This window comes from Spermophilus citellus (genome assembly GCF_964194105.1).
Source record: "Spermophilus citellus genome assembly, chromosome: 16".
Taxonomy (NCBI): Eukaryota; Metazoa; Chordata; class Mammalia; order Rodentia; family Sciuridae; genus Spermophilus; species Spermophilus citellus.
Window position 1 is genome coordinate 6,388,174 of NC_138196.1, and position 144,179 is coordinate 6,532,352.

At 34.8% G+C, this 144,179-nt stretch overlaps 1 protein-coding gene and 1 pseudogene across 2 annotated transcripts; one reads left to right on the plus strand and one right to left on the minus strand.

Moving 5' to 3' along the window:
- Nucleotides 1-26,273: 26,273 nt before the first annotated feature.
- LOC308635105 (thyroid transcription factor 1-associated protein 26-like) lies at nt 26,274-34,134 on the minus strand (annotated as a pseudogene). Its single transcript, XR_014024341.1, has 4 exons — nt 33,843-34,134; nt 32,605-32,848; nt 29,414-29,514; nt 26,274-26,499 (listed from the first exon to the last, which is right to left on the minus strand). The product of XR_014024341.1 is annotated as a thyroid transcription factor 1-associated protein 26-like (transcript).
- Nucleotides 34,080-90,199, plus strand: LOC308635101 (putative methyltransferase-like protein 25). Its single transcript, XM_081269356.1, is given in 8 exon segments — nt 34,080-34,410; nt 34,412-34,446; nt 42,609-42,773; nt 45,324-45,430; nt 49,012-49,611; nt 51,347-51,494; nt 86,263-86,357; nt 89,857-90,199. Coding segments are annotated over 8 exon segments (1,488 nt in total). The 5' UTR covers nt 34,080-34,183; the 3' UTR covers nt 89,968-90,199.
- Nucleotides 90,200-144,179: the final 53,980 nt, after the last annotated feature.

Genomic DNA, 144,179 nt, shown 5'->3' on the forward strand with positions numbered 1-144,179 from the left:
CTCCCCTTTCTTAAAACAGCTTTTTGGAGGTATAGTTTATATATCATACATTAACCCATTTAAATATATAGTTTGAGCCAGGCACAGTGGCACATGCCTGTAACCCCAGCAGCTAGGGAGGCCTCTCAACAGGAGGGTAGCGAGTTCAAAGCCAGCCTCAGCAATGGTGAGGTGCTATGCAACTCAGGGAGACACTTTCTCTAAATAAAATGTAAAATAGGGCTGGGGATGTGGCTCAGTGATTTTATATAATTGTACAAACATCACTACCACCAAGTTTTAGAACACTTTTATCATTCCCAAAAAAGTCTCCTCGTGCACACTGTTAGTCTATCCTGGCTCCTAATCTAATCTGAAATATCCACTGATTTTGCTTATTGTCTCACAATTTTGCTTTCCTGGAAACTTGGTTTTGTAATTGTATCATATATACTCATTTGTATTTTGCTTCTTTTCCTTAACACAATATTTTTTAAAACCACTATGCTGTTGCATATGTAAATGGTCTATTCTTTTTATTGCTAAGTAGTATTCCACATTTTTATTTAACTGTTCAACAGTTGAAAGGCATTTGGACTTTTTCCAATTTGGAGATATTATGAATAATGCTGTTATAAATATTAATATGCAAGTAGTTGTGTGGATATATGATTTCATTGTTTCAATGATACCAAGGAGTAGCTTTACTTAATTTTATGAAAAGATTTTAAGAAACTGACAAAATTTCCAAAGTGACTGTACTATTTTGCAATCTCACCAGTTGTGTGTGGTTGCTAGGAGACAGTTTTCATGTGTCTTACATGTTTCTGCACATTTTGCAAGCACAGAAATTAACTACTCTTTTTTGCTTCATACTACCTCTTTTAAAAAGAATGTTTGTACAGTGAATAGACTTCAAAGAGCCAAGAATAGTTTTGATCACTAAGATAGTAAAGAAAACGTCTTCCTCTGGGAATAAAGTCAGAAAAATTTGTAGTCCATTACAAAAGATTCAGATTCCTCAGGCATAGGGTCTGCTCTCTATATAGGCTTAGATGTAAACCCATTCTATCTACAGCATTTGCATGGCTCTTCTGTACCACCCTGTCAGAATTTGAGCTCAGAAAACTGATGCAAGAACTGACCACTGATATTTTTTAAGTAAAAAATGTTTTTTCTCAAAATCAGGAATCTTATGTTTTCTATCAGCATCCATACAGCATAGAGTATTCATTAACCTTGACACTAAGGGAAAATGTCAGACTATTTACCATTCTTGATATGTTTCCAAAGTCTTCACATCTCCCTCAACTCTTGATATAGTCTATTTTGGATGTTAGCCAGCCTATTAAAAGTGTGGCTTTAATTTTAATTTTCCTAATGACTAAGGATACTGGGCATCTTTTCCTGCGCTTTTTGACATCCATATGCCTTCTTTGGTCGATTCAAATCATTGGTCCGATTTTAACTGAATTACTTGTTTTCTTATCTAGTTCTAAGTGATTTTTATATATTCTGTACTCATGTTCTTTATTGGATATATAATTTGAAAGTATTTTATCCAAGTCTAATGGCTCATGTTTCATTCCCTTAATAAAGACAAATCTAAGAATGTTTTCTTTTATAGATCATGTTTTTGTTGTTATATCTAAATCATCTTTCCCTAATCCAGGATCACAAATATTTTCATATTTTTATAGAAGTTTAATATTTTTAGATTGTAGGTCTATGTGCTACTACATGTACGTCTATGTGCTACTTTGTATTTTATACAGATCAAAATTCTTTTTCCCCCTTAGCATATAAATAATTCTTCTAAAAGCACCGTGTATGTGCTCCTCCAATTAAATAACCTTGTCTACAATGAAAACCTTGATCAATTATATATATACAGATCTATTTCTGGACTCAAAGGTATTCCATCCATCTTTAGGTATATTTTTATGTTACTATCACAAAGTTTTAATTACTGTAATTTTGTAGCAATTTTAAAATCAAATAGCTAAAGTCTTTAAAGTTTTCCTTCTTTTTTCAAAACGGTTAGCCATATTTAGGTGTTTTGCATAATAGTCTGTTTTAACAGTTGGGACAGTAGCCAGTTCAGGATGGTAAGGTAGAGTTGAAGCAGAAATTTATCAAAAAGAAAGGTTATAGCCCAGCGTGATGGTGCACACCTGTAATCCCAGCTGTTCCAGAGGCTGAGACAGGAGGATTGAGTTCAAAGTCAGCCTCAAGCAATGGCGAGGTGCTAAGCAACTCAGTGAGACCCTATCTCTAAATAAAATACAAAATAGGTCTGGAGATGTGGCTTAGTGGTTCAGTGCCCCTAAGTTCAAACCCCGGCACCCACACCCCCGAAAAAGAAAGATCTTAGAGTGTCGTTAGGCATTTAGACTTGGAACATATGTGTAAGAACATGGTTTTCAGAGAGTCAGCAAAGGTATTTTCGATTTGTGGCACCAAGAAGTGGGAATCTGGTGTTATGGTTTCTCCATTCAATGACTATTCCTCATTCTCATATTTTTAATTGCTCTAATAAATTAACCACTTCCATTCAGTCTTATTAACAATTGATACGTTTTTCTTTATGTTTTTTTTAAGTGTCTGCTATACACTACTTACACAATTTGAGTCATTGAAAGGATTGTACCAGATAATCTGTATAGAGTTAGATTAATAGTTACAGGCTTTGAAGTTTAAGCAGACACGGCTTAGACAGTTTTCAGATTGCACTGGATGACTCGGCTATGATTTCCTTATTTCACAAGATTTATTTCAATGCCTTTAAGTCTACTGCCATTTAAATCATCCTCTTCTATTAATTAAAGACCTAAACTGAGTAATTTTACATGTTAAATTTTGTATTTTTCTCTGGAAGTTTGTTTCAGTAGATGATATAACCCCAGAAACTATACTTTTATTGGTCAATAGGTGTTAACCATCTTGTATCATTTCAGCTCAGGAGCAAAGGGCTTCAAGAAATGAGATCCCGAGGAACAGGAATTAGTTACATAGAATCAAATACTTGAATGAGGCTGATTTAATTGTGGGGTTTTTTTGGGGGGCATACTATTGGCATTATTTCTAGAGATATATTTTCTGATTGGTTTTTGAGGAAAACTTCCTCTTCTTTCTTATAAATCTCTTTCTAACCTTCAGTGCAGTGGACTGTGCTTTTACAAACTGAAAGGATATATATATTTTTTTAATATTTATTTTTAGGTGTAGATGCACACAACACAATGCCTTTATTTTTATGTGGTGTTGAAAGGATATATTTTTAAATGATATCTGATTCTCACCTCCCAGAATTCAGAAACAATGATTTCACTGAGTCTGGTTACTCTTCGTGGTGATGCATTCATTGCAGAACTTGAGTAAGAATTCATCCTTCCTTGTATCAAGTTATATTTGACAAATTGATAATGCAACTAAGATCATAATACAATGTTATACATGATTTAAAAATAATCTCTAGAGCTCTCCAATAAGGAGTGTTTCAGGTCACATGCAGAACCAATATTCACAACTCCTCATGCCAAATTGGACTGGGACTTATTATATGACTTACAAGGTCCTTCTGCCACAGGGATAAGAAAAATCACTTCCTGTCAGGCTGTGGATTTCAGAATATTTGATAAATTTTGAAGAGAGAAGAATTCACCTAAATTTAAAGGCACTGAAATAAATCTTGTGTTAAAAGACTTTGATCGTTGGTTTTTCTAGACTAAAAAAAAAAAAAAAAAAAAAAAAAAAAGCAAAGAGGGATTTAAAAATCCAATCCTATATTTCTTCTGAATTTCCAGACAAAAGTTAATTTCTAACCTCTATTTGCTCAACCTTGAATGTTTTCTGATATTCATATTAATTAACACTTCTTAGTGTATCTGATATAAATAAACAGGTCCAAACACTGTGAAACCAGTCATTTTTTATTTGGAATAATCTTTGGGTCTTACTTACCTTACAGGGCAGAGAAAACTAGCTTTTCCAAAGTTTAAAAATAAACTTTTTGAGTTTATTAAACCCAAAAAATCATTGAAAGATTTGTACCAGATGTTCTTTCTCAAAATCTTTCTAATTTGGGGGTTCAAGGAAGAGCTTCATATCCTTTCAATGACATATTAAAACATTAATTAACATATCAATCAAAGAAATATTTTACTATCTATAAGAATTAATAAGTCTACTGCCATTTAAACCATGATCTTCTGTTAATTAAAGACCTAAATGGAGTTATTTTACATGTTTAAATTTTGTATTTTTCTCCAGAAGTTTGTTTCAGTAGATGATATAACCCCAGAAATGATACTTTTATTGGTCTATAAGATATTAACCATCTTGTATCTAACTGGCAAGCTTACTCAGTAATGTTTTTCCAATGCCAATGAAACTTTTATCCCTTTGAATAAGATTCCTTCTAGTTAAGCTGAACACATTTTGACAAGCATTTATTCAATATTTTATAACAATCATATTTTTAACCTTTAGAAAAACATACTGTGTCCCTGGCACAAAGCTTACAGAATCCTTGCTTTTCACTCATTAGGGAATTATAGAAGTTGATCTGCAGAATTGATAACTGAAATGAATTCACTTATTCATTTAACCAGTCAGTTAAAAGTATTTATTAATATCTCATACACAAGATCTCTCCTAGACATTATAGGCACAGTGGTAAATGTGGCATGCTGTTACCCTGCTATATAGGAATTTAATATAGTCACATGAAGATGAATTAAACAAATACATATCTGTTAGTAATTTTTTTAATAAAATAAGGCAAAGAAGGAGAATAAGAGATGTGTTTTCTGGGTGGGGAATATTGTACCCTTATAATCACTCTTCCAGGTGATCTTTAACAAGAGAATCAAGGCAGTAAGTTATTTACTATCTAGAGGAAGAATGATCTAAATATTGATTCTCAATCTTTTTAATATCAGAACTTCTCCTCTTTTAAACTCGAAGTCAGATGTGATGCTGCGCACCCAACTACTTGGGAGACAAAGGAAGGAGGATCACAAGTTTGAGGCCAACCAGAACACAATAATGAGATAGTTTCAAAACAAAAAATAAAAGGAGCTGGGTACATAGTTCATTGAGAGAGCACTTACCTAGCATAGACTGGGCCCTGAGTTCATCTCAGGATCTTAAAATATAAATAAATAAATAAGCAAATAAATAAATAAATGCCTCCAGATTTATTAAATACAGAAAAACTTGTATGCAGATACAGAACATATACACACATGCACACACCTGGTATTACTGTATTGTAAATTATAACTATATAATTTTAAAACTCTGTACTATTTTTTAAAATATCAGTAATAACCCATTACATGATAACTTAAATAATATAATTTATGAAAAATAACACTTTCCAAAATGAAAAATGTGTGGTGAGAAAAATGGCAGTATTCACTTTTTGCAACTCTCTTTATTGTTAGTCTCAATAAGAGACAATCCAATATATTAATCTGTATTCAGTCTGTTTGAATATGATGTTTTGATCGTATATGAAGAAATTCCTGTTTCACATGGTTATGTGGTTGAGGAAAAAATTGTTTTTATTATAGCTTTTTCAGATAATCAGTTTAATTTTAATTATTACTGTGTTTAGTAACCACGTTGCAAAATTCCAGGCTATCAAGCTGGAATCCTCTAAATATATCACATTTATTATTTCCTTAATGAAAGAAGTATCCTCAAGTATCTATTTTTGGAGTATAATAAGAAGAGGTTGAATAGATCCATTCTAGCATTTCTTATTTTTGAGCCTTTGGATTTCTTTCTTTGGAGAATGATACCATCACTCAGGCATTTCCACTTTATAGAATTTGGGTTATTGATGAATCCAGGCTTAAATCAACCAACTCCTTGGGTTGCTAATCCCTTTTTCACATATGTAAGCCAATATATTAAATAGCATATTCTGGGTGAATGCATCCATAGCTATGGAATCACCCCAGTTACATCTGATATTTTACTCTCCTTGCTCTAATCCCTTCAAATCCACTCCCACACATACTTGTTGATGTCTCACCAACACAGACTGTAAAGCTCTGAAACTCTTTGAGGGTACAGGCTGTCTTTTCTTGGTACAATTCTTGTACTCTTTATTCATTCTAGATCTGACAGCATTCATAGGTTGCTTATGAAGATCAATTATCCATTAGGCAAATACAGTCATTTAAAGGTTTTTATCAGAGGAAATGTGTACTTTTAGTTTTCTACATGAATTATATTTGAGGAAATTGATGGCCAAAAATGGGGAGAACATTAAATTTCTCGGTCTCATCCATACTGCTCAAGTGTCCCTGTCTTATGATTTTAAAACTGCACTCCTTCTCCACCAATACTTTTCCATCAGTGAGAGGAATTGTGAATGTATTTGAATGAAAACACTGAAACTTCTCAATAACATTGGACATACTCCATGTGGCCCTTGAATATTGAAAGATTCAAGATAGCTCCTTAAACTTTCTAATTATCCATACGTGACATATTTTATCAATTGTATGTAAACTTTTTGGGCCATCAAAAGAAGCCAGGTAATACCAACAATTTATAATCACTTTTTGTCATGGAAACTAACTTTCACAATTACTTGAGTTCTCAACACTTTGACCTGCTTATATGCTTTATCCCATGCTAACAACTGTGATCACTTGAGTAATAATACTGCCATTTCTTGTCATGAATTATCTATATCCCATTTCTTCTTAGCACTTCCCAAACATGTGAGCAATCTGTTCCTCTAATTTGAAGTTCTGTTTCCTGGGGCCATTTTTGGTAGCAATTATTGTACCAGTCAAGGTGCTGGCAAGGTACAGATGACACAAATGAGGAAAGAGATTCATAAAGAAACAATTTACACAGATAAAAATAAGGTGTAGGGAAGCCATGGGCTATCCTGCATAATATTATAACATTTCTAGGTACTTACCTACATACACATACCATACACACCATGCTTAAAGCTTCATTTTACTTTTCACTCAAGATATAAATTGGGAAATCATCCAAGATTCTCCCTCTGCATCCCAATCTTAATTAACTAAATACCAAGTCCTGTCCATTTTGTCTACTAAATAAACATCTAAAATATGTTTTCCTTACAACACTGATCCTCTCCAATGGGGCATTGTGGTCCCGTGCATACTAAATTAAAAGAATTTTTGTATAACAGGAGGAGCAGGAGTAGGAGTAATAGGAAGATCAAGGTCATGGAATGGTTCTTGTATCAGATTAGGAAGATCATTCTCCTTCTATTTACAGCAAAAGGAAAATATAGGGAAAGCAAAGTGATTTATACGTCCACATTGTTTTTGCTTTTGCATTGACTGCTCAGCTTGAGAAGATGCATTAATACAACATCAGCATAAAAGAAGTGAATTTTAATATGTAGCACATTCAGTTAAAGCACTACAGAGAGAATTAGGAGAAAAGGAGCTATAAACATCCAGCTGCAGTTTAAACAGTCTCATGCTGTGACTTCAGAGAATGCAAATTATATATTCTCAACTCATTTTAGAAACCAAAAGTGCATTATATTAAGCTCAATCTGTATGTTATGACCTGGGAATTATAAACTTCAACTCAATTGTAGGAATGTATAAATTTATTGAATTCTTTATTTTGATTAGTACCACTGAAGAAATGTTAAACTACATTACAGGAAATGAAAAGGACAACACAGCCCAAGGTGTTCCTACCTGAACTACATCGGCCAAGTGTCAAGGTAAAATGTCCATAGTTCTCCCTACCTATACTGTATTACCTATATACTTTATATTAACTGATATAATATACTAGACTGAACTTATAACCTTATATTAAGTATAAAATGTGAGGGCAAAGCATATCATTGGTCTCCTACCTGTGCTCTAGTAGTATTTATTAAAGTGAACTGCTGCTTCACTAGCAAGTTAAGTAAAAATTCATGGATCTTAGTCTTTCTGTTTTTGTCATCTGAAGAGATCTAAAATATAGCATCTCATAGTAACTTCTTAACTATTATAAATAAGTAGCTAACAGGAGACTGCTGGGAAGGAAATAACATAATATCTGAATAAATTATATATATGATGATCCAAACCTAATTTATTCATCCTATTTTTCTTCACTTAATAGTATCTGTATCATTTACTTTAACCCAAAATTGAAGTCACACCCCTTTTTGAACAATAATCTGCACCATGGAATTGAATAGACTCAACTCTTTTATGAGACTCAATACACTCTTCAATTGCTAGAACAAAATAGACCTCAGAATCTTGAACTTTTACAAAGCCATATAAAATTTTGAATCATAAAACTTAAATAGATGCAGGATGAAAAAATAACTTTCACTTTCTTTATAAACTTCATCAAGGATTCTTCAGTCTAGACAGTCTTTTAACAATTATGTATCTTTGGGCTGGGGATGTGGCTCAAGAGGTAACGCGCTTGCCTGGCATGCGTGCAGCCCAGGTTCGATCCTCAGCACCACATACAAACGAAGATGTTGTGTCCGCCGAAAACTAAAAAATAAATATTAAAAATTCTCTCTCTTTAAAAAAAAATTATGTATCTTTGGTGCATAGAGGACATATGTGTTCCAAGGAAAGACCTTTCCAAATATAAGGGATTTTCTACTATTCTGAAATTAATGATTGCATTGTTAATAGTTATTTGTGTGCACAGGAAGGGGAGAGAATGCCAGCTTAAGAAATAATAATCCATCTGGGCATGGTGGCACAGGCCTATAATCCTAGCAACTCAGGAGGCTGAGGAGGGAGAATCACAAATCTGAGGCCACTCTCAGCAATTTATTGAGTCTCCAACTTAGTGAGACCCTGTCTCCAAATAAAGAATAAAAAAGGCTGGGGATTTAGCATAGTGATCAAGTGCCCATGGTTCAATCCCCAACACCCTCTGCAGAAAAAAAAATAGTCCATAACTTCCTGTACCCCCCATAACTTCTGTCCATCAAATTGACATTCTTAAATTCACCAGTTGGGTGTGGTCATAGTTTTAAGATTTCAGGCACTTAATAAAAATGTCATGTTGAGGCCTAATACTAATAACTTCAAATAAGATTATTGGGCTGGGGATATAGCTCAGTAGGTAGAATGCTTCTCTCACATATGCAAGGCCATGGGTTCAATCCCCAACACCACAAAAAAGAAAGAAATAAATAAAATTCTTTTTTAAATTATCATTTTACATTACAAAACTTACTTTTGAATGCATGGAGACATCATTACACATAAACATGTTAAATTACTTAAAGAAAAATACTAATTGCTGTACATATGGTAAACCTTCCTTGAGCATATTATAAATATTGAAAGGTAAGAACCATGCTATTTTTCCTATCTGGATTTGGCATTATACCTCAGTTAGTACTTTCATAACAATGTGAAATCAATAAATATATTTGATGAATTTTATTAACTACCTGTCTTCTATGATATTATTTTCTAAGTTTTATTTTTCTTTTTAATTGACACATAATAATTGTATATATTTATGGGGTACCATGTGATATTTCAATACATGTATACAATGTGCAGATCAAAGCAGGGTAACTAAGTATTACCATGTCCTTATACATTTATCATTTATTCATGTTTGAAGATTTTGACTTCCTCTCTTTCAGTTCTTCATTAAGGATATAATAGGTTGTTGGGAACTATCATCATCCTATTCTGCTATAGAACACTAGAACTTATTCCTCCTATATTTTGGAAACCATCCAACTTCCCACCATTCCTCCTTTATTCTCCTCATGCAACTATCTGGTAAATACTGTTCTAATCTCTTTAAAGATCTATGTTTTAAGCTTCTATGTGACAACAGGCAGTATTTGTTTTACTGTGCTTGGCTTATTTCACTTAACACAATGTCCTTCAGTTTCACTCTTTTATTTTTTAATATTTTTCTAGTATATGGACGCAATACACATAATACCTTTATTTTATTTTTATGTGTTGCTGAGTATCAAACTCAGTGCCTCACATGTGCTAGGAGAGTGCTCTACCAAGTGAGCCACAACCTCGGCCCCTCCAGTTTCATTCTTAATAAATTTTCTAAAAAAATTCTGGAAGATTGGAATAAATCAGAACCCTCTTGTTTGAAAGTTTCTAGAAGTATACTACAACATACCCTATATTGTTGTGTTAGCTTAGTTAGGAAAATAAAGCATTCTTCAATAAGTTGTGGAAATTATTGTACTTTCCAATAAATTAATTAAGCATTTTCATCTTTCAATAAGTAAACATAAGAAAAAGTGTAAGGATTCTGGCTGTGGAAATGTACAGGACAGTGTTCCTCGGTGAGCAAACTCCTGGGGGTAACAGGCTCCCTGTCTTCCACACTTGGAATATTCTGCAGGTTCCCCCCAGGAACTACTAAGTTAACTAATACATGTGCAATGCCTGGTTGCTGTGGCAATACTCTGCATGAGGAGGCTCTGTGCTAGAGTCTTATCAGCCTCCACCTTGATCTCAGGCACTCAGCTCCTGGGAATAAAGGAATTTTCTTGTTGGACAACCACAATGTTTCACCAAGCTCAGCTGAGCCTGAACCTGTCCACATAACAGTAACTTTAAACAATGGATTTTCTTGAGAGCTACACAAAGCTCCTAACATGCACATTGCAACTATACTGTGTAAGTGAGAAATAAGTTGCACAATGTTGCTAACTCTGTAACCTGCCTATTGACACAATGAACAATAATGTACTACTGATGCCAGTGACCTAATGTAACTTATTGATATCAATAAAGCTGTCAGCTTGGACAAGGGGCTTTCTGCCTCTCTGCCATTCTGCCATCCTGCTATTCTGCCACTTTGCCTGTGCACCTTCCTTCTGTCTCCTTTTGCTTTCTTTACAAAAGGTTTGGAAAAAAAATTCTTTCATTCTCTTTTAGAACTATGTGATGCTGTTTTTCTATATTTAATTTCCATTGTTTAATTAACTATTTACATTGTCCAAGAGAGTGTTTTAAAAGCTCAAAAAGAAAGACTTTATAACATTCACCTGTATATACTTAGGATTAAAAAGAAAGACTTTATAACATTCACCTGTATATACTTAGGATGATGGTTAATATGATAATGTTTCCCAAATACTTAGTTTAGCATGAATGATGATATTCATTTCTCTATAGATATTTTGTATAAAACCTGAAATTGTAAAGGAAAATTCATGAGAATAATGTTTAAATATTTATACACAAAAATTTCATTATGGTATATTTTTTCTTGGATAGTTAAAATTTCAGAGTCAATTTTTGGAAGTAATTAAGAGATTATTGTTTAACATTATAATAAAATGTTATTTGACTATAAATTAATAAAATACTGGTTTAGAAGAGTATGCAATAATGTAAAAAGATGCTTATACAATTGTAATTATGATATAAAAATATTTGGAAGATGGGTGTCAATGCATTAATAGTTCTTACCTCTCCATATTTTTAAAAAACATCCACTTTCATCTGTGACTAACATTTAGAAAAAATGCAATATTCATAAACTGCTACTGTATTTATTCTTTAGCAGAATTAACACTGTACAAAAAATGTATTGGTCACCAGATAGCTGAAAGAACATTATTACGTATGACTTTGATACGAGGATATAAGAAAAGATAAGCACAGGTACTTTTTAATCTATGATTTTCTTTGGAAACATATTATACATTAGAATGATAACTTTTAAATACACTTTTTAAATATTTGTAACTTTAAAATGAGTCAATAACTTAACAGAACTTTCATAATTTCTTTTTGAAAACAAAGTGATTGAATAAATTGGTATACTAAATTTCAAAATTCTGGGCTCAAAAAACAAATATTGAGGAATTTTTTGAATGAATACTATACATGAAATATACTAATCCTGGTTTGCACATAAATTAATTCACCAAATATGATTAAAAGACACAAGGAATTATAATTTCCTAAATTGTAAAATAGCACCAAATAATTTTATCAAAGGGCTGTTGAGGGAATTAAATGAGAATGTACCTAAAAGTCTTAGTACAGAATTTTACAGTATTAATATTATTTTATTATATTATTGTTATTTAGCCAATCATAAGTCTGGGTGAAAACATAAAGTTTGTTGGGGAATTAAATAAGATAATATTTATAAATCTCAGCACAGTGTCAGGTAATTATAAAAACAACAATAATGATAGTGTTTTACTTCCAAAATACATACAATATCAGATTATTAATGTCTAAATATTTACAAATTCCTCTAATTAAACATCTTCTTTCCTCTTATAGTTATCCTTCATGTGGAGATATATGATAACTAACAGGAAAAAAGATGTTTAACATTCAGCAAAGTTGATCCAAAACTCAAAATGTCTGAGTTCTTAGTTTATATTGCTACAAAAATGTCTTTAGAAATCAACATTGGAAGAAATGATTTTTAAAAATAAGTCTCTGCAATTAAATTTTGAGAAAGGTAGAGTTTAATTTATGTTATATAATATAAATTTATTTTTAAGAAACAAAAATGTCTAAAAAGTTCACAGAGATAAAGAGACATGAATTGAAGATGATTCAAATGTTGACAGATTTTATTTAGAAGGCATCTGGCATTAAGGATTTTTGTATGCTCCTTTTAAGAGCTATAACTGCCATTTTAATTAAACAGAGTTTTATCCTCTAATAGAAATAACTATGCATGATTATCAATTAGGCAATATAAAATAAATTTAAAATATTAGGCAATATAAAATAAAATAATTTTTATTTCATATAGAATATAAAGCTACAAAATATTAAAGAAAATTAATTGTAGTTAGTTGTAAGTGTTTTATATTGACAACATGTATGTTTTTATCTAATGCCTTTATTAATTTGGACTTTTAATTTTTCCTCATGACATAAATTCCATCAACAAACCAGCCAAACACATCCAAGACATATATGGTGTAAACCTGGATAAAGCATCTCATTTCCTTGAAACAAGATGAGTATGTCAACATGTAACATCCCAAAAATAAACCAAGGTACATAATATATCATTATTATTATTATTATTATTATTATTATTATTATTATTATTATTACAAACACAAATATTTAGTACGTGTCAATTGCTGTTTTAAGTACTTTGCATGAACTAATTTATTTAGTTATTTAAGTTACCCCTTGATGAACATATTATTTCCGACCTGCAATCTCTTACCTACAATTTTGAAAGACAAAAATCTCTGATAACTTTGTTTCGTTTTTTCAAACACAGGCTGAAATCCGACTTTATATGAAGCTTTTCACTTCTTGATTTATCCCTCTTAGTTTGAATTTGTTTTGCTGCAGCTATTTAAATATGCTGCTTTAGGCCTTACTGTGGTGTTGTCTACACTAAATTACTTTCTAAAATCCTAAATATTCTTAATTCTGAAATAACCCCTTGACTCAAGATTTTTAGAAAATAAGTATGAGGGCTTGGGATGTTACTCAGTGATATAGAGCTAGCCTAGCATGTACAAGGAAAGAAGGAAGAAGGGAGGTTGGGAAGGGGGACATAAGATATGAACTGAATCATTATCATGGTCATTTCACAGACAACTGGAGAACAGAGAAGGTAACTAATCTTGCAAAGTCACACAGCCATAAGCAGTTGATTGATATGTGATTCATTTTCATGTAAACATTTATCATGGTTTTAAATGTTTTTCCCATCCTCCTGGCTTTCCCATTGACTGCAATATCTAAAATATGGAAAGTTCGATGTGTACCTATAGATGAATGTCATTTAAAAATAGTATAGAAAACTTTACCAATGTTACTGGCTAAAAACTAATTTTGTCCTCCAAGAAAAACATCATATTGGTCATCCTATATATGTCAGTTGAAGATGAAACATTAATTTATTGGAGAGTGTTTGTGTCTGTCATCGCAGCTGCAACAGGGTGGCCAGATTCTGTGCCAGCGTGGACTGTCAAAAAAAAAAAAACCCACTGTGAACTGTATAGTAATCAGTCTGAAACTGTGAAACTACAGAGAAGGCAAAGCTTTTTAAGGACTGAAATACATCTGTCTTGATTGAAATTTCTAGAGCTATCCATATAGCAGATTGAGATGGATGTTAGGAAACTGAGTTTCTGTTTCTAGCTCAGAAACCAAATTGTTGTATGACCTTGAAAAAATAACTAAGTGGTATTTTGCTTCATTTCTTTCTAGTCCTAAACTCTAAATTATATTTAAGATTTTGCTTTCATGAATTCTAAATGAAAAAAATGTATATGAGTATGGTTAATCGAGTCACTTATAGGAAGGCCTAAAAGTAGTATCAACTATTTTGGTGTCTAATCCTGAAAGAGTATGTCCTATTTCACGGTATCAGAAGCCAAAGTAGAATTTGTCATCTGCAGTGTGCACCAAGATTGATCAATTAAGGTTCTCAGAGACTTTAATAGCATTTTAAGGAGTGGCAAATGAATAATAATTTTATAACTCTAAATATAAATGCCATGCTTAGTCAAAGTGTAAATATGTAAGTTAATAATTTAGATATTTTTGACCCTATTGCACTTTACATAAATTGTTAATGATGTTCCTCAATTTCAGTAACTATTGGGATAGCAGAATACTAAAAACTGACAAACTGTCTCAATCAAGAGCAAAGACAATGCTCACATTTTACACTAGATTAGTGGTTTCTGATTTCTAGAAAGTGCATATTCCATTACTGCTAATGGACAGTATGGCATGACTCATGTGAATGGCCCCTTTATTAGGCCACTAATGCAAAACATTCCTATGAAATAAAAAAAATGTGCATAAGCCTTTTCAGTTGATTAGAGTACACCCTGTAGAAAATATATGAATGTCCAGAATTATAAATCATGATTATTCATATCACATAATGCTACTTCTCAAATATTTTTCAAGTCTAGCCAGGGGTTGCTATAAATAGTAAGCTTTTCTTTTACAATTTAAAACGTAAATTTGTCTTTTTTAATTACTTTATTAGTAAACCATACCAAATGCCTGAAAGCAGTTTGGGGATAAGAATTAATAGTTTAATTTAGCAGCAGTTGATCCTTTTTTTTTACTAAGGGATGAGAGTTAATGTGACTGTTTATAATTTAAGACAGTGAATGAGCACTTCAAATCATAAATCCAGAACCAAAGAAAATCAAACTACCCTTTTCCATATGCAAACATAAAATACAAGTCACACAAAAATGCTAATATTTTTTAAATGGATTCACATTTTAATCTAGATTTAAAGCATGAAAATTAACCTTTAAAACTTACAGCCTTGGTAATTAATTCAAGCAGAATTTCCAAAAGACTTTTTGTTCTAAGGATATTAAAATGGAAGGAAGGGATGGCATTAAAGTTGCATTTACTTGACTTTCCCCACTGCTGCGAACATATAATTAGACCCCGACTCAGATACAAACCCAACAAACTCAGTATTTTCTAACCCAAACCAGGTTCTTCTAGTAGTTTCTCTATTCTTGTATTGTAATAGTTATATCTAGGTGTGTATGTGTGTGTGAATATAATTAAATAATAACAGATCAAATATTGGAGGCTCTGATAAAAGAGGTTTTAGGGAGAAGGAAAGGTCTTTAACAACCACAAGATTATGAACCACCCCTGTTTCATATTAGTAAATTAAAATCTTTCAGTGATGTCCATCAGATGATTATATCTGAATTTATGGGTTAAATAAACACTGGGCTGGTTGGAATGTCCATGTGGTACTCATTTTAGAACAATTCCTTCTGCACTCCTCTGCTTTGTGAGTTCCATACTTTGGATTTACAGCATTAGGCTGACTGAGCTTTATAGGTGCTGTGCTTTAGGGGGCAATTTCTGCAGTTGCTTTCTTGCAGTTTTTCTTTTTTCCCAGAAGAGAAGTTTTGAACATAAGGATTTGGTCAACTTTGGCAAAGAATCATCATTTAAATGTCACTCTATATCTGAGGTTCAGCTATCAATAGAACTGGTTCCTTGAGTTAATGATTTCCTGGAAACTGCATGATCACATTTGTATTATTATTATAAATATAACCATAAATAGAACTTTGCCTTGAACCACGTGATCTGCATAACCAGTGATGAAAATTTTTTTGATGGATGGAATATTGCTTTGTCTTCAGTAATGTGTCTGTTAGTGGGAGCAGGATTGGCCTAGAAATGACAGATAGGAGACCACACCAAGTACTGCAGGCATACACAGGCAAGGCTTTAATTGGGGCTGCATTGAAAGGAGACAAGAGAGTGACTGGGCTGCTCCTGGAACAAAGGAAGGAGCCAGGTCCTTGTTGAGTTGGTGGGGTGGGCTGGGGTCTGGTATTTCTCACTGGTCATGCATGTGATATTTTCTCAAGGAATTTCTTCTTTGTGAAAGATGCAGATCAATAGTTATATAGTTTATTCTTGGAAATGTTTTGACATCGATATTCTGTCTTTTTGCACCTGGCCTCATGACTGTCTTGGTACTTGGAATAATATTGTTGAAAAATATGGAAGGGAAGGAGACATGAAAGAATGCATGGCAATTTTAAAGAATGACAGGGGGTAAGGCATTGAGTGTTTTTCTGTCATTTCTGTGTACCATTCTTTTAATGGATGACAAGTCAGAGGGTTTTTCATCTTCTGTTCCCGAGGCAGCCTGTCTCAGGTCCTGTACAATCTGCAAGGTTGACATAAGGTGGGCTAAATTACTAGGAGTAATCACCTAGCAGATAACATCCATCAAGTACCAGTTCCACAAATATAATACAAGGAGGAAGAAAATACTCAAAAATCAATCCCTAGGGAACCAGCACAAAAGACAATTTGTGTTATTTTCCCCTATCATTTTTATATTATATTTCTCTCTTGGATATTGCTGAAAATGACACATTTTTGATAACTATTCTCTTATTGTTTTTACTTCCTAAAATTGAATTTTAACAAATGCTATCCCCATTCAGACTCTCTGACCTATATGGTTTTTGATCAGGCAAATTGAGCCTCTATTGAGAATATCGAGAAGGTTTTCACAAACTTCTTTTGGATTGTAGTCACTGGAGACTAGAGCAACCACAGAATTCTGTACATAACTGGAATTATAAGGAACTTGCAGTATGTAGATATGTTGTATATTAAAAGGAAAGCCCCCATATTCCTGACCATTTTTGCAATTGCAATTGCACAAGCTAATTTGAACCGTGTGTGTGTGTGTGTGTGTGTGTGTGTGTGTGTAGATGTTTTGGGACATTTATTTTTTATTCATTTATTTATATGTGGTGCTGAGAACTGAACCTAGTGCCTCACACATGCTAGGCAAGTGCTCTACCTCTGAGCCACAACACCAGCCTCTCTCTCTTCAAAATTACTAAAAGAGAAATGTTTTCAAATAAATTCATTTAGCTGACCATTATTTTGTTTTATCAGGCACAGGAGATAACATCATGGTCATTTTATTGGTTTACAGGGTTTCAGGCAGAGCTGTATGCTTCTAGAGACTTTTTTAAAAAAAATATAGCCTTGGTTGAAGATCTTCTTGAATGGAAATCCACTTATTTGGGTTGATAGTTTGTTTGCACAAAGAACCCTTAAAAGAAACATAAATTGTCTTCCAGCAATATTGTAAAACATTTTCATATTGGGTTGTATTATAAGTTTGTGTTCTTCAGAAAAGATACATTGGATATCTAATTCCCAAGACTTCAGCATGTGACCTTATTTGGAGATAGGATACTTACAGAAGTAATCAAATTAAAAAGAGCTCATTGGAATAGTCCTTTCTAAAATGACTAGTGTCTTTAGAAAAAGGACATTTGGATACAAAGGTGTGCATACAGGAAGAACACCAAGAGGTGTTATGCTCTCATGATTTCCAGAAGCTGGAAAAGAGACCCATCTTTGTCTAGTGCTTTCAGAAGGAGTAGACCCTTCAAACATTTGGGTTTGGGATTTCAGGCTTTTTGGCCTTCACAAACTATGAAACAATACATTTCTATTGTTCTAAGATACCTGGTTGTGGCTTGATTTTTAATGGCATCCCTAGGAAAGTAATACAATATGTCTTCTAAAAATCATAATTTCTGGCTGAAAGTTTTGAGTGTTTCCTTTGAAAAGCTGTCTCATCCCTCCTGGGCTTTAGACTGAGTAAAACAGATTAGTCTCTGGCAGTATTTAGGTAGACCTGCATGTGTAAGCATAGTATCAGTGGAGTTATTCCCAGTGATAGAAGATGTCTTGTAATGATCTTATAGAAAGCTTGTGTGAGTTCTGATGAGAGAATTGTGTGGTTATTAATGTCTAATTTGGGCCAGCTCAAACATTGGGTTTATTAAAATTTAGACAATGCCATCTTTAGCATCTCATTTACTCCTTTTACTTTTCCTTATGATTGGGCTAATATTTAACATGTTAAATATTTTTGTATTAATGGAAGTGAGATCAAGCCATTTCTCTTTAACTGTTCCCATAAAATCAGTTGCTTTATTTGGGAATATGTATAGCATTTTAACAACTGATAGGGTTAAGAAAGAGCTTCTAACCAGCCAAACATTTTACCAACAAAAATTAATGTGTATATATAGCTTGAAGATTTTGACAGTTGTAAAAAGTCCATTTGTGAATCTCAAGAGGGATATTGAGGGGAAATAAACCATATATTACCATTACACATTTACCTGGATTATGATTGTTATCCACCATTATTTATTTAATGATAATTTTTTCGAAGTCCAAAGTGTTTGCCATTACACCATGGAACCCCCCAAAACTGTTTTTCTATTTCAAAAAATGAACGATCATAAAGTAATTTGTCCTGGGTCTATTAAAGGGATTATGTTGGTATAGGGAACCCATATCCAAATCACCGAAATCTCTATGGAAAATGAGTTCTTTTGTTGGCCAATTTTGTCTTTCAGGAGGTTGAGCTTATCATTGTGAATCCACCATAGCAAGCTTAAATCAAGATAGTTACCTTTCTAGGTTTGTTTGTTATGTATGTCAGTTTAGAAACACTACATGTAAACTAATGGTAAAGCTACTCATTCAGCATGTGACGCTTCAAGGGCATTGCCCTCAGGCTTCAGTCTACATGTGAACTTCTATCTCAAGAAACCATGTGTTTTTAATAGCTTGCATGAAGTCATTGATCTTTTTCACTGGTAGTCAAAATATATGAAGAGGTTATAAATCCTTTTGGTCTTCATATCATTCCATATTCATGTACAATTATTAAAAAGAGTATACCTACTCTTTTAAAATCTTTTTTCTTTTGTTACAATACAGGCTTCAGCTACCTAGGAAAATTGAATACCACATAATGGAGCTGCTTTAATGGCTGTATTTACAGTGAATACAACAAAAGGGGATGTCATTATTATTTTTAAAAGCAAAATCCATCTATAAACTTATTAAAGCAGGAATAAATAAAAGAATATGTGTAAGATCTGTCCTAGGCATAATGAACTCCTGAGTTATTGCTATAGTCCTGTATTTCATCTTCATCTGAAAGAGTGAGATTTGAACAATGTTACATAGTGATAAGCAAAAGATGATAGAAGGATTTCATAAATGGAAAAGTTGCTAATAAAGAAATTTTTGCATGTTCTTAGAAGTAACAATGACTTTACAGCAGCTGCCGATTCTTGCAAACATGACAAATAGGCCTTCATTATCAAACAGGCAATAGGAAGCTTCTAGTGAATCAGTACTCCCCATGCAATATCTTGCCTTTGTTCAAACAAAAGAGCAGTTTTGACATAATTAGCGACACACAAAGCAGAAGGTTGTTAGAGAAGTCAAAGAAGAGAAATCTTCTTTCACTTTTACATCCCATGGGAGAGGCTCAGAAATTATTCTTAGAAAGTTCAGGAGAGGTCTAAACTATTATAAATAGATATTTATTTCTTGCAATAACCAGTCAATCATTAAAATCGTTTCATCCTCCTTTAGTATAGTGCTTTATTAAATTGAAATTCTTTGTTCTGTGCAGGACAGAAAATAGTAGGTGCTGACAGATTGTGACATAAAAAATTTTCTCAGTTTTTTGATAATAACATGCCTTTTCTCTAGACTCCTTTGGCCCATTTTCAGCTAATCTTGAAAAGAGATAATGTATAGTCTTCCTGTGATCTATGTAGACCAAGCAGGTACAAGAGTAAATCATCTACAAATTATATGAGGATGGATGCTCAAAGAAAAACCATTTTATTTAAATTATTTACATTGAAAATAATATGAAGGAAAGTCAATTAAATCCTTATGATCATCCCTGTATGCTATTAATCTGAATGCAAAAATAGCAAACAAATGTCAACCACCTTTAATTATATGTTAACTAAAGAAAGCTGTGCATAAATCTACTACTATAATATATTTAATTATTCAGCAAATGGAAGATGGAACACCTATTGTTGAAAATACCAGAAATCTATTGCTTACTCTAAATTTTTGATTGATATAAGTAGCCTTTTATGACGGACTTCCTAACTGGCTATATGAGAATATTGCAAAAATTGAAATGTGACAATAGGTATTCTAATAAAGACTGAATAATAGGTTTTATTCAGGTTTGAATGGATATTGGGATGACTTCAGTAAGGGTTTATAAGATTTCATTTGAACCTTAGGTCAGTTCCAAATATTCTACTACTGTCAGTAGAATGTTTAATCCAAAATTGAAAGTAATCTGATCTAATAGTGCGTAGAGAGAGTATAGAGAGTGCATATCTTCTATCTTCTATATGTAGAAGAACAGAACTGCTGTAATTTAGGTTGTTCTAATATAGTGCCTTCTGACAAACTATTAATTTCCGAATTCCATTATAGAATAAGTATCAATAAGTTATTTGGAGCAGAGACATATAATTAAAATTGACAAAAATTTCAAGACTGGGAGGATCATATGTTATCGATATCTATTGATATCCTCTACAATTGTACTATTGGTGCTCCAAAGGACGCGCTGGGATCAGGTGGTGAGCTTTAAGGTGGAAAATAGAGCAAGTGCCTCCACTAGGAATTTAGAAGGCTTGCCCTGCAAACTGGAATAATACAATCTGCCAACTACCTTGGAGAGGTGTCACTGTTAAATTTCTCATCTAATTTCAGAGGCTTCTTTCTTGGTTTCAGCAAGAAGACACTTTTCCAGTGACCCTCCCCCCCCCCTTTTTAAAGATGTCACATTTCCTAAAAAGTTGGATCTTCTTCTACCATGTGAATCAACTATTCTCCTTCTAGGTATTCACCAAAGAGAAATCAAAGCACACACCCATACAGAACTTAGACACAAATATTCATGGTAGCTTTTTTTTTTTTTAAATTTGATCTTTTTAGATATATGTGACAGTAGAATGTATTTTGACACATATACATGGATCCCATTCTTGTGGTTTTACATGATATGGAGATTAACTGGTCATGTATTCATATATGAACATAGGAAAGTTATGTCCAAATCATTCTACTCTCTTCTTTTTAAAGAGAGAGAGAGAGAGAGAGAGAGAGAGAGAGAGAGAGAGAGAGAATTTTTTAATATTTATTTTTTACTTTTCGGCGGACACAACATCTTTGTTTGTATGTAGTGCTGAGGATCGAACCCGGGCTGCACGCGTGCCAGGCGAGCGCGCTACCGCTTGAGCCACATCCCCAGCCCCTCATTCTACTCTTTCCTAATCCCATCTTATCTCCCCTCGTTTCCCTTTGTCTAATCCATTGTGAACTTCTCCTCGTCTCCCTTATTGTATGTTAGTATCCACATATCAGAGAGAACATTCGGCCTTTGGTTTTGGGGAATTGACTTATTTCACTTAGCATGGTAGTCTTTAGATTTATCCATTTACCTGCAAATATCATAAAGTCATTCTTTTCATGGCTGAGTAATATTCCATTGTGTACATATACCACATTTTCTTTATCTATTCATCTATTGAATCGGACCTAGGTCAGTTCCATAACTTAGCTATTGTGAATTGAGCTGCTATAAACATTGATGTGGATATGTCACTGTAGTATGCTGATTTTAAGTCCTCTATGTATATACTGAGGAGCAGGATGGGGTTAAATGGGTCAAATGGTGGTTCCATTCCAAGTTTTCTGAGGAATCTCCATACTACTTTCCAGAATGGTTGTACCAATTTGCAGGCCCATCAGCAATGTATGAGTGTATCTTTCCCCCTGCATCTCTACCAACATTTATTTTTACTTGTATTCTTGGATTTATTGTTACTCATATGCCATTCTGACTGGAATGAGATGGAATCTCAGTGAGTCTTACTTTGCATTTGTCTAATTGCTATAGATGTTGGACAGTTTTTCATTTATTTGTTGCATGGTAGCCTTATTTCTGAGATCCAAACACTAGGAATAACCCACACAGCCATCTACAGGTGAATGAATAAACAAACTGTGGTGATAAAAGGAACAAACCATTGATAATACAATAACACAGATAAGCCTCCAAATAATTATGCTAATTAGAAAAGCTAGACAAAAATAGAGGAGAGTATTTAGTTTTTGTTATATAAAATTTTTGAAAATTTAGACTATATTATAACAGAAAACAGATCATGGGCCTCTTTGTTTCAGTTTGTTGAGCCACTAGGATTAGGAAGGGCCATGAGGTAAATTTGGGAGGTGATGGTGATTGTTGTGAAGATTTCATGGGTGCATACATGTGTCAAAACTCCCCAAATTACATATAATAAAATAGACTTTAATTAATCTGTTTGTAAAACTTAGCCACTAGCCCTGTGAGGTTTGCATTTCTTCCACAGGGCTCTATATCAGCTCTATGTATGATTCAATTAGGTGTTCTCAATGGGAATATACAAATACATAAAGAGAACCCAGCAAAATGCCAGTAAACATCAATGTTCCCCATTTTAGCATACATTTTTCTCCTTATCCAACTCCTAGAGGAAGAAAATGAGGTATATATTAAATTACCTTTTCAGTTAATGTCTGAAGACAAAGAAAAAACAAATCAAACACCAGAATTAAATCCACCTGCTGTCACAAGGTTAAGAATTCAGCAAAATTAAAGTTCTTTCTGTTGATTTCATCCCCTCACAACCAGAAATGTTCTTAATGTCTAGGTAGCTTGCTTCGTTATCTGCAGCCTAGGTGACTTCTTAAGAATAGATGTGACTCAATGAGCTCCTTAAAGTCTAAATCAACTCAACATTAAGTCTAGAGCGGGCGTTAATTTTTAGAAGGCCCAAAGAGTAATAAAATGCTGAAGATAATCACACTAACCTCACACTTATCAAATTTAAAGGGCATATACCCTGTACAAAATTATGCTCCCAGTCATTACTATTATCAAATATAATAATCTAATAAACTCTAATAGAAACTCGCAGACCTATAGGAAGGTAGCTGGTGGTGGCTTTAGTTCAATAGAATGCTATTCAAATCAACTGCACACTTAAATTGGAAGATGTTTATCAGCAAGAAGTTAAATTTATCACCATGAACACAGCATGGCACATTGTCTTCTCTCAGACAACAGTGTTAGAGACACTGATACTATCTTGCCAAATATAGAATTTGCAGTGGTTCAGTAACCAATCATGAGACACCTTTGACTTGATTCTTTGCTTTCTAGAATGTGCAAAATCTTTAAAGTTGCAATTCAATGACTGGCATAATCAATCTGAACCTTGAGCTTCTCTAGAACTGCCCACAAGGCATCTCTTTTGAAGTTTAAAAGCAGCAAATACTGACAGTCATTATGTCTAGCTTTCCTAAGACATCCTATCATTAAATCCTTGCAGCAAGAGATGGCTTTCCAATCTTCCCAGTATCTAATAAGGCCCCTGCCGCTTGAACATGCAAATTTAATGTAGTTCAAGGTCAAATCATAACAGCCTGCATCTGAGGCTACTTTCTCTTGCCAGTGACTTTCTTGATGATGGCACAGCAAGGGTAGCTTGCTAAACCTCATCTTGGCTGACACCTGCTGAGGCCATCCAGGAGGCCACCCTCTGGGTGAGCCTGCTGATTTCCTATAGACAAAGCTACACTCATTTTCAGATCAAATTCTCACAAGTTTAAGAGCTTCAAGTCTTTTACCAAAATTACAGCAATTAAAAGTTTACTGTACATTTATAAAAATTCAAATCAATGGTCTACTAAAAGTGCCTACAAAATGTCAAAATAAAAACTGTGTATAAAGTCTAAAGCCTAAAACCACAGACTCTGGCTACCCCAAAGCCTGTTTGTTTTTATGCTGCTCCCTCAAGTTTTACTGGATCCATGCAACTTTAATGATTAGATGTTACATTCTCCAAAACATAGACTTCCTTTTTGCTCTGCATCCATCCTCCTCTTACTCTTCATTGATAGAGCCAATTTTTGTTTATAAAATTTATAGTGGTATGAACCAAGTACTGCAGGAAGTGCCTGTAGTACCAGTTACTGGAAGGAATGCTGGAATACTCGTGTTCATATCCTATTAGCAATAATAGATTTCATAACCTTTTTTAGTTCAGTACACTCAATACTTTCTTTCCCTTTCTAATTTTTTCTTATGTAGTTTTACCTCTAATCTTTGCAACCTTAATGGCTCCTCTCAACTTCCAATTCACCAATGAAATTTTTCATGTTTTCTTAAGATGAAACATCTTTCCAGAGGCTCTGGCTTGATGCTTTCTTTATAAAGTGTGGTACATACAAGTCCCCTGAGGAGCCCATCTATATTATCTAAATCTTTGAGGGCAGGGCCATCAGATATGGTTTTATTGAAGTTCCCTGGGTGATTTTCTAGTTCACTAGAACCTTTTGTTTTCTATCTGACACTATTTACTTTTTGCCTTCAAATGTGATTATTTGACATTTATTACCCTGCAAGATACTTTTTTTAAAAGAGTATCTCCAAATATAATCTTGCATATAGTAGCTGCCCAACAAAAAGTTAAATTTTCAATCGCTTCTCAAAACAACTAGATCTTCTTCCATGTTTTATGACTAAACTATCTAGAGGAATACAAGCTTGAAATGATTATAAAGATCACTGCCATCATTTAGTCAGCATCATTATGTATTGTCTTTACCCACATAGACAAATATTGGCAGTCTTTCCAGTCTACTTAAGTACAATATACTGTATTGCAAATTTCTGAGCATTATTTTGCTATGCAATAGAAAATAAATTTAGTGTTTCCTAAGCAACCCCTACTGTACTTTCAAATGCAGGAAGAAATCACTAGACAACAAAGGCTCCCTAAAACCTTAACACAATTTCAGACTGCACATGCTATCATTTAAAAAAACATATGATGCTTTACAACTGTTATGGTACAATCTCTTTGCTTACACTGACTATAGTCAAACTTTTATTATTTTGCTGCAATGACCAGGCAAAGAAACAGTTGTATTTTCTCTTAGCTTACTAATACACTGTAGGGCATGACTTGCTGCCCACTTCCCGGTCTTGGGGCCGCACATGTGGCTGGGACAGCGCCTGGCGATTAGCCAGGACTCGGTGCTGTGGGTGGTGACGGAAAAGGCAGACCACATCCAGGATAGGTCCAGGACTCTTCTGCCCTCGTGGACAGCTCATGCCTTCCCTTACAGACTGTGGGATGGGTGTACACGTGAACTCACTCCACCCCTCTGACCTTTATCCTTATTGGTTCCTGTGCAGTATATAAGCTGGACTGGGTGCAAGCAGCCAGTTGACCTTTACCTTTCTTGGCTTGTCCTGGTCAGGGCATGCACCAACAGAGTGACATGGTGATCATGCAATCATGGTGTACCTCCCATAGGATCTAGAAAGCTTTATTCTTACTGTGACACTGCTGGGTTTCCACAATAATTTAAAAGGTTTTACACTAATAAGCTATGTGCTTCCACTTAAGAGAATGTTTATAAAAATCAGACTCAATTCTTAAGCCAAACTCCTTTACCAAGCCTACCTTGTTATAATGGCAATAGGTTATTTTAGCACTCAGGTATCCTATTCTTGGGTGTCTGGAAAATACATTCTCCTATAGCACACATAATTTAAAATAAATAGAATATTAAATACTCTGAGGGAGTCGCTGCCTTCCTTCTCATCAAAATGAATTTAAAAGCAATATACTGTAGCTGATTACTAAACTGAAAGAGGTACATGTACTTGAAATGCTTCCTTGAAAGCTGTCACTCTTATTTTTAAAACTTTTATTTCACAAATATCATATAATACAAAAGTAGTACATACTTGATCATGTTTCTCAAATAGAAGGTTCTTTCAGTTCTTCAGGTCATCCTTCTTCCAGAGGAAAATAAATGTCACAAAATCTACAGCATATATAGAAAATTTTCTTTCACAAGAACAAAAATATTTGCAGAATTTAACCCTTAATCATTTTTCCTTAGGAAAAAAATTTCTGATTTAACTTTTTTCTTGTATTTTTTGAAGAAGATACTCCATTTGTAAATTCAAGTTTGGTTGGCCCTTTCTAGTCTTTTTGCTCAATATTTTGAATGCTTCCATTTTCTTCTTTTTGTAGAGTCTTTGAGCTTCTTCTCTCTCTTTTTTTCTCCTCTTGAACTCCTGAAATTATTAACATATGTGAGTTCACTAATCACAAGCAGTAGAAATAACTTAGAAGTGGTCTTGAGATAGCTATCACCATGCAAACACTCTTCAGATTTCTCTCTTACATTCTGTAAAATGTAAATAGCTTCCCCAAATTGAAGCAGTATATAATTATTTGTCTTCACACTATAAAAATACATGGTATAACATGGACTAATGTAAAGTTACTGAACCATTTTACATATTTATATGCAAATAAAATTAGGTCAAAGAGAGAAGACATATATATCTGTACTAATTAAATCCACTGAAGTTAGAGAAGACTAAAGATTGTCTAGTGTAATTTTCCAAATAAAACTAAAAACTTCATTTCCAAAAACATATATCTGGTATCCCTTTTGTCATCTGCTTTGCAGTTTAACTTTTTAAAAAATTATTGACTACTTATGATATATGTGCAAAACATTCTGCTAAACATTATGATTTTGACCATTAAGAACTAGAGTTATTTTGATATGTTAAAATAAATATTCAAGTCTGAGTATAAAGAAAAAAATTCAAAGTTCTAAATGGTTCTGAAAAGCCACTACTCAAAATTTACTACAATATTCTTAGTAAATATAAAAGTTAAAAGTTCTTAAATAGTGTAATATGCATACCATTTTCCAATTTCTCTGTGATGCACATAGCCAAAAAAATAACACATTACACAAATACAGGACTTATATTTACTCATAAGTAACAAAATACTTTCACAGACTATGGGATGGGTGTACACGTGAACTCACTCCACCCCTCTGACCTTTATCCTGATTGGCTCCTGTGCAGTATATAAGCTGGGCTGGGTGCAGGCGGCCAGTTGACCGTGAAATCACAGTACATTCCATTGTCTTAAAACTTTTTATGCTAACTGGGTTCAGTGGCACACACTGGTAATCCTAGTGAGGCTGAGGAAGAGGATTGCAAGTTCAAGACCAGTGTCACCAATTTAGGAGACCACAGCAACTTAGTGAGACTTATTTGACAACAACAAATTTAAAAAAAGGCCTGAGGAAGTGGCTCCAGTGGTAAGGTACTCCTGGGTTTAATCCCCAGAACACCACCTCCCAAAAATTAAAAATAAAAATTTTGACGCTAGTTTTCTATGTGCATATTACAGGTGAGGAGCTGAGCTAGTGATTTCTGACAGGATTGTTCAAGATCTCTGATAAGTGGTAGAGCTGAATCTTTTATCCAAATACTGTGAAGTTCCCATCATGCTACATTATATTACTTAAAATTACATTTTTTTTTGTATTTCATTTATTTTTATAAGTACTTGAGTTTTGAATCATTATTTGTAAATTTAGGTATATGAAGCCTAGTTTACCCCATGGAGTTTTTCTAAGCAAAATATATGTATTTTAATATCTTTACCATCAATTATGGGTCTATACTTAACGTTCTTAACAATTTCCCATGTGTAATGGTGTTGAGCTTTAAAATCTGAGATCTACTAGTTCTAAGAAATGGCTAATTTTCATGATATAAAACTCTTTTTATATAACCCGTTCTATATAAAGGAAATTTTAAAAGTATACAAAATGTTTAACAACATAACGGTCCTTACTATGCTTCACCTGATATACTGTTTCCAAAGATGGCAAACTGTGCACGCTTAGTAAAAAGCATAAGGGTCCAGTATTTCCAGAAAGATATTTCTTTCTTTTTTTTTTTTTTTTTTAAAGAGAGAGTGAAAGAGGAGAGAGAGAGAGAGAGAGAATTTTTTAATTTTTTTTTTTTTTTTTTTTTAGCTCTCGGCAGACACAACATCTTTGTTGGTATGTGGTGCTGAGGATCGAACCCGGGCCGCACGCATGCCAGGCGAGCGCGCTACCGCTTGAGCCACATTCCCAGCCCCCAGAAAGATATTTCTACTTCATCCCAGTCTGCCATTGTTAAACTCTTAAGTTTTCTTAACTACATATATTTATTTTAAATCAAAAACAAAAAGGCAATTGAACTAACCATAACCTCTATAACAGGAAAATTTTGTCAAAGCTATAGATAATTGTTGTACTCATTGGAAAAGTCTATTAAAATTCTGATTTTCTGAATGATAACTGAAACTTTCTGCTAAGTTAAAAAATAGCTAACAGGGCTGGGGATGTGGCTCAAGCGGTAGCGCGCTCGCCTGGTGTGCGTGCGACCCGGGTTCGATCCTCAGCACCACATACCAACAAAGATGTTGTGTCCGCCGAGAACTAAAAAATAAATATTAAAAATTCTCTCTCTCTCTCTCCCCTCTCTCTAAAAAAAAATAGCTAACAAAATAATATATAAAATAGTAGGTTTTTTAGTTGGCAAAAATCAATTCTCAATATTTTATTCTAACACCTCCCCTGATTTTTACTTGTTTTAATGCAAGATTATGAAAATCATCCATATTTTGTATTTTAGTGGTTCTCAAATTTTATTAAGCATAAGAATCTCTTTGCAGGTTCTTGAACCATTATCCCAGGTGCACATATTATTAACCCCCAAGCAATAATTTTAAAATTCTATTCTTGACTGAGCAGTATTTCTTGAGATAATATAAATAATCAATGAATGTGAACATGATGCAATTCTATGATTCTGCTCATTCATTCATTTAAGAAATATTTACAGTTGGGAGGCAGAGGCATAAGGATCACAAGTTCAAGACCAACTTAGTGAGACATTGTCTTAAAAACAAAAAAGGGCTGGGGTTGTAGTTCAGTGGTAGAGTACCCTGAGTTCAACCCCAATGACCTCCCCCCCAAAAAAAGAAAAGAAAAAAGAAAAAAAGAAAAAATTATATATATTTACAGAGAGAATACTACCCCAAGAATACCACCCCAAGAAACACAAGTTATATTCCAGATAAATAAGGGAAAATGTACCCAAATATTGTAAAAGTAGAACTTACTTGTTTCTTGGCAGCACGTTTAGCTTGTATCTGTTCATATTCTTCTAGTGCTTTTTGATTTGATGTTTTCTTTTTATTCTTTTTTTGGAATAGTCACAGAACTTTATAAGACAAATAAATCAAAAGTTTTAAAAATGACTTAACCAAAATTATGATGCAATTGTGTCAAATACATATTTATATACAATCTTTTCACCCAAACTTTTCAGTCAAGTTATAAAGAACAGAAAATAGACTGTCACTTCTCGTTCACTCCTTAACTCTGATACCTGAGTCTCACTAATGCATATTAATTGAGAATAGAAGAGAGAATAGGAAAAAACAATTTGCATATTAATAATAATAAGATTAAAAACATACTTGCAACTTGCAACTATATGATTATGAATCATATACTTGTTGATCAATTGTACTTCTTCTTCTGTAAAATGTCTGTTCAGTTCCTTAGCCCATTTATTGACTGGGTTATTTGTAAGATTTCAACTCACTCCAGTCAGAAAGACAATCATCAAGAATACAGGCAACAATAAATGCTGGCGAGGATGTGGGGGAAAAGGTAAACTTATACATTGCTGGTGGGACTGCAAATTGGGACAACCACTATGGAAAGCAGTATGAATATTCCTCAGAAAACTTGGAATGGAACCACCATTTGACCCAGTTATCCCACTTCTCAGTATACCCAAAGGACTTAAAACCAGCATACTACAGTGATGCATCCATGTCAATGTTCATAACAGCTCAATTCACAATAGCTAAACTATGGAACCAACCTGGATGCCCTTCAATAGATAAATGGTATATATATATATATATATATATATATATATTATATATATAATATATATATATATTATATATTATATATATATTCATTCAATGGAATATTACTCAGCTTTAAAGAATGAAATTATTCCATTTGCCAGTAAATGGATGGAGTTGGAGAATTTCATGCTAAGCGAAATAAGCCAGTCTCCCAAAACCAAAGGCCGAATATTTCTCTAATATGCAGATGCTAATTCAATATAAGGGGTGGGGGGCACTAGAGAAGAATAGAGTTACCTTAGATTAGGTAGAGGGAAGTGAAGGGAAAGAGGGGAGGGAATGTGGAGATAGGAAGGATAATAGAATGAAACAGAAATTATTAGTTTATGCATATTTATGACTGCATGACCGATATGATTCTACAACATATACTCTCAGAAAATGAAAAATTATATTCCATCTATGAATGATATATCAAAGTGCATAAATGCATTCTACTGTAATGTATATCTAATGGAAAAAAAAAATTTTAAAAAGATTATGGATCAATTACTGGGTGGTAAATGAAAATTCTTGGAAATATTTCACCATGGGAAATAGAAAAAGCTTTGAAAGATCCTACAATGTTAAAAAAAAATTTAAAGACAGACTAAAAAAATACATTACATTGAAAGACATTATAGAAGTTGCTTGTATGAAGAAACTTTAATCTCAAAGTTGTTTGACCACCTTGTCTCAATTCTATTTTATCCACCACCATGCCTTGGACCTAGTTTCCATTTAGAAATGTTCAATATTACAGCATTTTCACTTCTTTGAAAGTGTTCCTCCTTCAAAGGCTAATCTAAATACCTGGGATACCGTTTATTTCCTTAGGATACCTGACTGAGTAGTAATCTTTCTTTCCTTTGTCTCTCAACTTATCACTATCTTCATACCATAACTACAATAAAACATTTTTCTGCAACTCCCTTGCTAATGTAAATTAAAAAAATTCATTATCCATTATTAGAGTATATGTCCTCTTAGCTCCTAATCTTTCCCCCTAACTTTTCATAGTCAAGTTCCTAGAAAGAATAAAGCACAGACTATGACTGTCACTTCCTATTTACTTGTTACCTTTTCAGTGTCTCACTTCTGGTTCCCAACTCCAATCAAACTACCCAGGCCAAGATAGTGATGCCCTCCTATTCAAGGATCATCAATGGGCCTTTTTGGTCTCTTTAAATGACTATTCACTACTTTTGAAAAGTCTACTCTCTTAGTTTAGGTGACCTTTTTCTCTTCTGATCCTTCTCACAACTTTCCTCTGCTGAGTTAGCTGTCCTTCCATTTCCCCAATTCTTCAATTTTGACAAGTTTATTTATCTTCTTCAATGACTTTTTTTTTTCAATCTCAAAATAAAAAGCTTTTTTTTAAAAAAAATCTTAACTTGTTTCCTGATTTAACTCTTCTCACTTCAATTATCACTGGTAATAACTCAAGTGTATAGTGCTAGTGCTTACTTTTTCACTGCACAACTCCATTGTTTAGTAATATGACAGATAAGTCTACTGAAAAAAAACAGAAGTTTTAGTCTCTATGCCTTTATCCCCAACTAAACTTTTTTCCTAGAGTCCTAGTGCGCGTTAGTTTTAGCACAAATAATTCACAGTGTTAAAAGAACAAATTATGGACCCAAGTATCATCTGACTTCTTTGAAAGTTTAAGTTTTTATTATGTTTTTACCTGAAACATGTGGAGAAACAGTTTATACTTAGCTCTTATAATACCAAAGTGTTGTGGAGCCATGTCATTTTTTAGTTACAACCATTTCCTATCCTTTGAAGAAAATCCAGATTAGTAACAGGAGTAGTAGCAGTTTACACTTATAAGAACTTACCATGTGTTATACATCCTTTTAAATGCCTGATATAAATTAACTCTGTCATCACACATCAAGATATACTAACACTATTTACCTCAGTGAATGATCTACTCTACAGCTATGCAACACAGTGGCTCTCAATTACACACTTATTATCCTTCCCAGTTTAAAGGACACTAGGAAACAATATGCTAAGTTTGGCTCTACAATCTAAGCTGTTATTGACCACACTTACGATAATTCTCAAATATTACTTAAATATATTAGTAATAGGAGTTAGTATGGTCCAAGTAAGTTACATGTACGTAAGGCAGAAAGCCAAAGCTCAGATATTTTAATTTTAACTTCATCACTTCTTCATTTATGCTAAACTAGTCTAATTCAGTTATTTAAAGTTAAAAAGAATTCTTCCAAGAAAATATGATCACCTACTTACACCATGACTTCTAAATGTGTTAAATAAGAAAAAATCACAATTCCTATGTAAATTTTCCTATAATACCTTTCAGAAAATACTACTTACATTTAAAGTAAAAGACTTCAGAAAAAAATACATACTTTTTCGTTTTGCCACACTGTTCTGGTTGAGGCTGATCAACTTGTTCTTCTGACAAAGACTGGGTAACTTTTCTCAGTTGCTTCCTGAGTCTTTCTTCTTCAGCTAAATAAAGATGTTTCAGATGATCTGGATACTGATCTGTGAATTGGGATTCCTGTGATATTTGAGCCTTCTTTTTCTTCCACAGCAATTTCTTGTAATATTGTTGAATCTTCAGTTTTCTCCGAAATGCAAAGCCTTGCCCTACATTGAAGGATATAGGTAATGATTATTATCACAAAACATAAATTGAATGAAAAGATAAAGCTGTTAATTAAAAATGAAATCTTAATACATTATTGCATTCAAATGTTACAATTATTTTGTTTTATTCTTTAAGAGAAATGTGTCTGGCAACAAATTTAAGCAGAGGGGCTGAACAGCAAGTTGGCCATCTACAAAAAGATTAGGCAGAAATTTGTCATACAGCCACCTAAAAATCTCAAAAACTGACCAGTTCAGACTGTTGCAAACTTGAATTTATAACTGTACTCACAAATCAAAAACCAAATTCCTCTAGGTCATCTAACATAATCAGGCCCTTCAACAAATACGTACAAATAAACACATCTTTTTACCTTAGAGAAACTTTCTACAATACGTTGTGTAATAAGTTTCTCTAAGGTAAAAATACTGCAACCAAAAGAAAAAAAAAAAGTGCTTGACTTTCTTGCACAACTAACAATTATCAGAAGACTTAACTTATTTTATAGTTATGCATTCAAAATGGAATCTGAGGGACCTAACAGCAAGAAAAAAAGAAAAAAAAAGTTAAGAAGAACCGTGAGATGCAAATGGCTATTGCGATATCTGGAATCAGCGAAGTTTGAAGTTGTATTTCTGGCCCCATCCTGCACTCCATTCTTACCATAATACAGGTTCAAATGTGTAAATGTAACACACCCAAGTGGACCTGCAGGCGCTCTCTCCTTAGGGCCACAGAGGAAAGGAGTTCTCATCAAGTCTGATATTATTTCTAAGGAGACATTTTAACCCGATTTAAATGATCAACTCTACCCCCATCTGCCCATCCAGAGCTCTGGGAAGCGCACGGTTTCAGCGGTTTTAGGAATGGCTTCCTCTGTCCCCAGCAGGACCCAGGTTTTGGTTCCTAAAACCTTCTTTCAAGCTTAGGCGGGTCGCGCGTCCCAGGACTTCGCAGGCCTAAGGGCTTCTAAATGGCTGTCTTCTTACGCACCCTCGCGAACGCTGCCCGAAAAAGCTTGAGGATAGTTAGGCCGCCAGGTCCTCTTTTTCCCATTCTTATTCCTGCATCCGACAGGTGAAACCCCCTCAACTCGCCTCTCCAAACCACCGGCTCTCAACCTCGCTGCCGGCCTGACGGGTGCCATAGTGGACCAATTCGGTGGACAGATCCCCAGGACGGACGTTCCTGAAAGACGTCACCAAACAGAAGCAATCCATCGCCAAACTAAAGGCCAACTCGGAGCTCCACTGATCAGGTCTGCACCACTTTTGTCAAGAGTCGATGCCGCAGGGCCATGTTTGCGCCACCTACAGCCTGGGAGGTTGCGCGTCATGGCTGCTGCTTGCCCTCTCCCGGCGACCCAGGACCTGCCCACGCTACATGCCAAGTTACAGGGACTGCTGCGGTTCCTGAGGGACGCTCTGCCTATTTCCAATGTGCACACGGTGGACTTCTACACAGAGTCTGTGTGGGAAAAGTTGATTGACTTATCTCCGGAGACTGTGCTGGCTGCGTTGAAGAGGTCCGCGGCGGAGGCGGAGGCGGAGGCCGGTTTTCGGAGGGCGCCCTCTGGTGGAAGCAGAGGCGCGAGCAGGTGAATGACGGAGTAGGCGGGGTGGGAAGGGAGGAGAGATGGGTCCTGTTTGCACCGCGAGCAGCCAGGTGGAAGCACACCTGACCCCGGCAGCGGCTGGGCGTCGTCTTCCCGGGAAAACAGGGATCAGTTTACTAGGGACTGGGTGGCGACAGCCTTTCTGCGATCCCTCTTTTGTATTGGGGTGTATTGAGACTTACCATAATTAAAGGAAAACAAGGGGCATTCATTTAGTCATAAAACAATTTTTGACTTGAGGGAAACCGGGGTACAGTGCTTTTACTGGGTTTATAGATTCTAGGTGGAAACATGGTAGGGAATAAAGTTAACAGAAAAAAAGGTAATTTAGGATGTTACTAATGGCCAAGTAGAAAAATAAAAACAGTGTGAGGCGACAGGGCTTGTGGAAAGAGCCTCCCTAACCTAAGATGGGAAGGTATTAGTTGGCCTAGAGCCAAGGGAACAGGATTGCTGACTGTGGGAACCACAGGATAGACTAGCCAGGACCTGATGGCAGCAGCAGGTGCAGTCATGGAAGTACACAGAGACCAGGTCACATAGAGCTTTCTGGGCCATAGAGAGATTTGGTATTTTAAATGTGTTGGAAAACCTCTGGAGTCACTTAGGCAGCTTGGTGACCTAATCTAATATATATATTTGAAAAGATAACTCTGAGGGATTTTTGAAGAATAAATTACACAGTGGTGCAAAAGCTAGTTAAGAGGATTTCATGCTGTGGGGCTCGCTTGTCATCCCAGTTACTTAGGAGGCTGAGGCAGGAGGATGGCAAGTTCAAAGCGAGCCTTAGCAATTTAACAAGACCTTCAGCAACAGGAAGACCCTGTCTCAAAATTTACAAAATAAAAAAAGGGATGGGGATGTGAATCAGTGGTTAAGCACCCCTGGGTTCAATCCCCTGTACCAAAAAAGAAAAGAGAGAGAGAGAGAGAGAGAGATAAAGAAGAGATTAATTAGTGTAGGAAAATGATGACTTATTTGAATTAGGATGGTAGCAGTGACGATTTTGCATATCTGCTAATGCAGTGGTGAGTTTTTGTGGGCTCTGTAGGTCCTGTCCCAGAGTAATGTGAATTCTACTAGAATCTATATTTTGAAAATAAAAAAAACATTTTTTTTGTATCCAACAGCAATGAAATCTAGAGAAGATTGTTAACTTTTGAAATATCTCTAGACCTAAAAGCTTTTTTATGCAAAATATTCAATTATTCAACTGCTCAGCTACTTCTTGTATTTAAGAGTGAGTTTTCATAATCTGTGTTATAAGGAATCTTAATTTTTGATGATGGAAAGATGGGCATTTCCCTCATTATTATATGAGGTTCATTATTTGTGTCAGAGAAGAGCATTAGAATCATTTTGACTAGATTTGTTCTTTTATTAAATAGTTGTGAGTTATTATGGACATTATAGAGTAGCTGTGAAATTTGTAAACTTTGGAGTCATAATTCAAATCCCATTTCTACCATTTATCAGTTCTGTGATCTTGGGGAAGTTCATTTATTACTCCAGTCAGCAAACATGATAATCAAGTGTCAACTGTGTGCCATGTACTTTTCTAGAAATTAGAGAATTGTAAAGGGATGAAGTAGGACCCCCCCCCAATTTTTTTTTAAGTGCTACAGAGAAAAAGTACATAAGAGAGAAATAAACAAGGGGAGACAAGGTCTTATCCAGGCAAGACCTCATTGAGGTTACTCAGGAATAAAAGATCTGAGGAGAAAAAGAAACCATGATAATAGCTATTTGAATTTTTAAAATTAATTTAGGTTTTTTTTTTAGCATAGTGTAAATTATCACTGCTCTGGGCAATATGCTGAATTAGTAAGTATTAGAAATGGTTGAATTTAAACTTACTGCTATTTGAGAGGAAGAAATAGGCAATCCTTGAGCCTCCCTTCTGCAACCTCTGCAGGGTCATTATTTTTCAAAACGTATGTTGTCATTTGTAGAGCTGAGAATAGGTTAGTATTCTCTAAGCCTCCCAACCCAAGTGTGCCTGATTATTTTTATTTTTGCAAAACTTACTTGGTATTTTCTGAGTAAAATGTTGAGCTAGGTGTTGTGAATACAATAGCGAGCAAGGTATAATCTTTTTTTCAAAAACTTGCATCCCGCCAGGCACAATTGCGCACCAGAGGCTCTGGAGGCTAAGGCAAGATAATCCCCAGTTCAAAGCCAGCCTCAGCAACTTAGTGAGGTCCTAAGCAACTCAATGAGACCTTGTTTCTAAATAAAATATAAAAAAGGGCTGTGGATATGGCTCAGTGGATAAGTGCCTCTGGGTTCAATCTTCTGTACCAAAAGAAAAAAGAAAAAACATTCCTTTTTAGGAGACTTTTATTTTAGTTTCTTCCCATTTCATGTGATCTAGTAATTTAATTATTATGCTTTTTATACATCAAATAATCTTTAAAAATCCTGTGCTCTTAGTATTGCCCTAGAATTGCTTTTTGATTTATTATATATTATTTAATTTCAACTATGTGAAAGTGCTCTTATCTAAAACTAGTTGGTTTCATTTTCCAAATAAATGTTCAACATTTTTTAATCTTTGAGGTTGAAAATGTGTGGGTCTCAATTGTTCTATTGCTTTCTGAGTTAATTGTCATAAATTTCCCCTACAAAATTCTAGTCCCGTATGCCACAAGTTAAGCTGTTCTTCATTTATTATTTTAGTCATCTTCCTGTTCCTAAGAATTTTGAGCTGAAAGAATCTTTCATGACAACTGTTTACATACGAGGCACCTTTGACTTAATTTACTTTTTAACTAATTTATTTTTTATTTAGCAAATACATTTTTAAATTTGTTTCTTTGAATATTTTTGTTCCTCTCAAGAGAAAAGAATCTGATAGAGTTAAAATACTATGGTTAATTTTTTCTATCTTTATATTTAATGTCATTTTTATAAATATAATTGTGAAATTACTTTTGGCATGATGAAACAAACTTAAACATTCAATGTGATTTTAGTATTGGTACAGTAAAGATACGAATGTCAATTTCTTATTAATTATTTCTTATTCCTTCCAAAAGCCTGGTTTAAATGTTTAAGTAACTTATTAAAAATTTCATATACAACTGTAAATTAAGCTGTAATGACTTAATCAAAAAGTTTCCTAGCACATAATTGGGTGATATTAGTTTCTTTTAAAAGCAACAGGATATATTCTGTTTTTTTCCTTGGTAGAGTATAGGAAGATAGATAAACTCAAACATTCATAAAATTTAGCTAGGCCTATCTTTAATTTTCAAAAGTTGATAAGACATTTTAGCATTTGATTAAATTTAATTAAAAATTTATCAAAGATTGAAGTTAAAAGTCAACTGTTAACAGAAGCCAGAACTTTAAAATGCTTAATTAACCCGTAATCCCAGTGGCTTGGGAGGCTGAGGCAGGAGAATTGTGAGTTCAAAGCCAGCCTGGGCAAATTATCGAGGCCCTAAGCAACTCAGCAACTGTCTCTAAATGAAATACAAAAAAGAGTTCGGGGTATAGCTCAGTGTATAAGTGCCCCTGGATTCAATCACCAATACCAAAAAAGAAAAGTTTAATAAAATTTGTATTGAATAAAGGTAAATTTTTATGTTAGAAAACATGTTCAGTTCAACTCAACCAGTGAGCATTGTGCTGTGGGACTTTTATCCAAAAGGAAAATAACAACTATGAAGCCTTTGCAGTAGCACTGGTGAGAGTTAATAGGGTTTGAACCACAGCAGTGATAGAGGGAGGAGGTTTCCAAATGAAAGACATTTTTACATCCAGATGGAGGCGTGGGTAGATGTATAAATTGAGGACACAAGAAATATTTAAAATAACGTGAAGATTTTTAACTTTAACACTGAATGAAAATGCTCTTAAGACAGGAAATAAGAGAAAGATTATGGTAAAATAACAACATTCAGTTTGGTTCTGAACCTTTGAACTGAAAAAATCTTTAGAATTTTTGTGTAGAAATTAATACAAAAACTTGTGTCCTTTGAAGATTATTATGAGGAAGGCACCACTGGTTTCTTGAAATTCTGATCCATAGGCTGTGTGATATTGAGTTTCCCCTCACTCCTGTAACACAAATTTTGGTGCATAATTTCATTTTATCTTATGTCACATTCTAAATGTTCTAAATCACTCTCACCTTATCCTACAATTATAAATATTTGGGCTGAAATGAGATTTTATGCTTCTCTAACAGGCTATTGAAGTCCTCGTAGAGGCCTCAGTGATTACATCCACAGAGTTTTTAGGAGAGTTCGTCTCTCTTTCTGTAGCTGATGATGCTACAATAGTAAGTGTATTGAAATATTGCTGTCATTCATGCATGCAGGCATTCATTCGTTCATTCATTCATGCTGTGTGCAAAGTACTTGCTTTACAGTTAGCTTGTAGCAGTAGTATTTTGTCTCTAGAAATAGATTACACAGTGAATCTTATGAAAACATTTTTATTCCTCTTTCAGAGACTTGTCAGCTATTTTACATGTAAAAATTACTTTTCAATTTCTGGAAACTTTTAAATCATTCTGGTGGAGAGAAGGTGTTAAAGGGGAATGAAAAAAGTGGTTATGAAGACAGAGTACAAAATATTTTAATCTCTACAGGAGGAAATTATTGCCAAACCTGAAGCTGGCAGGTTTGCTTAACGTTTTATTTTTTTTTTTTTCACTGCTATTTTGCCTGATTTTCTTTATTGTCCACTATACTTATCACTGTGGCATGATAACAGAATTAAGAGCAAGTTCTGAAGTCAAGACTGCCTCAGTTTACATGCCCTGCCACTTAGTATCTGTGCAAATTTGGATCAATCATAGCATCCCTATGTCTCAGTTTTTTCCTCAGTAAATGGGGATAAAAGCACTATAACTAGCTTAGAAAACTGTCATGAAAGGAAAAGAGTTTGGCATAGTACTTGGCACATAGCATAATAGTGAAGAATTACTGTGAACCCTGACAGGTGTCATTTCCCATAGTGTTTCATAACATTCAAGTAAGAGACATTTATTTTTGAAATTTAGTTTTTATTATTAATTGTAAATGTACATTCATTGTATTTTTAGTTTTGAAGTTGTATTATGAATTCGTCTGCTTAAGACTTTCATAATGTAATATATATGAATGATTTTTCTATCTTTTCTTACACATTGATCTCTGATATAAAAGAAGATATTCTGGTCTCATATTTATAGAAAATACCTCCTTCCTCCACTTCTCACTCAGTTAACCTATCTTATAATAATTGTCTTATAACACTGGCCTTTTTCTTATACGAAGTTTCTCTTCTTTGAAATAGTAGGTTGCATGAAAAATAAAAGTATGTAGAGAACACAAGAAAAGCATATAATGAAACAGAACAGGAACTTCCAGTAGAGGGTGTTATGGGCAAAATAATCAAGCCACATAATATGCAGGTAAAATGGGCAACAAATTTAACAAGCTTTCCCTGTACAAAAAGAAAAAACAAATCTAAGAATTAACTAAATATAAGTAATCCTGTGGTTTCTGTTTTACTAGTTGCTGATCCCAAACTGGTTATACAGGTACCCAAGGAAGCACTGTGCAAACTCTTGACACCATTATCATTGTCTTATAACTAACTTTTCACATACTGTTTCAGAGACAGAAGTAAAGACAAGATTGTTGACATTTCTTTCTTTGAATCTCTAAAAAGTAGCAAGTCATGGAAGTTATAAGTGGGCTGAATAACTTAAAAACAAAATAAGTATAGTGGATGTAGTTCCATAATTCAAAAATATTTTATTCATGGAATTCTGGCCTGAATAAAATGGTGTTAACTCTAATGATATAAACTATTGGGCTGGATCAGAACACTGGCCTTTTTAAAAATTAATTATTGTTGAAAGTTATTATCATTGCAATTTAGATCTCCAAAATTTCTGAAGTAATGGGGGTAGGAGGCTATTATTGAAAGCAAATTAACAATATTTAATTCAGGTTTGATTGAAAAATTTTCAAGTATTTTCAGTAGGATAGTTAAGTTGATTTGAACCTTTACTTTTCCAACAGAAACATCACATTTCTTTCTGTTGGCAACATTGTCCAATAACTGACTTTTATAATAGTCCCTTTGCACATTGAGATTTAATACTCTTATTCTATCACACTCTAAGAAATTGCTGCCCTGGAACTTGGGGATGTTGAGACTGCTCTTAAACCTGAGAGTCTCACTTAATAGTTGACTGAGTTTTCCCCTCTGTATCATGCCTAAATATTTTGATGTGGATTTTATTACTTTTTGGCTGTATCAGTTCAGTTTGTAAAATGTCCAAAGAACTTTATATAACACATAAAATATATCTGAAATAAATTTGCTATAGTAATTTTGAAATCTTCTTTTATTTTTAGTTGATTAAAAAATAGAAGTTACATATCCCTGCCAATTTTCTATTAATGAATTTGGTAAACATTGCCCCCACCTACTTAAGAGATACTAGCTTTCAAAAGATAATAGCTTAAATATGTTATTTTTGTTTAGAATTCTATAAACCTACATCAGTTATCTTGCTTTCAGGCCTTGTCAAATAGCATCATTATTCTTTGTGTTTAGGTGAATTTTTATAATTTTGTAATTAACTGTGAGGATCAGCTGTGCTAGAGAAGACTTCAGTGGTATATAGATTGTACCACGCTTTTATAAGGTGAGCATTTTATGTATTTTATTTTTCCATTGGATGGAGTTTTTTGTTGTTGTTATGTCAGTTTTTTAAAAAAATAATTATCAGCAAATAGGCTTACTTGGACCCCTCCATCTAGAGTTACTTTGAACTACTACAGACAAATTGGAATGCCTTTTTAAAAATCCTCTTAAGTAAATTGACTTGACTTAAAAATGAACATAGAAAAATGAGATTAAGCAAATTTGTCAATGTGCCTTTACATATCCATCAGAATAGGCAGCATTATGCTATAATAATAAGCCTAAAACCTCAGTGATGGAAAGCAATGTAGTTGACTTTTCATCCTGTATTTCCATTGGTGTATACATATCCATTATAGTTTGACAATACTGCTTACCTTGACATAGTCACTCAGGGACTCAGATTGAGATGAGTTCCATCTTCACAAATCACAGAGCTAGGGAAAGTTCTTCCCATATTCTTAAATCTTCTGCCTAAAAATGGTCTAGTTTACCTAAGCAAGATGTTGCTATACCTGAGTTTAATAGGGTATTTATACATACTCCTACCCAGAGGGGCACTGATGTTTGTAAACAGTATACCACTTTCCCATACTATTTTGAATTTGTGAGCCTTTAGAAACTGTCAACAGTTACTATACTAAGAAAATGTGTGGTTAAAAACTGACCACGAGGAAAAATGAACTGTTTTACCAGATCATAACTTAATTAGTTTTAGAATTATCAGACTGACAACACCTTCAGCAATACATATAGACCCCCACCACCTGCCCATGTGTGTGCAGGCACACACACACAACACACACACACAAGTAAGTCTATATGGTCCAAATGACAGAGGAACTGTTTTATAGTAACCATTATACCACTGGGGTTATTACCATTGTTCTGTAGGCAGTATGGATAGTAAGGTAATAGTGTTATAAAGGGTTGAACTGAAAATGCACAGTTATAGATCAGACAGGATTATTCCATTAATTAAGTAACTATTTTACTGTTAAGATTTAAGTCTTTCTTTTATTAGCTCTTGAAACGAGCCAAAATTTGATTTGATATTTAAACATATAATTGAGTAAAATGTTAAAACAGGGTGCTACGTGCAAGGCCCTGGGTTCGATCCACAGCACCACATTAAAAAAAATAATAATAATAAAGTTATTGTGTCCAACTACAACTACAAAAAAATTTAAAAACACAGTCTTTGATGCTGAGGTAGGAACCAGTTTTAATACTTATTATTATCTAAATAATAAAATAATGAATTACAGACCTTATTTATTGTCTACAAATAGCTATAGTTTAAATAACAGATACAAATGGAACTTTTAGAGATACTGCCAAAATTCACACTAAAACAAAAATATTGTAATTTGCTATAAAATTCCAACATTCATTTATTATTTTAAAATCTCATACTGATTAGTTTTTAGTTATTTAGTTATTACTAATGTTTTTGTTTTTGTTTTTGTTCTCCTATCATGATTTTTTAGGTGTTAGTGATTTTCCAAAAGCATTTTGTGAAACTTCTCAGAAGCTAGTGAGTGTGGAAGCCTTTGCTCTGGCTGCAAAATATTATTCTGTTCAAAACTTGGGAATGTGTACTCCTTTTGAACAGTTGCTTGTAGCTCTTCAAGGAAATAAAAAACAGAGGACTGGTATGTGTGTTTATGTGTATACATGTATGTGTTTTAGATACTTAGAAGATATATGCTATCTTTCCAACATATTCTTATTGTTAGACCTTATAAGTCATGATAAATTATCTTATACCTAGAAGAATTGATTTTCTTTTATACCATATTAAACAGAATAACTTATAGATCTCTGAATTTTGTTCTTACTTTAGCCTCTGGCTATCTTCAGTTAGTGCCTGCCCTTCAAACATAGATTACAGTGGGATAATACAAATTACAAAATCCTTTTTTTAAATTTTTATTGCTGTGGGCTACTGGTTGCTATGGCTGGTTCTTTAGGAAGAGGTGGGAGAAATGCACAGTGTGGTTGGGGGTATGAGGGAGAAACCTGAGTGTGAGAAAGTAGGGACGGCACAAGTGAAAAAACAAATGGCAACATAGTAGATTAAAACTCAGTTGATTCAATAATTTTATTAAATGTGAATGACTTATATGTTCCTATTCGGATAGAGAAAAGAAGACTGATTTTTTTTTAAACACAGTCTTTAGGGGCTGGGGTTATGGCTCAGTGGTAGAGTGCTTGCTTTGAACATTCAAGGCCCTGGGTTCGATCCTCAGCACCACATAAAAATAATAAATAAATAAATAATAAAATTATTGTGTCCAAGTATAACTACAAAAATAAAAAAAATTAAGAACAGTCTTTGATGTTGAGGTAGGAGCCAGTTTTAATACTTATTATTATCTAAATAATAAAATAATGAATTACAGACCTTATTTACTGTCCACAAAGGTCGGAACTGTTATCTCATTTAATCCTCCTTTCCCCATCATTTTATTTTGAAAAGTTACAAAAAGTTGCAAAAGTAGTACAGTGAACCCTGTATAATTTTCACCTAGATTCACTGTTTGTTAAAATGTCCTCACATTTGTTGTAGTTCTTTACACACACACACATGCATGCACATGCAGCCTTTTATCTGAATCCTTTGAACATAAATTACATATATCGTAACACTTTACCCTCGAGTACTTCAGTATATATCTTGCAAGAACAAGGACATTTCCTAAACATCTCATAACACATGAACACACTTAGGAATCTAACCTTGCTAGCGTAATACTGTCTAATAAGCAATCTAACATTGCTAGAGTAATACTATCTAATAAGCAATCTGTATTCAAATTTCTCTTAAGTTTCTTAAAAATATTTGTATGGCCAGTTTTTTCCTTAGTATTGAAATCAGTCCAAGCTTATGTATGGTATTTAGTTTTATGTTTAATTCTTTAATCTAGAACAGTTCCTCAGCCTGCCTTTTGTTTTTCCTGACACTGATGCTTTCAATGCATATAGGCTGGGTCTGTTTGATTATTTCCCTATGATTAGATTCAGGTTATACATTTTTTACCTGAAGACTACTGAACATAATCCCTTTCTCATTCATGATACTAGGAGACACATGTAATTTTGTCCCATTACTCATGAAAATAAGTTTGCTTACTTGTTAAAAATGAATCCACTGGAGTTATCATTTGTAAAGGGAGCTTTTTCCCTTTAAATGTAATTCTTTCATTATTTTAATCTTTTTCATTTATCTCTTTAATCATTTTAAGCAAAATTATTTCATAGTTTCTCCTGCAGCAAAACAGAGGGCTTTTTGATAAATCATGGCTCTTGGTAGGGTTATTCCAGTTGCTAAATAAGTTTATCAGCAACGTTGCTATAGAAGCTGTATAGAAGGTCACTGAGCTTTAATCTCAGATGTTGCTGACTGGCAATAACTGAATGGGCTCTGTATCAAGGATAGCACCCTTGGCCCTTCCCTTGATTATAATGGTTAAGGACTGCATTTTGGAACTCAAAGTGAACAAAACTGTTACGCTATCATAATCATCCCAGCACTACATTTCAGTTCCCTACTGCCCAACTCTCACATGTGCGATGATGTTAACTACTTTGTCACATGCTCTTTGGCCACTTTTATAATGTAGAGTATATACCGTAATGCACCATCCTGTGTGATGTTCTGCATTGATATAGAAATATGTATCTTTGATTCTTGGGACAATAGAAAACAACATGCTTGTTGAGCATTTTAAGTGTGCCTAATGCAGCTCAGAAACAATTTGCAATTTTATTTGAATTTTCTAAATGCAAATTTAAATAATCGTGCATGGTTAGTAGCTACTGTACTAGACAGTACAGGTACTTATTGATATATAGAAATTCATTTTGTTTTTGTAGTTGTATGTATTGGAAATATTTTTTCCCATTTTGTTGCTTGCCTTTCCACTCTTAAGTCGTCTCTTAATGAAAAAGTTTCTTTTGTAGTATAGTTTTTCAGTCTTTATCATTAACTGCTTGTATCAAGGGACATTTTTAATGATATGTAGATCTTTATTCAAATTAGATTCATAGCAGCTAAGGAATAGAAATCTATCAGATGCCACAATAGAATTTCTATCTTATTTTCATATTAAATTCCAAAAAAAGAGCATTGACTGAAAATTTTAATTCTATTAAATTCTGCTTTAGAAGTGTTATTTCAGTTTTGTTTTATTTTCATTTAGCTGAAAATTTGAAGCCTGTTGAGTTTATGAATATGAAAAAATCTCATGAAGTTCAGGCAATGTCACAGCTGATCTGCAGTATTACTGATTACTATGGAGTAAAGCAGGTAAGAATATTTCCCTGTATTTTTACTAGCCAGGTATGATTGGGCATGCCTATATTCCCAGCAATTCTGGAGACTGAGGCAGGAGGATTGTAAATTTGAGGCATATGCCTGTAATCATGGAAATAGAAGTTGCTGTAGGGCACTTAATCCAATTACTCTCCGGCCTTACCATTTCATAGTGTGCTAGACTGGTTTATACCTGCACTATCACCATTTCTTTCCTGTGGGCTTTCTCCTGCTGCTGTAACAAGTACTGCTCATATATAAGTTCTGGAAATTAATTCCTCTCCTCTATAGCCTTGAACCAATACCTGATGTAACATTCCAGGTGGTATGATATTTTAGTCAGCTTTCTTGCTGCTGTGACTAAGACCTGACAAGAACAATTATAGGAGGAAAAGTTTATTTAGGGGCTTACAGTTTCAGAGGTTTCAGTCCATAGACAGCCAGCTCCATTGTTTCGTACTTGAGGTGAGACAGAACATCATGGTGGAAGAGGGTGGCAGAGAAAAGCACCCAGGAAGCAGAAAGAGAGAGACTCCACTCACCAGGTACAAAATATATACCCCAGAGTAACATCTCCAGTGTCCCACCTCTTCCATCCACACCATACCTGCCTTCATTTATCACTCAATTAATCCCTACCATCAGATTAATTCACTGATTGGGTTAAGGCTCTCATAACCCAATCATTTCATCTCTAAACCTTCTTGCATCATCTCACACATGAGCTTTTAGGGGATACCTAATACTAAACAATAACAGATGATTCTTAGATATGTGCTTTACCCTAGTCCTCAGCTTCTGAGTGGGATTAAACCCAAGTTGCCCTAAAGTATTATGTTATCTTGTTTAAAAAAATACCTTTATTGGGCTGCTATTTTTTCTATTTTTCTCTTTTTTAATTCCCTTCCTGTGTTTTACTACCAAATAGATCACTTTCACTTCAATCTTTGTTGACAGATCTGCCTCTGGGGTAACACAAACAAAAATGAGGGATATTTACTCTATAACTTTATTTATATTTATTTATATCTCTCTGTGTGTGTTATGTTTATTTTTATGTAAAATACTGTGTAATAGTAAATAAATTTAAGTTGATAAACTAGATTTATTTGTATTTATAAAGTACATACAAAATATGTTTAAATAGCTTAATGTACCATGTTAGGCCTTTTTTAAGAAAACTTTTTTATAGTGGTGAAAATTATATCTAGTGAATGAAACAAATCTAAAATTTGTGATTCTGATAAGGTGCAAATTACTACAGATTAGAGTGTCCTTAGCACTAAGCACACTAAGATTTTTCTCTTGAAATCACTTAATGATCTTATTATTTGATTCTCTTAATGTTTACATTTAAATGTATTATGTGTATACTAATTATACTGTTTAAATGGAGATTAAATAAATACGGATTTGGTAGACTGAGGCTGAGATTCTGAAATACTTAACCTTAGCAGTAATCATAGAGAAGTAGAAAAGAAAAAAGAAATTCATTTCTACCTCTTCCATAGCACCACTGGAATGCCCAAAACTTTACTTCTCACACTCATATTACCAAGCCTTCTTGATTTGTATTTCTTAAATATGTGCATCCCTTTGCATATTTTGCACATGTTCTTGTATTCGTTCATTTAACCAATATTTTCTTTAGCTCCTACCATGTTTCAGAGGCATTGTTTAAAACACTGAACACATAGCAATAAACAAAAAGTACTTTTGCCCTCATGGCATTTATATTTTAATAAGGACAACTAGACAATAAAAAGATTCTAAGTATTTTTTGTTATATATGTTAAAACATTTTCAAGAGGAAAGAAAAGGGGAAGGGAGAGATTAAATTCAGAAGATAAGGCAAGTAAGACCTCTTTGTAAGGATAAAATGAGTTAATACCTCTTTTAGAAGATACTGAAACTTCAAAATATCTGAAGGAAAGGGTTTTCAAATGAAGTGAATGTGTTTGGTGGCACTGAAGTGGGAATGTCGTGAACTGCTTAGTTCTCGGAATAGCCAGGAAGCCAAATAGACACCAATGGAGTGAATAAGAGAAAAATAACAGCTGAGGTTGGAGTGGGAAAGGGAAGATTATGAAGTTATAGATTTTTTGAGGCCTTTGTGATCATCATTTGGCCTTTTTATTCTGAATGAGAAGAAAGCCATTGCAGCCACTGGATCTTTTTTTTCTTCTGTGTCATTTTATGAAGAAAATAGACTGACTGTCTTTGATTCTCTACTTCACTGTTTTTAGACATGTAAACTGATTCCTTTAAGAAACTAGCTCCTATTTAAGTAGATGCTTCCAGAGTTAAAGCAAACAATTTAGGCTGGGCACAGTGGAGCAAGCCTGTAATCCTTTTTATTTCACTTTTTATTAATCTTTGTGTTTGATGTGTGACAGGAAAAGTTCATTTTTTTTCCTGTCACACATTCAATTTTACCTACAAGTTTTTGAAAAGACTATCATCTTTTCCTTAGGCAGTTGGCAAAAATCAGTAGTCTATTTAGTCTATTTTAATCTATTTCCAGACTTTTTTTCTATTGATTTTATATGTCCATTTTATATCATTACTAAACTCTTTTGATTAGTGTAGTTTTACATTAATTCTTGAATCAGTAATATTATTTGACCTATTCTTTTTCAAAATCATTTTTGTTATTCTAGGAACTTTCTCTTTCCATATAAATTGTAATAGCTGCTCATGATTTTCCTTAAAAAGCCCTTCTAGTATTTTTATTAGGATTATGTTGAATCTTTAAGTCAACTTAAAGAGAATTTCCATCTCAGCATTTGGCTTGTTATTTCGTGAATATGATATATCTTTTTATTTAGACTTTCTAAGTTTTTGTTTTGTTTTGTTTTGTATACCAGGGATTCAACTCAGGGGCACTTGAACCCTAAGCCACACCCTCAGCCCTATTTGTATTTTATTTAAAGACAGGTCTCATTGAGTTGCATAGCTTCTCCTCATTGCTGAGGCTGGCTTTGAAATCTGGATCTTCCTGCCTCAGCCTCCCTAGCCAGTGGGATTATAGGTGTGCACCACCATGCCTGGCTAGAATTTCTAAGTTTTTTATGGGATTTTACAGTTTTCAGTCTGTGGGTCTTATATGTCCTTTGTTAGTTTATTCCCGGATATTCTATTGTTATACTGTCTTAATTCAAATGTTTTAAAATTTGCCTTGAAACTATTTATTACTACTCTATTATATATGTTCTGATGGTTCATTATTTATTTCCATTGCCTTTTGTATCCTAACATGTTGCTAAATTCACCTACTATTTCTGTTAGTTTTTTCTATTCAGAGATTTGCTTTGGATACAGTCATGTCATCTTTGAATAAAGATATTTTTCTTCTTCCAACATTTATGTTTTACTTATTTTTCTTGGTTTATTATGCTAACTAAAACTTATAGGAAAATGTTTAATAAAAATGGTTTTTTAAAAGAAAAATAGCAAATGCAACAGGCTGTGTAAATATATAATTCATTTGTTTACTTGCTTTAAAAAATATCTAGAATGCTTTCTATTATAAACTGACTAAAATTACTTAATTCATTCAGTTTTTCTTACTTTAGGTTATTGACCTGGGTTCTGGGAAAGGCTATTTAAGCTCCTTTTTGTCCCTGAAGTATGGCTTAAAAGTTTATGGAATTGATTCTTCAAATACCAATACTCATGGGGCTAAGGAGAGAAACAGGAAATTGAAGAAACATTGGAAACACTATCATACTCAATCAAGAGTAGATGTGAATGGAGTGGCCTTAAAAATGGCAAAAGAAAGGAAAGTGCAAAATGAAATTAAGTATAATGCAAACGTTGAAGAAACATATAATAACAGTTCTGCAAATCAAGAAAAAATGTCTCCCTCAGATTATTTGCCAGATTTTTCAGGCTCTGTAATTTCTGACATCAGAAAACAAATGGAAAACCTACACGCTCAACCACATGGAGAAGATAATTTGTGTTTTGAAAATTCCTTTTCTCTGATAGACTTTTTACCTATCAATGCTGTAGAGACAAACTCTTCATCTCAAATACTCAACAGAGAAATTTCTGAAGCAAATAAAGAGAGAAGAAAATTGGCATCAAAGTCAAACGAATCAAATATATATTCACCGTTAACCTCTTTTATCACTGCTGATTCTGAACTACATGACATTATTAAAGATCTGGAGGTGATTTGACTTATAAATTCTTTTATTTGATTTACAAAAATGCTGTAAACAGAATTTAATTTTAATAGCTTATTAATGTAATTTTACATTTTACATTAATTTTAATCTGATTACATTTTTCTAAGACCAAGAAAATAAAACCCTAACTTTCAGCTGTTATTATTATACTTTCAGCTGTTAAAATCTGCCAAGAACACATTCCAGAACAGAGTACCCTCTTCTAATTTCAGTTTTAGTAAGCTAAGTCTCTATCTCCAACTTGGGTATTGTTTAAATTCTAATAGAAGAAAAGTCTTATGTGTTTTTATAAGATTTATGTTTAATTGACACAAAAATTTTACATGTTTATGGAGTACAATGTACATATGTATACATGGTATAATGATCAAATCTTGCAAATTAGCATATGTATCACCTTCAACACTTCCATTTCTTTGAGATAAAATGCGTAAAGTAAAGAAGTATCTAGAACAAAATTATGTTTAATGTTAGACTTGGTGATCAAATATGTGATTTCTTTTGAGTAAAAATAACTTCTGGATATTCTTGCAGGTTTGAATGATATAAAGAAGAATGATTTAAAGAAGCTTCTAATGATCATTTGGCTTAACTCCTTTCAAAACAAGATAGCTTTTACTATTGTGTTATTTTACCTTGTTAAAGTTTTTAGAAATTCTTCGCCAAAGGAGGAAACAAAAGATATCAGAATTGTTCATAAATTTAAATCCTGTTTTGGTAACTGACTAGAGTTTTGCCATTTTTAAAAAAGTGAAATTTTTCTTTTCCAATATATTTTTGAAAAACACCAATGAAAGGAACCTAGTTAATCCTCATGAATTGTTTTTATTTTATATATGAATCCAATTATTAGGTTTGTTCTTCAGGTTAAATGACCCCACTAATTTAACCCAACTTTAGAATTTTTAGTGAGTATTGTCATTTTTTTCAAGTTTCTCCAAATCTATTTGAAAATAGACAATAAAAATGCTCAGAAGAATTATTTAAAATAAAATACAAGACTATTTCTTGGATCCTGTAATAAATCAATTTAATAACCCAAATTAACCAATCTTCCTATTATCCCTCCCCTGACAAACAATACTTAAATATTTTACTATTAGAATAGAGTTTTATTTATGTGTCTTTGTCTCCTCTAGCTGCTAGCTGCTAATAATAAGTCTATATGATAAATACAGTAAACAGTGAGATTAAATGTTATTGTTATTTTCTTTAATGAGAGTTCAGCTAAGCTTAAAGAGAGAAATGTATAACTGTTATTCACTTCCTTAATTAACAATAAACCTTTCCTGACTGAATTTTTTTATTTATAATAATGTAGCATGGAAAAACTTATCCAAACTATCTAATTAACAAGAAAAGCAAAATGATTATAATATCCCTTCAAAAAAAGTGTTTCAACTTGGTTGTAAAGGAGGTCAGAGAAATACAAATGGATAAATAACCCAAAACACTCTCTAAGTAAAATACAAAATAGGGCTGGAGTTGTGGTTCAGTAGTCAAGTGGCCCTGAGTTCAGTCCCTGATACAAAAAAAAAAAAAAAAGAAAGACACTGAAAGAAACTCAAAAGTCATTTTAAGAGATCACAGCCTTAAAAAAAAGTATAAAAATTACTTATTATAAAGCTTTGCATATTCAAATGGATCTTTAAAATCTTAACTTGAATTGTTTTTAACCCTCCGTTTAATTGCCAAAACTTATTTTTCTTCTTTGAAGGAATGTTTAATGGTGGGTCTACATACTTGTGGTGATCTTGCTTCAAATACTCTGCGAATATTTGCTTCCAATTCAGAAATCAAGGGAGTTTGCAGTGTGGGTTGTTGCTACCACCTCTTATCTGAAGAGTTTGAAAATGAGCATAAAGGTACAAAGTTCTCCATCATAACTTTTTAATTATTTGAGTAAAAAGGGCTGTTTTTTATTTCACACACTTTTTTCTTTTTGCCATTGTTGTAATTTGAATTAATATTTAAGATAACATCTGATTTCCTTGCAAATTTAATATTATGGTATATTTGAAATTTGATGCAGCATCACTTATATATTTCAGTATGGTTTATTTGCTCATAAAATGGTCTAATTAGTCCTGAAAGCTCTGAAAATATTTGAAAATTTTATGTGATACATATTTTAGAGAACTTCTGTTTAAAATTCTTGTGAGGTATGCATTTACTGAGACATTAAAGCTAAGTTATTTTGTCATGAATAGTGTTTCAAGGTTTGCTTTCATTTCCATAGCCTTCTCCATTTCCAAACGAATATTGATATTTCTAAAATAAAATAATAGTTGAAGAGTTAGCCCACCAAGATTTTAGAAAACTACAAGACTGCTTGCATTAAAATAATTGTACTCAAATTATGCTCCCTGGATTTATATGCCTGCAGAGCAAAGTACAAAATAGGTTGGGGAATTTGAAGCACCTCATAGCCCTTCATCCAGAGTTCCTGATGGGTACATTTTATATGTTAAATTTCTCCATAAAATATGTGTTCAGAACTGAAGCTTCAGATTACATGGTTAGTCTATTAATATTAGCAGTTCTCTTTTATATTAGTTAGTTCAATGAATTTTTAGGTCAGAAAGTTGTGTACATAAGGATATTATTTATTCTTATTCTTAATATTAAAACCCAGTTGAATGTGAAATTTTCATTTAGTCAGGTCCAAGAGGTTAAAGTAATAATTATAGAAGTCTATTGAAGTGAGACTAAGTGAAACCATCTTTGGAAGTGGCAGAATGTTTTATGAAATAGAGTTAATTGAATTAGAATTACTTTGTCCAGGTTTTGAAAAGTATCTTATAGGAAAGATGCCTAAAAGTAAAATTATGAATACAAAGAGATAGAATGAAAGGAAAAACAATTGGCAAAAAGTTAGCTATTACTTAATTTATATGGAAAATATATGAGTGCTAAGCTAAGTACAAAAATATTCAATGTGAATATTAGAGGAAAAAAGTAAAAATAGAATAAGAAAATGTTTCTATTAAATTATATACTCTGATACCTTACAGTATTTTTATGTATCTTTCCTACAGGAAATAAAGGAGAAAATCTTGAATGAAATCACAGTTCTATAGCTTTTTAAATATTAAATGTGTAATAGTTTTCTTAATCAGTAATATTAAACAACTCTAGATAGATAAGCATTGGCTTCTGGAGTATATTATTTGGGTCTTTGTTCATGTGCTTTCTAATCTGTCGTACAATGAAATGCAGTTTAATATTGGCCCAATTTAGAGGCAGAGGTAAATGTTTCTTGTCTCTAAATTCAGAGATACCCTTCTACATTTTAGGGTCTTTAGTTTCAGCTGCCTGCTTCCTTCTTTCAGTTCATCATTATTGCTCCTAAGGATGCCTTCTTCCAAGATGCCGTTCTCTGCTCTTCAGGCAATATCTTCTTTAAACTGCCATCACTGGTCCTTCTGGACCTTAGCAGCCAGTTGTGTACTTTCAGGTCTCAGACCTAGCCTCAGTACTTCCCCACTAAGAATGAGATCCTCTTTTTTGAGCAATGTACTCCACTCTTGCACACTATTTTCTCCACTGTCCCCACCTTATTTTCCTTTTGGAGTGATTCCCAGAGCCGGTCAAGCTGATCTGAGATGTTTCTTTCCTAACATGTTTAAATCAAAGTTCATTGTGTAGTTGTAGGATATGATAATTTTATTTCTTCTGATATTTGTCAAATATGTAAAGAGTCCAGTTAAGGTAAAAATCACTATTTTATGGCAGCTGGAAAGTATCAGCAGTGGTGCATTTTTCATTGATATCTTGTTGTTCAATCCTATTCATAAAGAGATTGGCAGAAGCTCCTTGCCAGGATTGAAGAAAATTAAGACGTTACTCCTTTGCCAATCTATTTTAAATCACTCTTCAGGTACCTTTTCTAGTAGATTATTGCGTTAAACAGGTAAGAAGTATTCATTGGCCATATATTCTAATTAAAATGAATTTAAATAGGACAGGTTAGATAAAGAGTTCCTTTGAAGAGCCTGAAAGGAAAAAGGAAGGTTGGTATACCCACATATTTTGTCACTTCCATTTCTTTCCTACCAAGGAAAGATGTGATAAATTGATGAGCCTTCAGTGTATAGACACTTAAGTTTATAGATGAGCCTATAGCATATTTATACACTTTTGTGTCTTCCAAACTAAGCGCATTAATCAGTCATGTTTAACTTAAACATGATTGATGTAGATTGTTTGTATGATGGGTATTGAATAGATCATTGAAAATAAGTGACTACAATAGAGCTTTATTCAACTGAAAGTAAAATTATGTAATTTTCAGGAAAATGGATAAACGTAGAGACCATTATGTTAAGTCAAATCAACCAAACTCAGAAGGTCAAGGGTCATTTTGTTTTTTTCTCATATATGGAAGCTAAGAGGAAGAAAGAGAAGAAAGAGGGCAGGTATCTCATGAAAATCATAACAAGATCAATAGAAGAAAGGGACCAGGGGGATGGGAGGCAGGAGGGAGGGAGAAAGTACTGGGGATTGATATTGGTTAAATTATATTGTTATATTGTGTGCACATCTGAATATATTACAATAAACTATATCATTATATACTACTATAATTCACTAATTAAAAATATGAATAAAGAAAAAAATCACTGTTCCCTACCTTGGCAGCTGAATTTCATACAAGTAAGAGAGAATATGATTGAAGTGAATAAACTTATATTTACTACTACTATTTTTAAGGGATTGTATTTGGCACTTTTTATATGATAAAGGGAAATTGAAGAGGGGGCTCATTAAAAGTCAATACCGGGAAATATTAGAAACTAAATAGATGACAAGCAGATCTTAACCCAGTAAACATTCATTGAATGCCAACTGTGTACTAAGTTCTAAGTGTTGGTGATACAGAAACATATCTTTACCTCAGAAAACCTTTTTGTTTATTTTTTAAGTTCTTTATTCTAGGAACCAGGTAATACTTGCTAGTAACTTACCAAAAAGAAAAAAAAATGTGAAAATTTATTTAGACAAGAAAAATACAAATAACAGAAAAAAATGAAAATACAAACTTCTTACCCCCTAACCTTCCCAGGATATAGTATATATACACACATACACAGTCTATATTCTTATGTTTTAGGGAAACAAATATATAAACTTTTCCAGTATCTTACTTATTCATGATCTCACATAATATATTTGGTGATCTTTCCATCAGTACAGAAAATGTTCACTTAGTCTTTTTAATGATCCCAAGATTATTTTATACACTATATTTATTTAGTCCTAAAAGTTAATATTTGCCTAAAGTGGTACTCTTTGTTGTGTTTTTTGCTCCCCATGGATAGCTATAGTACTGAGTTCTTTCTTTTTTTAAATTTTCTTAGTTCTTTTTTAAATGTACATTACATTAGAATGTATTTTGACATATTATACATACATGGAGTATAACTGATTCTAATTAGGATCCCATTCTTGTAGTTGAACGTGATGTGGAGTTACACTGGTCATGTATTCGTATATGAATGTAGGAAAGTTATGTCCAATTCATTCTACTGTCTTTCCTCTTCCCATGCTCTCTCTGTTCCCTTCATTCCCCTTTGTCTAATCCAGTGAATTTCAGTTCTCCACCCTCCCCTACCCCTTATTGTGTATTAACATCCCTATATCAGAGAGAACATTTGGCCTTTGGTTTTGGGGGATGGGCTTATTAGACTTAGTATGACACTTCCCAGTTCGATTTACTGGCAAATGCTTTAATTTCGTTCTTCTTTGTGGCTGAGTGGTACTCTTAATAAATCAAAATTTAGTGAACAGATGATGGGTTCAATGTAAAATTTAGAGATCACAAAATATGGCACCAGAGTTTATCTTTGTCATCTTATCCTCAGACATTAGTTTCAAAATAGTGTAGTAAATGCTCTTAAGATATTATATCAGTGTCGTTTTATTGCAGAGGAGCATATAGCTCAGTATATAAAGACGTGGGGTAATAAGTGTTTCAAGTCAAATTTCCTTCTCTTGACTTTCATATTAATTATTTCTTTTTGTAACTCTCTTTTTTCCTGTTGTATATTTACTCATATCTTTCTCACAGACAGTGATAATCCTAATATTCAATTCTGAAAAAAGGCACAATTTGTAGAGCAAATGAGACATCCTTTTTCATTTCAGTTTATGTTATAACTTGTTTCCCCACAACCTCTTCTTGGTTCACTTAGTTGACTTATTAGAACTCAGTAATTTACAAGATATTCTTTGGAATATTCTGAGTAAGTTAGTTAAACAAAATACTTCCAAATTTTTGCACACTAGAAATGGAAGCCTCTGTTAACATATTCTTGAGAATTGGTCTTCAATCCTACCTGGTTAAAGGCAATTTTGCCATTCCTTACTAGAGTGGAAGTTAACCATTGTTCACTGTGAGTTAATAGGACATTTTTGGTCTCAGGATTCAGATAAAAAGAAGTCTTGAAAAGTGTGTTTAGAACACAGACTGGTTGCTATAGACTCTTCATTTTCCCTCCCTGTAGGCATAGCCAATTCATGGTAACATCTTCCAATCAAAAATATCCACAAGAAGCCAGGCGCAATGGCGCAAGCCTATAATCCCAGAGGCTCCGGAAGCTGAGACAGGAGGATTATGAGTTCAGAGCCATCCTTAGCAACTGTGAGGCACTAAGCAACTCAGTGAGATCCTGTCTCTAAATAAAATACAAAATAGGTCTGGGGATGTGGCTCAGTGGTAGAGTGCCCCTGGGTTCAATCCCTTGTACCCACCCCCCACAAAAAAATATCCACAAGGAATCATTGAGATTATCAAATAGATAATGGTAGGCTTCAGTGGGGGAAAGCAAATGTAATATCTTAGTCTTGCTGGCTTTCCTCATATATACCTGAAATGAACAGAGGATTGGTGTTTTGTGTGTTAGAAATACAAAGGATAAGCAGGAGGAAACAGTACGGAGAAATATAATGAAATGGGTGGAAATGTGTGCAATGAGATTACCCTCAAATACTTTGGAATTGAGAGAAGAGGAAAATGTAGAAAAAACAAATAGGAAAAATAAAAGCAAACTTTGTTCATGATATGGTTTTGCCTAGCTCTGGACTGCCATATTTTCTCATCTTAAAAGCCAATTGGGAGGAGGTGGGGAAGCCAGCTGGAGAGGTAACTTACTCTGTTCTTTACCACATCCCATCTCTATTCTTCTCATCTTATCTTTGCTAGAGAAAAAAAGAAGAAGAAGATATTCATTTCTGCAAATTTTCAACAGTGTTTTCAACTCTTGCTGTCTAGTTAAATCAAATGTGACCCTTTTAGTGTGCCGTGTACCTTCTGACCTGAAATGTAATTTCTAGACGTATGACTTGAATTTTTGTATTGTTTTTAAAATTTATTTTTAATAAACAATATTGTATGTATTTATAGAGTACATCATGTTTTGATACAAGTATACATTGTAGAATGACTACAAATCAAGGTATTGAACATGTGCAATACCTTACTGTTAGTCAATTTTTTGTCACTGTAACAAAAGACCTGACATAATCAACTTAAAAGAAAGAAAGATTTATTTTGATCACAGTTTCAGAGGTTTTAATACATGATTCTTTGACCCAATTTCTTTGGGGCCTTGGCAAGGCAGTAACATGGTAGAAATGCATGGCAGGGGAAGTCTGTTCACCTCATGGCAGCCGGGAAACAGAGAGAGAGACAGGAAGGGGCCAAGGCCCTAGTGTTCCCTCCAAGGGCATGCCTCCAGTGACCTAACTTCCTCCCACTAGGCCCCACCTCTTAAAGCCTCCACCACCTTCCAATAGCACCACAGGCTGGAGACTAAGACTTTTTAACATATGTTCTTTTAGGGGATACTCTAGTTTCAAACTATAGAACTTGTGTAGTGTGTGTGTGTGTGTGTGTGTGTGTGTGTGTGTGTGTGTGGTGATAACACTTAAAACCTATCTCTTAGAAATTTTCAAGTATATAGGTATTTTTATCAGCTATAGTAGTCATGATGTACAATAGATCTCTTCTTTTTTCAGGAAGGGCATGAACCAGGATTGAACTCAATTACACTCAACCACCGAGCCACATCCCCAGCCTTATTTTGTATTTTATTTAAAAACAGGGTCTCATTGAGTTGCTTAGCACCTTGCCATTGCTGAGGCTGGCTTTGAACTCACAAGCCTCCTATCTCAGCCTCCCAAGCTGCTGTGATTACAGGTGTGTGCTACCATAGCCAACTAAATCTCTTGAACTTATTCTTTGTATCTGAATTTTTTTATCATTGACCAATATCCCCCCAATTCCCTGCAAGCCTTGAGTAATTGCCATTTTACCATCTGTTTCTAAGAGTTTGACTTTTTTATATTTCACCTATAAGTGACATTGTATGGTATTTATCTTTTTGTGCCTGGTTTATTTCACTTAACATTATGTTCTTCAGGTTCATCTATATTGTCACAAATGACAAGATTTCCTTATTTATAAAGGTTGAACAATAACCTATTATGTATATGTCTACATTTTCTTTATCCATTCATCTGTTGATTGACAGTTAAGCCAGTTTTACTTCTTGGCTATTGTGAACAGTGCTACAATGATTATAAGAGTGCAGATATCTCTTAGACACTGATTTTATGTATTTCGGATATATATCCAGTAGTGCGATTGCTATATTATGTGATAATAATAGTTATATTTTTAATTTTCTGAGGAACCTCGATACTTTTTTTCATAATGATTGTACCAGTTGACAGTTCCACTAACAGTATACAAGGCTTCCCTTTTCTCTACATTCTTGTCAACTTTTGCTATCTTTCATCTTTTTAATAAAAGCTATTTGAATAGATGTAGATGATACTGTGTGCTTTCAATTTTGCATTTCCCTGATGACTAATGATGTAGAGCATTTTTTTCTAAACCTTCTGGCCATGTGTATATCTTCTTTTAAAAAATCTTTCCAGGTCCTTTTCCAATTTTTTATTCAGTGTATTTTCTTGCCATTGAATAGTGTGAATTCCTTTCATACTTTAGAATTAATCCTTTATCAGAGGTTTGATTTGTGAATATTTTCTCCCATTCTATAGATTGCCTTTCATTCTATTGATTATTTTCTTTGCTGTAAAGAAGCCTTTTAGTTTGATGTAGCCCCATTTGTCTATTTCTGTTTCATTGCCTATACTTTTGGGGTCATGTCCAAAAATCACCTTTGTCTAGATCAATGTCAGAAAGCTTTCTCCTTATGTTTTCTTCTGGTTGTTTTATAATTTCAAGTCTTTCTTTTAAGTCATTTGTCCATTTTGTGTTCTTTTTGTGTATGTGGTAAGGTGTGGGTCCAATTTCATTTTAAATAATTATTCAGTTTCCCCAGTACCATTTATTGAAGAGACTGTCTTTATCCCATTTTATATTATTGACATTTTTGTCAAAAACATAAATAATGTTTGGATTTACTTCTCTGCTATGTCTCATGTGTTATTGCCTATGTGTCTTTTTTTTTGCCCCCAGCACCATCCTATTTGATTATTACAGCTTTATAATAGACTTGGAAAGCACAGGTGGTGCGATGCCTCTAGTTTTGGTCTTTTTGCTTAAGCTTGCTTTTTTCTTTCTTTAATATTTTCTTAATTGTTGATTGACCTTTATTTCATTTGTTAATTTATTTATATGTGGTGCTGAGAAGCAAACCCAGCTCCTCAAACATGCCGGGCAAGTGCGCTACCGCTCAGCCCCAGCCCCAGCCCTAGCCCTTAGACTGTTTTGATTATTCAGAAACCTTTGTGATTCTATATGAATTTATGATTTCTTTTTCTATGTCTATAAAAATATCATGGAATTTTGATAGGGATTGCACTGAATCTGTAGATTGCTTTGGGCAATATAAATATTTTAACAATGTGAATTCTTCCAGTACATGAAAATGGGATATCATTCCACTTATTTGTGTCTTCTTTGGTTTATTTTATCAATGTGTTACAGTTTTCAGTGTATAGCTACTTCATCTTCTCGGATAAATTTATTCCTAATATTTTACTTTGTTTGTAGCTGTCCTAAATAAAATTGTCTTCTTGATTTCTTTTTCAGGTGTTCATTATAAATGTACAGAAATGTTACTGCTTTTTGTATGTTGATTTTGTATTCTATATCTTTACTGAATTTATTAGTTTTTTCAATTTTTTTTAAATTTTAATTTGTTATATATGACAACAGAATGCATCACAATTCATATTACACATATATAGCACAATTTTTCATATCTCTGGTTGTACACAAAGTAGAGTCACATCCTTTGTGTTTTCATACATGTACTTGCGGTAATGATGACCATCACATTCCACCATCTTTCCTACCCCTATTCCCCCTTTATCTCCTCGCCTTTGCCCTATCTAGAGTTCATTTAATCCTTCCCCTCCCCACAGCATATTGTGAATTGGCATCCTTAAATCAGAGAAATATTTGGCATTTGGTTTTGTGAGATTGGCTAACTTCACTTAGCATTATATTCTCCAGCTCCATCCATTTACCTGCAAATGCTATAATTTTATTCTATTTTAATGCTGAATAATATTCCATTGTGTATATATACCACATCTTCTATTCATTCATCAACAGAAGAGCATTTAGTTTGGCTCCACAGTTTAGCTATGGTGAATTATGCTGCTATAAACATTGATGTGGCTTGTCCCTGTAGTATGCTGATTTTAAGTCCTTTGGGTTTAGACCGAGGAGTGGAGTGGCTGGGTCAAATGGTGGTTCAATTCCCAGTTTTCCAAGGATTCTCCAAACTGTTTTCCATATTGGCTGCACCAGTTGAAGTCCGACCAGCAATGTATGAGTGTGCCTTTTCCCCCACATCCTTGCCAACACTTATTGTTGTTTGTATTCTTAATAGATGCCATTCTGACTGGAGTGAGATGAAATCTTAGTTTTGATTTGCATTTCTCTAATTGCTAGAGATGTTGAACATTTTTCATATGTTTATTGATTGATTGTATATCGTATTCTGAGAAGTGAGTGTTCAGTTCCTTGGCCCATTTATTGATTAGGTTATTTGTGTTTTTGGTGTTAAGGTTTTTGAGTTCTTTATATATTCTAGAGATTAGTGCTCTGTTTAATGTGAGTGTGGTAAGAATTTGTTCCCAATTAGTAGACTCTCTATTCAGCTCACTGATTGTTTCTTTTTGCTGAGAAGTTTGAATCCATCCCATTTATTAATTCTTGATATTTACTCTTGCGCTATAGGAGTCTCATTATGGAAGTTGGGGCCTAATCCAATATGATGGAGATTTGGGCCTACTTTTTCTTCCATTAGGTGCAAGGTCTCTGCTTTGATTCCTAGGTCCTTGATCCACTTTGAGTTGAGTTTTGTGCATGGTAAGAGATAGGGGTTTAATTTCATTTTGTTGCATATGGATTTCTAATTGCCCCAGCACCCGTTATTGAATAGGCTATCTTTTCTTCAATGTACATTTTTGGTGCATTTGTCAAATATAAGATTACTGTAATTATGTGGGTTTGTCTGTGTCCTTTATTCTGTACCATTGTTATACCAGTCTATTTTGGTGCCAATACCATGCTGTTTTTGTTACTATGGTTCTGTAGTATAGTTTATGGTCTGGTATAGTGATGCCACCTGCTTCGCTCTTCTTGCTAAGGATTGCTTTAGCTACTCTGGGTCTCTTAATTTTTCCAGATGAATTTCATGACTGCTTTTTCTACTTCTGTAAGGAATGTCATTGGGATTTTGATTGGAATTACATTAAATCTGTATAGTGCTTTTGGTAGTATAGTCATTTTGACACTATTAATTCTGCCTATCCAAGAACAAGGTAGATTTTTCCATCTTGTAAGGTCTTCTTTAATTTCTTTCTTTAGCGTTCTATAGTTTTCATTATATAGATCTTTCACCTTTTTCATTAAGTTGATTCCTAAGTGTTTTATTGATTGATTGATTCTATTGTAAATGGGATAGTTTTTCTTGTTTCCCTTTCATAGGAATTATCACTGGTATACAGAAATGCCTCTGATTTATAGGTGTTGATATTTGTATCCTGCTACTTTTCTGAATTCATTTACTAGTTCTAGAAGTTTTCTGGTGGAATTTTTTTGGTTCTTCTAGGTATAGAATCATTTCGTTGGCAAATAGTTCTAATTTGAATTCTTCTTATGTGTATCCCTTTAATTTCTTTCATCTAATTGCTCTGGTCAGTGTTTTAAGAACTATGTTAAATAGTAGTGGTGAAAGAGAGCATCCCTGTCTTGTTCCAGTTTTTAGAGGGAATGCTTTTAATATTTTTCCATTTAAAATGATGTTGACCTGGACTTAGCATAGATAACTTTTACAATGTTGAGATATATTCCTGTTATCCCTAGTTTTTCTAGTATTTTGAACATGAAGGAGTGCTGTATTTTGTTGAATGCTTTTTCATCATCTATTGAGATGATCTTATGGTTCTTATCTTTAAGTCTACTGAATTGATGAAGTACATTTATTGATTTCCATATGTTCAACCAACCTTGCATCCCTGGAATGAACCCCACTTGATCATGGTATACTATCTTTTGATACATTTTTATATTTGATTTGCCAGAACTTTATTGAGAATTTCTGCATCTATATTCATTAGAGATATTGGTATGAAGTTTCTTTTTCTGATGTGTTTTTGCCTGGTTTTGGAATCAGGGTGACATTGGCCTCGTAGAATGAGTTTAAAAGTGCTCCCTCTTTTTCTATTTCCTGAAATAAATTGAAGAGTATTGGTATTAGTTCTTCTTTAAAGGTCTTGTAGAACTCAGCTGTGTATCCATCTGGTCCTGGGCTTTTCTTGTTGGTAGTCTTCTGATGGTGTGTTCTATTTCAACTCTTGAAATTGATGTGTTTAAATTATGTATATCATCCTGATTCAATTTGGGCAAATCATATAACTCTAGAAATTTGTTGATGCCTTTGATGTTTTCTATTTTATTGGAGTACAAGTTTTCAAAATAATTTCTAATTACCTTCTTTATTTCTGTAGTATCTGTTGTGATATTTCCTTTTTCATCACATGTTAGTAATTTGGGTTTTCTCTCTCCTTTTCTTCATTAGCATGGCTAAGGGACTGTCAATTTCATTTATTTTTTTTTAAAAACAACTTTTTTGTCAATTTTTTAAATTGTTTCTTTTGTTTCAATTTCATTGATTTCAGCTCTGATTTTAATTATCTCCTGTATTCTTCTGCTTTTACTATAGATTTGTTCTTTTTCTAGGGCTTTGAGATATAATGTTAAGTCATTTATTTGTTGACTTTTTTTCTTTTAAGGAATAAACTTCATGCAATGAACTTTCCTCTTAAAACTACCTTCATAGTGTCCCAGAGATTTCAATATGTTGGATCTGTGTTCTCATTAATCTCTAATTTTTTTTTAATCTCCTCCTTGATGTCTTCTGCAACCTATTGTTCATTCAGTAGCATATTATTTAGTCTCCAGGTGTTGGAGTAGCTTTTATTTCTTATTTTATTGTTGATTTTTAATTTCCTTCCATTATGATCTGATAGAATACAGGGTAGTAGTATCTCTACTTTTTTATATTTCGAAAGAGTTGCTTTGTGACATAATATATGGTCTATTTTAAAGAAGAACCCATGAGCTGCTGAGAAGAAAGTGTATTCGCTCATTAAAGGATGAAATATTTTATGTGTGTCAAGTAAAGTCTAAGTTATTGGTTGTATTATTGAGTTCTGGAATTTCTTTTTTTTAGCTTTGTTTGGAAGATCTATCCAGTGGTGAAAGAGGTGTGTTAAAGTCACCCAAAATTATTGTGTTGTGGTCTATTTGACTATTGAATTTGAGAAGAGTTTGTTTGATGAATGTAGATTATCCATTGTTTGGGGCATATATAATTGTTAACCCTTGTTGGTGTATAGTTCCCTTGAGCAGTATGTATTGTCTTTCTTTATCCCTTTTGATTAACTTTAGCTTGACGTCTACTTTATTTGGTATGACGATAGAAACCCCTGCTTGCTTCCACAGTCCATGTGAATGGTATGATTTTTCCCAACTTTCACCTTCAGTTTTTAGATATCTTTTCCTTTGAGATGAGTCTCTTGGAGGCAGCATATTGTTGGGTCGATTTTTTTGTTTGTTTGTTTGTTTTTGATCCATTCTACTAGTCTATGTCTTTTGATTCGTGAGTTTAGGCCATTAACATTCAGGGTTATTATTAAGACATGATTAGTATTCCCAGTCATTTTTGTTTATTGTTGGTATTTAAAATGACTTGGTTTCTCCTCTGATTAGTTTTTCCTTTAGTATAATCCCTCCCTCTGATGATTTTCATCATTGTTTTTATTTCCTCCTCTTAGAATATTTTACCAAGGATGTTCTGTAGTTCAGGCATTCTAGTTCTAAATTTAACTTTTGTTTATTATGGAAGGTTTTTATTTCATCATCAAATCTAAAGCTTAATTTTGCTGGATATAAGATTCTTGGTTGGCATCCATTTTCTTTCAGAGCTTGGTATATGTTGTTCCATGATCTCCTGGCTTTGAGGGTCTGGGTTGAAAAATCTGCTGAAATATGAATTGGTCTCCCCCTATATGTGATCTGATTCCTCTCTTCAAGCTTTTAAGATTCTATTCTTATTCTGTATGCTAGGCATTTTCATTATAATATGCCTTGGTGTAGATCTGTTGTAATTTTGTATATTTGGTGTCCTATAAGCATCTTGTATTAGGTTTTCCTATTCATTCTTCATGCTTGGGAAATTTTCTGATATTATCTCATTGAAGAGACTGTGCATTCCTTTGGTATGAAACACTGTGCCTTCCTCTATCCCAATAACTCTTAGATTTGGTCTTTTGATGCTGTCCCATGATTCTTGGATGTTCTGGTCATAGTTTATTAGTATCTTTACTGTGTGATCAACTTTATTTTCGAGAAATTTGTTGATGCCTTTGATGTTTTTCTATTTTATTGGAGTACAAGTTTTCAAAATAATTTCTAATTACCTTCTGTAATTAGATTGTATACTTTATCTTCATTATCTGTTGTTTTCTTCCAAGTGATCTTGTCTGTTGGTTATGCTTTCTTTTGTCTTTTTTATTTGGTTTATTGTTTCCTTCATTTCAGGGATTTCTGTCTGGTTTTTATCAGAGTCTCTCTTTCTTGAATTAATCTTTTGCTACCTGTATTTGCTCTCTTACTTCTTTGTTGGAGTAATCAACTTTTGCTTGTATTTTCTCATTTAGGTCATTCTTTAATTCACAGATTATTTTAGTTATGAACCTTCTGAACTTCTTCTCTGCATTTCATCAATTTCACTGTCCATGGATTCTGTTATTATAGTGTCCTGTTTTGTTCTGGAGCTCTTTCCTCCCTTGTTTATTCATGTTATCTATGTGTCTTCCTTTCTTACAGTGTGGATCTTCTCAGATATTACAGTTTCTTCCTTAAATTCTTGTAGTACCCATGTAGATTGTCTGTACCTCACCTTGATGTTGGGCTTTCAGACTCTGCTGGTGGCCCTCATTGTATGATACTGCAACTAAACATGGTGGCAGCAATAGCCAAGGTAACTCGAGATAATAGTGGAGGTACACCAAGATGGATGCAATGTCTTACAGAGATGGGGCTGAAAGGGTTGGCCTTACACTGTCTTTAGGATGTCTGCAGTATCCCAAGATGGAAATGGCTTAGGCTTGGGCTCCCAGGTTGTGGGGGAGGGGTTGGTTAGTGAACTGGGACCTACCCTGGTCTGGGTCCTGCATATGTCAGTTTGGGCATCTGAGTGGGGCCTGAGCTCCTGGGTAGTCTGCTGGTTGAGGAGGCAGTCCTGTGCCTGAGCCTGAGCTCTGGTGGGTGTCTGCCATTGGTGGGGTGGACCAGGGCCTACTGTGAGCCCAGGTCCCATATAGGCTGGTCAAGACTTGAATATTTTAAGAAGCTTCATGCCTTTCATGCTCCCCCTCCCTATCCCACTATGAATCAGCCTCCTTATATCAGAGAAAACATTCGGCCTTGGGCAGAGGGGTGGCAGGAGAAGGGAGGGGACAGGGAGTTAGCAAGGATGGTGGAATGTGATGGATATTATTATCCAAAGTACATGTATGAAGACACGAATTTGTGTGAACATACTTTATATACAACCAGAGATATGAAAAATTGTGCTGTATATGTGTAATAAGATTGTAATGCATTCCACTGTCATTTATTTTTTAAAAATCAATTAACAATTAAAAAAAAAAACAAAAAAAGAAGGTCCACAGGCATTCTAATGAATTGCATGTTTGAAAATAATGTATTTATAATAATTATTTAAGAAGACATATAGAATTCTGTAGGATTTATAGAAATATACTCAAGATAATACATATTTATTTCACCTTCTCCCATGCACAGTTAGATGGGCTCTACTCTGAAGCCAGTTTGTAGATCCAAAGCAAAAGTTGAACCCCAAATGGCCCAGTAGGGTACATCAAAGTCAAAGTGCAGAGAGCTCCAATAAGTACCTCAAAATAAAATCCATGAATTATAGAGTTCAGACAAAAACCTTGGGAAACCAAACACAAATCTAGGAGGCCAGAAAGCTGGGTTGTAAATATTAAATGAAGGTAAGGGTTATAGGCTAAACAAGTTCAAGGAGAAAAAAAAATCTAAAACAGCAAGGAGTGTCCAAGATAATTATTATGGGTGCCACTAGAATTTTGATAGCTTACTTTTTATTGATAAACAAATGTAAGATATAAGTAACTGTGTGTGTGCAGGGGTGTATGGTGTGTGAAAGTGTGTGTACGGAGGCAGACAATGGCAAACAATTTGTTCTGGACTATTTAGGAGTCACTATTGTGATAAATGAAATATGAATCTAGCTTTATTTTACATATGCAATATATTTTATATAGTCCTAGAATTTACTAAAATAGAAAAAGTCCCTATGTAGTTTGATCATTATATAAAAATAACTGACAAATGGTTTATGTGCATAATATTAGTGTATTTCCTGTCATATATCAAGCACTCACTTCCATGGAGTTTTATCCCTGAATGGCCAACAATGTCACGTTTCCCTCTCTTCATATCTTATACACCTGCCCCTTACCCTTACTTTATTTGCACAGCTGTTTTTACGTTTGAATTGGGGTAGTGTTGCCCTTTGGGATGTAAATTTGAGTTATTAATAGTCCAATATAGTATAGTAGAAAATTCTAGTACATATATTGCAGCTTTTTATGTTGATATTTACTATGAAAACAATGTTTTTTACATATTTACCTAAAACCACTGTGGTAGACTGTAGAGGTGGTCTGTTGTGAATGCCAGTTTTCAAAAATACCTCAAAACTTTATGCGTCATTATGAATACTGAATTTATGCCATATGTTTTAAAAACTGCTTTTAAATATTTTTGTTATGAGCCAGTAGTCCCTAAGAGAACAAGAAATACCAGAAACTGTTTTTTTCAGTTCTTTATAGGATATTCATTTTCCCAAGATTGACTAATGTTCCCATATTTGTCTTTTTTAAAAAATTTATTTTAGTTGTAGATGAACACGATACCTTTATTTTTTTATTTTTATGTGGTGCTGAGGATCAAACCCAGTGCCTCACACATGCAAGGCTGCTCGAGCACTTTACCACTGCTACTCCAACCCTCCATATTTGTCTTAACATTGATTATTATTATCATAATTAAGTTCAAACACTTATATTACTTTTTCTCCTAGAAGGTAGGACAATCAGTATAACTTGTTTGTTTTTCTCATAAATGTAGAAACAGGTCATGGAAACACTACCACATCTACATATCTCTTCTAATTTCATTGATTTAGGAATGAGTATGATACACAGTTCTTACCAACTCCGAGGGTGTCTTTGTTAATTTTCTTAGTTTCCTCTTAAACTGAACACAAGGGCTGGGGTTGTGCCTCAGCGGTGGAGCCCTCGCCTCGCCTCGAACGTGCAAGACCCTGGGTTTGATCCTCAGCACCATATAAAAATAAATAAGTGAAATAAACGTATTGTGTCCAACCACAACTAAAAAATAAATATTTTAAAAAACCTGAACACAAGAAAAGAAAATCATTTTTTTGTGGGGTAAAGTTCATTTATTTGTATTTGTTCGGCCTGACAGAATTCTTGTATCTGCTTACTATTGGCTTTAAAAAGTATGATTAGTACACCGCAAATACTGCAGAACTGCATTTCAAATATCAGCAGTGTGGCCCTGGAAAACCCACAGCATGACTTCATGTCAAACATCAGTCATTAATGTTATGAGATAATAAGTTGATTCTCCTATATAATTAATTACTTTGTTCATTTATTTATTCAAATAGTCATAGCCATCTTTAGGTGACACATTTCAACCTGGTACTGCCATTTCTGTATCAAACAAATTTAAGGGTGAATGATACCTTTCCTTATATAGGTTCTTAGTTTGTGTCAAGTAGAGTAATTTTTTAAAAAATTTTATTTGTTCTTTTCATTTGTACATGACAGTAGAATGTAATTTGACACGTTATACATTCTTGGAATGTGCCATTCTTGTGGTTGTACATGATATGGAGTTAACGCTGGTCATGTATTCATATATGAACATAGAAGTTATGTCTGATCCATTTCCAGCAGTCTTGGTAGGATTTTTCCTAAGTACCTTCCTGCTTATAGTTCATCTACAGCTGGCTAAATTAGATCATGTATTTTCTTTTCTTTTAATGCATTGCTGAGTCCACATAAAATAAGGAAAATATGCATGTATCAAGAAAAATCAAACCCAAAACTTATAAAAATATGAGAAGGGGAAAAGAAAGGAATGGGGATTGAGACCATAGTAGGAAACCGGGAACCATAACACATGGTAGACAGTATTGTTCTGAGGCAAGTGCTGGTCAAATTGGGATCTAAAGCCTAATATTGGGTCTCCTTCACAGTAAGGGAACTGGACCTATGAAGTCTATACTAAGGCATGCTTTTCAATGAAAGAGTGTAATCCATGCATAAACAAATTTAAATCATTATAGAGAAAAGGAGTACTTCACAAATGCAGGCCTTCTGAATTTCTACTGATTAAAATTTACCAAATATGAGTTCAAAAACTTAACTACAACATATATGTGTCTAGTTATCTTGGCTGATTCTCCTGTATGCAACTAAAAGTACTGAATATAATCAGTTTTGTTTGTTGTTGATATTTTTCAAACATTCAAGTTCTAAAAAGATACTTAATATTTATCAGGTCAACATTTAGAGAAATGCTTCAGTCCACGAAGGCAAAGGAAGCACTGAAGCTATTGTGGGTATATGTGTGGTGGCAAACTTGAGCATTGGTTTTATAGCTTTACAGGGGCGGGTTCCAAATGATAGAACTCATATTTAGGCAAACATAGAGTCTCATAGATACACACCTAATTTGAGACTAAAATGGTGAAGACTGAAATTAGAGCAGCAGTAGTTGTTATAAGGTAAATAGAAGAATTCAAGAAGCATTGAAAATTGTTTATAGAAGTAGGAGGCAAAGGAGCAGAAATTATCAAGAATTATTATCAAGGCTCTGTTTTGAGAAGCTGGGAATGTGACCACTTATGCAATTTACATAACAGAAAATACTAAGAAAAGGGCAAGTTGGGGGCAAAGTTTTGAATGTTTACTTTTAGATTGCTTTATGCATCCGTGATCATATAAGTTTTATAAATACAGATACTTGAAAACATGGAAATAGAACTATTATGGCATAAACACTGAAGATTTATTTTTGTCACATTTTCCAGAAAAATCTGTAGGTAGGAGCTGGCATTGGTTCATATGGTTCAAGAATGTGAGGGCCAACTATTGCAGTTCTATTAATCTTTCATGTATGGTTACATTAAAGCTGTGACTACTCTATTACAGTCCAGATGGAACGAAATAATAATGAAGGTGGAAAAGCTTCCCCCATCTGAGAGAGCCTCCTGTAAAGAACTTTCTTGTAAATTCTACCCAACTGCTTCCTTTTACTTTTTATAGATCTACTCTAGAAGGCTGGGATGGGCACATTACAGTTCCATCTATAAGACTGTATGAGTAACAAAAGAGAAACTAGATATTGTATAGGGAGCTAGCATTTTCTGTGGCAGAGTGTCTGTATGCATGTGTGTAATATTTACGGATAAGGCACTGGAAGGAGGGGAGTGACATGATGAGTAGACAGTGTGACAGTATCTATGTGTATCAATGTAACATTGAAATAATAGTCATTGTTCTCTTCTTTTTTAATAGCATGACCCCTCTTAATTTAGCAGGGCAAATGTCACTCTGCTAGAGTACCTGTTCCTCATGTTGACAAAGTGTAAGCCAAAAGAATATAAGTCAAAATAATGTGTGCAACTTGTAGTTCCTTTCCTTTACAATGAACCTGCTCCCCAGCCCCATTTTTTAAATAACAATAAGGAATAATAATAACCTATATGTGAAAGTCAATAACCAATTCGTTTTTTTCAAATTTATTTATCTTTTTTCTTTTTTAAATTTATTTATTTATTTTAATTAGATATATATGACAGCAGAATGCATTTTGATTCATTGTACACAATTGCAGCACAACTTTACATTTCTATAGTTGTACATGATGTATCGTCACACCATATGTTCAGTCATACACGTACCTGGGGTAATGAGATCTATCTCATTCCACTATTTTTCCTGCCCCACTCTACCCTCCCTACCCTCCGACCAATCAAATTTCCTCCATTTTTTCCATGCCTACCCACTCCCAGTTATGGATCAGCATCCACTTATCAGATAGAACATTCGGCCTTTGGTTTTTGGGGATCAACTTACTTTGCTTAGCATGATATTCTCCAACTCCATCCATTTACCTGCAAATGCCATAATTTTACTCTCTTTTAATGCTGATTAATATTCCATTGTGTGTATGTACTGAAGCTTCTTTATCCATTTATCTATTGAAGGGAATCTAGGTTGCTTCCACAGTTTAGCTATTGTGAATTGAGCTGCTGTGAACATTGATGTGGCTGTGTTACTATGGTATGCTGATTTTATCGATGACCAATTCTTGAGGATGGCAGAACGACCTTACCTGTCTAGCTCTCTGAACAGCGTACTGCCTGTCTTCCTCTGGAGTATGACAAAAGAGAAATGGACTGTCTTATTTAAGAAACTGTGTTCTGAGATCTTTTGTGATACCCTGTCTAGTACAGTTGAATCTAAGGTCTGGTTCTAAAAACTTATCCTTTCTGTGAAATTTTTGCCTTGAGATTATAATTGTATTTAGGTACTCTGAATGTACAAGTGTTTAATAATAAAAACAATAAACAAGAAACTATGATTTATGCATTATATATAGATACATATGGTAAGTAAGTAATTTCTAAGGGAAGGGACAATATGTAAATATTAAAAGAGCCATTTTAGCTAGAAGGGAAAGATTATTTCTGCTTAAGTGATCAAGAAGGGCTTTACAATAGTAGTAACATTTGAGTTCAATTGTTACTCAAATGTTACTCAAATGTAGGGAAGGATGCAGATTAAAAAAACATGTGGAGAGGAGCATTCTAAGTAAAAGGAGTCTTAATCCATAAGTGCTGCTCTAAGAGAATATCACAGACCAGGTACTTAATAAAAATAAGTTTTTCTAATAAGTATTTACTATTTCTGAAGCTTAATTCTAAGTGCTTTACCTTTATTAACTATCATTCCTCATTATATTCATATGAGGTAATAATGTTGTCATTCATTTTCATTATGTTTCATGAGATGCCTGTAAGGTTATAATAATACTGTTATTATCATGTTCATTTTTGGGATGAGAAAACAATCATGGAGAAGTTAGGTAACCTGCCTATAATCACATAGCTAACAAGGGAAGGAACTGGAACTCTAGCCCAGTCAGCCTGTCTATAGGGTTACACTATTAGAACATCAGAGAGATAGATAGAAATTGTCCTCCTGTGGAAATTTCATTAAGTTTAAAAACATCAGGGCCACAACCAATGATTAACATTTTGGAATAGCCTCCAGTCTTATGGGAAGATTGGAATCTGAAGCAGAAGTTGAGACAAAAGCATCGTCAGACTTGATGTGAATAAAATGGGGAGATAGAGGGAGCTGCACCTTAGGGGATGCACAGTTGCTACTTCTTCCCAGATTTATGGTAAAAGTTAAGTGTAAAACTGAAAGATTAGTCCTCACCTTTCGGCAAGAATAGGGCCTTTTGAATGTGGGAAAGCTTGATTAGTTTGAATTGAGGAAGTGGGTAGAGGACTTTGACTTTGGCAGAGATTAAGATAGTTTGGAAATTGATAAATCTGTTTTTGCTAACGTTGGATGAAGACAATTTCCTAATCTTTGCCTCCCTCTCCTCAATTTTGGACCTTATAACTTTCACAGTTGAATAAAGTAACTCATGGTATTTTTCTTCTCTAGAATATTATAAGGGTGGGGTATGTCTCTTCCAGTTCATATGGCATTTGCCATATATTTTTTTTAATTTTTTAATTGATTATTTAAAGCATTACATAGCTCATGATATATCATCTTTCATACATTAGACTCAAATTGTGTTTTGAACTCCCATTTTCACCCCAAATATAGATTGCAGAATCACATCTGTTGCATATTCACATTTTTACATAATGCCATATTAGTGACTGTTGTATTCTGCTACCTTTCCTATCCCCTACTATCCCCCCTCCCCTCCCCTCCACTCCCATCTTCCCTCTCTACCTCCCTGCTGTTGTTCAATTCTCTCCCTTTTTTTCCCTCCCCCTGGCCCCTCATAGCCTCTTATAATTTTATGTATCCTTGAAGGTCTCCTACCATTTCCATATGCTTTCCCTTCTCTCTCCGTTTCTCTCCCCCCATTCGTCTTTGTTTACTGTAGTCTTTTCCACATGCTCTTCCTTCCTGTTCTGTTCTTAGTTGTTCTCTTTATATCAAAGCAGACATTTGGCATTTGTTTTTTAGGGCTTGGCTAGCTTCACTTAGCATAATCTGCTCTAATGCCATCCATTTCCCTGCAAATTCTATGATTTTGTCATTTCTTAGTGCTGCATAATACTCCATTGTGTATAGATGCCACATTTTTTTTATCCATTCATCTATTGAAGGGCATCTAGGTTGGTTCCACAGTCTAGCTATTGTGAATTGTGCCACTATAATCATTGATGCAGCCGTATCCCTATAGTGCGCTCTTTTAAGGTCCTCAGGGAATAGTCCGAGAAGTGCAATAGCTGGGTCAAATGATGGTTCCATTCCCAGCTTTCCCAGGAATCTCCATACTGCTTTCCAAATTGGCCTCACCATTTTGCAGCCCCACCAGCAGTGTACAAGTGTACCCTTTTCCCCACATCCCCGCCAACACTTGTTGTTGTTTGACTTCATAATGGCTGCCAATCTTACTGGAGTGAGATGGTATCTTAGGGTGGTTTTGATTTGCATTTCTCTGATTGCTAGAGATGGTGAGCATTTTTTCATGTACTTGTTGATTGATTTTATGTCCTCCTCTGAGAAGTGTCTGTTGAGGTCCTAAACTATTTTTTGTGTAGATGTCAGTTATTTTGTTTATTGGGTTTAAGATTAAATTAGCATGGTTTTAGTAGTTATACCCTATTTTAATTTATCCTGTCTTTTTTTTTTAACTCTTGTAACCTGGATTGCACAAATCTTTTGTTGTTATTGTTTTGTTTTTCTTTCATCTTCTGTTTCTGGTGAGTTACATGGGCTCTGGAGAAAAGAGATTGAAGAAGTTCAAGATAAGTGCAGTCTTTAACATAGAAGATATGTGACTCCTGAAGAGCCACATGTTGGGAAAAAAAAGAAGCTATTATTTAGCCACACATATTTTAGTTTTAAATACTTAGGGGAAGACAAAATAATAGAAAGTTTACCTATAGTCAGGAGGTAGCAATTCTAGGATTGGTTCACTGGTTCAGCTACACTGGACACTAGAGCCATTGTCAGTCTTCTCTCAGGACTGAAAAGTGACTATTACAGTTGTTCTTATCATGTCTTAATGAGAAGTGGGCATGGGGTAGAAAATTTCTTCTCAATTATCTCTTTTGGTCAAGAGAAAAAAAAATGTATCCAGAAATGTCTTAGAACTGCTTTTTGTTTCTTTGTTTTGAAATGGTTCACAGCTAAGTTTTAGCAACAAGGGAATTTGGCAGCATGAATATTTGATTTTTTTTTTAGCCTCTGTTTGGAGACAGGCAAAGTAAAAAGGAGCGAAGAAGACTCTCAAGTAACTAACTAACACATCTGCAAAAGCATCCTTTTTCTTTCTCTCCCCTGGTCCTCCTTCCTCCTTTCTTTCCTGTCTTCTTTCTTTTGTATCCTGTTTTTGGAGTGTGGGCAAGGTAACAGGAGAGAGAGGGGCAGTGATTTCTTTGTACTTTCTTGTGCTTTGGCATCCACTACATTATTTAATCATGGTTCATTTAGTATTTATCTCTCATCATGCACTCTGTTCTCCTCTAAAGCCAAAAGCTTATTTTGTAACACCTAACACTCACTATAATATGTAATATACAGCTTGTACTCAAAACAGAAGTGGCATGTGAAATAAAGATAAATTTTAAAAAACTGATTGGGCACTGATTAAAAGTAGAGATATTCTATGAGAAAACTTGAGAAGAAATGATTATGTTGACACAATTTAGGTCTTATTTAACTAAATCTACACACATTCAGATTCTTTTTGTGATCATAAATTAAATTTTATCTCTTCAGTATTCCTTAAGAAGGAACCAAAAATTTCCAAATATTCACTTAATAACTACAAAGCATTTATTTCCTTTCCCAAACCTGTGATCTTTAACCACAACAGAGTGAATGACTACAAGGGTTGTAAAACACATTCATGGAAGAAAAATATATTTTTATACAAATTATAGTGGTGGTATCAGACCCATATAAAAACATATTTTACATTACTACCTAAAGAGAGAAATCTAAAACTAATGCATACATTTTATTACAAAAAGTACTTAATCATTTTCTTTTTGGTTAATGTGTATTCTTTTTTCTTTTTACTAATTTTTTAGTTGTAGATGGACACAGTACCTTTATTTTATTTGTTTATTTTTATGTGGTGCCTGGGATTGAACCCAGTGCTTCACTCATGCGCTCTACCACTGAGCCACAACCCTGGTCCTTAATGTGTATTCTTTAATAGGTAATCTTAAAACACACAATGCATTATTACATTTTTATTCCATTCCTTTCTCTTAATTTTATAAAATGTGATTCACAATCCAGTAATTTGAGTTCATAACACATTAGTGGGTTGTAGCCAATAGTGGCATGTTGTTTAATCATTGGTTCTTATAAAACCCCTAATGTATAGCATTTCCTGATTTCCATGGTGTAAATATACCCAGGTTGGCCAATTTGAATCTACCAAACTGATACCACTACAAAAGTTAAGTTGGGAAGAGACGCATGAAATCATATATTTCTGGAGTCACTAAGAGCCAGCAAAGAGCTAGCTCCATCAGTATATTGCCTGTACCCTACGTTATATAAAACATTGCTTTTTGAATTTGTTTATCATAAGTAACTGGATTTGCCCATTTAGACTGAAAATCACTTTATGTGTGCTGTGTTAAGCATCCCAAGCAGTATCTGGTACATAGTAAAAGCTATGTATATTTGTTAAAGGGATAAGTTGCTTTATTTTAAGAAGTACAAAAGAATATTTTTGTCTCCCTAAGTATTTCTTCAGTCATCCAGCCTTTCATATGAGAACTTCAGTTTCTCTGCTGAATTTCAACATAATTTTCCAGATTGTAAACTTCTAAGTTGAAGAGGAAATATGTTACTTTGCTTATCTGTCATGGTACCTGTAGCATCGCATGTTCATTACTAGAATTTTCTCTAAGAATTTTGCATACAATTTGAGAAGATAAAGCTTTAAAACAAATTATATGATTGATGATATTTCAAAATCATAATTTGAAGAAAACTTTTACATTAAATTATAAATGATTATATTTTAAATCATTTTTTTTCATTCTACTCTTTTTTTTTTAAAGTGAGAGAGGAGAGAGAGAGAGAGAGAGAGAGAGAGAGAGAGAGAGAGAATTTTTAATATTTATTTTTTAGTTCTCGGCGGACACAACATCTTTTGTTGGTATGTGGTGCTGAGGATCGAACCCGGGCCGCACGCATGCCAGGCGAGCGCGCTACCGCTTGAGCCACATCCCCAGCCCCTTCATTCTACTCTTAACATTTCAATACTTGATTGAGAATCTGGAGATTGGAGCATGAAAATTTTTTAGCAACTCCTAATTTGAAACCAACATGAAATTATAATGAGAACTCTAAAATCATGAGCACACAGAACTTAGTACAATAACACAGGGCAATGAGAATATCACTACACATTTTTACTCAATTTAGAATTGTGCCTAGATTTAGAAACACTCAGCAAATTCTGTACTCATCTATAGCCCACTTTGCTAGAGGCTGGGAATATCTAATTGAAATGATTTAAAGAAATGTACAGTATAATAGTAGATTTTGTTATAAATAAGACAGTAGTAATAGATGGTGATAGGTGCTCTAATACCACATTAATGGAATGTGATGTATGTTTATATTTTACAATATGTGAATTTCCCCCACAGTGTGATATTGGAGTTATATATAAGACATTGGAAGCATAGATAGAAATTATGATTGTTAAATATCCACAAAAGAGATGCTTTGACTGACTGGAATTTTCATTCTGTTTCTGCAGCACTATAGCTTGAAATAAATTAATTAAGCCTTTGTGGGTTATCTATAAAACTAGTAAAACAAGAGGGATTAAATTAGATGATTTGTCTCTTATGGCTCTAATGAAGCTTTCCAAAACATGCCTGTTGCTTAAACAGAACTTCACTTTTCAAAATATTTCAGCTTAGTTTTTTCTTAATTGGGTTTGCATAAACAAATATTCTGCTTTACTGATATGATTCTCCCTTTGGATGATAACGTGAAGTTTTGAAAATTACACTTTAAAACTATGTTTAATAATGGCCATAAATGTTGTTATATTTCCCAGAGTGTTTTGTGTCTGGCTTTTAAGAAGTAAATTTGTCTAACAATAATTCATAACAAATACATGTTTAAGTGTTCATTTTCTTAATTGTCAATATTAACAATTTATTAGCTAATTAAGTAATTCAATGAGAATCTGTCAGTTGCTATCTCAGCATGAAAAGAAGTTTCTGGGGTAGCTATTCTAGGTATTGTTCTTTTCAGTCTTATAGTAGATAAATAGATTTCGCTGCCAGCCTCGTAGGTTCAGCTGTTTATAAGCTTTTGTTACAATATCACATTACTTTTCACTGCCTGGACCTATGTCACAGAAAAATTCTTGCCAATTAATATCAGATGAATAGAGATTTCTAGATGTACTTGGCATTCTTTGTACAGTTACTTCACACTGACAGCTGTATCTGATCTTCAGTTAGCTCTGTGTTTTCTTGAATGTTGGCACTGATTTTATTTTTGCCCTGAGGCATCTTTTTGCTGCCTAGCAGTATTTAGAAATGGGTCTTTAATGCAGTTTGCTCCTTTCTTTCTTTAATTTGCACCTCATTATTTTTTTTTGTGGCGAATATAAAGTGGTTTTTGAAGCTCATGCAAATGGGATTTGTTCAGCATAAGTTCTCCTTGCATTCATGGTAAATAAAAGAATCCAAGAATGTGATTAAGTTTAAAATAGAAATTAATATATCCACTTAAAAGAAGTAGTAAAGAGAATTCATTTGTGCTTTGGATATAAAGTAATATGAAAGCAAAACTTATAAAAGTTGACTGTCATGCTAATAATAAAACGGGCTTTTTAAAAAAAATTTAACATTTATTTTTTAGTTGTAACTGGACACAATATCTTCATTTCATCTATCCATTTTTATGTGGTGCTGAGGATCGAACCCAGGGCCTTGCACGTGCTAGGCAAGCAATCAATCGCTGAGCCACAATCCCAGCCCCTAAGACAGACTTTTAAAACGTAATTTACAGTTTATAATAGTTTATAATCTGGATTTGGATGCTGTAGAGCAAATGCCTTCAAATCATATTTTGATAATAATATACTGTTTTAAAATTGTTTTCCCATGGTAAATGAATTATATGCAAGTTGTTTAAATTTCCTTCATTTTCAGTCTGAAATTTTTATAGGAATGAAGTTACATGATCCATAATACAGTTATAAAGATTGTTTCAGGCATTCCATATATGTCTCAATATAAATTATTTTATCAAAAGCAGAGACTTAACAATAAAACAAGCTTATCATAAACAGTGAGAGACTTAATTGGGTTGTGGCTATCACAGTGTTTACCAAACCCAACACATTATTTTCTCTTACTACCTGGGCTTTGCCATTTTATAGTTGTGCATAAAAATACCAAAACAGCAGTACCTTGACTGATTTATTTATGCACTGTTTTTATGTAGGTATAACTGTATTTAAATAATGTGTATGTCTTTTTACTGGGTTTTTATCTCTCTTTGTATATACACTATAACTTTACATATGTACCATGAGACTACATATCTAGATTGTGCTCTTAATGAAAGGATAAGTGAAATATTAAAAACATTGATTATATAATGAAACTGAAAGTGTTTATAGAGGCTGAGGAGTCGCTATTATGAGAGCTGGAGACCCAGGAAAGTCAGTAATGTTATTTCCAGTCTGGGTCAGAAGGCCTGAGAACCAGGAGTGGCAGTTATCTAAACTCAGTCCAAAGGCAGGAAAAAACAGATGTGTCAGTTCAGGCAGCCAGATAGAGAGGGAGAAAAATTAACTTTCTCCACCTTCATGTTGTATTCAGGCTCTCAGTGGATTGTTTGATGCCCACTGGGGAGAGCAATCTGCTTTACCCACTCCACCAATTCAAATGCCATTCTCTTCTCCAAACTTCCTTGTAGACACATCCAGAAATAATGTTTTAACCAGATATTTCGACATCCTGTGGCATAGTCAAGTTGACACATAATTATACCTTATATGGTCCAGAGGGAAACAAATCAGATATAATTATTCTTTTTATATTTATGCAATGTTAAAATTACCATTTTACCATTACCATTTATATCCTTTAGAATCTTTTGTGAAGCCAAAGCCTATATATGGAATCTGTATCTCAGTTACTTAAATTAAAAGTGCATTCTAGTGAAGATAATAAAAGGCAATCTGTAGGTACTCAGTAAATTTATAGTAAGAATTAATTGCCATGAGTGTATGATCATTGTTTTATAACTTTCTTTAAATATCTTGAAATCTTGGATTTTTCTGCAGTACTTTGTTCATAGCTTTAATCATGGTTAGCATCTACATATAAATTTTTTAAGTTACCAAATTTTTACATCCATGTTTTTTCTGATTATATTAAGTGGGTAGGCCAATTTTAGAACTTACTTGCTTTTGAATTAGCTATTTAATCCTTTTCTGGTTATACCATTTTAATTTTATTCTTCATTTTATTATGTTCATGATTAATGCTAAAGAGTGTAGATATGATTTACACAATTACTTAACTGTATTTTACTACTTAATTTTAATGCATTTGAGAAACCAGTAGACTATTAGAACTTCAGAAATCTTGTCAGTTCCATATTACATTTATCAAGTAATTTGAATGCCATGTACATTGGCTTTATTTAAAAGCTAAAATGATTCAGTTGATTTTTGGGTAAAAAGCTGAAATGAAAATCAAGAAATTTTCACAGAATTGTCCTATACATTCTGATGCTAATTTTAAAACTGTAAAACTCTTAGGAGGAAAATTAGTTCATAAACTTAAAAACAGAGATGTCATTTCTACTGGGAGTATGTCACTCTTTCATGCAATTCTTCAGATACCTTTGCAGGACCTTTTTTAAAGAAACCTAAGGAATCTAACTGAATCCTGGAAGAGAAAAACATGCAACAAAGACTAATTTTTTTAAAAAATAGAGCTGGTAAATAATATATGCGTGACTTTTTAAAAAAAAACTATTTTTGTGGAAGACTATTAAGATATTAAGATGACTATCAAATTTTATCTTTTTGTTATAAAGCATTACAAAATTGACATAGGCGCAAGTTGTACAAGAAAAGATGATTTAATAAAGGGTTTCAAACTGTGAATAAACTCAAACATAAGTAATACATACATATATTATTATAAAATAAATTCTGATATTATACAAACATAGCAGTGAAAACTTGGCATTGACAATGACATTGTCTTTGCACGTTTCTTTCTCTACATTTACATAAATAAATATTTACTTGTACAAATATTTAGGGTTTTTTTAAACAAAATAATCAAACTGAAAGTAATCATTCATTTATTTATTCTTTAAACAAATATTTATCAGGTGTCCACAACATAGTAGATACTTTTTAGCTAGAGGTGGGAAAAGTTTCTGTTTTCATGTTATTTATATTCTAGGGGGTGGAAACAGCGAAACAGCAGAGTATTTTAACCAAAAAACAAAAAAAAACAATAGTATATTAGAAGATGATAGGTACTATGGAGAAATATAAAATGAATGAGATTGGAGGGATGGTATTTGTTTATATAAGGTAACCAGGAAAAGGCCTTATTGTTAAGACAACACTTGAGCAGAGAGTTGAAGGTAGCAAACCATGCAGTTTTCTTAGAGACCAGTGGTCCATACTAAGGGAGTATTAAGTAAAGACCCCAAGGCAGAATTTGCTTGACTTTTTAAAGTTACAACAAAGAGACTGGTTTGCTAATGCAAAGGGTCAAGAGCAGAAGCAAGTAGATTCCTTGGGGAGCTATTGCTGTAGTCCAGATAAGAGCTGATAGTGGGTAAGACTGGAAAAGGGAGCATTAGTAAGTAATGATTAAATTCTGGATATATTATGTAAGTTTTCCCAGAAGATGTTATTGACTTTATGGAGATATGAGAGAAGTAAAGTATAAATCAACGGAAAGACAGAGTTGTGGTCTGCTGAGCTGGGTATGACTACAGAAAGAGAACTGAGATGGAGATTTTTTATTTTGTGGCAGCTTGAGTTTGACGTATCATTTAGAAATTCAAATATGGACTGTTTTTTATCAGTTGGATAATGATTTTGGATATTTCAGGACAAATCTTAGATTGAGAATTTTGTGAATTACTAACATATAGCTGTTATTTAAATCATAATCTAAATGAAATTACTTAGGGAGTACAGAGAATAAAAAAAAAAGGAAGCAAATAATCTGAACCTGAGAACATTCCAAAGGAAAGTGAAAAGATAAAAAAGAATATCAAGATGATCTGATAAGGAAGAACAATGTCTTTTTATTTAGCAATACATTGTGTAAATCTGTTCATGGGTTTTCATGTGTGTGTGTATGTATGTGTGTATAGATATGTGCCAATGTCTTGGCTGGGCACAGAATCACGAGCCACCACACAGCTTTGTAGATTCAAACAGCAATCTTTATTCCCGAACTCACACAGGCCTCTACACACACGTTCTCGGGCAATCCCGTTCTGCTGCCGCCCAAATCACCTACTCCACAAGGCCTTTTTTCAAATCCCATTTGAATCTCACGAGAACTCAATGGGAACAAGCAGCAGGAACACCCTAATCCCAGCAGCAATAATCTTCAACCTCCAACTTCCCTAAAACCCCTATTGTCTTAAACCGGGAACGCCCTAAACCCAAGGACCAGGAACGCCTTAAAACCAAATTATCTTAAACCCGGATACTTCCTAAAACCTGGATCCACCCTGGTCATTGAGCAGGGTCACCTTTCTCAAACACACATGCAAGGTCACAGCAAATTTCCAAGGCAAGTCCATTTAACATGGGGTATGCTGGCAAGTTAATTTCAATGCGTCATTCCTACTTGGCAATGGCCCTCAGCAGATATGTATGTATTACACATGTATAAACATATACACACATATGTAATTTTATATACTACAGATATTCCATGAAATAAATGAACCACGTTCTAGTTAGCCTTTCCTGTTGTGATTTATATTTATTTTAAATGTTTTCCTCTGACTTTTATAGTTTTCATTTTATCCAATTTCATAATACATCTGAGTTTATTTTTGTTTATGATTTGAGAAATAGCTCTAATTTAGTATTTTTCTGAATGCTGTTTATGAATAGTCAGTAGTTTCCCACAATAATATGAAATGGCTCCCTCTGCATACATTGTATTTATGGAATATATTTTAGTTCCTTAATATGTTTATTCTTATAATAGTTCCATACAGTTTTAATTAATCATTTGTTGGAAGCTTTGAAGTCTGGAAAAGCAAGTCTCACAAATTTCCTATTTTTCAGAATTTTCTTAGCTAATCTCATACATTTGTTCTTGAAAATTAATTTTAGAATCAGATTGTTATGATCGATAAAAACCTGTTGAAATTTTGATTGGCAGGAATTGAATTTATAATCAGTGTTGAGATTATAACATCATTGTGATTTAAGTTTTCCTTTTGTAACATAAATATCCCTCCATTAATCTGCTTCTTATCTCGCCCAGTATTAGTTTGTTTTATTCCCAAGCATTTTACTTTTTCCATTTATATATTAAATATTTATTGGGTGCCTGCCATATGTTAATCACTGGTGGTAAATAGTAGCTTTAGTAGGAAAAGGAAGGAAGAAAGAGAATAACCGTAATTTATGTAAGGAAGAACCTTTAGCCTCCTCACTTTCATCAGATCAAGTCAGGAAACATACCTGAAGTAAGACCATCCTTTATGATTCTCCATTTTTCCTGTGATAACTAAGTGTGTTCCATGTGGTACTGTACCCCTGCTGGGTCCTATGCTGTACCATCTGGAAATGAAGGGATTCCATGTGTCTCCAGAGGTCTTCTCTTCTTCACCAGAAGTAAGAACTTGGACTAGGAAAGTCCAGAACACTCTATCATTCCTTTGGAAAAATTCTCTCCCTTCTCTTCCTATTGTTATAACACTCCTAGCTTCACTATTATCTTCCTAGAGACTCAGAAAAGTAATCCCATCATGCCTCTTATCCCTGTACATGTCAGCCACCACCCCAATTCTCGTAGTTCATTCCTTATTTTCAGGATGCTAATCAGATGAATCTGTATATGCCCTTTATTTTGTCTGTGTTTTCTACTTCTCTCCAATTCCAAAGTCCTTCTACTACAGCCTCTAGAATTCATTCATTGGGTTAGTTACCAAAATTGTCTTTATCTGTAGCATCATCTCTGAAAGGCTGCTTATTTTCTTTTGTAACCCCAGCCTAAAGAAGAATATTTACATACCTTCCAGACAGAAGATTTTTCTGTTTCAGGTCTCTGTATGGGATAATCACCTCCTCACTCCTCATTGCTACTTTTTTGGCAGCATTTGTTATCTAACGTTGTCTAAGAAATCACCCCCAAAACTCAATGGTTTACAGCTTATAGTTAGAAATAATTTAATAAAATGAAATGGCTTATATCTTACAGCTAGAGATAATTATTATATCTCAGTAGTTTTCTATGGGTCAAGAATTTGGAAACCACTTGGCTATAGGTTTCTTATGTTATGTTTTTTTTCTGCAAATGATATACCCCTTCCAGTATAATGTATTTTCAGCAGTACTATACATTTTAATCTAATGTTAAGTAATATATTTTTTTGTCCAAGTTTTCTTTAATTTTTTGCTCCAGGAGAATCTCTCTATTTTTCAGGCAAGTAGACATGTTTGTTTTTTTTCTCCGTCCCATAACAGCCCAAGGTGAATTACAGAGCAATTGATGGTTCACTAAATATAGCTTTTATTATAAATTCGTTATTTTTCTTATTTTGTTTTTTTTAGTAAAATTTGTTTCATGTTTGCCATAAGTGATTTGTCATCTCCTGTTTTCCAGTGTTAGAAGCTTGCTTCCTTTTCTTTCTTTCTTTCTTTCTTTCTTTCTTTCTTTCTTTCTTTCTTTCTTTCTTTCTTTCTTTCTTTCTTGGTATTTGGTTTAGATATTAGAATAAGTTGGGAAATTGCTAGTCAATTAATTTGAATTGTGAAGATATTATGTTCTGTTTTTGGAGAGCATATATTGTTTGTTGGAAGCTTAGGTTTTTTGTTTGTTTGTTTTTTGTTTTATTAAATCACCCCCTCATACAGTCGTCCCTTGGTTTCTGCAGGGATTTGGTTCAGAGACTCCTATAGAAGCTACCAAAATCTTCAGATGCTCAATATCCTTCTATAAAACAGCATAACAGTTGCATATGATCTGCATATATCATCCCTTACAGGTTACATATAATGACTAATAAAATATTAATGTCATGTATATAGTTGGTATAGTGTATTGTTTAAGGAACAATGGCATGAAAAAGAAGTCACCACATGTTCAGTACAGATTCATTTTTTCAAGTGTTTGTGTGTGTGTGTATGTGTGTGTGTGTAGATATTTTTTAATTGGCTGTTGGATATAGAGCACAGGGATATAGAGAGTTCACTGTTCTCTTGGCTTGATTCCTCATTTAATTTTAGTCTGTGTTCAAACATCAGGTCCTTAAGGAACTTGTATTATTTAGGAGAGAATTATTCGACCACTGTTGTATATGGGTGTTCCTGTGTTATTGTTTCCTTTATCCCCTGTATTTTGCCTCTTAATAGAATCATCATCATCATCATTTGTTTATTTTGGTGTGTTATACAAAATTTGCTATATTCTAAGGGTGCTAATAGGTTCAGAACCAAAGTAATAACGACTTAAACAAGACAGAGTGATATTTCTGTTTCAGTCCACAAGTAGACAATTGGAGTTGGTATGGAAACTGTCTACCAACACAAATCTTCTAAGAACCAGGATTCTGCTGTTCTGTTGTTCCATTCTCCTAGTCAGCCTACCACCATAACATATTCAGGGGAAAAAATGAAGTTGAAAGGAATGGGGAGAGTACTGGGGAAAGAGCATCACCCCCCAATAAGCATATGACCTAGAGTTTATTTACATACATCATTACTGTCCACACCCAGTTAATCAAAATTTTTTTCTTGTAGCTATTATAGTAGCTTCATGGGATACTGAGAATTTCAGTCTTTAGTATGGACAGTTGGGTTATCTGTTACTACAAGGAACAAGGATAGGATGGATGTAGGGATGAAAAATTAGCAGTTTTATTGGTTGGTACTTTTTCTAACCACTGTGAATAAAATAGCATACTCTCATCTCTCCAGCCCCTTACTCTTTACAGTAAATTTTGCTGTAGTAATACTTTGATTTAGCAATAATCATGTCTCCTAATTAAATCAGAAAAGTTAAATCACTGTTTCAAATCATCTTGGAAATAGAAATAACCAGAGTTCCTAGGACCTCGATAGGCTTCAAGGGTTTGGAGTCTTATGCAGTTATAAGTGAAATTATTTGTGAATATGCATTGATATAGCTTGGTAATTAAAAGCATGGGTCTCAGAGTCAGACTTCCAGATTTAAATTTTAGATCTGTCTGTCCTGTGCTAGATGTGTAAATTAGGCAGTTTTCTTAACTTGCTTGTGCTGAGTTTCCCTATCTGAAACATGAAAATAATTGTGTCCCTACTTTATAGAATTGCTTCAGGGACTATAGAAGTTAATACATTTAAAGTATTTATAAGAGTGTCTCACAATATTAAGTTCTATATAAATAGTAGTGTGCTTAATATTTATATTCTGGGGGGTGTCCAATTTTCAAATGATTAACAGTAGAGGTTATTATAAATTCTAATTTAATACCTGAAAAAAACTGCTTTACTGATATCTGAACTGCATGAAATTTAAACTTTGGGAATAGGGATGTAGTTCAGAGGTAGAACACTTGGGTAGCATGAACAGGGCCCTGAGTTCAATCCCCAGCCCATAATATAAATGAATGAAATGACTTTAAACTTTCTTTTAATCAAAACTCATTTGATCTTTCATAGTGAAGAAGTTTATTTAGTGAACTCTACCTCAACTACACTTTCTTTTAAAGAGTTTCCTTGTTTTCAAATTTAGTTCTATTTTATTTTTTAACCTAATAGTAATTTATATTTATGTTTGTCCCAATTTTCTTTTTCATTGTCATAGTTTTTATGAAATTCAAATCTATTTTCCAGGCTTTAAGAAATTGGTCACTTTAAGATATTGGTCTTTTTTTTCCTTTTTAAAGATCCTGAGGAACTGATAGTTCTAAATGAGGGATTTGAACATGAGCAAGTTGAATGTGTAATAATTCCGAATTGGGGTGTTCAGTATGTGATTAAGCAAGAACATGTACTTTTCTGCAAAGTGATCATAGTAGCAAAAAAAAAAAATCATGCTTCAGTATTTTTAGGAATGAATTCATATTATCCTAAATAAATTGACAAATGTCAAAATCAGATTACAATAAATGAGTAATTTATAATAAATGAGTAATTTCATGAGTAATCTCCAACAGTTACACCAAATTTGCATTTTAAATTCTTGCACTAAATCTTACAGAAATATTTTTGTCAAATTGGTTGGTATTGGACCTGGAGCTTAAACACAAAGCAGCTGTTTTTGAGCAAATACCATTTTCATAACATTAATGTGCTTCCAGTTAACAAACTGGAATGAACTGTTAAACATCACCACTTCCATGTTTAACTGCTATTTGACTTTCTCAGTGAATGATTTGCTTTCTTAATAGATTATTTACTTTAACTAAAAGAAGAAGAATTTTATGTAAGTATCCATATTTTTCCCCCATCTGCAGAATGTATGCAAGAAAAGTGGGGATTTCCAATGTGCCATTATTTAAAGGAAGAGAGGTGGTGCTGTGGTCATAATGCCAGAATGTCAGCCTGTTTGGTATGTTTGTATTTTTTTCCTAGAATAAGAAGCTTACCCATATGCTGTAAAAATTTATTATTTTTAGCTAATATCATGAATTAAATTCTGAAGTTTCTAGAGCATCAACATTAATGCTTTTATATATTATAAATTATGAGAAAATTGTTTGTTCTTCATGCATTGTCCTAACATGTTTATATATAATTATTATGTGAAATGTACCAAATACCAAGTCTTAAACACAGAATCAATTCAGTATTTTATACTTAGCCATTTAGTGTCTTCATGTTTGTTTACAAAAGTCTTTTGGTCTTCTAAATTTTTATGGAATGGGAAAAATATTACTGTACCTGGGACATGAAATAACTATGTAGTTAAATAAAAACTATTTTGCTTAACTAGACTAGCATACTTAGATATAGAACACTATAACACATGTGGTCTTTCTTCAGGATGTAATGTTGTTTTATACAGGAACCATTTAAATGGTGTAAGTGGATATTTTTTGTCATCAGAAATTTAAAATATCACAGTTATATGGGATGACTAAATCTAGAGATCTAAATAACATGAGGACTATAATATTAATACTATTGTATTATATACAGAACATTTCTTAAGTAAGGTTTTTCTAAGAGTAGGGTTTCAATTGTAACTGAGTTGGGTATGTTATATTACTTTTCTGCAATAATCATTTCAATATATATGTGTGTTTATCAGAACATTATATTGCATACCTTAAATTTATACAATAAATTTTTACATTAAGTATAGTTGATTAGATAATCTGTTTTAGTGACTAGCCATAGGATAATTCTTTTAAGGCCCATTGTCTCTATGATGGTTACTTAGCAACATAAGAAGTAATATACCAATCTTCTAGGTTATATATCCTAGAATTATCTTAGAATTCTATTTACATTCTAATAATTATTTTCCTATGTAACCCTACCAGAAATACTTTTCTGGAAAATCATCTTATTTCTTTATTTTAGGTTTAAATGATACTTGTTCAGAATCTTAGATATTAGATAACAGGTCATCTTGGAATGATATAGTTCCTAGGATGCTGACAGCCAGGCTTATTTATACTCTATAGGAAAATACTAAAATAGGCTTTTTTAGGAAGTATGACTATCTTAAGTCCAAATACTTGAAGATACTGGCATCAGGTGTTTTACAATGAAACAGTATAAATCTAGTCCTTTATGGAGAGGCCCACATGTAAGCACAATGTATTAATCAGGTTTATGGTATCCCCATTATAATGAACAAAATAAACCATCAAAAATCACTAGATGTCTTAAGGAAAGTCCCACATTGAAAAACAGACATCAAGGGGTGTAGCTGTAGCTCAGTGCAGAGCTGTTGCCTAGCATGTGTAAAGTACTGCATTCAATCCTCAGCACCACATAAAAAATAATCAAATCAAATAAAGGCATGCTGTCCATCTACAACTACAAAGAACAGGAATAATTTTATAGAAATAAACATTCAAAGAACTAAAGAAAGAAATTTTAAAGAATAAATCCCATACATATAGAATTTGCAGACCATGATGCTCTTAAGTTCTCCTGACCACTGTCACTTTCTGACAGAATTCAACCCCATTACAACCCTTGCTCACCTTGACTACTACTTTTTTTTTTTATTCCATAGTAACTTGGGAAAGTTTAAGGAATATTTCTTTGGGTACATGTTTCCTATATAAATGACCTTTTCAAAAAATATTCAAATATTTAAGGGTTATTAAAAAGGTGCCTTTGTAGGGACACTTATAAATAAAGTTCCTAGCCAGAAATAAAATTTTAATCCAATTAGAACAACCTCGTCAGCATTTATTACGCCTAGTATAACTGCAAAAATATTTTAGATTTGTATGAAAGGAACACTTTGTATATTTTATTACTTCTGCTGATTGCCCAAAAACAATATTAATGTTTACTAGAAACTTCTTATTACCTATCTGATTATCTTCTAATTATGTAGTCAAAATTTATCATTTGTATTTATAAAATAAGCTCATCAGTACCAAGTTGTTCTCCATTGTATTTTTTTAAGAGAGAGAGAGAGAGAGAGAGAGAGAATTTTTTAATATTTATTTTTCAGTTCTTGGAAGACACAACATCTTTGTTTGTATGTGGTGCTGAGGATCGAACCTGGGCCACACGCACGCCAGGCGAGTGCGCTACCACTTAAACCACATCCCCAGCCTTCTCCATTGTATTTTAATTTTATTGACACCAAATAATTTCTTTTTGAAAATTCTTCTGTTTCTTTGGCCTTTAGAAAATTCCATAACAAAAATTTAATCTTAAAATTACCACAACTAGTGCCATAAATGAAAACTCATTGTATCTTCAGTAGTAAATCTATTCTGAGCCAGTTGCTGTTTAACTTCTTGAGAAAATTATCTAATAAAAATCTGCTGTCTTCATAACTTTCTGTTTGGCTCTAAATATTCAATGAGGGTGTCCTTCATGTAAGTTTCAAGTATTGGATTATGAGTATTTATTAGAAATGTGAGGAACATTTTGTAAAATTGCTTTAGATCAACTATAAATATAATCCAATATGTATAAAATTGTAAAAATATATGTTTCAGTACTTTCTCTTCTGACTCTTGATTTTATGTATATATGCAGACTAAAAATAAAAATGCTTTTCTAAAATAAGCTATCCACTATAATGTGTTCATTTTTGTTTTCTAAAAGATAAAATTATACAATCATTAAAAATTATAAGAGGGCTGGGGTTGTGGCTCAATGGTAGAGCACTTGCTTAGCATGTGTGAGGCACTGGGCTCAATTCTCAGTACCACATATAAATGAATAAAGTCCATTGACAAATAAGAAAATATTTTTTAAAAATTATAAGAAATATGTTAAAATATGTAAATATATCTGTCTTTCTCTATATATACATACTACCAGCTTTGAATTTATTTTGTTTTCTTTACATTTTTTTATTGGTTGTTCACAACATTACAAAGCTCTTGACATATCATATTTCATACATTAGATTGAAGTGGGTTATGAACTCCCAATTTTACCCCAAATACAGATTGCAGAATCACGTCGGTTACACATCCACAATTTTACATAATGCCCTATTAGTAATTGTTGTATTCTGCTACCTTTCCTATCTAGCTTTGAATTTAGTTGATTGTTAATTACAGTAAACATGAGTCAAGACCACTTTGTTTCATAACTTTTCTATGTTCTAGTTCCTTCTGAAATTCAAGATGTATAATTGGAACATATATGTATTTATGTATATGACACATACCCATTATAAATTAGTATTAAATTATATAAGTATACTAGTTAACATTTTTAATATTAACAATTTTAATGTGTTGACTTACATTTTTATCGATGAATTCATCTTTCCAAATATCACTTTTACAGAACCTTATACAGTGTATTTATAACTTTATAAATCTTATGCTTTTATAAATCTTATAAAGTAAGACTAAATATATCAAAAGTCTTTGTCTTGTTTTTTCTCCTTAAAGGCATTGGAGCGGGTTGCACTTGGCCAAGGGGTAAGTGAGAATGTTTACTTAAATTCAACTTATGAACACTGTAGTTTTTCTCTTGAGCTCTCTTCATACTTGACCTGCTGATGAACTTAAAACTGGATGGATTTTCATAAATATCATCTCCTGGTATTACTACAAGGTGTTCAAATCTATACATTTCTATACATTTGCTTTACATGTGAACTTTCAAAAACTAAATTGAACTTTTAGGAAAATTTCCCCATTGTTCTCTATACTAACCTCTGATTCCTTCATATTAAATTATATGGCCTATAAATATTTCTGGAGACATAATTTTGCCAACTGACCAGGTATTCATAGCCTTAGTTCAAGCAAAGATAAACAAGGTATAACATTCAGTGTATTCTTTATCTGTAATCCAAAACAGATATCATTTGGTTGATAACTGTTTTTTCATTCACTCAGTCATTAGTTGCAACAGCCAAATGGTTTTGCAGGTATAAACAAAAGTGTACTCTCTCACTCAAATATTCACATGATTGCATTGTTCTACCTTGTATTCATGAAACATATTAGGACTATTTTAAGAGTTTCTTTTAAGCTTATCACAAAATTATTTTTATTGGACCTAATTTTAGAAATCTCTTCTTTCCTTGTTTTCAATAAACATTAATAATGTCAATTTATACTTTTTAAATTAATAATAGTTTTAAAACAATAATAGCAATAACAAGTGTCATTTATTATGTGCTCACCCTAGGCAAAGAACATTGACAAGTATTGTGTATGTTGTTGCAATCGTTGTTTTTTAATATATTAATATGCCTATCTAAAAAGTGATAAAAAACTAGTCTTTGTGAAGTCATCATTTTTTATCAAGTTTTAGAATTTATTAAGTGTGTGGGTTTTAGTCTTAGACTGCTGTTTTGCATCCAATCATCATCACTAACTGGTTTAATGACCTTGGACACATCATAATTTCTTTATCTGTAAAATAGGAAAAGTGACACTAATACCAGTAATAGTTTGCTCATAATATTGTCATTTCAAGTAAATAATGAAGCATGCAAAATGTGTAAAATAATGGCTAGTACATAGTAAGTGCAAAGTAAATGTCTATACTTGTTGTGATCAGTAATCATTTTAATCATGAAAATAACAGTTAAATCTAACATAGAGCTTACCAAAGTACTGCTCAAAGTTCTTCTCATCTATAGGTAATAAATACATAAAACTATAAATACATACTATTATTATCCCAGAATACACATGAAGAAACCATAAAGTAGTTAATGTTGAGATTTGAATCAATCTCTCTCTCTGGATTTCATGCTCTTAACTACTGTACTACATATCACCTTAGTGGTTCCCTAGGGATTATCATCATAATGCTCCAGTGGTGTAGTGTTTTTAATTTTCCAAGTGTTTGCTCATGCTTCCAGTCAATCGTATGAGTTGGTTATTGCGCCAAACTTATATGCAGACTTGCTATACAGCAGCATTTTAATTGTGTTCTAGCATCCTTAATTAATTACAGAGCCCTAATTTCTAGCTTAGTGCCTTTTCCACTAGATCTGTAAAATGCATGTCTGATACATATGCTTTAAGGGTGTACACTTTTTGTTTCCTCCCATATTTAAAATGCATTAAAAATGTTAAGTGATTTATGAGGGAAAGAACATAAACTCTGAACTACATGCAGCTTTTTTCTGGAATAGTCAGACTGTTTAGGAGATGTTGACTCCTTTCCCGCTTACCCCACTCTGTATTTACCAGGATGGACAGTCCTAGTTATTCTAGGAATGTTCATTTGAAGGCACTACATAACTCTCTTCTTTTTCTCTTAGGAAACAGCTGTAAAGCCCTTTATATACTCAGGGTAACTTGGGAATGATGATTTTTCCTATCCTGTTTGCATTTCTCTGTGCATTCCATTTATGTCTTTTCTTTTGCTTAAAATACGTTTCTTAATCTTTTATTGCTGTCATTCTACACTTTGTTTCTCATAAAATATGTACATTTTTTATAAATTATGTTGATATCATTTATATGATTTTTCTCAAAGGCATGATAAAGACATTTTAATCATTTTTAGGCATTTCATATAAAATTGAAGTTCTCGTATATTATAGATAATCAAACATAAAGTTAAGAATTTTTTAAGCAGTTTATATACAAAGAATATTTTAGTTCATGCAATAGTATTTTTAGCAAAATGCCTTGAATTTAAATGAAATATTTCCAGATTAAGTGTTAATGTATGAAAAGGGATTTCAGCATTTTTGTGAGAAAAGTGATGTTCAAAGAAATAAGGGATAGATCATAAAGTAAGACTTTGGAACTGTAACAGTATATTTCTCAAGATGAGAAAATGTCAAATGGAAAATATGTCTGGACTTAAGAAATCAAAATGAAATATATGTCAGAAACTTCAAGGGAAGAAAAGTTTTTAAATTAGTGAAGTCTGAAACTTTGCCAGTTTTTGGACAGTTAGGACATAATTTGACTTAGTTGGACCTTATTTGACTTCACAAAAGCATTCATTATTGTTGACCTCTTTAGTTCATTTTCTCTTTCTTTTCTTTTTTCAATAGTAACTTTTCAGGAAATCTAGATTATTATTGTTGACATTGTTTTGTGTTGGATATTTCTGTACTATCAGTATCAAGAGACCTGTAGGGATATGGATGGGATTTTGGTGTCCTTTGTAATTTCTTAATTCATGAGTACCATCTCTGTTTTGCACTGAAGTATTATTTCTCTAAGAAATACTACAGTACTTTTTTTACTTTCTCTGTCTTTGAAGCTATTAGGTTTTATTGAGGACTTCTTCAGCTTCTCCTTATTCATAATGATTTTGCTTGACTATATGAAATGAAGGAATGGAAGATTTAAAGCCTATTAACAGATTTTTTACAGCTTTTTTTGTTTTGATACCGGATGTTGAACCCAACAGTGCTCAATCACTGAGCCATATCCCAAGCCCTTTTTATTTTTTATTTTGAGACAGGGTCTCACTATTTTCTTAGGACCTTGCTAAGTTATTAAGCCCTGGGATTATAGGGGTATGCCACCATGCCCAGCTAAAATTTTTTCCCCTAAAAATATTCAACTATTCCTTCTACTTGGTCTTTTAGTGTTATTGTTAGTTTGGGTTTTGACTAGGTAATAAGAATGCTTTGTCAAATGATCAACCACTCACTCTGTTATTCTCTTTAAAAAGTTCTCTTTAATAGATTTGTCTCAGGCCAATCTAGTATTATTATCTAAAAAATTCATTATGTTTAAGCACTGAAGGCATGCCTGGCACTTAGTAAACACGTATTTAGAAAGAATTACTGAAAAATAAGAGAGAAGTTTGCTTTGTATCAAAAGTTGTATCATCAGATAATTATTAGATGAAGCCAGAGAATATGGAAGTATTGTTTTATCCTTTAATTTTCTTCCCAGTTTATAATACACTGAAAAAACCAATGCAGTTGGAAGAATTTATAGTTTATGAACTATTTTATATGGTATTTTTTTCCCTAACTAAGTTTTGGTTGTTTGAACATATCTATTTGCAAATGGTTCATCTTGCACTTTTGAACAAGTGTAACAATTGCTGGTAAATTAGACGTAAAATGAGGTGATGTCTGTATGGATTGCTTTGCTTTACCTGCATTGAGCCCATCACACGGTGTTTATCATAGCAAATGTTCCCAATACAAGCCCTGACTGGACAATTGCTTGTCAGCCATCTGTCTCTTAGTTGTTTTTGTACACGCACATGCATATGTGTAAACACACACACACACACACACACACATATATACACAATCATTAATTTACATTGTTGGTGCTATGGGCTATTGTCTTGTCATCTGTACTTAGTTCTTCAGTGCTAATGTGCCCCTGTGGTAACACTGAATTCTCTGCTGCTATAATTCTGAACTAACTACAACCTTTTGGATTACAGCATGAGTTAGGAGCACAGTTTGTCTTCCTAATCTCTTTGTTGATGCTTAACACACTAAAAGCACTTGTTTAAAATGCCGGTGATGGTGTGACTGTTTATCATAAGGCTAAGGGTGCATTACCTCTAAACCAGGCAGGCACCTTCACAGTATTAGGAAAGGACAAAGTTTGCCCTAAGGCACACTGAAAAATCTCTGGTTGACAAACATACATTATTATAACTTTAGTATCCTCATGCAAAGTGCTTTTAACATGCTGACATTCATCTTTTAAACTTTCTGGTTCTCTCTTGGGAGCTGGGTGTTATATCAACTTTGCATACTTATTTTAGTGGCTTTACAAAAGTGATAAATGTGTCAGTCTTGAAGGAAAGGACCAGCTGACTTTTTAAAGATATAAATACCTCAATGAATAGCTCTCCTTACTTAGGATATTAGTTATTAAAGAAAAAAGTGGAGTGATATATCATTAGAACTGCTTACCTTCAGTTTTTCATAGGATGAAAGAGGTATAATAATTTGGTTATGTACAGGTATAATTATGTGCAATGCTAGATGATTTCTTTGAAGACTTGATTTGTATGTGCTTTTGAGGAATAAACTTCTACATTCAGTAGATTGCTAATTATGAATACTACTCGATGGGCTGCTTTTATATGTGGTGAATGATACAGCAGTTCCTCACCCTTGGTATCAAGCATACTACCAAATGTTGTCCTGTCTTACCATGCTAGCAGGTAAAATGTTTGAATCTGGGACTTTTACGATAGACCTATAAAATATGCTGAGAGGTTGCCCTCTGATAGATAGACTTTCACTTAAGCTTATGTCTTTCTTTTGTTAATTTTTTTTAATATTTCTGGTTAATAGGACTTTATTTAATTTATTTTTATGTGATGCTGAGACTCAAACCCAGTGCCTTAAACATTCTAGGCAAGTACTCTGCCACTGAGCCACAACTCCAACCCTCTTTTGTTAACTTTTAATTTCATATTCATGTCCATATTCATGGATATTCATATTTTAAACTTTTTTCTGGGACTCTGTTACCTTCTTTCTCAGAACATTGTGTTGTGGCTGTGACATATGGTGAAGGGTTAGCCTGGACTTATTTTTGTTCTGGTTCTGTTGACGCTTTATTCATAAGTGTGAGAGCTTTGCAATATCTCTCCCAAATGTAGCCTTCCTAGTTGTACAGGTCACCTGTTTTCTTTGGATGTCTGCAGTGACTGAACTCTCCTGTTAATCAGATTTGCCTTAACTTGACATAGGGATTAAAGACTATATTTTTGGCTATATTTTCTAGGCCATGAATTCCAACAAGTTATGGCACTATAAAATTTCTTTTGATCACTCTGCCTTGTTTTTCTCCTTTCTGAGAGCTTAGCTTTTCAATCATATTTGTCAGTTTCCCTGGCATTCAAAGTTTCTAGAATAAAAGGTGTTATTCATTTCAGTCTTGGAGAAACTTTTCAGGATTATTTCTTTGGTTTATAACTATGACCTTTTTGCTTTACAGATAAATGGGAAGCAAATAAATTTATTATACAGCAGAATTTTGAGGAAGCAAGAGCATTGAACTGTTTATTTTCAAAATTGGATATTCAAGTTATTGTCATGTTTTTGGAGGAGTTTATTTTATTTAAGGACATTTCATAAGTACAGTTAATTTATCTATAAAAGTATATGTTATATCTATATCGAGATTGAGCCCAGGGGTGCTTTACTACCAGGTGCTGATGGACTCCCCTGAGTTGCTGAGGCTGGTCTTGAACTTGTGATCCTCCTGTCTCAGCCTTCCTAGTTGCTGGGATTATAGGCATGTGTGCCTGGCATACTCCTTTGAAGGTTATACACATGCCGCATTTGCTTAACACTAAACTACTTAGTGTTTGGCAGAGGAAATGATGTTTGCTTATGATAACTTGACATAGACTTTTTTTTCTTGATTTCTTCACTGGTGCATTTTGTGATATCAGAATGAGTCAGGATATGAAGCGTGGCATTGAGTGTAGTTATAGTCAAGGTAACTGGCTAAATTACATGATTTGTCAAATGAAACACACATTAGTGCCCTTGAAATTGCAGCTCTGTGCTAGGTGTTGTGGTCAAATAAAATGTTTTTGTCAGATCTCTTTGTTTTTTATTATTAACCTTCATTTCTGTGCAATTTATTATAATAAATTTATAATTATTGCTCAAAGCATCTAGTCAGAAAATGAGATGACTGTAGGCATACAGCTATGGTTTATTTAATTAGGAAATGCATATAAAAAGATTGCCATGGGTGCGGGGATGTGATGGAGATTTGAACTGAAAAAGTAACACGTTTTGATAATGAAAAGTGCTTTTTTGGTAATTGTAATTCCAGAGATTATCGATTTCTTTAATAGTAGGTAAGTTTCGATAAGTTTGACTGTACTAGCCTATAAATTCTCACTTGGCATCCTTTTGGGGTATTTTAACTTCAAAGGATATGTTATGTACTGAGGAGTGGCCACTGGGGCGCAATATGGCTCTTGACATTTTGAACTGTGTTAAATGATGGACTGAAGTATTTCAAATAGCCACGTTTCAGCATTGGTTAAAAATCCAGTGGGAAGAATGGTGGTCCATATAACCCTGCATACTTGAGATTCTTTGGGTATTAATTTTGAATGCATTTCACAAGTTTATTTCTTACAAAACAAATTTGGGATAAATAAGACGAGTAAAATTTTTACAGTTGTGTCTTATGAAATTTTATTTTATTTTTCAATTGCTTTGGAGTATTCTGTGAAGAAGTGGAAAGGAGTCAAACCATGGTATCAGTTTTTTTTTCATGGTATCAGTTTGGTTATTTGTTTATGTTAATAAGGATGTTGTTAGAGAGCATATTGTTATGGAGCTTCTGTTGTAAACCCAAGATTCTAAAACCAGTGTTTTAAGAGAGGCAGATAAGTGAAAACACTTTGAGAAAAGTAAACATCTTGTTTTTGTTAATTTCCAATTTGTTCCACAGTGAAAACATGTCTACCCTGCTGTCTTTGTCTCTTAGTGGTTTTTCTTGGATTAAATCTGAGAGTCAATAGTTAAGCCCTTTAGTAAGGCACCTCCTGAGGGAACAGGGACTTATTGGATGTCTGTGCATGTTGAAGTGACAGCCCTGTATGTTGTGTCCTCTGCAGGGGGTGCTGTAGGTGGTAGCCATAGAAATCACATTCACAGGCCTGGCTGCCTTCCTCATTGTGGGGGAAGATGTTTGTCATTGCAGAGCCATCTGGGAGAGGAGATTCTCAAGGTGGTATTGGCAGCTGTAGTGAACCTATACTGGTTCCTTTGGGACATTTCTCATTTCTCATTGTTTCCTACACTGCCTTTTGGCTACTCCTATCTTCCTGTTTTCAGGCTCTTAAACATATAACTGTTTAGTCCGCTGCTGTTGCTGCTGCTAGGTTTTGCTTTTGTACTGGGGCTTGAACCCAGGGCCACAACACTGAGCTACATCTCTAGTTTTAAAAACATTTTTTTTTGAAATAGGGTCTTGCTAAGTTGCTCAGGCTGGCCTTGAACTTGTGTTCCTCCTGCCTCAGCCTCCTGGTGTGGCTGGTTTATAGGGGTGCACCCCTGTGCTCCTTGGCCTGCTGCTTTTAATATCTTGGTAGAATATTTGTGTCCAAGTTTGTTTTTTCAAGTATGTTCCCTTTAAAACAGGTTGCTTTTCTCCTCCCACAAATAATTAACTATAGGACTAGTCTCCCAAAGCAATTGAAAAGAGATCATTTTGACAAAGCAAGCTTCTAATGACAAATATTCCAACTAAAAATATATAGAAGAAAAGTTTTCAGGTGATGAAGAAGTTTAATCAGGCAAAAAAGACATTTTTATTTGCAGAAATTGGCCCTTTAGAGGGAAGCAATTATTTATAGCTGGTTTGAAAAACTGGTATACCTGAATTCATCTGGTAAACTGCATTTAAAATAGGAAGATTAGTCTTGTTATACTATTGAAGGCAAAAAAAAAAACTTGTACTGAATTATGTCACTGAATGTATATTAATGAAGCATGGTTTTCTAGTTTAACTCACTCTTCTAGGGAAACATACTGCTTTACTCAAAGAAAGTGAATTTGGGATTTGAATAAAAAGTCTATAAAGATGTCAATGTGCTGAAATTACCAACTATAGTTAAAATATCTTATTAAATGTGATTGCTTTAGGATTGTATCCTTCCGCCTCTGTTTGAGTCTTTCTTTTTTTTCCTTTTCAAAACAGTGTTTCTTGATTTTGTTCTATATCAAAGAGAAGGTTCACTATTTTAAAGCCTCTCACATGTCACCAACATGAATAATGTCACTATTTCTATGAATGAATTTTTGATGGCTACTTTTAAATTCTCTAGTGGTTGATGTTGAAGTTTCCTGTGGTTGTAGACAAGGGGGTTTAGACTGGTCCTCTCTTGTAGTTTGCTTCCCTGTGTTCATAAGGGTGATTTCGTTTAAGGGAAAAAATAATGAAGTCAGCTGAAACCTCCAGTTTAGGGTTAGTGTTAGAGGTTGTTCCAATGCCTCCCTTAAAAAGCCTTTGAGATGAGCACTTGCTAACTCTCTTTGTATATATGTGCATGTGATTCTAGATCAGCCCTTCCTAAACTGCATGGGAATCAAAAGAAGACTGTGTCTGAGATAGGTCTGAATTTCTGCATTTCTGTCATTTCCAGATACTAAAGATGTGATAGGCTTATGAACCCCACTTTGTGTAATAAGATTTATTTTATTTTAATATATTACAAATCAGCTCAGTGATTTACAAGACCTTTGGAAAGGCTGCCTAAATTCCTGGGTCAAAAAAGGTTGAGGGTAGGTGTTTCTCTTCTGCCTATAAGTTTAGCCAAGTTATTCAATCTCTGCTTCAGTTTCTTCTTTTACTGGCTCCAAAAAGACATCTTCCATAAGTTGATCATATGTATTTGAATTTTTAATTTTTTTTTCCTTTGGAACTATGGATTGAACCCAGGTGCATGTAAACAGAGTCATATCTCCAGCTCTTTTTTTTTTAGAGAGAGAGAGAGAGAGAGAGAGAGAGAGAGAATTTTTTAATATTTATTTTTCAGTTTTCGGTGGGCACAACATCTTTATTTTTATTTTATGTGGTGCTAAGGATCCAGTTCAGCGCCCCGCGCATGCCAGGTGAGCGCCATTACCGCTTGAGCCACATCCCCAGCCCCACCCCAGCTCTTTTTATTTGAACAGGGTCTCACTAAGTTGCTTAGGTCCTTGCTAAATGGCTAAGGCTGGCCTTGAACTTGTGATGCTCCTGCCTCAGTCTTCCGAGTAGCTGGGATTACAGGTGTGTGTCACCAAGCCTGGCTAGTTTTTAAATTTTAAAAGGTGAAAAGCATGTTAAAATTCTAGGAAGTAATCTGTATTGAAATATGTGTCACCATCATATACAAGAATATCATCTTTGTAACATATTGTATTCTGATTTTGACAAACTGATGTAATTGCCTTGGTATAATTCTGAGGTCTAGTTCCCTGGGGGCAAGAAAAAAACCTTTATTGGCAACAAGCTTGGAGATGAGAACTTTCCAAAACAAAACAATACAACACAACTGTCTTGGTTGGGGGGTGGGGGTCACAGGCCAAGGCTTATGTAGAAATTTGGGGGAGATATATTTTTAGTCTGCGACAGGTGCTTGGAGGCCAGGGTGGTCATAAATTTCATGGTATTCTCCTTTTCTGACCCACATTCAAATATTTCTGAAGTTTTCCAAATGTTCTAGGTTCTGTAACACTGAAGAAAAGTTACTAATTAGAACATTTCTTGTTTCAGGAATAGCTAATGTTGCTGTTAATATAAAACACCAGAGAACAAAAGATAACTTCCCAGAAAACAGATTCAGTTAGGTAGCTTCAAGCAGAAGAATTGTCTCATCTATAGCAGAGATATTTGGAGACTAACAATATATTGTTCAGCTACAGTTACCTACAAAATTAATGATTTTAAAAGCTATCTAAAAGCAAGTAAAGTTAGGTTTTTGTTGTTGTTTTGTTTTGAGTTTTTTTCCCTAGTTTCAATGGACTTATGAATGGAAGAGGTCCTGATGCCTAAACTGGGTCTCTCGAGTTGGTGTCTTTATTGGTATTTGTTTTTGTTGAACAATCTATTTTAAGAAAATTTGGCTTGCATTTCATGAAAACTTTATAGACTTTAGGCAGGCAGCAAACTATGTAGTTTAGAGTGTGAAAGATAGAAATTTAGAAATGATATGGCAACAGGCATTTGGATAATGATATTAGGTGCAGGTTTCTACTTAGGATTAGAAAGGCTTGGGCCTAGGTTGCAGATGTAGCTCAGTAGTAGAGTACCTGCCTGGCATGCACAAGGCCCAGGATTGATCTTCAGCAGTAGGGGGTGGAAGTCAGAGAAAAGGAAGAAAAGCAGGTTTGGACCTATGATTTTTTTTAAACCTGGTGCACTTAAACTGTAGCCTTCAGGCACCTTGGGGGATTTTTGAATAGGTGAATGCCTCATAAAGCTGAAGTTTAAATGTCCTACTTACAGAAATCTTTTTAAAGATCCCATGCAAAACTGAGTTATATTTTCTTTGTTCTTTTAAAAATATTAGATGTGCTATGTATTATTGTAGTATTGAGGTAGTATTGTGAACAAACACTACACCAAGAAAAAAGGTTAGGGTTTTAGTCTTAGAATTAATCATTTGACTAGCTAAGTGCTTGAGGTCCTGGCTCTCTTGAACTCTATATTTCAATTGCTCAGGAAGATAAAATAATAATAACTGCTGACCACAGAGTGAGGATCAAATGCAATGGTATGATGAACGTTCTCTGTGGTTTTAAAAAGCTGCATAGTTACATATTTAGATGTGATGTGTTGGACTGAAGGGCTGAATGACTCAATTAATCACTGGACATGGAGTGTCTCACTCTTTACCCTGGGAACAGAGCTATGCTTTACTTCCTTGTCGTAGCTAAAATTTTCAGTCTATAGTTGAGCTCCTGCTGTCCAAGCTTTTATTGCTTATCATATCCTCCTTCTCCTCCCACCCAACATCTCTGCATCTTATCTTTATCCACTTGTGTGGCCAGCGGTCAGCAGTTCTTGTTCTCTTCTCTTTCTTTTCTGTTGCTTTTCCTATGTTTTTGGTCTCTGTTGAAGGCTTTAGACATTCTAGCCAGTCTTTCCTTTTGAGGGTAAAATGAGTAATTTGGGTGCATTAGGTGTGAAGAATCTTTGGTTCTTTTTGGTAGAGTTGGTTGTTACTGGGTACTATTGTCTCCTTTATAGACATTCCTTTTTGTTTTGGGGGTAGATTCATATTTGGTACAGTTCTGGTGGCCCTGTGTTTAGGAAAGCTGTAGGATTGATAAACCAGAGTTTCTCTGCCTTGAGGTATTGGTGTTCATCAGTAGTATGTTGAGAATTTGGAGTGAATGTGCTTAGCATGTGTGCTGAAAGGCAGTGTCGAACATGGAGGCCTGGTGGTACACATTGGTGATTATGAAATAGGACTTTTTCTCAGAACTTTTCAAGCAACAGCATGGCAGAGTAAAGATTTTAAGAATTTTGGAATCAGACAATTTAGAATTCTAATTCCAGAACTGTTTCTTATTTCATGATGATTTTGATTGTGTTGATAAAAGTCTTTTAGCCTATTTCCTGTTCTATACAATGAGGATGGTTGTATATAATATATGGAGTTATTGGGAGCATCCAATGAGGTAAGTTATGTAAAGAATGTGGTAGTATATCCAGTTTTGAGGGTATTAATTAATTATTTCTCTTAATCAAGAAATTATCTTTGGGTAGGCATGGTGGCACACATCTGTAATCTCAGCTGCTCGGGAGACTGAGGCAGGAGTATCACAAGTTTGTGATCAGCCTGTGCAACTTAGGAAGAACATTTCTCAAAATTAGAAAATAGAAAAGATTGGGGAGGTAGCTCAGTGAAGAGCGATTGCTTAGAATGTACAAAGACCAGGATTCAATCCGTGGTACCATTAAAATAAAAAAGAAAGAAAAAAAGAAAGAAAATTATCATTAGCTGTGTTGGTGACAGACTAAGAAAACACTGTATAAGCACTGGGGTTGTGGCTCAGCAGTAGAATGCTTGCCTAGCACATTTGAGGCCCTGGGTTTGATCCTCAACATCACATAAAAATAAATAAATAAAATAAAGGCATTGTGTCCAACTACAACTAAAAAAAATTAAATACTTACAAAACAAAACACTGTATAATAACATCTGAAAAATTTATAAAGCATATTAGAATTTTTCTTAAAAGCAAATATACAAACTTTAAACATTTCTAACAATAAACTTGGTATTTCAGAAAGCATAACTAAAAAGGTCCAATGAGCAATAATAATTAAGTAATAATTTTGGAATTTAATTTTCATCCTGAATTCTAAACTGAGAGAAACTTATCATTATACAGACACTTGTACCCATGCGTGCATGCATACATGTGTAAATTTTGTTAAGAAATTGCAGGGAATAGTTAATCAAAAGTATATGGAAAACATAACAAGCTGTCAAGCTGTCTTCCATAGTCTTTATCGTAATTGACTTATTCTTTTCAAATGGATGTGTGATATATAAAAACATGTAAAATTATGATTTCTTAGCGTTTTAAAGCATATTCTACTCTATGATATAAAACAGACAATGAAATATCCTAATTAAAATATGTAGTATTTTTGATTCTGTTGGAAAATATGATGTTAAGGGTTATCTCAAATCTTAGGAATATGTTTGTATACCCTTAGGTTTATAATGTAATGAGAAGAAATGAATATGAAAACTCTATTTGAAATTTTCTTTTTTCTTTTTTTTTTTTTTTTTGGTATCAGAGATTGAACCCAGGGGCACTTAAACACTAAGCCACATCCTCTGCCCTTTTTTATATTTTATACGAGACTGGATCTTACTGAATTGCTTAGAGCCTCTCCAAGTTTCTGAGACTGGCTTTGAACTTGCAATCCTCCTGCCTCAGCCTCCCCAGTGGTAGGGATTACATGCATGTGCCAGGGCGCCTGGCCTGAAATGCTTTTTGGGAATCTTTTTCTCCCTCTCATTGCTTGCATTACTACCAGTACATAAAATTTGTGTTAATTTATTTACAAATAGTTCTGCTTTTAAGAATTTTAGACTATCTTTTAGTTAAAGCAGATTTTTCACATATTTGCTTTACTATTTTGCTAAGAATTACCTATTCAAAGAGAATACATGTTGCCTTGAAATACACTTGTCCCCACTCCTCTTCCCCCAGAAAACTTTCCCTCCTAAAATACAGGTAAGGTAAGCAGGTTAAAGGTGAGCCATTATCATGTTGGAATCAGGCTAAATCTTTAAAAAAAAATCAGGTGTGTCTCTGATTCCTGGAGTCCCTTCCAACTTAGTACAGGTCACAGTTGCATAATGAGGAGGTTGGATTTATTTGCCAAAGAAATACACTTGAAATTGGCTATTTGGGGCACTTTATTATGCTTTGAGTTAAAATGTTGGCTACATTACCACACATACCATGGGAAGTGAGACGAGTAACACCACACACTATCTCAACTGAAGGTGTTTACCTCAGCTACAATCCACATTCATTTTTATTGCTTAGGTGTTACCTTATTCTCAGTTGGATTGTTTATTCTGTTCCTGTTGATAACTAAATTCTAACAACAAGTGGCAAACTCCTAAAAGTGAGAGCACTTTTGATTCTTTTTGGAGAACAGCCTAGTTTTCTCTAATGTACATCTGTTCTATGGAACATTTTTAGAATATTCAGGTGAAGATTTGCCTAGTATTTTAATACACTGGATTCTGATAAATTTTTAAAAAATACAGTCATATTGTTTTTAAGTTATTAAAGCCAAGCAACAAATAGATTTTGCCGAGATTTTATGATTCTCAGCTTTCTGGAATTAATTTTAATTGGCTTGAGAAACCCATAATTCTTGACCTTATTAAACATGCTTCCCCTGTAAATTTTTAGAACAAAAGAAAAGACTAGCAATTGTGTTTGGATTGGAAGGTATGATTATTTAGATGAGGGAGGTTAAAAATGACATCTCTATAAATGAACTTTGATGAAATTGAGAAATTGACCTGAGGACTTTGCCCCTTTCTTGTTTATGATACACTGCTTTCCTTTGGGGGAAATTTGGATGGATTTTGTCTTTGTGGGTGGTCAATAGGCACTGTAATGGAAGGTGGATAGTTGTGATTGGGATCTTTTGAAGTTGAAAACCATGGCAAATAAGTTCCTTGAGGTGAAATTAAGACATGTTGTTAGAATGGAAGTTCTCTAAATCCAACGGTTTGTGGAAATAGCTATTTTTTAAAGAATTCAGAGGTATATTTTGATTATATACTGAATTGGTGTGTATTATAAAATTGTTATTTTCCCCATTTTTGCATATGAAAACTGATAGCTTGTCTGTGCCTCTTTCTTTTTCTTTTGATACTGGGGATTGAACTCAGGGTTGCTTTCCCACTAAACTCCATCCCAAGCCCTTTTTATTTTTTATGCTCAGAGTCTTGCTAAGTTATTGAGGGTCTTGCTAAATGGCTGAGGTTGCCCATGCATGAATTTGCAATCCTTCTACCTCATACTCCCGAGTCCCTGGGATTACAGATGTGCACCACCAGTCCTGTCATTATTTGTGTTTAAGAAAAAAGGTATCATCCAAGCAAAACCCTATTTGCTCATCTTTGTTTATTTGGAATTTGAGTTCTGAGAATTAATTGGTTAATTAAGTGTGTGTATGTGTTTGTGTATGAGGTTTATGTTTCAATTTAAAGCCCAAGAGAGTAAATTTAATGTTAAATTAGACAATTTATTCATTAACTCCATACCTTGTAGACCTTGGGTGATATTAAAAGTCTTTGGCACTCTTCACCAACAAATTCATATTCTCTTTCAATAGTGCTATTAAGAAAGAAAATTATGAAAGCAACAACAATGATATGGAGATCATTGTCTTTATATTTGTGTCAGCTAAAAAGAAATAAAGACATTTGCTAATGCCATTGTAGATTTTTTTTGTGTATTCCCAGGGCTCGTCTCATGGGCCAGAAATGGCTGTTGTTACTAGAAATGATGGAAGGAAAGGTAAAGTAAGGGTGTGTTTACCATTTTAAGTAGCCTGATGTTGCAGAATATAGTGTAAAAATATGGTAATTCTAGTCAAATTTTGGGGGAGAGATTTGATTTTGATTTATTTTAAATTCAGGAAATCAGCTCAAATAGGCATTGGACTTTCATTTAGAAGCATGTCATTCTTATCTTGAAATTTTCTGTCTCCCAAAAAAGCAGCAGTGTTGGGTGTTTTCAGCTCAAATCACCCCTTTGTTCTGATGGCAAGCATTTCTTTGGGTGCTTAGCTGCATCATAAACCATGTCAGCTGTGGGGCAGCAGCCCTGAGCAAGATGAAGTTTGTAATCTTAAAGAGCACAGGGTCTGGTTGGGGGCTGGAGGAGGTAGAGACTGGAGTAAACAGGCATAGTTACTGTAAGATTCAGATATGGTTAAGATTCTAAGTGAGTACATAAGGAGGCCCTTGACCCAGCCTGGGAGGGAAGAAGGCACTTGTGAGAGATTATTCTTGAACTGACTCTTGAAGGATAAATAAGAATTAGCTTAATATGGATGAAGAAGGAGGAGGAGTGTTTGGGAAACAATGTGTAGAAAGAGAAAGGCTTGGTGTCTCAGAGTAGGGCACAAAGCTAAAGGAGGGCACGGGAAGAAGGGGAAAAGGGAAGAGATGAATTGGCAGGTTGGCAGAATCCATATCACCAAGGGGAGCCTGCGTTTCATGATAACATTTGGAGACCTGTTTGCAGTAGGGTGAAATTCAAAGCAGAGCTGGGTATGGTGACACATGCCTATAATCCCAGTGACTCTGGAGGCTGAGGCAGGAGGATTGCAAGTTCAAGGTCAGGTAGAGCAACTTAGCCTCTCTCGAAGTTTAAAATAAAAAAATAAAAAGTGGGTTCAATCTCTGCTATGAAATAAATAAATAAAAAGGGCTAAGGACGTTGAGTGCTCCTGAGTTTGATCCCTAGTAATGACCAAAAAAAAAAAAAAAAGAAGGGAGAAAGTAATTCATTAAAAAGCTATGTAGTATTATATAGGCTAAATAGGATTATATTGGAAGATTTCTATTTCCATTGGTGATGAGGATTAAAATAAATTAGAGCTAAAATGATATTTGAATCTATTAGAAGTGGAAAGTTAACTTCACTGGTAATTAACTAAATGCTGTGGGTCAAGGAGACAGAAGAGTTAAAAGACTATATCAGATTTCTGTCTAGGGCAAGTAGTGAAAAGGAAACACACAGGTGATCACATTTTGGTGAAGGGAGATGGAAAGACATGCTTCCTTTCCCTAATGAAAAGGAGCGATGAGATGTGCCATCATCTGTACTCACAGCGGGATGTGGTGTGGAGGCTCTGGAGTTTATATTTCTACTTGGAATTGTTTTTGAGACTTTGTCATCCACATCTTTATTTTTGTTAACCTATTATTTTGATAAGAAGGAATCTAGTCCATTCATGTTGCTGTGATAAAATACCTTGTACCAGGTATTTTAAGCAACAGCTATTTTTTCCCCCTCATAGTTCTGTAGGCTGGGAAGTCCCAGATCAAGGAACTAGCTGATTCAGAATCAGTGAAGGCCTTCATCCTGAACCATAGATGGCTATCTTCTCCTGTACTCTTGTGTAGCAGAAGAGGCAGGGCAGTCTCTGGGGCCTCTCATAAAGGCATTCATGAGGTCTCATTCATGACGGCAGCCCTTGTGATCTCAGCACCTCTTACAGGGCCTCACTCCGACGATCACTTTGGACATTAGGATGTAAAATGTGAATTTTGGGGGAACACAAACATTCAGTCTTTAAAATGTATTTTTCTTTTTTTAATTAGTGCATTATAATTATTAATCAACAGTGGAATTCATTATTCATTGTTACATTGCTACATATTTGTATGTGCACACGGTATGACAATATAATTTGGTCATACTGTGTGCACATACAATATAATATAGTTTTGTTTTCCAACAAACTTTCATTCAATAACAGTGATATAAGCCCAATCCAGGGAAGTTGGAACCTTTTGCTTGTCTGAACAGACCTCTAATGCACGCATGTGGATTTCACTTCTTTCATCTCTTGGTCAGGACGCCATGGTCATTGGGGCCAGTGACAACCTAGAGTTTCATCTCTAATTCTCTCAGAAATGTTCTGGAAAGGATTTTAATTATCCTGATTTAGGCCATCATCCATGAAACAGTCACTACCAGGGGGATGGGAGTGGGGTACTTTGCCTGAGTTTGGGCCATGGGTCTGTACCTTTAGTCTATGTTAAGAGTGGAAAATTGGGACAGGACCTTCTTGGAAGGCCCTTAGAAGGGAAAGAAGAGTGTAGATGCCCATGAAACCTATGTGGTTCATTTCCATTCTGTTCTCATTACTCTTGATAATTTTAGTAGTACTTTTGGTGCCCACTGGGACACAAATGTGATCTTAGAAATAGCCTTATTCTGCTGTGAGATACTTACCCATGAGGTAGAATATTCATATGAATACATGTGTGTCTGAGTTTTGGATTACTATCTAGATTGGAGGTGGGTACCTTTTGAGCCAAATCCACTCTGTTTAAAAAACATCCACACCCATTCATTTGTTTATGGATTATGTCAGCTTTCTCTCTGCAGTGGCAGTGTTTAGTAGTTGCGACAGCAACCCTGGGGCTTGCAAAAGCTTAAAATATTTACTGTATGGCCTTTAACTGGAAAAGTTTGCCAAGCTCTGATCTAACTGGAGACACATAGTTTTAAAACTCTTCTGGCAAACTTACTGATCCCTGACAGCACATCTGGACACTCTTTCGGGTTCCCTGACTGCAGCTGAGAAATATAGGTCTGTGATATAATTGTTCAGAGCCAAAGCTCAAGGTCAGACTTATAGATGTAAAATTTTACTGACTTCCCTTTCTCTCACTCTGTGGTGATATTTGTAGAACTTGGCAGACGTGCTGCCTGAGAGACCAGCCCAGCATTAGTGACTGGATAGCCTGGACCCCACGCTACCTTGATCCTTACAGGTTTTGTCCCAGCGAATCCTTTGATCCTGAGCCTGCTGGTGAGCAGTGGTTTTCATGTAACAGTAAGGCTTTGTGTACTGGTCCCTGCAGTCTTTGTCAGTGGTCCTGGCAGTCATGTTTGGCCCGCAGGAAGTGCCTGCTGTTGCCTCTAGAGTGACTGCCTCCAGGATGCTTGTGTGGCTGTTTGTTAACCTGGCCTCCTCCTGCCTCTGTAGCTGCAAGCCTGTGTTTCTAAGCAGTTGTTTCCCAGCTGTCTGCAGCTTTGTTACATTGTTTCAGGCTGTGTTTCAATGTGCTCTCCAAGTGTTTTGCTTGACCTCCCGGTGGGTATCTGCCTTGCTTTAGTTCTGTGCTAAGCAGCTGTTTGGTATTCTTCTGGTATCCATTTTCTCATGTGGTCTGCCCACTGGTCCTGATTTTCTGTGATTGAGGTTTTGACACCTGCAAAGTGATTCTGCATCATTGCTTGGTTGTTGACAGCTTCATCTCCACTTTTTTTTGTTGTTGTTCTTTGGGCTACCCAGGAGGCACCCTTGGGGGGAAAAAATGTCAGTAATGCATTGCTGTCATAGGAGGTTTTTCCCTATTCGCAATGGAAAAGACCGTATGCTTTTCCTTTGATCCAGATTGGCATCTTCCTTTGATCCAGATTGCCATCTTTGGTCCTCTTTGAGAGTGCCCATGTATCAAAAGGTTGCAGTTTGGATGCAGTTGTCCTCAGGTAGAAATAGCAGTGTCAGGATGAGGGTTGCCTATTGCAGAATTATATCTGATTTTTGTGTTTCAGGAATGCTGTTGACTTATGTCACTAGAAATGGAAGTTTTGCAAAATAGTAGCATCTGGCCTTTCAAAATCTGTAGCTTAAATGTTGATTTGCAGATTTATAATAATAGATTAATCCGTACTAAGTGGAACATGCTGCCTTAGATATGATGTGCAATGGAAAAATGGCTAACTTTGTGTATATCTGAAATGAAATTAGAAGACCCAAGAAGTAAATGAAATACATTTTAGCCAATGCTACCTGTCTGCTTAAAAATAGTACCCAAAAATCTTAATTTGATTTTTAATAAGAACCTATTAAAGTTGTAATTCATAAGGCATTTAGTAAACCATTTCTGTAAAAGCACAGGTTTAAGTGGAGAGGTTTTAACGTGGAGTAGCAAATTTAATTTTAAAAAGATTAAGCTAGAGGAGACGTATTAAATCCAACATGTATTATAATACATGGTTAAAGGGTTTCATAATATTCTGAGTTTGGGGAAAGTTCAATCCTAACATTAAATTTCATGAAAAAATATATAATATTCATGCCTGTATTTGTTTTGTGGCATCAGGGACTGAACCCAGAGGTGCTTTACCACTGATCCATATCCCCACCCCTTTGATCTTTATTTTTTGAGTCAGGGACTCGCTAAGTTGCTGAGGCTGGGGATGAACTTGATTGGGAAGTTTGTGATCCTCTTGCCTCATTTGTGCCTTTATGTGTAATTCTGTACTTGCAACAAGCTGATGAAGAAACAATCAATTGTTAAATAGCACAGAGGCACAAATTTATTGGTCATAATTCTGTAAGTTTTTTTTCCCCCACCACTTTGCAAGTGGTGAATCGCTCATGTTACTAGGAACCAAAATTATGGTGATATGTGAACATATCCAGGAAGCACTTATAATATGTAAGGCTTGGAGGTACTTTGATAGCAGTAAAATACTTTATGGGAGTAATAAGAAAATGTGAACTGTTAAAATCATATCCATAAAATCAGTGTTTATGTTGAAGTCACATTTGAGGTTTATAGGTTGTGCTTGGTGCTCTTTGTGCCGTGTGATCAGTAGAGACACAGTTCCCCTCTGGCAGGTGTTTGTGTCTGAACCCAGATATGATATTGGCTGTGCTCTTTAATCACAGTGACCATTTTGAACTGTCATCAAGGAAAATATGACTTCTGGCATAGATGTTCTGTGTTCTCCTTTTAAGGTTCAAAATGCATTACAGTCTCTCTCTTCGTTCTCCTCTTTAGATCTGGCTGTCATAATTTATCTCTTTTGTTTAGTCCAGAGTGATTGCTACAAATAGACATAGGTGTGGGTTGCTGCTTCTTTGAGAGTGGTGCTTTTCCTTCTATGCAGCCCAGTACTTCAACTCTAGTCATCTCCGGTTTACTTTTCATATACCTAAATCAAGATATGAATGAATTACAGCTCTTATGAGCATGCTAAATGAAGAATCATTAAAAGAACAATATTTTTAAAGTTCTATATTTTAATTCTGTAGGGGATAAGACATTGAGAAAACAGGCTCCCCCCCCTTTTTTTTTTAAGAAAAGATAAATCATGTATGGTGTATCATTGACTAATAAATGGATGTCCTTGGGTTTATTTGCTGATCTTTCACTTTCTGGCACTATTCTGGGGGCTGTTTATGACTCATCTGAACTTGGTTTGCACATCTGTGAAGAAGATAGTCATTTCTGATCTTTTGTGGATGGTATGCATGAAATCCAGTTCAACTTTATATATTTTGATTTCCCATCTAATCTGTCAGGCACTGTTAGAGGAATGTCATGCAAATGATAAATCTTATGGTCTCTGATCTGGGTGATCTCATAAATCTGCTGGATGAACATCATGTATTTTGTTTTGCTACATGAATGAACATGTAAGAGATAAAACACCGCAGAGGGCTGAAAGAAGGAACAATTGCCTTCAGAGGGATTAGAAAAGGACTCCCGGAGGAAATGTCAGGTTGTTGGAGTGGTAAAAAGCTCAAAGCTGTGATTTCAGAGTTGTACATGTGTCTACAGCATGGACAATGGAAGAAGAAAAGAAAACTGCCTAGGAGATGAGCCTTGGCCTAGAAGACAATGAGGGCAGGAAGACTTGACTTTGTGGCTTACTCTTGAACTTGTTATTGAAGCTTCCAACACAATAGTGTAAAGGTGGAAATAAGGACCAAGTGGATGGTGTTTTGCCTCCTAGCCTGAGATCTTTCAGGATCATGAACTCTTTTGAGAATACATATGCTCTGATTTTCAGTTTTGTGGGGAGAGTGTATTACACAGGCATTGGAGAAATTTTAGAGATTAGTAAAGCTCTATGGAAATATAGTTGTATTATGAAAAATTATATAAAAATATTTAGGCACAAAGTGCATTATTGTATCTTTATAGAAATTTGTGCAAAATATCATATTCATTTCTTTAATATATTTTATTTTAGTCCATACCCCTCAACCCAATAAGGCAATTAATGCTGTTATTCTTTTGTGAATAAGAAAACAAGTTCTATGAGACTAAGTAACTTAAAGTCATTGGGCCATTAAATGATGCATCAGATTGGAACCATATCTCTGGAGGTCAGGCTGCTTTTCTTTCTCCATTAAAGCCCTGGGATGGAGTAGTGTTTAGATCTGAGTGAATGCTGTCTTTTCCTTCCACAACTAATTGTGTAAACTTGTACATTTACTCAAGAAAGTATTTACTTTCTTGAAATAAGTCTAGTTTTCCATTACCAACTTGATTTTATAGGGCACACAAATGAATCTGAGTGAATTTTTTATTTCAAAGCACCTGTTTTGTCATGGGTCCTTTTGACCATTTGTTGAAATCAATGGGTTTCTTTCCTAGAGTAATATTTTAAATGCATTTAAAAATAGAATTATCAGAATACTATGTGTTAATATATCCATCCTTACTAAGCCATTTAACAACAAAACCAGGTATAGGCCCATTAGCTGCTGTAACATCAAGGTTGTCATGAGCATAAATGATTTTGAGAAATTTGTAGCAACTGTATTGATAGAAAAGAATCTGTTTCTTACTGGTGACAGAACAGCACCATGATTTGTTGCCTTCATTCATAATTGAAGGCAATGCCAAGTTTTGTTAGAGACTAGTGAAAATAAAACATACCTTTTTTATTTTCCCATCGAAGTTCATGAACTCCTTGACTTCTCCCTGTGTATCTCCAGGATGAGAACTTCTAGTAGGACAGGAAGATGTTTACTAAGATCCTATGAAGAAGCAGCACAGAAAATTAAGGTATAAATGTAAATTTTTTGGGCTATAACCTCGATCCATTATATAAGCTATGGTCCGTAATTTGAGGTTTGAGAAGAGTGTGGGAACCTCAGAGACCACCCTCAACTTTCTTTGATACCCCAAAGCTTACAATTATCTGATATAAGATTAACTAAAAGCATTTTGTTTTAGGTTTTGGTAAATATACTAGTTCAAGGGTCTTAGCCTGAGTTTCCTAAGGCAAAAATTTTGATTTCTAGCTTGAGTTTTGACTATTGGGAAATGGCATTATGGAAAAGAAGAAGAAGAAGAAACAAAGTTCAAGCAACAATTTCAAAGCTGGGCCTTGGTTTGAATGGGAGAATGGGTGTACTTAATGGGATCTATGGAGAAAATGCTGGAAACCACTGATTAGGATAATTTCTAATGCTTTTAACTCTTGATTTTTTTTCACCTAAATATCTTAGCTATTATAACATGTTGAAATAAGTCTAGTTTTCCATGGATCTTGATGAAAGAATAGGAAAAAAATGAAAACAAATGGAAAATGTGAAAAGTAACTCAGGATTGATTGACAGTAAATGCAGAGAATGCTTTAGGAAGGAAATGAAATGTCGTCTCCGGAAGATGGAAGTGTTTAAATTTTTCTTCCACTTTAGAGCTAGAATCACTGTGAGTGGTAGTGTTTCAGAATCAGAGAAGTAAAAAGGGAAATTGCATGATTATCATTTGTGATCGTTACAGGAAGTGATCACATTTTACCAAAGGCTCTCGCCAAAAGGAAGTCTCCCCTGGAAGGGGAGCCCTATCTCTCCTTCTTCTTTATTCTCAGGGAGTACCTCTATTTTTTCCCCTTCCTCTCTTCACTTTCTCCTTTCCTGTCCTTCTTGTTCTGCTGTCTTCTTCCTGTCCCTGTTTCCTCTCTGTGCCCTCCTCCCTTCCCCACCCTCTACTTATAGCTAGCTGATGCTGAAGTTGGGCTCCAGAAGAGGTACCTCTCTGATTTGATGGCATTGTGCTTTTTGTACATTGTCTATTTGAGCTCTGGAAAGAGGAGAGGCCTATAAATCATGGTAGGTGGTCTGGGAGTCTTGATGAGAGAGGGTGGGGGAGGGAGGGGGAGGGAGGGAAGGAGGGAGGGAGGGAATACCTGAGGTAAGACTTGAGAGGCATATGGCAGTCTTAAAGAGATGCAGGAGTTGATTGGCTTCTTGGGAGGACTAAGGGTGACTCATACATTCACAGAGTTGTAGAATGATGATGGCTGAGGATGAGCTCTGGAGATTGGCCAGCGGTGGAAACACCACAGGTAAGCAGAAATCAGTTTGTGTGGCCTCTTGGTGGTAGCTGAGGACCCAACTGAAGGCTATGGGGAGGCTTTGAAAGAGAAGAGATATGAGACTTGCATTTGAAGAGAGAGTCCTCTGACAGAAGTAGGATGGACAGATTGGGGAGGAGGATCCCATATGAGGGAAGGAGGGAGAACAAGTAAGACACCAAGTCAGGAAAAAAATGTGAGGGCTGTATCTAAAGCTCATGAGAGAAGAGAAGGAGGCAAATTCAAGGAAGTAAAGAGATTGCAGATTTTGGTGACTGGACATAAGAATTAGTAAGAATTTAGGAATTTGTTATAGTTTCAGATAACTCGGGTGCGATAGTATTTCCTGTGTGAAAAACACAAGGAAGTTTTGAAGTGATAGTAGAGCTACAAATTCATTATATCCAAAAACTAGCACAGAAACCATCATAGAATTGCAAGCAAGGAGTATTAGTGTCTGAACTACTTGACTGTTAGTTTATTGTGTACTTGATATGTGTTAGCTGGCATTCTGAGTACTTCACGTGGATTACCTCATTTATTCCTACAGTACCTCCGTGAGGAGTAGGTGAAATTGTTGGGAGGAGCTAAGCTGGGTAAAGTGACTTCACTGAAATCATGTGTTTAGGAAGTGGTGGAATTTTGTATGATTGCATCTGTATGAAATGTCCAGAAATAAAGCAAATCCATAAAGTTGTTATGTCCAGAAATAAAGCAAATCCATAAAGTTGCTGCCCTCCACTGGAAGGACAATACTTGGGAGAAAAGAGTTGGTAGGAAGGAATCAGATTTATTCAATGGACAGCACTCCTGAGCAGTCAGCTGGGTTGTTTCCTCAAAGCTCCATTTTAGGGTGTTCAAGGGTGCAAAGGGATTTTATAGGGAGGGATAGAGGAGCAAGGTGGGAAGGCTATTGTGTTAAACAGGGTCTTCTTTATCCAGGGTATATGTCTTCATTTTTCTTCTGAATATTGCAATGGATCTTGACTTCCTGGGGCCAGCTTTTGGAGATCAGACCTATTTCCCTGATGAAAATCAAACTTTCCTGAAAATCAGACTGCACATGAATTTAAATGCTTTGTTTTAATACTAAAGACTAAAGAAAGGAAGTTCTAGGTTCTATAAATCAAAGATTTAGCATTTAACATCTTAACCATTTAGGTGAGGCTTCTATTTAGAATGCAGGGCAAAAGGAAAGGGACACCAAAGGATTGAGGTACAACAGCCTTGGAGAAGGGCACAGGAAGTAGCTGCCAAGGACCACTTCAATGGAGTGGCCCTATTAGAGGCAGAAAATAGCTTAGTGGTTGAGAGTGATAATGGGATGAATGTGAGTGAACATCAGGGGTCTTATTAGGGTGATGAAAATACTTTAAGATTGATTTATGGTGATCCTTGCACTTCTGGGTAAGTTTACTAAAAACCACTGAATTGTATTCTTGAAATGGGTACATTTTAGGATATGTAAAAATAAGCCTCAATAAAATTTTGAAAGTGTTTGGAGTTGGAATCATTATAATTTATTTTCACTGGAGTGTAATAGAAAAATGCTCCCCACCCCTTTTTTAAAGAAATAACAGAGATTCTGTATACTCTTTTTTAATGCCTTTATTTATTTTTATGTGGTGCTGAGGATCGAACCCAGAGCCTCACACATGCTAGGCAAGTGCTCTACCACTGAGCTACAATTGCAGCCCTGAAAAATGCTTTCAAAAAGCTAGCAAGATACATTACAGTGCTTCCTTGTCAGAAAGATGTCCTTTACTTTTGAATTAAAAAAAAAAAAAAATATATATATATATATATATATATATATATATATATATATATGTTTGGGTCTTTCCTTTTTATGGCAGATTTTCAGCTGCTCTTGATGACTGTGTGAAGCATATTCCTGTTGCCTCTTGCAGTTTACTCTTATCTTTTTTGTAGGATAATGTGCCACATAGATTAGCTGGCTTCTCCCCTTCTTACTTTCCTTTGTTTCTCCTCCTCCCTTTTGTGTTCAGGAATGCAAATTTAAAAAAATAATAATTAAAACATTCTCAAGTAACTGGCATTCTAAAATTAGGTATTAGAACAATTTCAATGGAGCTCTGAATCTTCCTGCCTAGGCACAAGGGAGAGGGCCATCCTGGCCTTGCTTCATGCCATTGGGTGGGTGGTCTTGGTTTGTTTCTTGGTTCATGCAACTTGAACATTGGTGTGATGCAATCATATTTAGGAAAGTTCCAAATTGCATTATAGTCAATGCAAAGAGCTCCTTGCGACTGTGTTAGCTAATGAAGAAATCAGGGAATAGTGATTAAAGAAAGTACTTCCTTCTTCATCGCTCATCCTAAGTCTTGTCAGTATCACTCAGTTATTTTTATTAAAGGGTAGTAGACTATCTTGTGTTTTTAATAAAATTAGATAGAAGGGGGATGAGAGGTGATTTGATTCTTTTGTTTTGGAAAACTTGATCTTTAAAACATGTCTTACTGTTTTGGTCAAATGAATCTAATTTTGAGTGCAAGAGCGAGTTTTCTGGTAAATCTTTGACAAATTGGATGTATCTTTGGACAAAACAGCAACTTGACAAACTAGTTTAAATATTCCAAAGGAATAAGGATTGTTTAAAAGAAACATCTATTTATTTATATTTGTGCTCTCTGAGTATTTGCTAATGGTAAAATTATGACTAATAATGATACTGTTAGTGTCAGTAGACACTAGTCAAATCTTAGAGGTGTGTGCACATTTGGATGATTTGGAATATTTGATATACCATTTATTTCTTTTTTCTCAGTACTGAGGATTGAATCCAGGGGTGCTGTACCACTGAGTTACATGCTCAGCCTATTTTATTTTACCTTTATTTTTTGGTACTAGGGATTAAACCTAGGAGAGCTTTAACATTGAGGGATGTCCTGGTCCCTTTTTTAAAATTTTGAGACTGACTCTTGTTAAGTTTTTGAGGCTGGCCTTGAACTTGTGATTCTCCTGCCTCAGCCTTTGGAATTGCCAGGACCATAGACCTGTGCTGCAGTGGCAAGTTCACTGATTCTTTGAAATGTGGGGGAGATATGTGTCAGGTCCCTGGACTTGGCATTGAATCTATGTAGCATATGGCTAAGACTATACAATAGTATCATTCATTGAATAGAAAATGAGAAGACTGACACATAATACTAATAATTAAAGTTATTGAAATGCCTGTGAGACATTTTGGCTTCTAACACACAAGTATTGTTCCTTTTGCAGTTTGTTGAGACAGGGTTCAGCGGGGAGAAGGAAATGTATATATAGAGGAGAGAATACTCACTGGTCCTGAAGAATAGAAATAAAAATCTTCACATTTACAACATCACAAATCTAAGGGTGGAAGCTGGTTGGATGATTTAGACTGCTTGGGATGTTCGTGCCAATGAGGAGTATATCACCTCTGCCCTTGTGTGTCCGCAAGTTGAGGTCCTTTAAGCAGCCGGTAATAAAATTCCTCATCATGCTGTGAACTTGCTCCCAGGACAAATTTATTATCTGTTTGCTGATTTTACTTGTGGGAATAACAGGCAAAGGATAATTTGTATATTGTGTACTGTAATAGGCTTATCTTAGGCACCTAAATTGAAAAAATAAAAAGAAGCTCTTTGAAACATTGGAAACAATCGAAGAATTCAAAGCAGGGAATGAGCTGCCAAATAGGCTGAAATTCTCAAGGTATCCGTATTAATTATCCACAGTGTATTCACTCAGTAAATTGTTAAGCACTGACAATGTGTCAGACATTTTGCTAGGTTTGAAGTTATAAATTGGCAGCTCAGTTTTTAATTTATCCTGTATTGTGTTGTTAAAAAAAAAGAAAAACAGAACAAAATAAAACAGTCAACAAATTAGTAGCTTAATTTCTTAGAAACTAGGACATTGTACTTCCTATTCATATTTCCAGTTTTCTTATTGAAAAAAAATGTTTTTAAAGAAATTGGCAACAGTGGGTTCATAGTCCTGCATGGAACCAATTAGCAGGAGCAGAAGAGTAGTTGCCCCCTCATTACCAGTTTTATAGATGAGGCAACTTTCAGAAAAGTGTCAGGCAGCATCCCCAAGGACATAGAACAGGTTATTGTGGAGTTTGATTTCAAACTGCATCTGATCCAATTAAAAAATAAAAGCCAAAAAAAGTTCTTCTGCTTTTCCACATTGCAGGGTATTGTGGAAATTCCAAAACTAAGCAAGACCTAAATTAATATTCCCTATGTGTGGAAATCTATGAAACCTGAGTTATACTGTGAGATCCTAACAACCACTTGTGAATCCAGACCGGAGTTTTAATTCCCAGGTTTCAGAAATAGAGCCGCAAAAGCTCAGAACATAGTTTACTCATGATCACAAATATATTAGTTGACAACATCTAGATGTGAACATTGGCCTCTGGCCTCTGGTACTGGAGATTTTGAAATACTGTGAAGATCAAAGATTTGTTAATCAGCTGAAAGTTAAGTTTGAATTCAGAAAGTGTGTACTTTCTGATACCACCAGTTACTGGTGATGAGTTCTGCTCCCTTACATGTTGAAGTATAATGTTAGAGCAGCATGCCCAGGCAAACCTATAAAGCAGGGTTTATTTAAAAAGGGGTAACATAGACTTCTCCTGGGAGAGAGAAAGAGGCCATGGCTGGTATCCTGGTATCCCAAGAAGCAAGGGTATGCTGCCTTTTTATATGTCTTAGACTTCCTTCATTCTCCTGCTCTTTTACCCTTATCTCTCTCCTTCCTGGATATGACTAGGAGATGCTTAGGAGATGACCAGGAGATGCTTTGGGATAGCCAAAAGGTGAGAAGGAGATGGCTGGAGGGCCAAGGTGGAGTGATCTGGGCAGGAAGTGGGTGTAATTAACAACTCCATGTAAGGAGGGACAATCCCTGGGACAGGTTACTTTAGCCACAGTTTGGAGCAGGGACAGATTATCTTGATTAGGGTGGAGGAAAGCCTCTGAATGCTTTAGTATTTCATTGGCCTTCTTGATCCTACCTGACTAGATTTACCTCTCTATGCTAACTGCCTGTATAATTCTGGCTTCACTTCTTATATGAGGGATGAAGCACATAGTAGTGCCTTTTTTTGTGTGTCAGGAATGGGCCCAGATCAGCAATTCTTTATGGTTCAAGGAGAACTTCTAAAGAAATCCACCCCTGTACTTTTGATGTTTTAGGGAGACTTAACCCTTCATAGGACAACGGAAGTTAGAACTATTCTGTGTAATTCAAAGAAGTTTGGCACAAGTTTATTAAGAGCCAAATAGGAATTTGGGATCCAATAAACAGATGAAACATATGGACCTGGAATTTATACCTGTGTGTACCAAATTTACATCTAATCTGGAGCCTGGAGAGTTTAAATTCACATCTATCCTGGAACCTGGAGAGTTTAATCTTGTTGACTACAAAGAGGAACAACACTTTCCCTTTTTATTATATATTTTAAGAACACAATATTATCATATAGAGCTTAAAACATTTGTATAGCTTTTTGATGATTATATTTTTTAAAAAGCCTGAGTTATAAAATGCAGAAAAAAATTTAAATAAGTTAAGATTGAAATTAAATAAAATGTTCTTTATTTTGTGATAGTGGGGATTGAATACAAGGGTGCACCACCACTGAGCTACTTCCCCATCCCTAGCTCTTTTTTTTTTTTTTTAAATTTTGAGACACGGTCTTGCTAAATTGTCCAGGCTGGCCTCAAATTTGCAGCACTTCTGCCTCCACCTTGCTAGAATCTGGGATTATAGGTGTGTACCACTATACCTGGCTACAGTTAAAAGTTTTCTTTTTTTTTTTTTTGTACCAAGGAATGAATCCAGTTATGTTTAACCACTGAGCCATACCCCAACCCTTTTTATTTTTTTAAATTTTGAGACAGGGTCTCACTAAGTTGCTTCTGGTCTTGCCAAGTTTGCTGAGCCTGGCTTTAAACTCACGGAGCCTCCTGAGCTTCTGAGATTATAGACGTGCATCACCACGTCCAACCTGTTTTCAGTTTCTTAGGGTATATGTTTAGGAGTCACATTGCTATCAGGTGGTAAACTCTGTGTTCAACAAGTCAAGGAACTGCTGTACTGTTTACCACACTGGCCACCATTGTGCATTCCCACCAGCAGTGATGAGCACTTTCATTCCTCTACACAGCCACCAACACTCAATCCTGTCTCCTTGATTCTAGCTCTCCTCCCAGTATGAAGTGGCATCCTGTGATATTGATTCTCATTTTGTTGATGAATGTATTGTTGGAAAGTGTCTTCTCACTTCTCCTTGTCATTTAGTTATGACTCATGAATGAAGCAGAAGGCTTTACTTTTTTGAATTACTTGTCTCTTCTAACACCCAATGGCCAGGGTGGTGGGGGGAAGATTTATTTGGAACAATAAATAAACAAGCAAGTGTGGAAAGCTCAAAACAGGATGATTTAATAAATGTTTCTCACCTCTGCTGTGTTTTAGCTATAAGTAGATCCGGAAAGGAAAGCAAGAATAGAACTAATTGCTCATCAAGAGAGTAGTAACAAATATAAGTGCTTCTGATACAAATTTAAATTAGATTACATTTAATGAGAGGTTTTCTAAATGGAGTTAATTTGAAAGGACACACAAGTCATTGGGTTTTAATCTGTGTACCATCGTAAATAGCTATAATCCCTCCACCCCCTCCAGTTCTTGGTAAATAAAAGTTACTCTTCAGAAGAGCCTTTTACTTCCGTGTTTCTCCTACTCTTTGTGGATGGCAGCTTCTGGGTGTGTTTGCAAGTGTATGGTACCAGTTAGGAATGAAAAAATAGACTAGTATGCATGTCTTTTTGGGACCAGAAAGCATGGGCATTTGATAAATGGGCAGGAAAAGTAAGGAAAAAAATTACAATTCTGTTTTTTTAAAAAATTGTGTTTTTATTTCTCAGTTAAACATGGTGTTTGGATCACTTTCAATATTAGAAGAAAATAAGAAATAAGATTTTATTGTAGTTTCCTAATAAGGACTGTGTCTACCATTGTGAAATGAACCCATTGTCTGACAGAGACCCTCTGCATCCAACAGTTACTATGGGATAATTTCTAAAAATAATAGAGTGAGGGGACAACTGATTTAGCAAACCCCTTGAAAAAAAAATCCAAGTTAATTTTGGTGGGAGAAGACAGAAATAGGGGGTAAAATATGCAAGCTATTTAAACATTTATGGAAATGTCAGTGCCTTGTCCCCACTAAATTTTCTCAGATTTCTGTAATGATACTTGTGACTATTTATATAGGATGTCATCTTTGTTTTCAAAGTGCTTTTCCATCCAGGGTTGGGTTTGCCTGCTCACGACAACAATGTGGTATAAATAGGTCAAGCAGTGTTATCCTCGTTTTAGAATGAAGAGTTGGAGGTCTGCAGATGGTAGTGACCTCCCCAGGTCTGTCCTCTGGTTATGGATAAGAGTGAGCATTAGAATCTGGGTTTCTAACATCCCTGGTGCTTTCTCTTACAGGCTCTGTGAACTGTTTCCCTTTTGCTGGATTGCTTCTGGAATAACTGTGAGGTTTTTCTTCTTTGTGTATTTTGCAAATTGTTCACCAGCTCGCCTGCTTCTGCCATTGTAAAGACTCTCCTCATGAATTATGCATCAGTATTTGACTTAAAACAGAAAAATCAAAGGACTTGGATTTAAGTAGTATTCTCACACGGAAACATACTACTTCTTACACAAAATTGTTCGTGAAAGAATGATTTAAATACTAATGTGAAACTTCAGATAATGTGGCTGCCTCAAGAAAACGTGATTCACTAAGCTGTGGAATAGAGATAGGTTTAAAGAAAATTTGGTTTCAGTGGCATTAAAAAAGTTCTGGTTCTCTCCCCCCCAATCCTTTTGAGTGTCAATGAAATCCTTCCTAAGAAAAAAAGTGGATTTCGACCGGCGGCCCTTGATGACTGCGTCCTTTTATAATCATTTGAATTCATTCCATCTAACTCATCTGAAAGATTTGGTTTTTTTTCCATGGCAAATATTTATTCCTTGTCTCTTCATAGTGTAACAAGGACTTAGACTCTTCAATTTTGCTTGCAAATGTCCAATGGGTGTGGCTAAAAGGAGGATTAGAGACTTATCATCCTTGCCTCCATTTTGTATCCATTTTCTTTGCTCCCAGTCACCTTGGATCAGAAACAAGGTCTCACTGGATATACATCTTGTGGTAAGTTGAAGCCACTCCTCAGGCAACAACAATTTTCTTTTGTGGGACAAGGCCCTTCCTGAATGAATCTAGAGATAATGATGGACAGAACACACCTGACCAAGACCATCTATGGGACATCTGTGTGATCCCTCCAACTGTGCAAACACCCCATGTTTGCCCTCATTCCCCTTTCTGTAAGATCTCAAGGTCATTGTCAGCACCTCAAAGACAGGACTAAGGACATGGGTCCCCTTGTCCTCCTGGTGTAGCTACACTGATTAAAGTTCCTTTCATATTGTTTATCATCACCTTTTCTGTTTTGTTTTTTGGGGGGCAGATGGCTAGACCTGATTAATTGGATCCTTAGAATTAGGCCTCTGGCAACAATAGTACCTATCATAGCGCCTGAAACATACAATAGGTGCCCATTATGTATATGTGGAACAAATAAATGAAAATAGTGAAAATTCAGTTGCTCATAATTTGATGTGAGGGAGGAACCTAACCACAGAATTAAATAGAAAATTTATCAGTAATAATTATTTAGACCATTGTTTTAGTTAGTTTTTCCTCGCTGTGGCCAATATACTTGACTAGAACAACATAAAGGAGGAAAAGTCAGTTTTGGTTCATTCAGAAGTTGAGTCCATGGTTGACTGGCTCCATAACTTTGGCAGAAAAGCTTGGTAGAAGAAGGCAGATCAGGATGTGGCATCAGGAAGCAGAGAGAGAGGGAGAGACCTCTGCTCATCACCAAGAAAGTATAAACCCCAAAGTCATGTCCTCAGTCACACATACTCTCCAGCCACACCTTACCTATAGTTACTGCCCAGTTAATTCATCAGTGAATTAACCCATTGATAATCTCTAATCACTAATCAAATCATTTCACCCGTGAAAATTCTTGCATTGTTTCACACAAGAGCTTTCGGGAGACATCTTATGTCTAAACTGTAACAACCATTGATTTTGTAATTTGATGCTTTTCTTTTATGCGAGGCAAGTGCTTTACAACTGAGCTACATCCCCAGAACTTTTGATTTTGACACAGGATCTCCCTATGTTGTCCAGGCTGGCCTCCAATTTGTGGTCCTCCTGTCTCAGCCTCCTGAATCTCTGGGATTGTAGGCATATGCCACTGCAGGTTCTGTTTGTTATAATGAGGCAGCTCCTTTGGAGCTGTCCATGGCAGAGTAACTCCCTTTGACCTTCCACAGATTGTTGCCCCCTCCCTAATTCTCTTACCTCCTTTACCTTTCTCCTGAATTTTAAATTCTAAAGAGAAACCTCATCTCAATGGTTAAGATGTTAACTGCTATATCTTTCTTTATAGAACCCAGAACATCCATTGACCTTAGTGATGTTCTTTCATAGATTTTAGTTCTATGAATTCACCAACACACAGCATATACATTGACATGAGGTTTTAAAAAGAACTCCTGTAGCTACTCCCATGAGGTTGAGGTCCATTGCAGTGTTCAAGAGAAGAATAAAGGAGGCACACCTCATGTATAAGGTAGACTGGCTCACCCTGTAGCCTTCCTGCCCTGTTCCTCATGTCTCTTCTTATAAAAGTCCTTTGTGCCCCAGAGTACCCCACTTCACTGAGTTGGAGCTTTGAGATTGAACTTCTCTGTCTTTCAAGATTGCTGGCCCTTGAATAAACCTGATTTCTTTCCATTAAGTCTTATCTTTTGAATATTTACTTTTGAGCAAATGATAGCCCGTACTTCTCCCTATCTTGTTGTCAGTGGTCACCTTGAGGAATGGCTCAGTGTTGGACACCCACTATGATTTTCTGGGCACTATTAAGGTGGCTGTGCAAAACCTGTGAGATTTTGAATCAAATATTGCCTTTTCTGCATTACCAAACCAAAGCCCAGGCTAGAGTACATTACAGAGCATCCTAGGGCTTTCTACCTAGCCTACTCTCCACTGAAGTCAGCTAGTATAGTGGCAGAGCATAGGCTTCTTAGCTAAAAAACCGTCTGAGTTCTTACCCTACCTTGTCATTTATGATTGGGTGGTCTTGGATAACTCTCACCTAATTTCTCTGAATTTTGATTCTCTCATCAATGAAATGAGGATACAGAAAACTTCTGGGTTTGTTGTAAGAATTAGTGGTTAATACAAGCAAAATGCAGTGGGGATGGATAGTCCTCTCTAGTTTCTTCCTGGCATAGTTTAAGTTTGAACACAAGGCATTGATGATATAAATCAGGCTGAAATTTCAGAAGTGATCATTTATTAATTTTGGAATTTTAGAACTGGGTGCCATAGCATGCATTAAAAATCCATCATTACCTTATGAGGAGTCTAGAGAGATTGACTTTTTTGTCAGAGCTTGTCATCTGTCAGTTTTAAACAGGAGGAACATAAAAATTATGCTACTTGTTAGACTGGAAGAAAATTATTGTATGAAAACTTGGAAAGACACTGATAATCAATTGTCAGGTTTACATTCCATTGTAAATCTTTTAAAGATAGATTGGTCTGGCTCTGTGAGAAAATATAGCCATTATTAAATGAGGTTATTATTTCCTATTTTGTTTTATGTAGATAGCAGTGTCAATTTGTACTTCCTTAGGAAAAATAATGAATGATTTCATGACCTTTGGTGACTACATGTTTGCTCAGTAAACACCTTTGTACTCCTGATGGGGAGTGGGTGATCCATGCAGACCATAGAGTATCAGGCAATCAGAGGATGTGAATGTAACTAATGAGTTGATCACCTCAAATTTTTAGAAGCATTTACTATTTATTATTTAGAATTTCAGAGTGTTATTTCGTGGTGGAAGAGTAGGAATTATAAACTTGACTTTGAGTGAGGGGCCTTCTTTTAATAATATCAATAAAAGAAAAAAAATTTGTTCAACAGTAGAGATTATTTTCTGAAGGCATACAGATGTCCCAATTTGGAACTGGGAATTAGAGGAGGCTCCCCTCTATCCAAGACCTTTTTAATCTGTATAATCAAAATAAATTTTTTTCAACAGTTTCCTTTACATAGTTATATTTTCTATCAGCTTCCTAATAATTGATGTTTTCATTAAATTTGATTTATTTATACTGAATAATAATTTTCTTTTGAACAAGTCACTTTTTATGGATCACATTTTGGGGATAAATCATTCACAAGATTTTTCCCCCATTAATTCTTTGATGTTATGGCAAAGAAAGTTGTTGGGGTCTCTTTGCTATTGAGTGGAAATGGTTTTATTTGTGCACACACTGATGTTAAAAACAGGGACTGCTGAGCATGGTGGTGCACTCCTATAATCCCAGCAACTCAAGAGGCTGAGGCAGGAGGACTGCAAGTTAAAAACCTGTCTCAGCAATTTAGCAAAGCCCTAAGAACCTTAGGGAGACCGTGTCTGCGAAAAAAAAGGGGGCTGAAGAAGATGTGATTCAGTGGTTAAGTGACCCTGGGTTCAATCCCTGGTATCCAAAATAAAATAAAACCAAAAACATCAGGTCAGCAGACACAGGATGACAGTGAAGCATACTTCCAAGTCATCATTATGAGATGGTCATGATGCTGTTCTTCATTTCCTTAGCAAAAACACATTCTTAAGTTTTCTTAAGTTTTTTGTACGTGCCAGATATTACATTAGGCTCTTTGCATACACTTCCCCCGACCCCTCCACACTTCCCAGTGAAGCTGACAGGAAGGCTCTGCTGTCCAGTTTTATAGATAAGGACACAAAGACTTGGAAGCCTCCAGTCGTTAGATAAGTTGTCTAAAGTGACAAAGCCAAGATTTAAGCCCAAATACTAAGCCCAATAGTACACTTGTCTTTTTTTTTTGGTAGTGGGAATTGAATCCATGGATACTTTACCACTGAGCCCTATCCTCATATCCCAAGCCCCTTTTATTTTTGTATTTTGAGACAGAGTCTTGGTAAATTGACCAGGCTGGCTTTGAATTTGTGATCCTCCTCACTGAGCCTCCTGAGTCCATGGGATTACAGACATGTGCTACCACACCTGGTCTGAATAGTGTACTCTTAACCAATTATGCCACACTGTTTTGCAATGTCCCTCTATTTTCTTGAGCTACAGTTGAATGCCCTGTTAAATAAGGAAGGGCAGACTTTTTCTCTATTCTGCCTCTATTTCCTTTTCTTTTCTTACAAGGACTTAGAATGATTTAGGAGTTGTTTTTGCTGAAAACATTGACTCTCGTGAGCAAATGTAAAATCCTTGGTGTCTATACCTCATTTTACGTCTGTCAGTTACCTTAGAGTCCAAGGTAACTGATTATGATAAGCATATTGGGGCAAGTATCTCCCAAGCAATATCAACTTCCTTGTCACTATACCAACGCTTTGCCTGACAAATCAGACCACAGTCTGACCAAGACTGCTTGACTCCATGTATCTATTCTCTTTTGTGTAATCTGGGAATTCCTGTCCATACCCCTGAACATGGGGCTGAGAATGCTTTGTCTTCCCAGTACAGCTATACCAATTGAAGTTCCTTTCCTGCTTTGTACTATTAGTTTTTACATTTGGTTTTTTGGGGTGAGTGGCCAGACCTGATTTGTTGGGACCCTCAAAAGTCTAGTTTCTAGTTTAGGACTCTGGTGATATTTTGTGTTGATTCACTAAAACATAATATTGTGACAGTACGTGCATGTACACATATATAACAATGAATCTCACTATTATGAATAATCATATTGTACGAGCACAAATATGGAAAATAAATTTACAACCTTGTAACATTGATTTTATTATTTCCCCCATTTTGATGTTCATTACGGAAAATAGTGGGAAAAAAGAGAAATTAGACTGATTCTGCCACCTCAACATGGAATCTGTCTTAACCCTTTGTTATGTTTTCTTATAATCCTTGTCCATGTAAATATTGATATATTTATTTCACTGAGGTTAAACTACATTACTCAAACATTTGTGTTTTGCTTGCTATACTTTATATTTTTTGATCTGATTCTCTGTTGTTAATATTTATGAGGTATGTGTTGACTGAAAGTGCTAGGACCATTCCCAAGACTATTAGAATGGGGAATTATTTTGTATTGTCAAGATTTTACCCAGATCCCTGCGGTGGGGGTGGGGCGTAAAGGATGGGATCACTATACTATAGAGGTCTACTTGGAAGTATACCAACTGCTATATATTCCAAGAGGGGGAGGAATAGAAAATGCTAAAACACTAGTTGACAAGACACTTTAAAAGTCTTAAGCATTTTTGTGTCTTTTTGTTGTTGTCGTTCTTTGTGTTTTTTATTTTTTGGGGGGGTTCCTTTTCACACTGCTGAGCTGTGGTTTTGGTAGGCTAAGTCAAGGATGTGAAATCCCTCACAGAGTGGCACAGCTGTCCCACCTTCCTTTTCTTCTTGACTAATCTGGGGGTGCCAGACTCTCTCTGGCATTTCCAGTGCACACATTGGGGTGTGTGGTGAGGCCTGACTCAAGTCCTCTCCCATTGACCACTTGCCTGGCTACAGTGCCTGTCTCTTTGATGGCCTCCTGGTTGTGAGAACTTTGGTAACAAAGATGAATCTCTTCTGTATTTTTATTTTGTTCTATCCCCAAAGCTTACTATCCAATAGGAAGTGTATTACTTAAAATTAGTTTGGGATGATTTGAGTTTCTTAGTTTTTGTAAGAAGTTGGTTTTTATTAAAGGGATCTTTCTCATTTGAGAAGTCAAAAGTACTAGAAGACTTTAAATGAAAAACAGCAGATTCTGCCTTATCCAATCTCTGTATTATTTCCTAAAATAATCTCTGTCATCTCCTTAGGTTTTACTTCTGGTGTGGGTATCTGTGTGCTGCAGTAATAAGAGAATAGCCTCAGAATCATGTGGACTTGAATCTCAGCTTTGCCATTTACCAGTTATGTCCCCATAGCAAAGTGGAGGTGTGTGCCTTGTCTATACCTGCACTCCATTTTGAACAATATCAACTTTAGAGGAGATCAATTTGTGCTTGTTGTTAAGCACATTCCTTAATCCATGTCCGCTGCTGAGATTAACTCTGATTTAGCACATTGTTTTGTACAGTTGCATATTGCATAAACATTCTTTAGTGAAGCCACTAGATTAATGGTGAGGTGGTTAAGGTAATCTCAGAATCAAAAGAATAGAATGATAAAAGAGGTTGATGGAGCCCTCTGGAAATAAAAGTAGTGGTCATATGTCAATACTTTCTACTTTACTGTAGGCATAGCCCCTTTGGAATTCTGATTAACACACTTGAAAAGCAAAATCTACTTGGAAACTCTGGGATAAAATTTTCTGGGGAGATAAACGAAAAAGGGAGGTATATAGATATCTAATTTTCCTTTTCAAGTATACAAGCTGTTCTGATTAATGCGTTTGCACATGGAAAACTGTTGCATTCAGAGTGGTTAACAGCTATTTCTAGTAGCTTGTGAAGAAGCAGACATCTTCAATAAGGTAATTACTTTAAGTGCATCGGTAGTATGTAATGTGCACATGTGTTTGTAATTACAGTTGGAGAATTTAGAATCAAGTGCCAGATTTATCGGTGTTTGTACATTCAACAAATGAAAAAAATCTCTTTAACACTGGCTTCCACCTTCACAAAGATGCATTGTCTCAGAGTTTGCAAAAGCACACCACTTGATAGTTGTCTCAACCTAAATTTGCTGCGTAATATGTAGCCCAGTAAGTTGCGCTGGGTAACCTCACAGGCTTATCGTTGAACTGAGCAGATGGTGCCATGTAGGTTGCCAACGTGGGGCTCCAGCTTGTCTGGCTGTGTGGTGGTAAGACTTGGCATGTGTGAGTTCAGGGTTTGTTCTCATCTTTTAAAGAAAGAAAATTATATGTTAGTGAATACAGTAATATTTTCAGTAAGTAGAAATAACATGCTGTCATGACATAATTTATGAGAAGTATTTAGTAGGCCGTATACAAATTTTAGAACAGTGGGGATTTTTTGGCTAGAAACTTGAAAATTTGCTCTTAACGAAACTGAAGGCATCAGAAGCCTACATCTAAATACTCGACATATGTCTCAATGTGTTTACCTCTCCATTTATTGAGTTTTAGGTGTTCACTATAAATAATAGGCTTTATTTTATGGCAAAGTGAAAAAAATAGCAAATGTAGAATATGGCAAAACAAATGTCCTAGATATACAGTTATGTTTGTGTACTGCAATTAAAACCGCTGTGTAATCAGGAACTAGTAAACCAAGTAAGTGTTTAGCTGACAAGGTTGTATTTTACGAGGATGGTTGGTGTAATGAGTGAGTAAGTAGGGCTGGCTGCAGTTCCTCGATCATGCTAATATATGCAAAAAAAATATACAGCCAATTCTTGATTAATAGGAAGTTTATCTAATTCGTTAGTCATGAGGGCTTTCCCTTTTATTTCTGCTTGTTTATTGCTTCTTCCCCCTGCTCATTTTCATGTTAACCAGGGTGATTTTTAGAATAGGTTTGGGGTGGGAAAGTGAGGGGAATTTATTTGGTAGAGAGTTTGACTGATATTTTTGGAAGCTACAAATTGTTAAAACATTTTGCTGGTGTTAAATTTGAGAATCGGTTATTTCTGTCTTTAAAAATTATTCAGCCTTCTTTATAAAATACAATTTCAAGTCGGCTGTGTAATACTGGTTGTGGGTGTTTAAAATTCTCCATCATGCTGTACTATTGGATTTTTTTTTTAAAGATTGTTGTTAGGGACATATCTCAATGATGTTTATTTCCTCTGTTCTGGGCTACTGTTTAATGAAGACCACAGATGAGGTCTCTATATTTTAGTTCTCTTTGTCTTTAAGCTGCAGGGAACAACTGAACATGGTTAACTACAGATAGATGAGAATTAATTTAGGTTTCCATTGTGTAGAAGGATGGTTTGATTGTACTTGTGCAGTCCACACAATTAAGTAATTTTCCAGTTCTAATTTGGAAAATTCTAGTACCTTCCAAATATACTGTTAGCCGGAGCTTAGAATATGATAGAGGTTAGATTTGTCTTGGATGCTCTCCAAATAGGGTTAATAGCCTTAAAAGGACCTTGTTGTAAGGAACTTCCAAAGCATGAATACTAACACCAACATTATTGTGGGATGTTAGTGGACTATATTTACATAATTACACCAATTACAGACATTGACTAATATATAAGGAATCTTTTGAAAAGGGTCTTGATTTTAATTGTTCTTGAGTGCATCTCCTTATTTTCTTCAAAATACCCTTAATTTGTGAAGTGCTTTTTTGATTCATTATGCATATGTAAATGTAAGAAACCAAGTTGAATAATAGGAATAATGTAATTAAGCAAGGGTGAGTATTGAAAAAAATCATTTATTTCCAACCTGCTGAATTATAAATAATTCATTGCTGCGAGGTGAGTGTTGCATAGGTATTTAAGGACAACAATCATCAGAGATTTTATTGCAACAATAGAGATTTTTACAGTTCAACAGCATATATTGAGCACCTACTATGTTACCAGGTGTTAGGGTTTGGATGTGAGGTGTCCCCCAAATGCTCACTTGTGAGACAGTGCAAGAACGGTCAGAGGAAAAAAAATGACTGGGTTAGGAGAACGTCTACCCAATCGGTGAATCATCTGATGGGATTAACTGAGTGGTAACAAAAGGCAGGTGGGATGTGGCTGGATGAAGTAGTTCATTGGGGGTGTAACTATGGGGGGGTCTATATTTTGTATCTGTCAAGTGAAGATCTCTCACTCTCTGCCTTCTGATCATCATGGGAGCGTCTTCCCTCTGCCACTCTCTTCTGCTGGGTTGTTCTGCCTCACCTCAAGCCCCAAGGAACCATGAGCCCCCAAATAAACTTTCCCTCCTCTACAGTTGTTCTGGGTTGGGTCTTTCAGTCATAGCAGCGGAAAAAGCTGACTGAAACACTTGGGGTTTTGATCAGTGATTCAAAGATGAATAACTACAATGTATATACTAGCTTCTTCCTCTTACATAATTTAGGGTTGTGGTGAAGGTCAACATGAAGCAACTAATTTCTATAGTGTGATTTTAGTCTTTTTGTGTGAGCATGCATGAGCATGTAGGGTGGTGCACTTTCCAAGAACTGCTTATGGTAATTAGTTTTACTTCACATTTTTTTTTCTTCTGAAATTGCTAGAAACTTTTGAGCATACCCTTCTCAGAAGCTAAAATCAGTATTTGAGTGAAAGGTTTTACAAAGGTTATGATGAAGTTGTTAAATTGCCAACAAAGTAAAAGGTGGGAAGACAGGCAGTTGGAATGAAGAGGAGGAAGGAACATGGCAGCATCAGAGATATTTTATAGCTGGACACACATCTGTAATACCAGTGACACAGGAGTCTGGGGCAGGAGGATCTCCAGTTCAAAGCCAGCCTCGGCAACGGAGCAAGGCCCTGTTTCAAAATGTGCATTCTTTTAGCTGCCTGCCAGGATATCAAAAGACAATTTTGGCCCACAAGTAAGGAGGGCCTGTGTTATGTGAAGTCACTTCTTCCCAATTGTCGCTATCAATATCCTCAATCTTTATTAAAGACCAAGTCTATGAATTTCTTTATCGTTTCAGTCTTAACTCTGTGCCTGGTCAGTGACAAATCATACTGGAGTATGTGGGGGAAGTCCCTCAGTCTTTATAACAAGCCACATGAACAAATAATAGTTGTGTTCATGATATGACTTAGTTGTGCATGGGTTGATGTATTTGTTTTCTCCTGCTGCCTGGGTCAGGTTCTTTGCTTAGGATCTAACAAGGCCAAAGTTAAGGTGTTTTCTAGGTTCTCCTCAGGTGTCTGCTGGGAAAGTTCTGCGTCCTAGATTTTTCAAGTTGTTAGTGGAATCCAATTCCTCACGATTATCGGTCTGAGGTTCTTGTTTCCTGGTTGGCTTTGGCAGGGGCTGTGCCCTGTTATTAGAGACAACTCAGGTTCCTTCTCCAGTGCCACTTTCCACCTTTAAAACTAGCAGTGATATGTCAAGTCTGTCTTGTCTTTTCTTTGTTTCGACCTGGGAATTGAATAGTTGTTTTAAAAAATTTATTATTTTGAGACAAGGTCTTACTCAGTTGCACAGGTTAACCTTGAACTTGGGATCCTTCTGCCTCAGCCTTCCAAGTAATTGGATTACAGGTGTAGCCCTCTGTGCCTGGCTGTCAGATACTTTTTATGCTTTGAACCTTGTGATTCCCATTCTGCTGCCAGCCAGGAAAAACTCTGTCATAAAGGGATCATGTGAACCTTTTTGCCATAACTGCAGCAATAATACTGGGGAGGCAGGATGTGAAGATCATAAGGAAAAATCCTAAAATTTTGTCCGCCATAGATGCTACTGGAAACAGAAGAGCAGCTTCAAATCTAGATAGAGATGTTTAGGAATGGCTTTCTGAAGAGGGCAGTCCCTGAACTGGCTGGACATGTTTTTGGGATAAGCCTTGGTGTCTACTTATTGGTTTAGTCATTAGTCTCCATAGAGTATTTACTGAGGACCATGTTAGGGTCAAGTCACTTCACCATCAAAGATTCAGTTTTCTTAGTCATAAAGTGGAAATAATTATGTCTTCTTTAAATAACTCTTGTAAGAAGTTATTTAAAGAAGTATGCATAAGGGGCCTAACAAAAAGTGGTGCTCAGTCAATGGGCTGACCAAGAAGGTGTGTGTAATATTTTGGGAAGAATCTGAGTTTTATTCAGGTGGAAAGGAAATGGTGATGTAGGTTAAGTCACACTTTCTGTCTCTTACTCAACAGATCCTTATTGAATCCTAAACATAGGGCTGGGATTAGGATAAAGTGCCCTCACTTTATACTTTCCTTGGGCTCAAAATTTTAGGGGAAGGAGCCCCAAACTCAGTAATAAGATACATATTTTTTTCTTTTTGGTACTGTGGATTGAACCCAGTAGTGTCTTACCATTGAACTGCATCCCCAGTCCTTTTTTTTTTTTTGAGACAGCATCTAAGTTGTTGAGGCTGGCCTAGAACTTGCCATGCTCCTACCTTAGCCTTCTGAATTACTGGGATTATAGGTGTGTGCCAACGTGCCCAGCTAATATTAATATAAATCCTATGCTAATATAGTATAAAATAAAATTAATGCAAAAATGTGTAACACCAATCCTAATCATGTCTTTAACCATCTTTTGCATTTTGCATTTTTAAAAATATTAATTTATTTTTCTTGATTATTGCCTTTTAAATTTTTCTCTTGAGTTGAATACCTCTCTGACCGGTGTCACCCTAGCTTTGCTTAGATCATCTGGTGTAAGTTTTTTTTTCCCTGTTTAGGAACCATAGGAAGTGAGCAATAGGACATAGAAGTTAAATAAATGGTTCAGAAAATTTAATCAAAGTTGAACTTTACTTGGGATATTATTTTAGGTTAACTTCCTGGCATTCTTCTCAATAGTTTTTCAGTTTCCTCACTTATTAACATAATTGTCAGCAATTGTCTACATGATTAACTTTTTATTTTTTAAAACATGTCCTATGTTTAAAGTACAGAATTCCTTTTTTTTTATTTGGGGATTACTTTAAACATCTTCCAGTATTAATAAAGTCCTATTTTAGTGTTCGGATAATAACAAGCCTGTGTTTTTTTGCTTTCTGATTTAATTCCTCTTTGATTTCAGGGGCTTTATAGTCATTCCTTTTAGCTATTGCCTTCTATGATGCATGCTTTCCAGTAATGAAAGTGGTTAGCATAATTGCAACATAATATCAGAATGACTTTTTTTATTTCAGACTTTTACTACATTGTGTTTGCCTTCTACAGCCTTGTCAGAAAAGACTACAATTTTCTATGGTCTGGCCATTGCTCCTATGATGGATATTTAGCGCCATGTTTGCTATATTATTACTAGCATTTTAACATTTCTGAGAAGTACAAGCCAAGATTGCTACTTGCTAAGTTGAATATATTATAAATAATAGAGTTTGCATAAGAATAGATAGTTGGAAAAGGAAAATATTGGAAACTTACAGTTTATCCGAGGTGAGATGAGCCCTCTAACTTTTAACAAATATCGAAGTTATAAGATATAAAACTATTTTTTTTGTACTAGGGATTGAACCCAGGGGTGTTTAACCACTGAGCCACATCCTCAACCCTTTTAATATTTTATTTAGAGACAGGGTTACGCTGAGTTGCTTAGGGCCTCACTAAGTTGCTGAGGCTGGCTTTGAACTTGGAATCCTCCTGTCTCAATCTCCTGAGCTGCTGGGAATACAGGCCTGTGCCACCATGTCTGGTGAATTATACAGCTTTTAAGAGATAGTGGGACTGGGTGGGGTGGTACACACCTGTAATCCTAGTAACTCAGAAGGTTGAGGCAGGAGGATCACAAGTTTAAGGTTAACCTGGGCAAGTGAGTGCAACCAGTCTCAAAATTAAAGATAAAAAGGGCTGGGAATGTAGTTTGGTGGTGGAGAACTTCTGGTTCAGTCCCCATTAATAGGGAGTAGTGTGGGGAGTGACCCGGAGAGAGAGAGAGTAGGGAGACCTAGCCCTTTTGTTTTTCCTTATAAACTAACACAAACCCCACTTTTATAAACTAACATGCTCATTATTTTAGGTATGCTTAAATCATATAAAATGCAAGCTACTAAAGATTAGTTAGAATTTATAACATTAAGATTAAAAAGTCCATGTGGGAGATAGTATTAATTGATGTGAGGGAATATTTCCATTTAGAAATTGATTCTGAATGAATATAAGCATGAAATGACTAATGCCATGAGTGTTTTTTGTAGCAAAATTTTTACTAGAATTAATAAATTTTCATACTGTTTAATCTCTTTCTCCTTTTGAGAAAATTATATTATAATGTAATGATAAATTTAAATAACAATAAGCATAACAGTAATTAATTTACTCCCTCAAATTCTTCCTATATGACTTGAACAGCCTAACTTAAAAAAAAATGTCGTATCTAAAATGACACTACTGGGAGAATAATGGTAATAATTAAAATCACTGTGCATAGCCCTGATTAGGGATGAATTTCAACCTGTACTCACAGCTTCTGCACTATAAGACTCAGCCATCATTTTTTTCTGCTTTAAATCAGTCACTGTGGGAAACTTTTAAAAATAGACACATTATCACTATATTTATTTAAAATGGTAAGCAGCTCTGTCTACCCCAGGAAATGAGCAGAAAGGAGATGTCACCATAAGCAACATAATAGGCTGGTAGCTTGGCTTGTATTTTATACATATTGTAAATAGTTCAGGAAATATAAATGGGTACTCAGAAACAAAAGGATTAAAAACAGAACAGAGCTCTCCCTGTACAGGTTTGATTGTTTATGTGGAAACATGAGGTTGATTCAAATCTGTAATGCTCAAGTTTATGGATGGCCAGCCACAAATAATCCATTCATTTTTTGGATGCCTTTTAGAAGAATAATTTATCTTTCTAATACCTAAATACCAGTCCCCAGTGGGAGGTGATTGCCCGATGCTCTTTTTCTAAGGGCACTATTAAAAAAGAGAACGTTTGGGAAATGTCATGGAGTAATAGATGTGATTTGGGAGAAAAGAAGATGTCCATTGTTGTGGAAAACAAACTTTCAATTCTCTCTCAAGTTCTCATTACTAATTTATTAGGTGACAGTGTGTGCCTGTGGTATTTTAATTTTTGTCTTCTTTAGACATTTCTAACAGTTCCAAGTTAAACAGAATAGTGCATTTGCACATTTGGAAAGGACAAATAGCTGAGATTACTGAGTTCCTTTAAATTACTATACCAGGGAATGGAGCTATCATATTTGTAGTGAACAAATGAAAGTGCCTTCATTATTCATAAAGGTGCATGCATACCCATGGTGAGTTGTTGGAGTAGGTGTCTTAGAGGAATTTATTTTTACCTGCAATGTTAGCAACTTAGACTTCTCTTCAAGTTAGTTTATGGGGATATTACTTTGCAGTTCGAGTATATAGGAAGAGTGGCATGTTGCTTTTTAGATTTTCTGATCTCTTACTAAGTGACAGAGATATTGCATTCTTCTGTGGTTTGGATCTTAATTGCCTGAGAAGGACTAGGTTTGGTCTCCAACATGGTGCTGTAGGGAGGTGTTGGCATCTTTAGGAGATGGAGGCTTGGTGGAGGTCTTCTGATATTCACTGGGTGTGAACCCTTGAAGGGGATAGTGAGACCCCAGGCCTTTCTAAAGAAATGTCCTCATAAGTAGCTAACATTGCAGGATAAGAATTAATTCCTCTATGACTTGCCTTCCAACAATTCATCATTGGTAAAGAGTCACCTTTATGGGCTGGGGTTGTGGCTCAGAGGTAGAGTGCTTGCCTGGCATGTATAAGGCCCTCAGCACAATAAATAAATAAATAAATAAATAAATAAATAAATAAATAAATAAAAGATTCATTGACAACTAAAAAAATATTCTAAAAAAAGATGCATCTTTATGAATAATGAAGGTATTTCCATTGTTCATTATGGATAAGATAGCTCAATTCCTTGGCATAGTAATTAAATGGTAATTTCAGTCATTTGTCCTTTCCAAACTTGCTAATGAATAGGGGAAAGTTATCTAAAAATTTATACCAGGTAAAGCAATACACCAATTCACTTAACTTGGAATTTTTAGAAATGTCTAAGGAAGACAAAAATTAAAATACCAGAGCCACCCAGTGTTACCTAATGATTAGTAATGCGAAAGTTGAGAGAGAATTTAATTTGTGGGCCACCACACCCAGCTTGTTTTCTTTCATAGAGACATAGAAACAGGTTGACGTTTGTGTTCTTTTTAGTGACACATTGTATTTCAAGGTTTTGTTTTGTGTTCTGAGTTTAAGAATAGGAAACATTCTCTGAGTCACTTGGAATAAATTTGTCTATAGGTCTAGTAAGCGAATGTAATAGTTAAAATGTTTCATTCACATAGATGAGAATTTTTAGTTATTTGTGCCAAATATTTAAACACTATAAGTCTGTTGTGGTAAACCAGAGCCAACTATTATTACTAGTTATTTATATGTAATGGTGGCTGTTTTTACTAGTGATGAAAAAATTAGTAATGTGACACAATAATTCTTTTCTCTAGTTAATTAAAAATGACACATGGAAAGATGTCTGATGAATGCTTGCTGTAGGAATGAATATGGCAATTGTAATGATTTTCTAGTGTCCAGCATTTTAAAAAATTGCCAGATATGTGTTTGGCATGAATTTGACAAAGATGCAGCTCTTTCATGTAAGAACTAAGGTTCCCCAGCCTCATTTTGGATAGGTATGGCTGTATGATCTCGTATCTGGCTAGAAGCATATAAACAGAAGAGTGGTGAGTAACTCGATTGGTGCCATTCCTTTCTTTGCTTTTTGCTGTCTGGAGCAGCAGTGTGATGGCTAGAATGGGCTGGACCAAAAGGAAGATGCCATGAGTTAAATAGAGCAGAGCAACACAGAAGAACTCTGGGTCCCTTATCATGAGGATCTGCAATTTCCACACTGGACTGTATATTCATGTAAATGAAATGAAATTCCATCTTGTTTAAGTCACTGTTATTTTGCAATTTCTACTATTATTGAAACTGAATTCTATTTTAAAAGATGATGGAAAAGTTTTGTAATTGTTGGTCTTGAAGCCAGGAAGGCTAAGTGAATTGAATAATGGATGAAAGAGGCTATATAATTAGCCAGGCACAGTGGTGCACACCTATACCAGTGACTCAGGAGGCTGAGGCAGGAGGATCACCAGTTTAAGGCCCTAAAAAACTTAGTGAGACCCATTTCAAAACAAAACAATAAATAAATAAATAGGACTAGGGATATAGCTTAGTAGTAAAGTGTCCCTGGATTCAATTCCCAGTACAACAATAACAACAACAACAACAAAAGAAATAAGGTCTGATGGGGTGTAATTAAATCAAGGATTCAAGGTTATCTACCTTCATGTGGATAGGAAATTCTAGATAGGAATCCAGGAAGGCTGACTTAGAAAAAAAAAGAAAAAGAAAAACACCCAGGTGTGGTGGTGTATGCCTGTAATCCCAGCAATTTGGGAGGCTGAGGCAGGAGGTTTGCAAGTTCAAAGCCAGCCTCAGCAATTTAGTGAGGCCCTAGGCAAATCAGTGAGACCCTGTCTCTAAATAAAATATACAAAGGGCTGGACATGTGGCTCAGTGATTAAGTGCCATTGTGTTCAATCCCCAGTACAAAAAAAAAGGTTTATTCAGGTCTTACTTTCTAAAACCAGTAGAACCAGTATTGCTATTTAGGACCTTGTGATTCCTACTTTCTTAAATTGTGCAGGGATGATTGTTAAGAAGAAGAAATCAAACATGTTTTATAAGTTGCTTTTAAAGCATATTCTGACAGCACATTTGAACACAGAGAAACAGATGAAATCACTGAATATTTACTATTCAGAAAGGTAAGTTTATCTTCTATTATTAGTGAAAATTCTAATAGTTACTCTGATTTTTCTGGTTCATTATAATCCATTTAAGTTGATAATACTGTCTCATTTGTGAAATAAATCTTTGCTCCTGGTGGACTCTGCTATAGAAACGAAATCTGCATTTTGGGAAAGGGTTTTCATTCATTTAACAAATATTTATTGAACATCTACTATGTAACAGGCATAGTTCTTGGTTGGGGAAAGTAACCAAACTGACAAAACCCTGCCTCTCAGAGCTTACTACTGTGCCTGCCTTTTCTTTTCTCTTTCACTAGTTGCTGTCACAGACTCTTCTGTGGTAGAAGGGCCCACAGGGAAGGTTTTGTTTGTGTTGTGGAATTAAACTGGCTTTGCCTAGTCTGGACCCGGCAGATGTTCAGAGCTGACTCATTTTCTTATGGGTATGCCTGAATTCATCACAGGCTTGCTTGCCAGGATTCTCTGACCACAGTTCCCTTGTTTTTCCCTCTGGCTAACACTTCCCCTCAGTCCTTGGTTTGTTGGTTATCTACACCACAGACTTCTCTGTCTGACCCTCCCTGCAGCCTTCTTAGGAAGGATTCAAAATGGCTCCACAATGGCTCTTCCTGGGCCAAGCCTGATCCTCCACAGGGATCCCAGAAGGGGAAGACAAAAGGGACTTCTCAGATTCTGAACTCTGTCCTACCATCCCAAGCTATGGGATATTTCTCAGGTTAGAGACACTAAATAAAAGGTGACTTCCAAACTGCAGGGTAGCAGACTACATTCTCTGTGAGGTTTTGAAGTGAAGGAGTAGCACTCTCACCCTGCTTTGAAATTTGCATTTTGGTTTGCATTTCCCTGGGTGTCCAATTTGTCTTCTGAAGCCTCAGCCCAAACTTTTATTTTAATTTCTGTCTCTATGTACTTTGCAAATATAATAGTTGTTTGTTTATATTTCCCCTCAAGAGGGCTTTCCTATAGATAGCTTTTTCTTCCCTGCCTCCATACAGGGAAGTGTTGTTTTACCCCTGAACTATACCCCCAGGCCTTTATTTTTGATTTTGAGAAAGGTTCTCACTAAGTTGCCAAGGCTGGCCTCAAACTTAATATGCTCCTGTCTCAGCCTCCGGACTTGCTAGGATTACAGGCATGTACCACCAGGCTAGGTAGTTAAAAATTTTTTTTTTAAATTGAATTTTAATGCTCGGCTAAATTATTCCCAGCTCAGAAGTAGAGAGAAAATCAATAAATACTTCTCTACTTACTGATGTTACCTTCCTTATCATCTGATAATTGGGAAGAAAATCACTATGTAGTCAAATAGAGGACACTTAGCTCAAGGCAGTGATTTAATTTGTATCTTTAGATACAATATGAAGGCTCTAGCGTTGGCCCTCCTATCTGTATTCCCATGGTATTTCACGTGGGTATAGGGAGGAGGGAGCAGGTCACTGAGTACAAGGGGAGAGGGAAGAGGTTTATGTATTCTTCTTCCTAAGGCTTCTGTTAATGTTGTTAGGACAGACAATTGCTGAGATGGAAGAAGTTCTTTTTTATTGATGGCTTCTGGACAGATCCCTTTGTTTGGATCTCAGTATGCCTCCTCCAAACTTCATACATATTTTTTAGCATGTATATTCTCAGTCACATAAAAATTTGGTGTCTACTTCATGCAATATGGAGGCCATCATAAATCTAGTATGGCCAAGGAGAATTATCAGTGTCCCTAATATTTTGGGGCTGCTCCTAAAGTAGCCCTTTTGATTGAATGCAGGAACACAATAGTTGATCCTCAAAAAACCTCTTGTGTTCTGTATCCTTATGACCCAAATACTTCAAGACAAACAGACATAAATTCATTTTCGTCTTCCTAAATGTTCCCCTGTGTCATGACATCCTACTTAATGTCTTCAGTCTCATGAGTAAGCCTAAGTAGCAGGTAGGGCTGCCAAGTAATATAGAGATATTGGGACCTAAGACAGGAGATCTTTCAAGAAAATTGTGAAATATTTGAATATTATGCCACCCCACTGTATGGTAGGTAGCTAACAAGAGGAAGTAACTATATAGTGTTCAAATGAGAAGAAATAAGAATGTAGAAGTAGTTGTCTTCTGAAGCAGATGATGTTCCACTATATCCTAATATTATTTACTCTGTGGACCCAGTTCATTTCTATTACCACTACTTTACCATCTCATTCCCAGGTAATGTAATCCCCTTGCCTATCATTTTTACCCACTCTAGTGCATCTCAATTGCTTCATGTGTTGACGGTTTTCTTTCTGTATCAATTTTTATTATGACCTATTGGCCATCTTGGGATATTTCTCAGGTTAGAGACACTGCAGGTGCAATAGAAGCTGTGTGATTTTTGGATTCTCACTTATTTTCTAAGGCTTGGATTACCTTTTGGTAAATGAGGATAGTAGTATCTGCATCACACAGTTATCATGAAGATTAAATGGAAGAGCAGACTGATAACATTTCAGGTCAGGCAAGAACTATCAAGCGCTCAATACATGTTAGTTTTAAAGATTACTATTAGAAAAAATTTATTCCTTTTCATTGTTCCCCAACACAAGCCTTCCTTTTCATTAGGGAGGTGGTGTTTCTAAACATTCCATGTCCAATTTCAATCTTGGTTCTCAGTTTGGCTTTTATGCTACAATGTATTTTTTTTTCCCCCATGTGATGCTGGGGCTTGAACTCAGGGTCTCATGCATGCATAGCAACACTCTACCAACTAAGCTATATCCCTGGCCCTGATTTTTTTGAGTGCCCTTCTCCTTCTACCTTGCAATTTAAGTTCAAATCATTTTTTTTTAATCCAGAAGAGCCCATTTTGTTTAACAGACACCTTTCCAATAGCTTAATTTCCCACTGATCTGCCCTTTATTTAAACTCCCTAATAAATAAAACAGCAAATTTGACTCTCTTATCACAGTGCATTGCGATGTAACAATGTTAGATTTATGTTTTGTATATTTCTTATTGTTTCCTATAATTTTTCTTTGTATTTTCTTTCCTTCTCCAACTATGTGTAGTATGCTCATGGAGAGAAAAATTTTGTTGTCCTTTCTTCTCTTTTTTATACTTAAAAAAGTATATATTAAGTGTGTAGTTAACTTAATTGTTAATTATTTAACCATTGTTACATAAATTGATTAATTGTTATATAAATGTGAAACTTTTATTCCTGTTGACTTGTAATAACTGTTAAATTGCAGTGTTAGACACCCATGGTTATCCAAGGTAGTATATATCAAATGTATTTAATTTTTGTATATTTGAGATATTAACATGTGTTTTGGAATTCTGGAATTTGAACTTTTTAGACTTTTCTTAAAAATAATAAACATCAGGTACAGTTTGAGTTTGAAATACTTTTGTCTGAAGTAATAGGAAACCTGACTCTGGGGATGTTAAATACATAAGGGTTTATTTTTCTCATGTAACAAAAAGTCTGGTGGCCAGCAAGCAGTTTGGAGTTGCTCAGCGAGCACCAGAGCCCAGGGTCTTCCTTTCTCCCCCAGGATCCCTAGCATATGACTTGCCTTCTCACACATGCCATTTCATTTTTGTATACTACAAGATGTTATCACTACACTTAAGTGTCAGGTCCACATTCTGGGAAGAAAGAAGTAGGAGAAGAAAAGAGTAGAAAGGGGCACATCTACGTATTTAATTTTTTTTTAATTAATAGGGGCAACAATTTTTTTAAATATTTTTAGTTGTAGTTGGACACAATACCTTTATTTTATTTATATATTTTTATGTGGTGCTGAGAATCAAACCCAGGGCCTTGTACCTGCTAGGCAGGTGCTTTCTCTCTGAGCCACAACCCCAGCCCAGGACACAAATTTTTACGTCCCTTGGCCAATAAACCTCCACTTCCATTTCCTTACTTGGAATCACCAGTGATCCCTTTCTGGGAGAAGGGGCTACCTGAGGGTTGGTACAGACAACCAATAGTATCCCACACAAATATTAAGGCTGAGTTTAAGGAGCTAATTTCCCTTCGGAAGCCCTACTATGAATGTGCCTTCTACGATATGTCTCAAAAAAATAATGTTGTAGGTTAATGAAACTACTCATTTAAATTCTGAAGGGAAGTTTGTACTTTTCTGAGGGGGTTTCTGATGCTTATTTCTTTTGTTGTCAAAGACTGTCTAAAAAAGATATTGCGATTTTTGAAAAAAAAAGATATTGCGATTTTTGGTTTGGATTCAAGAACTACGTAGAATATAAATCCTTGTTTTATTGCTGGAAGAAGAAGGAGGAGAAAAAAAAGAATAAGGCACTGATTAGCATTTTGAAGACACAACAGGGATTTATTTCCCTTTCTCTTCCTGTGTGTGTCCTTTAATTTTTTTCATTCCTCAAGCAGGGCTCAGGCAACCCTGAATTAAAGCAGTTCATGCTGGGCAGCACATGATGATTAAATCTTATCTGACTGTTCTGGAGATGGACAGATAACAGTTCTTACAGAAAACCTTTTGTAGGGTCTGAACAGACATCTGTCACAAAGAATGCTGTAACTCCCCTGTGTTACCAGATAAAGTTAAATTGGAAAAGCTGAGGTCCTTTGCAGGTAGTGATCCCTTTAATGGTATTTGAAATGTGTTGATTGAAGGAAGTGGCCAGTCTTAAGTGAAGTTTCATTATCCACAGGAGCCAGTTGTAAATACCACAGTGTTGTGATGTATGTTTAGCTAATTTCATGTCCTTTTGAAACTGCTCTTCAGTAGCTAAAAATGCTTATCACCATTTGTACATTAGCACACAAGAGGTAGAGAAAACATCACTTATCCCTTGGTAATGGACAACTGGATGATCCTGGAGGATGAGAATTAATTATCTTTATGCAGATGTCACATCACTCTGCAGTAAAACAGGATTATTTGAGCTTTAGGGAAAAAATACCAAAATGCTTTTATGAAGATGCAGAGCAGGCAGACAGCTGCTAAAGAATAAATTATTTGAATTGCTGTTAATTCAGTGGCTTATTCAGAGCATCCAGGGATACAGTGCACATTTTTAACACCCATCTCTCCCTTTTGCAAATTCAAGAAGTACTGAAAACTGCTTGAGCCTTCTGAGTTGCGAAGTATACCAGAATGATTTGCCTCTTTTGTCCTGTTCTTTTTTTTTATTGGTTGTTCACAACATTACAAAGCTCTTGACATATCATATTTCATACATTAGAATCAAGTGGGTTATGAACTGCCATTTTTACCCCAAATACAGATTGCAGAATCACATCGGTTACACATCCACGTTTTTACATACTACCATATTAGTGACTGTTGTATTCTGCTACATTTCCTATCCTCTACTATCCCCCCTCCCCTCCCATCTTCTCTCTCTACCCCATCTACTGTAATTCATTTCCCTCCTTGTTTATTATCCCATTCCCCTCACAACCTCTTATATGTAATTTTGTATAACAATGAGGGTCTCCCTCCATTTCCATGCAGTTTCCCTTTTTTCTCCCTTTCCCTCCCACCTCATGTCTCTGTTTAATGTTAATCTTTTCTTCCTGCTCTTCCTCCCTGCTCTGTTCTTAGTTGCTCTCATTATATCAAAGAAGACATTTGGTATTTGTTTTTTAGGGATTGGCTAGCTTCACTAAGCATAATCTGCTCTAATGCCATCCATTTCCCTGCAAATTCCATGATTTTGTCATTTTTTAGTGCTGCGTAATACTCCATGATGTATAAATGCCACATTTTTTTTTATCCATTCATCTATTGAAGGGCATCTGGGTTGATTCCACAGTCTAGCAATTGTGAATTGTGCTGCTATGAATATCGATGTAGCAGTATCCTGTAGTACGCTCTTTTAAGGACTTCAGGGAATAATCCTAGAAGGGCAATAGCTGGGTCAAATGGTGGTTCCATTCCCAGCTTTCCCAGGAATCTCCATACTGCTTTCCAAATTGGCTGCACCAATTTGCAGCCCCACCAACAATGTACAAGAGTACCCTTTTCCCCACATCCTCGTCAGCACTAGTTGTTGTTTGACTTCATAATGGCTGCCAATCTTACTGGGGTGAGATGGTATCTTAGGGTGGTTTTGATTTGCATTTCTTTGACTGCTAGAGATGGTGAGCATTTTTTCATGTACTTGTTGATTGTTTGTATGTCCTCCTCTGTGAAGTGTTTGTTCATGTCCTTGGCCCATTTGTTGATTGGGTTATTTGTTTTCTTATTGTCTAAATCAAAGGCATTTCTGTATATCAGCGACAAAACTTCTGAAACGGAAATGAGGAAAAACACTCCATTCACAATATCCTCAAAAAAATAAAATACTTGGGAATCAACCTAACAAAAGAGGTGAAAGACTTATACAATGAAAACTACAGAACCCTAAAGAGAGAAATAGAAGATCTTAGAAGATGGAAAAAT